A 144179-nucleotide genomic window follows, 5' to 3' on the forward strand; every position below is an offset into this window, starting at 1 on the left:
TGGATCCGTCGTCCGTCCTTTCCTAACCCACGTTAGCAGCGGCCGCTGCTAACTCAACGGCTAGGAAGTAGCACTTCTGTAGTGAATAAGCTCAAAGTTCATACCAGTTCATACCAGAGCTCACGCCGAGGTTGGCTTAGTTCTGTTCTTGACATGTGTGTCCTTCTAACGTAGAGGCTGCAGACCTCCCGTACTGGAACCACTGGTTATCTTTTCGTCAAAGGCTTATATAGTGGAGAGGGGGAGGGAGGTGTTTCATCGTTTATAACCCCTGTCTCTTCACAGGGTTGGGCCACTGATCGAGCAGGGCACTTTCCTTATGAAAACCCAATTTTCTCATTTTGAAGATAAAATTACATTTCATCTCTTAACAAACATTTTCAATATCAAACATTTCAATTGCATAAAAATTCCATGTGACTCTGATAACTAGAGGGCGTATACTTTCTCAGGTACAGTTTATGTCATCCTGTCATCAATCATAATGTCTCAGATGACAACTGAAATGAAATCCATACTCATTACGTTATCAAGCATATTTCCAACTGGTTTTATTAACAAAATATGGTTCCTTTTCCCCATTTGTTTGATGTTCCCAGACTCTCTATATTTAACACAGGCTATTCCAGTCCTTCAGTAGGGTCAGAGAGGGGAAGGGAGAAGGGTATTTATGGGGGGGGTCATAAACCTTACCCACAGGCCAACGTCATGACACCACTTGGCCATGAATAGAATCCCCTCATATCTAGTGCCCCTCTCAATGGTGCACGACATATTGACCTCAGCTACTTCAACCACGATAAGGCCGTTACAGTCACATTTGGCCTATAGTCTGGGGTCGGCCATCCCAATACACGTTGATGTTGATCGTAATGAAGTGGGTTTTCTACTGACGCTGCCGGTTGTTGAACTGGAGAATATCTATAGATTGAAAACGGTTCTCAATGTAGGATTTTGGCGCGACAGTACCCACGTAAAGATTGCCACGCCCCCAGTTGTAGCTTACCAGGAAAACAACCCAGATTTCTATCTCACCCCTAACCTGCTAATGTGCACTCTAACCAAAGATGTCCACTACCTTTGTCCTAGCAAACCATTTGTCAGGGATAACACCGAGCGTCTTTGTGGTATTAAAGCTATCACCAGCGAAGAACGCTGTAGAGCCAAACTAACAGCCAGGGATGGGGCCACCACCACACAAGTGGAGGTGGAAGGGAACCGATGGTTGGTCAACACACCGTTCGCGTCCGCCACTATGACTTACGAACGCCATGACTCCATCACCCAATTAAACCTCCCCAACCAGACTGTTTTTGTTACGGTACCAGAGGGGGCGATTATTCATGTAGACGACCTCGCTCTATACCACCTTCCCGACGACCGGATAGACACAGAGATTGAAATGCCGGACGCTTTTGCTAAACGTTCCCTTGAGTTACCAAAGCCATTCAATACCAAATCCAGTACGAGGGACCCATGACTGTTGATCTTAGCGTACTGGATGAGGCACTGTTAGTCGACCCGACTGACTACAGACCAAAAGATTGGTCTGTCGCCCGCTCTTGGACGGTGCCGGACAGTATCCTGACTGTGACTATGATCCTTGGTCTCATTTCCCTTGGCGTGTGCACCTACTACGTACACAGGCGCACACGTGCAATGGAAGACCTAATGAGGTCTTATACTAGGATCATCCGTGGGACGGAAGCGATCCCGATTTTTGGAAAGTTGGCAATGGATCCGGAAACCCTCTTACAGGGCCCAGTCCCAGCCTCCTCTCCCGAACTCGCTAGGTCAGCCCAGTAATGTCCCTAATGTAAGCTTTGGCCTTCAGGGGCCAAGTTTTCCAAGTGCCTTAACTACCCACCTGCAAGTAGGATCACCCTAGACATGACATTAGAGACAATGCCATGATAGAGCTATTTAGCCTAGACCTTGGACATATATAGAACATAGTCCATATTAGATGATTAACCTGTTATGGCTAGGGGGCAGTATTTTCACGGCTGGATAAAAAACGTACCCGATTTAATCTGATTATTAGTCCTGCCCAGAAACTGGAATATGCATATAATTATTAGCTTTGGAGAGAAAACACTCCAAAGTTTCTGAAACTGTTTGAATGGTGTCTGTGAGTATAACAGAACTCCTATGGCAGGCAAAAACCTGAGATGCTTCTGTTCAGGAAGTACCCTGTCTGAACATTTCTTGCCCTTCTTTATTATCTCTATCGTTTACAAAGGATCTCTGCTCTTACGTGACAATTCACACGTCTCCAATGAAGTCTCATAGCCCGGGAAAAACAGGAATGACGTAATTCAAAGCCCTGGCTGAAGCACAGGAAGGCAAAAGCTAAGTGGTCACTCAATGGTCTAAGCCTTAGGCGCGTGACACGCCCCGCCCCCGGCTTTCGGTTTTTTCCTCAGTTTACAGACAGGCAGATTCCCGGTCGGAATATTATCGCTTCTCTACGAGATAAATTGCATAAATATTGGTTTTAAACAGCGGTTGACATGCTTCAAAGTACGGTAATGGAATATTTAGAAATTTTTTGTCATATTTTGCGTCATGCTCGTGGCCGAGATTTAGCGTTGGGATAGTGTCTAGAACGCACGAACAAAACGTCGCTGTTTGGATATAACGATGGATTATTTGGGACCAAACCTACATTTGTTATTGAAGTAGAAGTCCTGGCAGTGTATTCTGATGAAGAACAAGCAAGGTAAGAACATTTTTCTTATAGGAAATGTGATTTTGGTGAAGGCTAAACTTGCAGGGTGTCTAAATAGCTAGCCCTGTAACGCCGGGCTATGTACTTACATTATTGCAAAATGTGCTTCATCCGAAAAGCTATTTTAAAATCGGACATATCGAGTGCATAGAGGAGTTCTGTATCTATAATTCTTAAAATAATTGTTATGCTTTTTGTGAACGTTTATCGTGAGTAATTTAGTAAAATCACCGGAAGTGTTCGGTGGGAATGCTAGTTCTGAACGTCACATGCTAATGTAAAAAGCTGTTTTTTGATATAAATATGAACTTGATTGAACAGACATGCATGTATTGTATAACACAATGTCCTAGGTGTGTCATCTGATGAAGATCATCAAAGGTTAGTGCTGCATTTAGATATGGTTTGGGTTTATGTGACATGATATGCTAGCTTGAAAAATGGCTGTGTGATTATTTCTGGCTGGGTACTCTGCTGACATAATCTAATGTTTTGCTTTCGCTGTAAAGCCTTTTTGAAATCGGACAGTTTGGTTAGATAAAGGAGAGTCTTGTCTTTAAATAGCTGTAAAATAGTCATATGTTTGAAAAGTGTAAGTTTTCGGATTTAGAGGAGTTTGAATTTCGCGCCCCGCCCATCATTGGATATTGGAGCAATCGTTCCGCTAGCGGAACGTGTAGATGTAAGAGGTTTTTAAGGTGTGGTAGACATATTTTGTATACTTTTATGTTTTTATTCAAATTTTTCGTTTCATTACCTTTGACACTTAGGAAGCCTTAGAGCCAAGACGCCGCTCATTGGGGAGGAAATGTAATGATGTATTGCCTGAGTGTTGTGCATTATTAACGTCTGCCAAGTTACTGCCTAGGTCCACTAGCCGGGATAACCGGACGACGGGCCGGAACACAGAGCCACTGCCAGACCTCCTAGGTCCATTCTGGTGGTGATCCACAGCTTGCGGAAAGCCTACCAGGGTGAACCACCAAAGGGGGGGGGGGCTGCTCTGATGATCCACAGACCAGGACATCCGATGGTCATTCTTATGGTGGGTTGCAACATGCAGAATCATTCCAAGTTGAACCTACCAGAGGGGGACTGTCATGACTGTCCTGATCAGGTCAGGGTACAGGAGACCACCACCCTACAGATTATCTCCCAAAACCCCAACAGAGGAGGAGAGATCTAGGGGTCTGAAGATGTGGGGGTTTTATGACCCCTCACGCCATAATAAACCTTAGGCCACAGAGAAATTCCTTCGTCCTCACAATGGAGAACTGGCCTCAGAACATTAAAACATGCAATAAAGGGACTTTGGAACAATGGTTTCCGTCAGCCACAATGGTGGTCATGACGAGAGGTGGAATATGAAAATGTATGTAACTTTTGAATTGTTATTAAAGGTTAAGAGACGACGTTATTATGAAAACATTGTACCTTTAAGAGTTTTCCCAGTATATGCCTGATGTTTATACATTGTACGTTGTGTGGAAAATATCCAAATCAAAGAGAATGTTTTGGTAAAGATGAGATGTGAAGGTAGTGTCTAAAATAGGATTTTAGTCAAAATCTAGGCCTTGTCCCTTAACTTGGTCCGCCCAGGGAATTGCCCTAAAGGCGGTTGCGCCCACTTCTGACCCTAGACTATAAGACAGGAGAGTGAAGAATTAACATAGGAGACTAAGTGACCCCAAGCTGCAGCTAAGGTCTAACAAAGTCAACGAACCCCAAAACGAAACACAAGGTTGAAGACAAAGAAATCTTTTTCTACACGAGCTACGGACGAGTATCTGTGTCTAAGCGGGTGAATTCAAGCCGAACCACACTCTCCATTGAATCGTGGTATATACACCGTTCAAGTCCGAAGCTGTGAGCTCTGAGCTACAGAGCTGTCTGTCCTCAGAAGACCCCTTTCAGATCAAGGGCGAGGGATCAGACCATTTAGCCAAGAAGGACACTGACATCGTGAGGACAACCAGAGAGTTGCGCCGGAGAAGAAGTGCGTCATTTAGAAGCCTAAACGACCCACGCGGAGCTTCCCACCTGAGACCTCCAACACGTAATTACATCATTATATTCTGACCCATAAGAGCGGCAGTTCGGGGCGAGGCTAGTTAAATAAGCATGGCTGACAAATGAACCCAAATGTATATTTCTCTCGTGTACTTCCTTTATTTCTCTCTCTTTAAAATCCCCATTTTGGGTAACAAGCGCCATAGTGTGTTGGCCCGTTATACTAAGTCCTAATCAATAGCTAGACTGTGTTTTGTGTATGTGTATTTTTATCATCATTTTAGCTTGCTAGTAAATAAATAATCAACTAAGATTGGTGTGGTAAATTCAGTGGTAAAGCCCGGGTCCGTGCAGATTCCCGGATTATACGACGTTCAGATTATGAGACTGTAGAGGAAATTGATTAATTTAGCGACTGTTGTAATCGATATTCTGATATCCTTTGAGTTAATTTGGGAAATAGAAACTCAATCAAAACAATGTTCCCATGGTGCCCCAGGTTAATGAGTTAATAATTGCTTGATTCATTGCTTAATTCATTTAATCACGTAATTATAAACCGTTAATCATTCGATGAGCAACAGTCGCCACATTAACTGATACAACGTCACGACAGGAGAGTCAACACCTTTAGTTGCTCCACCTTTTTGGTTTGCTTCCTGTCTTTAAGTTTGGTGTGGGTTTTTCTTTTGTTTTCCTCTTCTTGGGCAGATTTAGTGGGTCTCATGGTGGGTGTCTTTTAGGTCCCAGTTGTTGTTACTAGTCAACTTTCAGTGGACACCCCCATAGTGTCTTTCAGAGCCCCTCCTAAAAACATGCTTATATTTTGGGTTGGATTTTGCAACCAATTAATATTTTAATCAATGGATTTTCCTTAGAATGCTAATTCGTCTTTCAGTTGTTAATCTTCTGTTTGTTGTGGTAAATATTTCTGTTTATTTTCATTGTTTTATTTTTTGCCTGTGAAGCATCCATGTCTGAAATGTGCTGTATAAATAAAGCTTGATTTGAACATATTGCAAAAGAAATTAACCCAATGACTGACAATCAACAGACTCTTGTAAAACCAATTAACATATATATATATGTGCAAAAGCAACATGTATCTTGGTCCATCTTATTTTGAAAAAAGTATAAATTCAGTATATCTCCCACTATGTCAATGTAGTCATGGTATGTAGGTTTATCACTTTTCAACCAACCCAGTGCATTTGTTGAAAATGAATATCCTTGAAATCAACAATACGTCGAAGGATTCAACAACTGGGAACTGAAACAAACAAATGGATCATTCCCACTTTTCCAGCCTGCTGAAGGCGTGGTGGAGTGGTAAACACCACCCCCGGCTCTACCAGGGGCTTGAGGTGGTCTCCCACAGCTCTGCTTATGTCATGTTCTGTGGCCTTGCCGTTCCATTCCTCAGTTACACCTGGCATAAAAATCTGACTTCTGTCATCTGATCACGCCAAGCTGCATTAGGTTCAGATCTACCAGGATGGGCCTTTGACATAGTCTGGATGCAGTCAGGCCACTGAATATGCATCAGCAATGTAAAGAGATGGGGTGAATGAGTGGGGAAAAGTACATTTGACACAAATGATCTTCATAATATCAAAGAACAAATGTGTGTGTCTGAGGGGAAATTAACTTTCATACAGCCAAAAGGGGTGAGAAATTACACCAATATCAGTGGACAATTTGCACTAATGTAAATAAACATGGATGATGGAACATATTCCCTTTTGCTGACGTGATGAACCGCTAAGGGGACATAAATATTTACCATCTAAACCATGTGTGACCTCTCACCTCTCTGGCTGTAGAAGTGTTCTTCCTAACCAGTCCCTCAACAGCTCTCTGACTGAGCTCCACCCTCACTGGGTCTTCAGAGGAGAGGAAGGCTGAGGAGGGATGGAAGGATGAATGGATCAGTCACTCAATAAAGTGTAGAGCTGCTGTCTGACAAAATCACTATTTTAGTAGTTCAATAAAGTAAATAATGCTTTATGACTGCTGAATACCAACTATCAATTACTTAGATCATGTATTTTCAGGTAGAGATACATCCTTGGGACGTCCCTAGCCCGTTGAAGTTGACATTTAAAATGGTTAAGGTTAGGGGTTAAGGTTAGGGTTTAGGGTAGATATGTCCCAAGGATTCCAGATAGCATTGACCATTGTGCATTCTTCTGTCTCTTTTACAAAGCAGGTGTAAAAGAAACAGACAAGACAAGTAGGCATGCAGTGCATTATGGTCATTGTAGTTTAAAAAAATAGCATCTAATTATGACAATCTGTATGCGGGGCTGTTAGAGAAGAATGTGATTGTCAGCCCTAACAATCCATTCTAGCAGCTCATCAGGCTCTGAAAAAGTCTTCATTGATGACGAGTTCCTTCTATTCCAGGGGACAGCAGAGGAACTTCATCGATTCCACTCCTTCATCAATACAAGCAGTGAACATCTGAAATTCACCCTCACCTTTGATGAGCATGAAACAAGTTACCCGATGGTTGGACAATACTTTAACTTAAACAAGTTATCTGGACATTTTAATAGGGAGAAGGGTGGCTTTAGCACAGACCTATACAGGAAGCCGACGGACAGGAATTCCCTGTTACGTGGAGACAGCTTCCACCCGACACCCCTAAAAAAACAATTGTAATACTTGAGTAAAGAAAACATTTAAAATGTAAATTTGTAATTTTAATGTAGTAAATTTAAAACAGAAACATAACTGTTTGTACTTATAGGAAACCAGATCGTGACTACAGCTCAGTTACCAAGTCTTTAACCACACTGTGTTGTTACACTGGTGAGTAAAAACTCATGCTTCCTACCCTTTAACTTGTTGTCTGAAGATAAATGTACATTTTACTGAACTGCGTCCAGTCAGCAGATGGACTAGATGCCTCTTAGGCCGCCCATTGTGACTCCATCAAGAATTCAGCAGAGCAAGTTTGTATGAAGGTCTGGTTATTAAATGGGTACATAGTTCAGTAGTAATATCCTCTAAAACGCTCTGGTGACAAACTTTACTGCCCTGTTTCCAGTTGTCCACATGGCTGGGAGAACCTATTCAAGTAAGTAAGTAAATAGATTTTGAAAATGTAAAAAAAACCGATGTATTATTAGCTAACTAGCTACAATGCAGGCTAACTCAAATGAGCTGCTAAATGAGCTATCTAGCCAACTTCAAATACTGTATAGATAGATAGCTAAGTGAATTAAATATCACCATCTACCTAACTACATATTAGCTAGCTATCTTGATGTATTTATCACTGTAAAAAACAAACTCCAAATGCATTTGTAGGTAGCTAGCTAACAGCCATGGAGGAGGGTGAAAGGATAGCAGCCCCAACTGTCAGTGAGAGAGGAGGCTATTCTGGATAGGGCAGGTACTTTTGTGTAGTTCCTGTCCCTAGAAGTGAGGACGGAGATAATAGTAACATAATATTCAGTGTGGTGTAATTTGACTATAATGAAGTCTGTTTCTTGTGAGGTTGTCTGTCCTCAGATAAAGAGCTCTATGAAAGCCAGTCTACATATGAAGAGGTCCCAATGAAGAGCAGTGGTTCTCAGTCCTGGGGACTCAGAGGGGCACATTGTTGTTTTTGCCTTCACACTGCACAGCTGATTCAAATGATCAACTCATCATCAAGCTTCAAGTGGTATTTATGTGATCATTTGTGATGCCGTCCTTGATATGATCCTGTTACTGTCACATGCTACACATGTACATATGTGTGCCCATGCATCTATCAATCCAATGTTATCATGATTTGTTATCAGGGATATTATACTTTAGTAATCCACAATGACCTGGTGATGTAACAGTCTAGTAATTACATTGTCTTCCATATTCCTACAGAGACCTTGTAACTGGAGATTCCTTCATAACGATTGCCTACAGTTACCGTGTAGGGCACTGCAAGATTGGGTGACCAGGGTCATCTGGGACTGCCTCCTGGAGGAATTCAGGTGTGTGAAGGCTACCTGTGTCCTGCGTAACTTCATGAGGATGGACACAAGGACCAGGAGGGAATCAGCAGCTCACCGCCGTGTGCCAGAGGAGGAGTCTGCTGCTCTGCAGGATGTTTCAAGGATGGGGTTCAACAACGCAGCAAGAGAGGCAATCCGTGTGCAGGAGATCTTCACCTCCTACTTCTTCAAAGAGGGTGCTGTTCCCTGGCAACACCATAGACGTCACTATGCACAACCAAAAGCTATTTTAAGAGCCATTCACATTGCTTTAACTACCTTATTTTCTCAATAACAGTCTCTCTTCTTCACTTCTTCCCTCTCTCCTCTTCTCCCTAAATGCTCTAGGTTATATCAGCTGTGTCGGTGAACCCCTCCTGCATCTGAACTGGCTACATAGAGGGCACAGCATGATCAGAGGTGAGAGGTCACTTGGTCAGGTCAACAGGAAGTATTATTAAAGAGATGCTTTACATTGAAATACAGACAGAGATGCAGTAGTCCCAGAGTTAATGATCCCAGGTCAGTTTATATTATACAGGAAGTATTATTAAAGAGATGCTTTACATTGAAATACAGATAGAGATGCAGTAGTCCCAGAGTTAATGATCCCAGGTCAGTTTATATTATACAGGAAGTATTATTAAAGAGATGCTTTACATTGAAATACAGATAGAGATGCAGTAGTCCCAGAGTTAATGATCCCAGGTCAGTTTATATTATACAGGAAGTATTGTTAAAGAGATGCTTTACATTGAAATACAGACAGAGATGCAGTAGTCCCAGAGTTAATGATCCCAGGTCAGTTTATATTATACAGGAAGTATTATTAAAGAGATGCTTTACATTGAAATACAGAGAGAGATGCAGTAGTCCCAGAGTTAATGATCCAAGGTCAGTTTTACATTTCACCTCCTGATTGATGACTAACAATGTTAGAATAAAAAATAAAAACACAAGGTTTAAACATGCTCTCTCTCTCCCCATCTGTCTCTCGTCTGCAGGTATGTTTTGATGTGAGAGGATGCCAACCCCCAGTCCCATCATCGCCACCTCACCTGCTTTTAAGAACCTTTGGGCCGACGAGAGATACTATTATGTAATTGTGATGAACTGAGATAATATTTATGTAGCACTGTGTTTCATTAATCATGTGCTGCCTTCCCTGCTCCTATGTGCTTACCTCTTTCCCTTTCTGTCTTTTACACCTCTCTCACCACCTCCTCTTTCTTCCTCTGTTTTTATAATGCACAACAGATGTGCATTGAAGTACAGATTGAAACTTGTATTTATAACACTTGGATAATGAGCTTTTCTGTCACAGGATCCAACGAAAGTGGCGCCCCTCCTCGGTCGGGCGGCGCTCGCCGGTCGTCGTCGCCGGCCTATTAGCTGCCACCGATCGTTGTTTCAGTTTCGTTTAGTTTGTCTCTCTGTTCCGCACCTGTTTTGTGTATGTCATTAGTGGGGACTTATTTAATGTGTGTTTTCAGTTGGGATTTTTGTGCGGGATTGTTTGTTGTCCACTCAGGACGGTGGGCCTGTGAATGTAGTTGCTTCGCTAGTTGTATTTTGGATGTTTTTGTGTTTTGGTGTTTTGTGCTGGCTGACGTCTTATTTTCTCTCTTCGGACCGTTTTGGGTTGGTCATTATTATTACGCGCCCTTCTGTTTTGGCGTGACCAGTTTGTTGCCGGAGAAAATAAAGACTGTATACTTTACCTCTGCTCTCTGCGCCTGACTCCAACCACCACTCCTAGAATCGTCTGACAGAATCCCGCACCAAAACCTATGGAGTCAGCAGGAGCAGAAGCGCCATCCATGGCTGAGCAGGTCTCCCAACATGCCGGCCTCCTCCACCGCCTAGGCTCGGCCATGGATCAGGTGTTGGCCCGGTTGGAGAGCTGGGAGAGAGGTGCCTCCCCAGCCAGACCAGCTCCGGTCCCTCACCCTACGCACCTATCCACACCCACAGAAGCGGGTGCCGGCGGGATCCGGATTTCACCGCCCAGGGAGTTCGATGGAACGGCCGCTGGGTGCAAGGGGTTCTTGCTCCAACTGGAACTGTACCTGGCGACCGTCCGCCCCCCTCCCTCCGACGAAGAGAGGGTGAGCGTCCTCGTCTCGTGTCTCACGGGTCGAGCCCTGGAATGGGCCAATGCGGTCTGGGAAGGTCCAGACTCGGCCCGGGGTGACTACCCGGAGTTCACCCGCCGCTTCCGGGCGGTTTTCGATCATCCCCCGGAGGGCAGGGCGGCGGGTGAGCTACTATTCCATTTGAGGCAGGAGACGAGGACCGCTCAGGATTTCGCATTGGAATTCCGGACTCTCGCCGCTGGATCGGGGTGGAACGAGCGGGCCCTGATAGACCACTATAGGTGTAGCCTTCGCGAGGACGTCCGCCGGGAGCTGGCATGTAGGGACAACACCTCCACTCTGGACCAACTGGTGGATTTGTCCATCAGATTGGACAACCTGCTAGCTGCCCGGGGACGTTCCAGTCGGGGCCTGTTCGTTCCGCCTACCAGTCCTCCCGCTCCACAGCCCATGGAGATAGGGGGGGCTGCACCGAGGAGGACCGGAGGGAGGGGTCTCTCTTGCACCCGATGTGGACACAGAGGACACACTGTGGACCGGTGCTGGAGAGGTCCCTCCGGGAGTTCGGAGGGCAGGCAGAGCACCGCTTCGGCCCCCCAGGTGAGTCCGCACCAGCCACACCCAGAGCCCCCTGTCGATCCCTTGTACACCTCCGTTTGTTTCCCTAATTTTTCCCCTCACTTCCAGTATAAGGCGCTAGTCGATTCAGGTGCAGCTGGGAGTTTTATGGACCATGGGTTAGCGAAGAGGTTAGGGATCCCCCTGGTTCAGCTGGACCACCCCTTCCCCGTGCACGCCCTAGATAGTCGACCGCTAGGGTCAGGCCAAGTAGGGGAGGTCACAGTGCCACTGGTTATGCAGACGTGGGGGGGTCATGTGGAGCGTCTCAGCCTGTTCATCATTGACTCCCCAGCGTTTCCGGTGGTACTGGGAATCCCCTGGCTAGCCACTCACAACCCCCAGATTTCGTGGAGACAGAGGGCTCTTACGGGGTGGTCGAGGGAGTGCTCAGGTAGGTGCATAGGAGTTTCCATCGGTGCGACTACGGTGGAGAGTCCAGACCAAGTCTCCACCGTGCACATTCCCTCAGAGTATGCCGATTTGGCTATCGCCTTCAGTAAGACGAAGGCGACTCAATTACCCCCCCATCGACAGGGAGATTGTGCGATAAACCTCCAGGCTGACGCGGTTCTTCCTAGGAGTCACGTGTATCCTCTGTCTCAGGAGGAAACAGTGGCTATGGATACATACGTCACTGAGTCCTTGAGACAGGGATACATTCGGCCCTCTAAATCCCCCGTCTCCTCGAGCTTCTTTTTCGTGAAGAAAAAGGAGGGAGGTCTGCGCCCGTGCATTGACTATAGAGGTCTAAATGCTATCACAGTGGGTTTCAGTTACCCGCTACCTCTCATTGCTACGGCAGTGGAGTCATTTCACAGGGCGCGCTTCTTCACGAAATTGGATCTCAGGAGTGCGTATAACTTGGTGCGTATCCGAGAGGGAGACGAGTGGAAAACCGCATTTAGTACCACATCTGGCCATTATGAGTACCTCGTCATGCCGTATGGGTTAAAGAATGCTCCCGCCGTCTTCCAATCCTTTGTAGACGAAGTCCTTAGGGACATGCTCGGGCAGGGTGTGGTGGTGTACATCGATGACATCCTGATCTGCTCCGCCACACGCGCCGAGCATGTGTCCCTGGTGCGTAAAGTGCTTGGGCGGCTGCTGGAGCATAACCTATACGTCAAGGCTGAGAAATGTGAGTTCTTCAAAAGAGCCGTCTCATTTCTAGGATATCGCATTTCCACCTCGGGGGTGGAGGTGGAGTGTGACCGCGTAACGGCTGTGCGTAATTGGCCAACCCCAGCCACTGTGAAGGAGGTGCAGCGGTTCTTGGGGTTCGCTAATTATTATCGGAGGTTTATCCGGGGTTTTGGCCAGGTAGCAGCTCCCATTACCTCACTGATGAAGGGGGGGCCGGTGCGGCTACGATGGTCAGCAGAGGCGGACAGAGCCTTTCATCGTCTGAAGGTTCTGTTTACCAATGCACCTGTCCTAGCGCATCCGGACCCCTCTTTGCCATTCATAGTGGAGGTGGACGCGTCCGAGGCTGGGGTAGGAGCTGTGCTGTCGCAGCGTTCGGGCGTTCCTCCGAAGCTCCGCCCATGCGCGTTCTTTTCTAAGAAGCTGAGCCCGGCGGAGCGCAATTATGATGTGGGGGAACGGGAGCTGTTAGCCGTGGTCAGGGCTTTGACGGTGTGGAGACATTGGCTTGAGGGGGCACGTCACCCTTTTCTCATCTGGACCGACCACCGTAACCTGGAGTATATTCGGGCAGCGAGGAGGCTTAATCCCCGTCAGGCGAGGTGGGCCATGTTTTTCACGAGGTTTAACTTCACTCTCTCGTACATTCCAGGTTCCCGGAACCGGAAGGCTGACGCACTGTCGCGTCTCTACGACACCGAGGAGCGGACCATCGATCCTACTCCCATACTTCCCGCCTCCTGTCTGGTGGCACCGGTGGTATGGGAGGTGGATGCGGACATCGAGCGGGCGGTTCGGTCAGAACCTACTCCGTCGCAGTGTCCCGTGGGCCTGAAATACGTTCCGCTTGATGTTCGCGATCGCCTGATCCGATGGTCCCATACTCTACCCTCCTCGGGTCATCCTGGGGTGGAACGGACAGTGCGGGGCCTGAAGGGGAGGTACTGGTGGCCCACCTTGGCTGAGGATGTCCGGCGTTATGTCTCGTCCTGTTCAGTATGCGCTCAGTGTAAGGCTCCTAGGCACCTACCTCGAGGGAAATTACAGCCCCTCCCTGTTCCACAGCGGCCATGGACTCACCTCTCGGTGGATTTCCTTACGGATCTCCCGCCGTCTCAGGGGAACACGGCGATCCTGGTCGTTGTGGACAGGTTCTCTAAGTCCTGCTGTCTGCTCCCTTTGCCCGGTCTTCCTACGGCCCTGCAGACCACGGAGGCCCTGTTCACTCACGTCTTCCGGCACTATGGGGTGCCCGAGGACATCGTATCTGATCGAGGTCCCCAGTTTACGTCCAGGGTATGGAAATCGTTTATGGAGAGGCTGGGGGTCTCGGTCAGCCTGACCTCGGGATTCCACCCCGAGAGTAATGGGCAGGTAGAGCGCATCAACCAGGATGTGGGCAGGTTCCTGCGGTCATATTGCCAGGACCGGCCAGGGGAGTGGGCGCAGTTCGTGCCATGGGCCGAGATGGCCCAGAACTCTCAGCGCCACTCCTCCACTGATCTGTCACCCTTCCAGGTGGTACTGGGGTATCAGCCGGTCCTGGTGCCATGGCAACAGAGCCAGACGGAGGCTCCTGCGGTGGAAGCATGGGTCAAGCGCTATCAGGAGACCTGGAACGCGGTCCAGGAATGTTTAAGGAGGGCGAGCGAACGACACAAGGAGAGCGCTGACCGCCACCGCAGTGACGCCCCCGTGTTTAACCCGGGGGATAGAGTCTGGCTCTCGACCCGGAACCTGCCTCTCCGCCTGCCCTGCCGGAAGCTGGGTCCGCGGTTTGTGGGGCCGTTCAAAGTCCTGAGGAGGATAAACGAGGTGTGTTACAGGTTGCAACTTCCTTCGTATTACCGTATTAACCCCTCGTTTCATGTGTCTCTCCTCAGGCCGGTGGTAGCTGGTCCGCTGCAGGACAGTGAGGTGCTGGAGGCCCCCCCGCCCCCCCTGGACATCGGGGGGAGCCCGGCGTACACAGTCCGAGCCATCCTGGACTCCCGACGTCGGGTAGGGGGCCTGCAGTACCTCGTGGACTGGGAGGGGTACGGTCCGGAGGAGAGGTGCTGGGTTCCGGCGGCGGACGTTCTGGACCCCCCTATGCTGTTGGACTTCCACCGTCGCCGACCGGATCGGCCGGCGCCTCGCCCTCCGGGCCGTCCCCGAGGCCGGCGTCGGCGCGCGGCTAGAGCCGCGCGTCAGGGGAGGGGTACTGTCACAGGATCCAACGAAAGTGGCGCCCCTCCTCGGTCGGGCGGCGCTCGCCGGTCGTCGTCGCCGGCCTATTAGCTGCCACCGATCGTTGTTTCAGTTTCGTTTAGTTTGTCTGTCTGTTCCGCACCTGTTTTGTGTATGTCATTAGTGGGGACTTATTTAATGTGTGTTTTCAGTTGGGATTTTTGTGCGGGATTGTTTGTTGTCCACTCAGGACGGTGGGCCTGTGAATGTAGTTGCTTCGCTAGTTGTATTTTGGATGTTTTTGTGTTTTGGTGTTTTGTGCTGGCTGACGTCTTATTTTCTCTCTTCGGACCGTTTTGGGTTGGTCATTATTATTACGCGCCCTTCTGTTTTGGCGTGACCAGTTTGTTGCCGGAGAAAATAAAGACTGTATACTTTACCTCTGCTCTCTGCGCCTGACTCCAACCACCACTCCTAGAATCATCTGACATTTTCAATAAAGCGTTTCACATTCTCTACTGGTTGAAATGAAGTGTAATTTGATGAAATACTTCACCTATCCTGTGTTTATCAGATCAATGCAGATGAAGGGCATTAGATGTTGAGATTAACCAGTGTTAGAGTATTTACATGATGCATAGGAAGTGTAGTGTTCTGTTTTTTAACATTATATTTCTGTATATATGAATTAACTAGTTAAATCCTGTTTCTAGTCTATTAGTTACAATGTGTAACCATTGATGTCCCAGGACCAAGATTGGTAAACACTGTTGAAGTGTATAATTGTAATACATACATGCAGACACAGCGTCATTCAAAGACTGGAATTTGATACTCCTGGTATTGGATATGACTGAAAAATAATCTCAAAGACATTCATACCTAAACTGCACCTTTATTTTCCAAGGTATAGTACATGATCAGTGAATATATTAAATGTACAGGCTACAATGTGGGGATCTCATGCATGGTAATAACTACATGTATATACGACTTGCATCCTTGGCACAAAGTTACATTATATTCTACTCAATCCATAGGCTTCATTAATGTCATTCAGGCTGTTTTGAAGTTGATACAACTGGCTATGATAGCTGAGGTTCATAGGTTCTGAACTAATATGTATACCAAACGTTTGGGTCCATACACAGATCGGCTAGATAGCTAGCTACACATCCATAGGCATACAGGTATTATAATCATCCACTGCACAATAAGCAAGAACATAGCTAGCTACGTTATTTCATCTATCTGCATGGCAAATATCAGCAAGGCAAGCTTACACAATTGTACATTCAATTTGCAGTAAATTCTTCAGCTAGCTAGATTCTATACATCCACTGTTTCACAAAACGACAGCCTGGTTTGCTGGTTGTTTCAGGAGTCCCTAAAACAACCAGAATTACAATTTCATACTCATGTCACAACACCCATAAAGCTAGTCAGCTAGCTGGCTAATGTTAGCTAGTCAGCTAGCTGGTTAATGTTAGCTAGTCAGCTAGCTGGTTAATGTTAGCTAGCTGGCTATTGTTAGCTAGTCAGTTAGTTGGTTAATGTTAGCTAGTCAGCTAGCTGGTTAATGTTAGCTAGTCAGCTAGCTGGCTAATGTTAGCTAGTCAGCTAGTTGGTTAATGTTAGCTAGTCAGCTAGCTTGCTAAATCGCGATTTTCGTAAATGAACTTTACGATTAAAAAAAGCATAATCGTTTGTCTCTACATTAACTAACATTCCTGTAAACTGTACATGTTTCTGCATGATTCGTTATGACGTTATAATCCCTTACATTTGCTTCCATCCTAGTATATCTGTCCGCCATCTTTGATCCGGTTCAGTTCTGTGTAGGGGTACCCCTCTCTCCTAGTATTTCTGTCCGCTGTAATAAATATATCGCATAAGCTGGTCTATTGCGCAACACTTATCTGCTGATACAAAAGACACATTCTGTGTTGAACGGATACCAGCTATACACGCACACCCAGAAACAGATGGCCGACTTAGACCTTACACAGCACTGATAAAACAGGAAATGCCCTGATCACAGGGGCCAGCGGCCAGTCTCGCAATAACATCTTGTGACTACAGAGACACACAGACAATGACTCAGCACAAAACACACACGTACACACACACACAAACCCATCCCTGAGGGCTGGGTTAGAGGAACAGAGAACACACTCATGGACCAATGGGGAGTCGACACCGACCCGAGACCGGATCAACCCTCCACTCAACGACCAGTCAGGAGGACGAATCTACAAGACTCAACCTACGTCATAGCATTACAATCATGTTGTATAAAACAGATGCACACTATGTTTTGGGGCTCTCTTCTGCTAGTTCCCTAAGAGCTAAACGAACGAGTCCGTGCACGCTTTGCCAAATATCTTTGTCTCTTAATAAAACTGCCTTACTATAATTGAATCCACCCTGTCCAGCGTCTTGACTTGGTCTCCTTCTCAAGTAACTGATCATCAACAAAACTTGGTAGCAGAGTTAGTTTCATACTTCTGAATTCGGTCCATAAATGGTTGATGTGAGAGGAGACATGTCCAGGACAATCTCGTGAGGACGGGTGACCTGTCCGCAGGAGCCATCGGCGATTCTACTTGCCCCGGGAAACTGATCAACGAGCTCGACTAAAAAAAGGTAAGCAGAGCCTGTTAAAACAAAATCTGCATATTATATTATAGTCTTTATCCAAATTTTGATCAGTAGTACTGGGCGTGAGTATGAATTGTTGTTAAATTGTATGTAAATTGTGTTAACAAATGTTAAGGCTGAATACAAAGATATTTGACTGAATAGAGAGCCTGTGTGGCGATCCTGTGTGGATCTGTGAGCCTGTGTGGCGATCCTGTGTGGGTCAAAGTCTGTGTGACTCCCCGTGTAGACTGTGAGCCTGTGTGGCACGTCATTGATAGAATATATCCGTTAACTTGGGAGGGCTACTGGAATGGCAACCAGATGAGACCACCCATGTACATGTGGAGGAATTAAAGTAAATATAACTCATTGTAACTATATAACCCTGATGACTGCATGATTTGGGGGTTCGTTCCATGAGACCTCCAATACCAAGGTGATATTTAAACAATTTGAGGGCCGCCGTGCTGTTGGGGTTGTGGGGAACAAATAAAATATAACCACATAACACTTTGTTTACGAGGGTGGGACACCAGAGATAAGTCGGTGTCCGCGCCGTGAATATATCGCTGGTCTTTACCAGCGACGGGCTCAGTATACAAAGATAGAGAGACACTTATACAGATAATAAGATGGCAACTACTCCACCAACCAAGCTCAAATTTAGTGAATATTTGGAACAAAAAATACAGGATAGAGATGGGGGAAAGGAACAGTATAAAGCAATTGGTGGGAGAGATTCGGGATTGTACACAAATTTGGGTCGGTGTGCAGGCCCCAATCTCAGGGCCTCGTGGAACGCGCCAATCAATCCCTTAAGGCTAAAATAGCTAAGGTATGTGCAGGATCGAAGTTGACTTGGGTGGAAGCCCTGCCCCTGGCGTTGATGGCTATGAGAGCCTCTCCAGGTGCAGGCACCCATCTCTCTCCTCATGAGATAATGACTGGTAGAGTCATGCCTGGTCCACCAAGGGAGGGAGGTCATATGCCCGCCCTTGATGTACAACAAATTGCAATGTCTGACTATGTGAGAAAACTGACAGAACTTTCTGCAGCTCTCTCCACACAGATCCGCAAGGTCCAAGAAGGGGAGCTGTCGGGAGATTCGCCACCACTGAAGGTAAAAGTTGGGGACTGGGTGAGGGTCAAAGTCCACAAGAGAAAGTGGCTGGAACCCAGGTGGACTGGGCCGTACGAAGTGAAGGAAGTTACTTCACACTCTGTCCAGGTCAAAGGTAAATCAGGTGCGCCTTGGCACCACCTTACACACTGCACTCCGGCCCCAACCCCTTCCAGAACTTTGACTGAAACCAGGGCCGATTTGCGCGCCCTAAAATTCGATTCCAACCACTGAAACCTTAGTTGGGGAAAATGGGACCACAGCTCCCGTTTCCACGACCTAAGGCGCCACGCCCAGGGTCGGGTTATCTCCCTCCCTGGGAGAGGCTGGGGATATCAGCTCCCCTGTTTGTTATTTTCATAATCATTGCCGGAGTATCCTTAGGAACTCTCACTGGTGGGGATTTGAACATTGCATGGAAAAATATTAAGTTAGTAAAGTGAATTGCAGGTGGAGTTAATTTTATTTTTACAGGGACGGTGCACATTAAACACAGTTGTGTATAATGGCAGTGTATTCTTAGCAAACAGAATGGGCCGGTTTGCAGACAAACTGAAGGGGTTTAAGGTTTTAAGCAATCTTGGGTTAAATTAGTCAAGTAGTATGTTAAAGTAGGGGAGTTTAATAGGTTTGAAGTACAGTATTGTATCCAAGGGTAGCGCATGTTCAATTAAGTTTAAAACTAATGATTGGGGGGAGTATAATGGAATTATAAAGTATTTTTAGGTTTTGTTTGTAGTTAACTTTTGGGTTTCTGAATCGGTGTAGTATGAGGAAATGCTGACCAAGTGGTTATTTTATGGAAAAAGGAGCGCTTAACTATCTTTGGGAAAAATACCTAGGGACAGGATATCTTAAAGGGGTATACACACATGGCATTTTGAAGTTTTGGTTTCTTAGTTTTAATTAAGCATGTGAAATTCCTCTCATAGGGATTGTTCTGGGAAATTGAGATACAAAATGTAGATAAAGTTCTTAGCCTTCATTTGTCTAAATGTAGTAAGAAACACGGTTCTGAAAGGGTGGTAGGACTTTCAACCCCTCTGGTGACTTTTCCTTTTGTGGTCTGATCAGCCGCAATGAAAAGCCATTTGGATGGTGAATTTAAGGTCATTTGTGATACTGACTTTAAGGAAATTTGTAGAACTGGTAATTATGATGGAATTAAAGTTCTTACACACAATTGGATAATTTGAACCAATGAGAATGACGATAAGGGTACAATAATTTTTCTTTGTGGAGTAGTTCAGATTAGTCATTTTGATCTGATTATGTTATGTGAATATTGTTTGATAATTAGGGGTACTTTTTACATTATCTAGATAAGTTTATTTTCCCTTAGAAAGTCAGCGGTGGTTGTATTTAGTGGAAGAGATTTAACACAACAAGACTGGAATTAATATAATAGTAATATTATATTTTGTTGTTAAATAAGTTTTAAATGGTAGACTTATGTCAACAGGACAGGAATATATGACATCTGTAGGTGATCCAGGATCATTGAGGGTATCGAGATAAATTTAAGTAGCTATGGAATAAGACAATGAGACATTTAGTACTCCCCTGCACTGCTGAGACCTTGATGGGTTGGAAGTATGAGGAGGAGAGTATAAGCAAGGAATAGAAGATAAAATGGAAACAGAAGAATTAGATAACGGTTAGTGAGTGGAGACCAGCATAGTTAAATTATAAACAGGTGAGGACAGAAATAACACTGGGAGAGACAGAAAAGACATAAGAATAGAAGATAGAAGGATAATTTTTTGTAGAATGTCCATTCCAACATTTGGAAATGGACTTATTGAACTATTCCGAATTGAGGGGAAGAAGGGGTGTTTAACAATAACAGATAAGTATAGCAAATGGGTAGAAGCGTTCACAACTTACTTGGTGGACATGATTATGGTAGCTAAAATATTAAGTCAAGATATTATCCCTAGAGTTGGTTTACTAAGAGCCATCTCTTTAAATGATGGATGACAGTTTAGCTAATCAGGTAGAGCCTATAGAATGCCAGAGTTAGGGAGAATAGAAATACCAGAACAGGTAGACATATAAGTTAAAGATATACTAGCAGAGCACATGAGAAGACTGTTAACCAAACCCGTATGTCCAAGATTTTGTGTCCAACAGGTGAATTGCAGGAGAAGGTGATTCACTCAATCCAACTAGGAGACTGGGTGTGGATCCAGTCCCTGAGGAGAAAAAACTGGAAGCAGTCCCGTTGGGAAGGCCCATACCAGGTGCTATTAAACCATTGCCTTTGCCAGTAGGAAAGCTGAGAGAGTCACATGGGTCCACGTTACCCACTGCAAGAAGGTATGTACACATATGAGCACTGATGATCACACACAGAGTTAGGAGAAGAACCGAGAACCAATAAGGTCCGGGGGTTACCTCCTTAAAGAAGATTTCCTATCCCGACCGTTCATCACTGTGTGTGCTCCTAGAGGTGTGAGTATGGGGTGGTACCTAGCAGATCGACTAAGGGCAGGAGAGGGTTGACGGTTTTTGGGAAGAGTAGAGGCTCTGAGCTGCATCATAATCTAATCTTTCTGATACATTCAGATCCAACACCTTCGGGTACTAATCATACGATACCGTTGTCATTGAGAAGAAGTAGAAGATAAACTATATAATACACTGATGAGTGACGTACAGAATAAGGAATCAAAGAAGATCAAGATGTAGAATTTTAGGTGAGCATTAAACAATTCCTTGGGGAAGCAGACAACTGTACAGGAATTGGGGTTGGCCAGATTGAAGTACTCAGCCAACCCACCTCGGTTCACCTGGATTCCTGATGAGCACCAGTGTTATAGATACAAGAATGGCACCGAGAATTGAGATGATTTTAACGGCTGGAAAGGTAATCGTTAATGTGACTGACTTAGGTTTGAAAGCACAGGAGAAAATGTGTAACCTCATAGCACCTATGGCTGATGAAGGGTGGGCTAGTACCAGCAAAGGACGCATACGACAAGAATTACCACAAAGGGTGGTTAGGAACTTGCGCCCTGGGGTTATTGGTCCAACCAGTTTGAATTAGTGATAAGAGACCAGTTATAGGAGGCTAAAGTAGGTACAGGAGGAGTTTTGATAAGGATGGGAATGGCTTTGTCTAGATGGATGCTATTGGCATCCTCAGGGAGGTTCCAGATGAATACAAAGTTATGAATCAAATATGTGAAGGCTTTAACACTACATTATGTTGGTAGTTGACAATAAATAATAATGTGGATTGAATTAATGACATCATTTAATCAACAGAGATTCATGAATGAAACAGGGGATGCAGTAAAGAGGTTCTCTGACCAATTATCCGCCACCTCCCTCATGACCTGGTAAAATAGACTGACTCTCGATAGGTTACGGGCAAAGAGGATGGTGTAGGTAGAATGATTAGGTTCATTGCTGTACGTACATTTTTGATAACACAGCTCATGTTTGGGAAATGGAAAAGTGTTGCAAGAACTGTATTATGGGCTGCTTTAACCTGTATGAGTGTGTTTGGGTTGTGTGGTTGTTGTTTGGTCCCGTGTGCAAGAGGTTTAATAACCAGAACTTTAGAGAGATGATAACGGAGCAGATGGTGAGCTACGGACCGAGTGAAAGTTCAGATCAATGAGACGACAAGTACCTACCGCCGAGCAAGCCTGTTCCCCTTTTTCTTTGTCACGTCTTGCAGACGTGAAGAGGGGGATTTGTAATAAAGATAATCTAACGTTTTACCTAATGATCTATAAGGAGGGCATTTGCACAACATGCTTCACAACAGCACACAACAAAATTCCAGAGACATATTGAGCAACCAACTGATACCAATCACGACCACACCCAGAGACAGATGGCTGACTTAAGCACTCACACAAAAATGTCAAGACATGAAAGCGCCCTAGCCACACGAACTGACCACTGGTGTAAAAAACAACATTCCATGAATATCGTAACCAACCAGACACGAATTAGCAGAAAAACACACTTAGGGGTGTTGGACTCCGAGGACAAAGGACACTGCCCAGGGCCAATGGGAAGTCGACACCACCTGGAGAATGGACCGTCCCTCCACTCATCGACCAGTCAGGAGAGCGGACCTACTAGACTCAACCTACGTCAACACACTGTTATTTCATTGTATAAATTGGATGCACACCATGTTTCGGCGCTCTCTTCCGCTAGTTCCCTATGAGCTAAACGAAGGAGTCCGTGCACGCTTTGCAAAATATCTTTGTCTCATAATAAAATGCCTTACTATAATTGAATCCACCCGGTCCAGCGTCCTGACTTGGTCTCCTTCTCAAGTAACTGATCATCAACACGTGTCAAAGAGCACTGTTTCCGCCCGGTTTCGAACCGAGGACCTTTCGCGTGTTAAGCAAACTTGATAACCACTACACTACAGAAACCGCTGCTCGATCTTTCTGCAAGTGGTAAAACGAATTTTACCGATATTCATGGCACGTATTCGAATTTCCAAAATAAGGCATTAATGAATTTCTCTGTTACCACTATGATACTTCTTGAATGTGTCAATGAGCGTTGTCCCCGCCCGGTTTCGAACCAGGGACTTTTCGCGTGTGAAGCAAACGTGATAACCACTACACCACAGAAACTGCTGCTACATTTAGCTACAAGGAGTAAACCGAATTTTACAGATATTCATGGCACGCGTTCGAATTTCCAAAATTAGGCATTTATGAAAATAACTATTCTCTGTTAAAAGTACAGTACCTACTGCACGTGTCAAAGAGCACTGTTTCCGCCCGGTTTCAAACCGAGGACCTTTCGCGTGTAAAGCAAACGTGATAACCACTACACTACAGAAACTGCTACTTAATTTTTCTGCAAGGAGTAAACCGAATTTTACAGATATTCATGGCACGTATTCAAATTTCCAAAATAATGAATTTCTCTGTTACCACTATGGTACTTCTTGAATGTGTAAATGAGCGTTGTCCCCGCCCGGTTTCGAACCGTGGACTTTTCGCGTGTGAAGCAAACGTGATAAACACTACACTACAGAAACTGCTGCTACAATTGTCTGCAAGGAGTAAACCGAATTTTACTGATATTCATGGCATGTGTTCAAATTTCCAAAATTAGGTATTTATGAAAATAATTATTCTCTGTTAAAAGTATAGTACCTACTGCACGTGTTAAAGAGCACTGTTTCCACCCGTTTTTCGAACCGAGGACATTTCGCGTGTAAAGCGAACGTGATAACCACTAGACTACAGAAACTGCTGCTTGATTTTTCTGCAAAAAGTAAACCGAATTTTACAGATATTCATGGCACATATTCGAATTTCAAAAATAAGGCATTTATGAAAATAATTATTCTCTGTTTAAAGTACTGTACCTACTGTATATGTCAAAGAGCACTGTTTCTGCCCGGTTTCAATCCGAGGACCTTTCGCGTGTAAAGCGAATGTGATAACCAATACAGTACAGAAACTGCTGGTACAATTAGCTGCAAGGAGTAAACCGAATTTTAAAGATATTCATGGCAGGTATACGAATTTCCAAAATAAGGCACTAATGAAATTCTCTGTTACCACTACGGTACTTCTTGAATTTGTCAATGAGCGTTGTTTCCGCCTGGTTTCGAACCAGGGACCTTTCGCGTGTTAAGCTAACTTGATAACCACTACACTACAAAAACTGCTGCTACAGTTTGCTACAAGGAGTAAACCGAATTTTACAGATATTCATGGCACGTATTCGAATTTCCAAAATACAGAATTTATGAAAATAACTATTCTCTGTTAAAAGTACAGTGCCTACTGCACGTGACAAAGAGCACTGTTTCCACCCGGTTTCGAACCGAGGACCTTTCGCGTGTTAAGCAAACGTGATTACCACTACACTACAGAAACTGCTGCTACATTTTGCTACAAGTAGTAAACCGAATTTTACAGATATTCATGGCACGTATTCGAATTTCCAAAATAAGGCATTAATGAAATTCTCTGTTACCGCTATAGTACTTCTTGAATGTGTCAATGAGCGTTGTTTCCGCCTGGTTTCGAACCAGGGACCTTTCGCGTGTTAAGCTAACTTGATAACCACTACACTACAAAAACTGCTGCTACAGTTTGCTACAAGGAGTAAACCGAATTTTACAGATATTCATGGCACGTATTCGAATTTCCAAAATACAGAATTTATGAAAATAACTATTCTCTGTTAAAAGTACAGTGCCTACTGCACGTGACAAAGAGCACTGTTTCCACCCGGTTTCGAACCGAGGACCTTTCGCGTGTTAAGCAAACGTGATTACCACTACACTACAGAAACTGCTGCTACATTTTGCTACAAGTAGTAAACCGAATTTTACAGATATTCATGGCACGTATTCGAATTTCCAAAATACAGAATTTATGAAAATAACTTTTCTCTGTTAAAAGTACAGTACCTACTGCATTTGTCAAATAGCACTGTTTCCACCCGGTTTCGAACCGAGGACTTTTCGCATGTTAAGCGAACGTGATAACCACTACACTACAGAAACTGCTGCTACATATAGCTACGAGGAGGAAACCGAATTTTACTGATATTCATGGCACGTATTGGAATTTCCAAAATACAGAATTTATGAAAATAACTTTCTCTGTTAAAAGTACAGTACCTACTGCACATGTCAAAGTGCACTGTTTCCACCCGGTTTCGAACCGAGGACCTTTCGCGTGTGAAGCAAACGTGATAACCACTACACTACAGAAACTGCTGCTACAATTGTCGGCAAGGAGTAAACCGAATTTTACTGATATTGATGGCACGTATTCGAATTTCCAAAATTAGGTATTTATGAAAATAATTATTCTCTGTTAAAAGTATAGTACCTACTGCACGTGTTAAAGAGCACTGTTTCCACCCGTTTTTCGAACCGAGGACATTTCACGTGTAAAGCGAACGTGATAACCACTAGACTACAGAAACTGCTGCTTGATTTTTCTGCAAAATGTAAACCGAATTTTACAGATATTCATGGCACGTATTCGAATTTCCAAAATAAGGCATTTATGAAAATAATTATTCTCTGTTTAAAGTACAGTACCTACTGTATATGTCAAAGAGCACTGTTTCTGCCCGGTTTCAATCCGAGGACCTTTCGCGTGTAAAGCGAATGTGATAACCACTACAGTACAGAAACTGCTGGTACAATTAGCTGCAAGGAGTAAACCGAATTTTAAAGATATTCATGGCAGGTATTCGAATTTTCAAAATAAGGCACTAATGAAATTCTCTGTTACCACTACGGTACTTCTTGAATTTGTCAATGAGCGTTGTTTCCGCCTGGTTTCGAACCAGGGACCTTTCGCGTGTTTTTTCTTTTTTTATTTTTTTTTTTATTATCAAAAATGTTTGTTTACAATATTTACAGTACAATCTACTGTTTACAGTACAATCCACAGAGAACAATACAGAAGACACTAGACTAACAGAAGCTGGTGAACAATTCACCCCCTATCAAATTCAAGGGACCCAATGAAAAACAAAGTAAATATCAAAACAGTTCTTTCAAAAATTATAAGTGATACCTCCACTCTCCTCTCGTGAAATTAACCCACTCCCTTCAACAAAAGATTCATCAAAATGTTCCATCCCATAATTAAACAACATATCTATGTGTTTACTGAACAGTGCTATAAAGATACTCCACACCTGAACCCTCTTTCTGTCAAAAGAAACATAATTCCTCCTACAAAAAATAGCATACCTCACAAAACTCAAAACCATATTCAACAAACACACATTAACACCCTCACATTTACCAGACACTCCAAATAACAAAAGTTCCTCCCACGCATACTTTTTCACGAAATCTCCCCCCCAGTTTCTACATAACATTTCCTTAACTTTACAAAAAAAATATTTTAAATCCTCACATTCTATAAACAAATGCATTAGAGTTTCCGGGAAACGTCCACATACATCGCATTCCCTTTCTATCTCACCATTAATTTGCTTTAACACCACCTTTGTAAATATTCTATTATGTCTTAATTTGAAATCATTATTTTCACACTCCTTACTATTATATTTTACATTTAAATTTTCCCATATCTTTTTTTCATCTAATTCCGGAAAAACTACTTTCCAAAATTTCTCAGCAGCCGGCCTTCTACACACTTTTCCTACCATTATTCTATACAATCTTTTCACTGGTATACTAGATAAATGTACTTTCTTCTTACTGCTACCAATGAACAAATTAGGAAATACAAATAAATCTTCTCTTTCAACTTCACTATTTATTAAATCAACCCATTCTCTTGGTATACTATTCTTTATCTTGTTATACATATTATTCACTGTTCCCCTTCCCACCTCTTCATCCCATTCATTGATTATGTCAAAAATAGCTTCCCCAGGTAAAAACCCTGGAATTACCTCATATGTATAATCTTTTATTTGCCGTAGACCTGCACTCATAAATACTTTATTATACAAAACTTTTTCTTTGTTCTTGATTTTCTCATTCAGAAATATAGGTTGATTCATAATCAGGTCAATATGTCCACATTCATAATATACATTAGGCAACAACTCTGCCCATGCATTTAGCACCTCTTTATAAAAATCTGGTACCTTTTCAAACATTGCCCTTTTAAGCCCCATCAATAAACCATTATCCTCACAACCACCACTCTCCTCTAAGTAGACTTTAAAGAAGTGTTTCCAGCCATAATCTTCACTGTCATACAAATATTTTTTTACTGTTTTTATCCTAATAGCTTTTCTTTTGACATCTAAAATCTACAAGTTTTAAACCTCCATCCACATAGTCAGCAATCAATGTTTTCTGAGCTATTCTCACTCCTTTACCATCCCATATAAAATTTGACACCACATTATTCAATTCATTTAGGACCCACTCCGGCATGTCCAGGACTCCCAAAACATACACAAATTTGGATAATACCAAAGCATTTGCAACAATTACTTTCCCTTGTAACTTAAGTTTTCTATTTTTCCAGAAATTCAACGTTAGCTTGACTTTATTAAGGATCCCAGTCCAAGTTATATCTTTTGCCTCTTTCTCCTTTACACCAATGTTTACTCCCAGCACTTTAATAAAATCCTTTGCGCTCTTGAATGGAATCTCACACCCTTTTACATTGATATCCCCAACAAACATTATTTCAGTATTCTCTATATTAACTTTAGCACCCGATGCCTTGCCATATATATCTATGATTTCCATAATGCTTCCAATACTTTCTATGTCCTTCACAGTACAAGTAGTGTCATCAGCATACTGATGTACAACACTGACACCGCCACCTGGGATTCCAACACCCCTTACTTCTTTATTACTATTTATCAATGTAGCTAACGGTTCTGTAGAAACACTGTACAGCAGAGCTGACAAAGGACAGCCCTGCCTTACTGACCTCTCCACAGGGAAAGTATCTGTTAACACTCCGTTACATTTCACACAACTTTTAGCCCCACTATACAACAGGTTGATCCAAGATACAAACTTTGGCCCAAACCCAAACCTCTCCATAGTTTGTAATAAAAAGCTGTGCTCCACTCTATCAAAAGCTTTGTTAAAATCCAAATTTAAAACTATACCACCTTCATTTTTCATTTGATTAACAACATCCCTAATTGTACAAATTACATCTGCAATATCTCTTCCAGGTATGCCGTAGGCTTGTGTTGATTCAATAATACTCCCAATCACCTTTTTCATCCTATTCGCTAACACTTTAGTCAGTATCTTATAGTCCGAATTTAGAAGGCTAATAGGCCTATAATTTTCTAACTTTAATCTACTGCCCCTATTTTTGAATAAGATCGTTAACATTCCAGTTGACATAGACTCAGGGATTTCCTTATTCTCTTCCATATAATGAAACACCCTCACTAAAATGGGTGCCAAAATATCTACAAAGACTTTATAGAACTCATTTGTTAAACCGTCCAAACCCGAACTTTTTTTACCTTGCGTGCTAACAATTGCTTCCTTGATTTCCATAATCGAAATCTCTTCATCACACATCATTCTCTCTGCCTGCGATACTTTGGCACTAATTGTATCCAACACTTTTACAACACACACTTTATCTACATCATTCTTTTTGTAAAGATTTCTGTAAAAGTTTTCAACTGTCTCTAAGATCCCAACAAAATCGTTTACCTTTACACCTCTTTCATCTTCCAACTCTACAATGTAACTCTTAGTTTGTTTTCTTTTTTCCAGACCCCAAAAAAAGGATGTACATTTCTCTCCCTCCAAAGCGTACTGTGCCCTGCTCCTAACAATAGCACCCAAACATTTCTTTTTTTCATAACTACCCAGCTCTGCATGGATTTTCAAATAATTCACAACATCATAGTCTGGATCCGTATCAGCCTTTTCAAGTTCATGCAACATCCTATTCCTAAGCATTATTTCTTTCTGCTTATCTAACCGGTTATGATTTTTTGCGTACCTAATACTCCTATTTTTTACTTTTACTTTCACTTCCTCCCACCATAAACACACATTCTCTTTTAACAGTACATTAGACATTTCATCATTAATACATTCAACAATTTCATTTCTATATCCTTCCTCCTTTAACAGACTGGCATTTAAACACCATACACCTCCCCCTCTCCTCTCCACACCAAAACCCATTTCAAATGACATTACTGCATGATCACTATATGCTGTAAAGGTATATGACACCTTCTTAACATTCTGCACCAATTCTTGTTTTGCTAGACATAAATCAATTCTGCTTTGTTTTAATTCCTTTAGAACCACCTGCCTTCTAGAGAATACTCTTCTGTTTGGATTTTCAGCCCTCCATATATCTACTAGATTCTCCTCATTCATAAGTTTCCATAATGCATTTCTAGAAGAGTCATATCTGAATTTAGCACAACTAGAGGCATCCATTCTACTACACCTCACATTAAAATCTCCTATCAGTATATAGTTTTCTGAGCACAGTGTTTTTAATTTGTTAAACATTTCTCTCCTTTCAGATTCAATATTTGAAGCATAAACATTAATTAAACGAAAAACTACATTTTGAACTTCAAATTCAATTACAATAAGTCTACCATCATTGTCAGCATATATTTGTTTTACATTCTGCACCACATCATACAGTACAGAAATTGCTGGTACAATTAGCTGCAAGGAGTAAACCGAATTTTAAAGATATTCATGGCAGGTATTCGAATTTCCAAAATAAGGCATTAATGAAATTCTCTGTTACCGCTATAGTACTTCTTGAATGTGTCAATGAGCATTGTTTCCGCCCGTTTTCGAACCAGGGACCTTTCGCGTGTGAATCAAACGTGATAAACACTACACTACAGAAACTGCTGCTACAATTATCTGCAAGGAGTAAGCCGAATTTTACAGATATTCATGGCACGTATTCGAATTTCCAAAATACAGAATTTATGAAAATAACTTTTCTCTATTAAAAGTACAATACCTACTGCATGTGTCAAATAGCACTGTTTCCACCCGGTTTCGAACCAAGGACTTTTCGCGTGTTAAGCGAACGTGATAACCACTACACTACAGAAACTGCTGCTACATTTAGCTACGAGGAGGAAACCGAATTTTACTGATATTCATGGCACGTATTGGAATTTCCAAAATACAGAATTTATGAAAATAACTTTTCTCTGTTAAAAGTACAGTACCTACTGCACGTGTCAAAGAGCACTGTTTCCACCCGGTTTCGAACCGAGGACCTTTCGCGTGTTAAGCAAACGTGATAAGCACTACACTACAGAAACTGCTGCTAGAGTTTGCTACAAGGAGTAAACCGAATTTTACAGATATTCATGGCACGTATTCGAATTTCCAAAATAAGGCATTTATGAAAATAATTATTCTCTGTTTAAAGTACAGTACCTACTGTATATGTCAAAGAGCACTGTTTCTGCCCGGTTTCAATCCGAGGACCTTTCGCGTGTAAAGCGAATGTGATAACCACTACAGTACAGAAACTGCTGGTACAATTAGCTGCAAGGAGTAAACCGAATTTTAAAGATATTCATGGCAGGTATTCGAATTTCCAAAATAAGGCACTAATGAAATTCTCTGTTACCACTACTGTACTTCTTGAATTTGTCAATGAGCGTTGTTTCCGCCTGGTTTCGAACCAGGGACCTTTCGCGTGTTAAGCTAACTTGATAACCACTACACTACAAAAACTGCTGCTACAGTTTGCTACAAGGAGTAAACCGAATTTCACAGATATTCATGGCACGTATTCGAATTTCCAAAATACAGAATTTATGAAAATAACTATTCTCTGTTAAAAGTACAGTGCCTACTGCACGTGACAAAGAGCACTGTTTCCACCCGGTTTCGAACCGAGGACCTTTCGCGTGTTAAGCAAACGTGATTACCACTACACTTCAGAAACTGCTGCTACATTTTGCTACAAGGAGTAAACCGAATTTTACAGATATTCATGGCACGTATTCGAATTTCCAAAATCAGGGATTAATGAAATTCTCTGTTACCGCTACAGTACTTCTTGAATGTGTCAATGAGCTTTGTTTCCGCCCGGTTTCGAACCAGGGACCTTTCGCGTGTGAAGCAAATGTGATAACCACTACACTACAGAAACTGCTGCTACAATCATCTTGCAAGGAGTAAACCGAATTTTACTGATATACATGGCACTTGTTCAAATTTCCAAAATTAGGTATTTATGAAAATAACTATTCTCTGTTAAAAGTAAAGTACCTACTGCACGTGTTAAAGAGCACTGTTTCTGCCCGGTTTCGATCCGAGGACCTTTCGCGTGTTAAGCGAACGTGATTACCACTACACTACAGAAACTGCTGCTACATTTTGCTACAAGGATTAAACCGAATTTTACAGATATTCATGGCACTTATTCGAATTTCCAAAATATGGCATTAATGAAATTCTCTGTTACCGCTATAGTACTTCTTGAATGTGTCAATGAGCATCGTTTCCGCCCTGTTTCGAACCAGGGACCTTTCGCATGTGAAGCAAACGTGATAACCACTACACTACAGAAACTGCTGCTACAATTATCTGCAAGGAGTAAACCGAATTTTACAGATATTCATGGCACGTATTCGAATTTCCAAAATACAGAATTTATGAAAATAACTATTCTCTGTTAAAAGTACAGTACCTACTGCACGTGACAAAGAGCACTGTTTCCGCCCGGTTTCGAACCGAGGACCTTTCGCGTGTTAAGCGAACGTGATAACCACTACACTACAGAAACTGCTGCTACATTTAGCTACGAGGAGGAAACCGAATTTTACTGATATTCATGGCACGTATTGGAATTTCCAAAATACAGAATTTATGAAAATAACTTTTCTCTGTTAAAAGTACAGTACCTACTGCACGTGTCAAAGAGCACTGTTTCCACCCGGTTTCGAACCAGGGACCTTTCGCGTGTGAAGAAAACGTGATAACTTCTACACTACAGAAACTGCTGCTACAATTAGCTGCAAGGAGTAAACCGAATTTTACTGATATTCATGGCACGTGTTCAAATTTCCAAAATTAGGTATTTATGAAAATAACTATTCTCTGTTATAAGTAAAGTACCTACTGCATGTGTCAAAGAGCACTGTTTCCGCCCGGTTTCGATCCGAGGACCTTTTGCGTGTTAAGCAAACTTGATAACCACTACACTACAGAAACTGCTTCTACAATTAGCTGCAAGGAGTAAACCAAATTTTACCGATATTCATGGCACGTATTCGAATTTCCAAAATAAGGCATTAATGAAATTCTCTGTTACCGCTATAGTACTTCTTTAATGTGTCAATGAGCATCGTTGCCGCCCTGTTTCGAACCAGTGACCTTTCGCATGTGAAGCAAACGTGATAACCATTACACTACAGAAACTGCTGCTACTATTATCTGCAAGGAGTAAACCGAATTTTACAGATATTCATGGCACGTATTCGAATTTCCAAAATACAGAATTTATGAAAATAACTATTCTCTGTTAAAAGTACAGTACCTACTGCACGTGTCAAAGAGCACTATTTCAACCCGGTTTTGATTCGAGGACCTTTCGCGTGTAAAGCGAACGTGATAACCACTACACTACAGAAACTGCTGCTACATTTTGCTACAAGGAGTAAACCGAATTTTACAGATATTCATGGCACGTATTCGAATTTCAAAAATAAGGCATTAACGAATTTCTCTGTTACCACTATGATACTTCTTGAATGTGTCATTGAGCGTTGTTTCCGACCGGTTTCGAACCAACGACTTTTCGCATGTGAAGCAAACGTGATAACCACTACACTACAGAAACTGCTGCTACAATTATCTTGCAAGGAGTAAACCGAATTTTACTGATATACATGGCACGTGTTCAAATTTCCAAAAATTAGGTATTTATGAAAATAACTATTCTCTGTTAAAAGTACAGTACCTACTGTACGTGTCAAAGAGCACTGTTTCCGCCCGGTTTCGATCCGAGGACATTTCGCATCCTCGGTTCGACGTGATAACCACTAGACTACAGAAACTGCTGCTACAATTAGCTGCAAGGAGTAAACCGAATTTTACCGATATTCATGGCACGTGTTCAAATTTCCAAAAATTAGGTATTTATGAAAATAACTATTCTCTGTTAAAAGTAAAGTACCTATTGCACGTGTTAAAGAGCAATGTTTCCGCCCGGTTTAGATTCGAGGACCTTTCGTGTGTTATGCAAAAGTGAAAACCACTACAGAAACTGCTTCTACAATTAGCTGCAAGGAGTAAACCGAATTTTACCGATATTCATGGCACGTATTCGAATTTCCTAAATAAGGCATTAACGAATTTCTCTGTTACCACTATGATACTTCTTGAATATGTCATTGAGCGTTGTTTCCAACCGGTTTCAAACCAAAGACTTTTCGCATGTGAAGCAAACGTGATAACCACTACACTACAGAACCTGCTGCTACATTTATCTACAAGGAGTAAACCGAATTTTACAGATATTCATGGCACGTATTCGAATTTCCAAAATACAGAATTTATGAAAATAACTATTCTCTGTTAAAAGTATAGTGCCTACTGCACGTGTCAAAGAGCACTGTTTCCGCCCGGTTTCGAACCGAGGACTTTTCACGTGTTAAGCGAACGTGATAACCACTACACTACAGAAACTGCTGCTACAATTAGCTGCAAGGAGTAAACCGAATTTTACTGATATTCATGGAACCTATTCGAATTTCCAAAATAAGGGATTCATGAAATTCTCTGTGGTACTAATTGAATGTGTCAATGAGCGTTGTTTCCGAACCAGGGACCTTTCGCGTGTGAAGCAAACGTGATAACCACTACACTACAGAAACTGCTGCTACAATTATTGCAAGGAGTAAACTGAATTTTACTGATATTTATGGCATGTGTTCAAATTTCCAAAATTAGGTATTTATGAAAATAACTATTCTCTGTAAAAAGTATAGTAACTACTGCACGTGTTAAAGATCCCTGTTTCCACCCGGTTTCGAACCGAGGACATTTCGCGTGTAAAGCGAACGTGATAACCACTAGACTACAGAAACTGCTGCCTGATTTTTCTGCAAAAAGTAAACCGAATTTTACAGATATTCATGGCACGTATTCGAATTTCCAAAATAAGGCATTTATGAAAATAATTATTCTCTGTTTAAAGTACAGTACCTACTGTATATGTCAAAGAGCACTGTTTCTGCCCGGTTTCAATCCGAGGACCTTTCGCGTGTAAAGCAAATGTGATAACCACTACAGTACAGAAACTGCTGGTACAATTAGCTGCAAGGAGTAAACCGAATTTTAAAGATATTCATGGCAGGTATTCGAATTTCCAAAATAAGGCACTAATGAATTTCTCTGTTACCACTACGGTACTTCTTGAATTTGTCAATGAGCGTTGTTTCTGCCTGGTTTCGAACCAGGGACCTTTCGAGTGTTAAGCTAACTTGATAACCACTACACTACAAAGACTGCTGCTACAGTTTACTACAAGGAGTAAACCGAATTTTACAGATATTCATGGCACGTATTAGAATTTCCAAAATACAGAATTTATGAAAATAACTATTCTCTGTTAAAAGTACAGTGCCTACTGCACGTGACAAAGAGCACTGTTTCCACCCGGTTTCGAACCGAGGACCTTTCGCGTGTTAAGCAAACGTGATTACCACTACACTACAGAAACTGCTGCTACATTTTGCTACAAGGAGTAAACCGAATTTTACAGATATTCATGGCACGTATTCGAATTTCCAAAATAAGGCATTAATGAAATTCTCTGTTACCGCTATAGTACTTCTTGAATGTGTCAATGAGCATTGTTTCCACCCGGTTTCGAACCAGGGACCTTTCGCGTGTGAATCAAACGTGATAACCACTACTCTACAGAAACTGCTGCTACATTTAGCTACGAGGAGGAAACCGAATTTTACTGATATTCATGGCACGTATTGGAATTTCCAAAATACAGAATTTATGAAAATAACTTTTCTCTGTTAAAAGTACAGTACCTACTGCACGTGTCGAATAGCACTGTTTCCACCCGGTTTCGAACCTAGGACCTTTCGCGTGTTAAGCAAACGTGATAACCACTACACTACAGAAACTGCTGCTACAGTTTGCTACAAGGAGTAAACCGAATTTTACAGATATTCATGGCACGTATTCGAATTTTCAAAATAAGGCATCAATGAAATTCTCTGTTACCGCTATAGTACTTCTTGAATTTGTCAATGAGCTTTGTTTCCACGCGGTTTCGAACCAGGGACCTTTCGCGTTTGAAGCAAACGTGATAACCACTACACTACAGAAACTGCTGCTACAATTGTCTGCAAGGAGTAAACCGAATTTTACTGATATTCATGGCATGTGTTCAAATTTCCAAAATTAGTTATTATGAAAATAATTATTCTCTGTTAAAAGTATAGTACCTACTGCACGTGTTAAAGAGCACTGTTTCTGCCCGGTTTCAATCCGAGGACCTTTCGCGTGTAAAGCGAATGTGATAACCACTACAGTACAGAAACTGCTGGTACAATTAGCTGCAAGGAGTAAACCGAATTTTAAAGATATTCATGGCAGGTATTCGAATTTCCAAAATAAGGCACTAATGAAATTCTCTGTTACCACTACGGTACTTCTTGAATTTGTCAATGAGCGTTGTTTCCGCCTGGATTCGAACCAGGAACCTTTCGCGTGTTAAGCTAACTTGATAACCACTACACTACAAAAACTGCTGCTACAGTTTGCTACAAGGAGTAAACCGAATTTTACAGATATTCATGGCACGTATTCGAATTTCCAAAATACAGAATTTATGAAAATAACTATTCTCTGTTAAAAGTACAGTGCCTACTGCACGTGACAAAGAGCACTGTTTCCACACGGTTTCGAACCAAGGACCTTTCGCGTGTTAAGCAAATGTGATTACCACTACACTACAGAAACTGCTGCTACATTTTGCTACAATGAGTAAACCGAATTTTACAGATATTCATGGCACGTATTCGAATTTCCAAAATAAGGCATTAATGAAATTCTCTGTTACCGCTATAGTACTTCTTGAATGTGTCAATGAGCATTGTTTCCGCCCGGTTTCGAACCAGGGACCTTTTCACGTGTGAATCAAACGTGATAAACACTACAATACAGAAACTGCTGCTACAATTATCTGCAAGGAGTAAGCCGAATTTTACAGATATTCATGGCACGTATTCGAATTTCCAAAATACAGAATTTATGAAAATAACTTTTCTCTGTTAAAAGTACAATACCTACTGCACGTCTCAAATAACACTGTTTCCACCCAGTTTCGAACCAAGGACTTTTGGCGTGTTAAGCGAACGTGATAACCACTACACTACAGAAACTGCTGCTACATTTAGCTACGAGGAGGAAACCGAATTTTACTGATATTCATGGCACGTATTGGAATTTCCAAAATACAGAATTTATGAAAATAACTTTTCTCTGTTAAAAGTACAGTACCTACTGCACGTGTCAAAGAGCACTGTTTCCACCCGGTTTCGAACCTAGGACCTTTCGCGTGTTAAGCAAACGTGATTACCACTACAATACAGAAACTGCTGCTACAGTTCGCTACAAGGAGTAAACCGAATTTTACAGATATTCATGGCACGTATTCGAATTTCCAAAATAAGGCATTAATGAAATTCTCTGTTACTGCTATAGTACTTCTTGAATGTGTCAATGAGCATTGTTTCCACCCGGTTTCGAACCAGGGACCTTTCACGTGTGAAGCAAACGTGATAACCACTACACTACAGAAACTGCTGCTACAATTGTCTGAAAGGAGTAAACCGAATTTTACTGATATTCATGGCATGTGTTCAAATTTCCAAAATTAGGTATTTATGAAAATAATTATTCTCTGTTAAAAGTATAGTACCTACTGCACGTGTTAAAGAGCACTGTTTCCACCCGTTTTTCGAACCAAGGACATTTCGCGTGTAAAGCGAACGTGATAACCACTAGACTACAGAAACTGCTGCTTGATTTTTCTGCAAAAAGTAAACCGAATTTTACAGATATTCATGGCACGTATTCGAATTTCCAAAATAAGGCATTTATGAAAATAATTATTCTCTGTTTAAAGTACAGTACCTACTGTATATGTCAAAGATCACTGTTTCTGCCCGGTTTCAATCCGAGGACCTTTCGCGTGTAAAGCGAATGTGATAACCACTACAGTACAGAAACTGCTGGTACAATTAGCTGCAAGGAGTAAACCGAATTTTAAAGATATTCATGGCAGGTATTCGAATTTCCAAAATAAGGCACTAATGAAATTCTCTGTTACCACTACGGTACTTCTTGAATTTGTCAATGAGCGTTGTTTCCGCCTGGTTTCGAACCAGGGACCTTTCGCGTGTTAAGCTAACTTGATAACCACTACACTACAAAAACTGCTGCTACAGTTTGCTACAAGGAGTAAACCGAATTTCACAGATATTCATGGCACGTATTCGAATTTCCAAAATACAGAATTTATGAAAATAACTATTCTCTGTTAAAAGTACAGTGCCTACTGCACGTGACAAAGAGCACTGGTTCCACCCGGTTTCGAACCGAGGACCTTTCGCGTGTTAAGCAAATGTGATAACCACTACACTACAGAAACTGCTGCTACAGTTTGCTACAAGGAGTAAACCGAATTTTACAGATATTCATGGCACGTATTCGAATTTCCAAAATAAGGCATCAATGAAATTCTCTGTTACCGCTATAGTACTTCTTGAATTTGTCAATGAGCGTTGTTTGCACCCGGTTTCGAACCAGGGACCTTTCACTTGTGAAGCAAACGTGATAACCACTACACTACAGAAACTGCTGCTACAATTGTCTGCAAGGAGTAAACCGAATTTTACTGATATTCATGGCATGTGTTCAAATTTCCAAAATTAGGTATTTATGAAAATAATTATTCTCTGTTAAAAGTATAGTACCTACTGCACGTGTTAAAGAGCACTGTTTCCACCCGTTTTTCGAACCGAGGACATTTCGCGTGTAAAGCGAACGTGATAACCACTAGACTACAGAAACTGCTGCTTGATTTTTCTGCAAAAAGTAAACCGAATTTTACAGATATTCATGGCACGTATTCGAATTTCCAAAATAAGGCATTTATGAAAATAATTATTCTCTGTTTAAAGTACTGTACCTACTGTATATGTCAAAGAGCACTGTTTCTGCCCGGTTTCAATCCGAGGACCTTTCGAGTGTAAAGCGAATGTGATAACCAATACAGTACAGAAATTGCTGGTACAATTAGCTGCAAGGAGTAAACCGAATTTTAAAGATATTCATGGCAGGTATTCGAATTTCCAAAATAAGGCACTAATGAAATTCTCTGTTACCACTACGGTACTTCTTGAATTTGTCAATGAGCGTTGTTTCCGCCTGGTTTCGAACCAGGGACCTTTCGCGTGTTTTTTTTATTTATTTTTTTTATTATCAAAAATGTTTGTTTACAATATTTACAGTACAATCTACTGTTTACAGTACAATCCACAGAGAACAATACAGAAGACACTAGACTAACAGAAGCTGGTGAACAATTCACCCCCTATCAAATTCAAGGGACCCAATGAAAAACAAAGTAAATATCAAAACAGTGCTTTCAAAAATTATAAGTGATACCTCCACTCTCCTCTCGTGAAATTAACCCACTCCCTTCAACAAAAGATTCATCAAAATGTTCCATCCCATAATTAAACAACATATCTATGTGTTTACTGAACAGTGCTATAAAGATACTCCACACCTGAACCCTCTTTCTGTCAAAAGAAACATAATTCCTCCTACAAAAAATAGCATACCTCACAAAACTCAAAACCATATTCAACAAACACACATTAACACCCTCACATTTACCAGACACTCCAAATAACAAAAGTTCCTCCCACGCATACTTTTTCACGAAATCTCCCCCCCAGTTTCTACATAACGTTTCCTTAACTTTACAAAAAAAATATTTTAAATCCTCACATTCTATAAACAAATGCATTAGAGTTTCCGGGAAACGTCCACATACATCGCATTCCCTTTCTATCTCACCATTAATTTGCTTTAACACCACCTTTGTAAATATTCTATTATGTCTTAATTTGAAATCATTATTTTCACACTCCTTACTATTATATTTTACATTTAAATTTTCCCATATCTTTTTTTCATCTAATTCCGGAAAAACTACTTTCCAAAATTTCTCAGCAGCCGGCCTTCTACACACTTTTCCTACCATTATTCTATACAATCTTTTCACTGGTATACTAGATAAATGTACTTTCTTCTTACTGCTACCAATGAACAAATTAGGAAATACAAATAAATCTTCTCTTTCAACTTCACTATTTATTAAATCAACCCATGCTCTTGGTATACTATTCTTTATCTTGTTATACATATTATTCACTGTTCCCCTTCCCACCTCTTCATCCCATTCATTGATTATGTCAAAAATAGCTTCCCCAGGTAAAAACCCTGGAATTACCTCATATGTATAATCTTTTATTTGCCGTAGACCTGCACTCATAAATACTTTATTATACAAAACTTTTTCTTTGTTCTTGATTTTCTCATTCAGAAATATAGGTTGATTCATAATCAGGTCAATATGTCCACATTCATAATATACATTAGGCAACAACTCTGCCCATGCATTTAGCACCTCTTTATAAAAATCTGGTACCTTTTCAAACATTGCCCTTTTAAGCCCCATCAATAAACCATTATCCTCACAACCACCACTCTCCTCTAAGTAGACTTTAAAGAAGTGTTTCCAGCCATAATCTTCACTGTCATACAAATATTTCTTTACTGTTTTTATCCTAATAGCTTTTCTTTTGACATCTAAATCTACAAGTTTTAAACCTCCATCCACATAGTCAGCAATCAATGTTTTCTGAGCTATTCTCACTCCTTTACCATCCCATATAAAATTTGACACCACATTATTCAATTCATTTAGGACCCACTCCGGCATGTCCAGGACTCCCAAAACATACACAAATTTGGATAATACCAAAGCATTTGCAACAATTACTTTCCCTTGTAACTTAAGTTTTCTATTTTTCCAGAAATTCAACGTTAGCTTGACTTTATTAAGGATCCCAGTCCAAGTTATATCTTTTGCCTCTTTCTCCTTTACACCAATGTTTACTCCCAGCACTTTAATAAAATCCTTTGCGCTCTTGAATGGAATCTCACACCCTTTTACATTGATATCCCCAACAAACATTATTTCAGTCTTCTCTATATTAACTTTAGCACCCGTTGCCTTGCCATATATATCTATGATTTCCATAATGCTTCCAATACTTTCTATATCCTTCACAGTACAAGTAGTGTCATCAGCGTACTGATGTACAACACTGACACCGCCACCTGGGATTCCAACACCCCTTACTTCTTTATTACTATTTATCAATGTAGCTAACGGTTCTGTAGAAACACTGTACAGCAGAGCTGACAAAGGACAGCCCTGCCTTACTGACCTCTCCACAGGGAAAGTATCTGTTAACACTCCGTTACATTTCACACAACTTTTAGCCCCACTATACAACAGGTTGATCCAAGATTCAAACTTTGGCCCAAACCCAAACCTCTCCATAGTTTGTAATAAAAAGCTGTGCTCCACTCTATCAAAAGCTTTGTTAAAATCCAAACTTAAAACTATACCACCTTCATTTTTCATTTGATTAACAACATCCCTAATTGTACAAATTACATCTGCAATATCTCTTCCAGGTATGCCGTAGGCTTGTGTTGATTCAATAATACTCCCAATCACCTTTTTCATCCTATTCGCTAACACTTTAGTCAGTATCTTATAGTCTGAATTTAGAAGGCTAATAGGCCTATAATTTTCTAACTTTAATCTACTGCCCCTATTTTTGAATAAGATCGTTAACATTCCAGTTGACATAGACTCAGGGATTTCCTTATTATCTTCCATATAATGAAACAGCCTCACTAAAATGGGTGCTAAAATATCTACAAAGACTTTATAGAACTCATTTGTTAAACCGTCCAAACCCGGACTTTTATTACCTTGCGTGCTAACAATTGCTTCCTTGATTTCCATAATCGAAATCTCTTCATCACACATCATTCTCTCTGCCTGCGATACTTTGGCACTAATTGTATCCAACACTTTTACAACACAGACTTTATCTACATCATTCTTTTTGTAAAGATTTCTGTAAAAGGTTTCAACTGTCTCTAAGATCCCAACAAAATCGTTTACCTTTACACCTCTTTCATCTTCCAACTCTACAATGTAACTCTTAGTTTGTTTTCTTTTTTCCAGACCCCAAAAAAAGGATGTACATTTCTCTCCCTCCAAAGCGTACTGTGCCCTGCTCCTAACAATAGCACCCAAACATTTCTTTTTTTCATAACTACCCAGCTCTGCATGGATTTTCAAATAATTCACAACATCATAGTCTGGATCCGTATCAGCCTTTTCAAGTTCATGCAACATCCTATTCCTAAGCATTATTTCTTTCTGCTTATCTAACCGGTTATGATTTTTTGCGTACCTAATACTCCTATTTTTTACTTTTACTTTCACTTCCTCCCACCATAAACACACATTCTCTTTTAACAGTACATTAGACATTTCATCATTAATACATTCAACAATTTCATTTCTATATCCTTCCTCCTTTAACAGACTGGCATTTAAACACCATACACCTCCCCCTCTCCTCTCCTCTCCACACCAAAACCCATTTCAAATGACATTACTGCATGATCACTATATGCTGTAAAGGTATATGACACCTTGTATATGTATATGAAACAATTCTTGTTTTGCTAGACATAAATCAATTCTGCTTTGTTTTAATTCCTTTAGAACCACCTGCCTTCTAGAGAATACTCTTCTGTTTGGATTTTCAGCCCTCCATATATCTACTAGATTCTCCTCATTCATAAGTTTCCATAATGCATTTCTAGAAGAGTCATATCTGAATTTAGCACAACTAGAGGCATCCATTCTACTACACCTCACATTAAAATCTCCTATCAGTATACAGTTTTCTGAGCACAGTGTTTTTAATTTGTGAAACATTTCTCTCCTTTCAGATTCAATATTTGAAGCATAAACATTAATTAAACGAAAAACTACATTTTGAACTTCAAATTCAATTACAATAAGTCTACCATCATTGTCAGCATATATTTGTTTTACATTCTGCACCACATCATTTTTTATCAAAATAGCCACACCACATGTTTTATCTCCTCCATGACTACAAAAAATTAAATCAGACCATTTACTCTTAATCTCCTGCATTTTGGATTCTGTCCAATTGGTCTCTTGAAAACACAACATGTCTGCCTTAACAGACACTAATACCTGCTCAAATTTTCTCATGTTTCTCAAACTGTTACCGTTTAGGGATGCGACTGTAATCATTATTAATGTTTGCAGAAGTATAATCAGAGTCAAACAAGTCCTTTCAAATCCTACTTTTTCTTTTTTCCAAATCCCATCATCTCCCTGGTTTTCGACAATGACCTCTTATTTTTTACAAACAACTGAAGATCCTCACCATCTATTTCATCATCCGTCTCTTTATTTGGATTTTTGGGGGGAGCGGCTTTGAAGCCTTTTGAAAAGTGCGCTTTAACAGTGCCCGTGACTTCAGTGGACCCAACGCACTCTTTGGTGTAATTCTCACACAGGCTTAAAGCTGGCTCAGGCACCTGAGAAGCACCTTGCACCATCTCCACCTGTGTATGTATTTCACCCATCATGTGCTGCTGTTCCACCTTGTCAGCAGCAGAGACTAAAACCCCGCCTCGTGCTTTGCCATAAGACATTACAGGCTCTTCAAGCTTATCTGCCATTGTCTCTGGAGTCACACTCTCCATGTCACTCTCATCCTCTCTCTCCATCGGCACACTCCCCTCCCCTTCCTCAGACGTGAGGTCCATTGTTTGCAAAAGTAAGTGATCTTCTCCCTTATTACAGCTACATCTAACTTTGGGTCTGTCACTCATTTTGCACACATTTCCTATGTTCCGACATTCTCTGGCATAATGCCCTTGTTCACTACATTTGTGGCATGTGAATTCCGGACATTCCTTTAGTATGTGCCCCGGCTGAATACATAATCTACATACCTTCACTTGATTGTCGTGGATTACACGAAAATATTCAAATCCCTCGACAGTGTTAAATTTAGTAGAATATGGCAAGGATTGCACATTGTCTGTAAACTTTACCTTGCAAAATCTCGTCCCATCTACAATGTCCGTTCCTGGCCACATCCTCCTCTTGATTGGCGTGGTCGCCTTCACATTCCAGCCTTTTAGTTTCTCTTCTATCTCCTCATCCGTAATGTATGCGGGCAAGTTCAAAAAGGACACCACCAGCTCATCGTTCCCTAATTCTTTAGCCATGATTTGACAGTTCTTTATCTTTAGCCCGTCTATTAGTCTTTCTTTTCCATTTACATGAGACATTGTTATTTCATACTTATTTCCGTCTTTCATTCGACATCCCAGTATTGCTCCGCAAACTTCCTTTATTCCTCTCAGCAATTCCATCGTTGTTATTTTCCCTTCTCCACTTATTTCCACGTTCACCGTCAGTTCCTTCTCATTTGTTCTTTTTTTCAGTTCTTCGTTTAACATTCTGATTTCACTGTTGTCCTTTCTCGTCGTCGTTTGTATTCTTGATGTCGAAGACATGTTGTCTGTCCGGTTATTTTAAGCAATATCCCCCAAACAGCTCACGCTGATGGGGGACAATAGCAAAAAAGTTTCACAGAAACTTCACTACAGTCACTCACAAACTTTCAAACTTATAAAGCAAATAGACCTCCAAAAACAACGATATTCTCTCTCAAGCACTCAGACACCTGCTTCTCTTCCACTTCTGAAACTCTAAAAAGGGGCGTGTAAAGCGAACGTTATTACCACTACACTACAGAAACTGCTGCTTGATTTTTTTGCAAGGAGTAAACCGAATTTTACAGATATTCATGGCACGTATTCGAATTTCCAAAATACGGCATTAATGAAATTCTCTGTTACCGCTATAGTACTTCTTGAATGTGTCAATGAGCATTGTTTCCGCAGGTTTCGAACCAGGGACCTTTCGCGTGTTAAGCGAACGTGATAACCACTACACTACAGAAACTGCTTCTACAATTAGCTGCAAGGAGTAAACCGAATTTTACCGATATTCATGGCACGTATTCGAATTTCCAAAATACAGAATTTATGAAAATAACTATTCTCTGTTAAAAGTACAGTGCCTACTGCACGTGACAAAGAGCACTGTTTCCGCCCGGTTTCGAACCGAGGACCTTTTGCGTGTTAAGCAAACGTTATTACCACTACACTACAGAAACTGCTGCTACATTTTGCTACAAGGAGTAAACCGAATTTTACAGATATTCATGGCACGTATTCGAATTTCCAAAATAAGGCATTTATGAAAATAACTATTCTCTGTTTAAAGTACAGTACCTACTGCATGTGTCAAAGAGCACTGTTTCTGCCCGGTTTCAAACCGACAACCTTTCGCGTGTAAAGCTAATGTGATAACCACTACAGTAAAGAAACTGCTGGTACAATTAGCTGCAAGGAGTAAACCGAATTTTAAAGATATTCATGGCACGCGTTGGAATTTCCAAAATAAGGTATTTATGAAAATAACTATTCTCTGTTAAAAGTACAGTGCCTACTGCACATGTCAAAGAGCACTGTTTCCGCCCGGTTTCAAACAGAGGACCTTTCGCGTGTTAAGCGAACGTGATAACCACTACACTACAGAAACTGCTGCTACAGTTTGCTACAAGGAGTAAACCGAATTTTACTGATATTCATGGCACGTGTTCAAATTTCCAAAATTAGGTATTTATGAGAGTAACTATTCTCTGTTTAAAGTAAAGTACCTACTGCACGTGACAAAGAGCACTGTTTCCGCCCGGTTTCGAACCGAGGACCTTTTGCGTGTTAAGCAAACATTATTACCACTACACTACAGAAACTGCTGCTACATTTTGCTACAAGGAGTAAACCGAATTTTACAGATATTCATGGCACGTATTCGAATTTCCAAAATAAGGCATCAATGAAATTCTCTGTTACCGCTATAGTACTTCTTGAATGTGTCAATGAGCGTTGTTTCCGCCCGGTTTCGAACCAGGGACCTTTCGCGTGTGAAGCAAATGTGATAACCACTACACTACAGAAACTGCTGCTACAATTATCTGCAATGAGTAAACCGAATTTTACAGATATTCATGGCACGTATTCGAATTTCCAAAATACAGAATTTATGAAAATAACTATTCTCTGTTAAAAGTACAGTACCTACTGCACATGTCAAATAGACACTGTTTCCACCCGGTTTCGAACCGAGGACCTTTCTTGTGTAAAGCGAACGTGATAACCACTAGACTACAGAAACTGCTGCTTGATTTTTCTGCAAGGAGTAAACCGAATTTTACAGATATTCATGGCACGTATTCGAATTTCCAAAATAAGGCATTTATGAAAATAACTATTCTCTGTTTAAAGTACAGTACCTACTGCATGTGTCAAAGAGCACTGTTTCTGCCCGGTTTCAAACCGACAACCTTTCGCGTGTAAAGCTAATGTGATAACCACTACAGTAAAGAAACTGCTGGTACATTTAGCTGCAAGGAGTAAACCGAATTTTAAAGATATTCATGGCACGCGTTGGAATTTCCAAAATAAGGTATTTATGAAAATAACTATTCTCTGTTAAAAGTACAGTGCCTACTGCACATGTCAAAGAGCACTGTTTCCGCCAGGTTTCAAACAGAGGACCTTTCGCGTGTTAAGCGAACGTGATAACCACTACGCTACAGAAACTGCTGCTACAGTTTGCTACAAGGAGTAAACCGAATTTTACTGATATTCATGGCACGTGTTCAAATTTCCAAAATTAGGTATTTATGAAAATAACTATTCTCTGTTTAAAGTAAAGTACCTACTGCACGTGTTAAAGAGAACTGTTTCCGCCCGGTTTCGATCCAAGGACCTTTTGCGTGTTAAGCGAACTTGATAACCACTACACTACAGAAACTGCTGCTACATTTAGCTACAAGGAGTAAACCGAATTTTACTGATATTCATGGCACGTATTCGAATTTCCAAAATAAGGCATTAATGAAATTCTCTGTTACCGCTATAGTACTTCTTGAATGTGTCAATGAGCGTTGTTTCCGCCCGGTTTCGAAACAGGGACCTTTCGCGTGTGAAGCAAACCTGATAACCACTACACTACAGAAACTGCTGCTACAATTATCTGCAATGAGTAAACCGAATTTTACAGATATTCATGGCACGTATTCGAATTTCCAAAATACAGAATTTATGAAAATAACTATTCTCTGTTAAAAGTACAGTACCTACTGCACGTGACAAAGAGCACTGTTTCCGCCCAGGTTCGATCCGAGGACCTTTTGCGTGTTAAGCAAACGTGATAACCACTACACTACAGAAACTGCTGCTTGATTTTTCTGCAAGGAGTAAACCGAATTTTACAGATATTCATGGCACGTATTCGAATTTCCAAAATAAGCTATTAATGAAATTCTCTGTTACCGCTGTAGTACTTCTTGACTGTGTCAATGAGCATTGTTTCCGCTGGTTTCGAACCAGGGACCTTTCGTGTGTGAAGCAACCGTGATAACCACTACACCACAGAAACTAGTACTGCAATTAGCTGCAAGGAGTAAACCGAATTTTAAAGATATTCATGGCATGTGTTCGAATTTCCGAATTAAGGGATTAATGAAATTCTCTGTTACCGCTGTAGTACTTCTTGACTGTGTCAATGAGCATTGTTTCCGCCTGGTTTCGATCCAAGGACCTTTTGCGTGTTAAGCGAACTTGATAACCACTACACTACAGAAACTGCTGCTACATTTAGCTACAAGGAGTAAACCGAATTTTACTGATATTCATGGCACGTATTCGAATTTCCAAAATAAGGCATCAATGAAATTCTCTGTTACCGCTATAGTACTTCTTGAATGTGTCAATGAGCGTTGTTTCCGCCCGGTTTCGAACCAGGGACCTTTCGCGTGTGAAGCAAATGTGATAACCACTACACTACAGAAACTGCTGCTACAATTATCTGCAATGAGTAAACCGAATTTTACAGATATTCATGGCACGTATTCGAATTTCCAAAATACAGAATTTATGAAAATAACTATTCTCTGTTAAAAGTACAGTACCTACTGCACATGTCAAATAGACACTGTTTCCACCCGGTTTCGAACCGAGGACCTTTCTTGTGTAAAGCGAACGTGATAACCACTAGACTACAGAAACTGCTGCTTGATTTTTCTGCAAGGAGTAAACCGAATTTTACAGATATTCATGGCACGTATTCGAATTTCCAAAATAAGGCATTTATGAAAATAACTATTCTCTGTTTAAAGTACAGTACCTACTGCATGTGTCAAAGAGCACTGTTTCTGCCCGGTTTCAAACCGACAACCTTTCGCGTGTAAAGCTAATGTGATAACCACTACAGTAAAGAAACTGCTGGTACATTTAGCTGCAAGGAGTAAACCGAATTTTAAAGATATTCATGGCACGCGTTGGAATTTCCAAAATAAGGTATTTATGAAAATAACTATTCTCTGTTAAAAGTACAGTGCCTACTGCACATGTCAAAGAGCACTGTTTCCGCCAGGTTTCAAACAGAGGACCTTTCGCGTGTTAAGCGAACGTGATAACCACTACACTACAGAAACTGCTGCTACAGTTTGCTACAAGGAGTAAACCGAATTTTACTGATATTCATGGCACGTGTTCAAATTTCCAAAATTAGGTATTTATGAAAATAACTATTCTCTGTTTAAAGTAAAGTACCTACTGCACGTGTTAAAGAGAACTGTTTCCGCCCGGTTTCGATCCAAGGACCTTTTGCGTGTTAAGCGAACTTGATAACCACTACACTACAGAAACTGCTGCTACATTTAGCTACAAGGAGTAAACCGAATTTTACTGATATTCATGGCACGTATTCGAATTTCCAAAATAAGGCATTAATGAAATTCTCTGTTACCGCTATAGTACTTCTTGAATGTGTCAATGAGCGTTGTTTCCGCCCGGTTTCGAAACAGGGACCTTTCGCGTGTGAAGCAAACCTGATAACCACTACACTACAGAAACTGCTGCTACAATTATCTGCAATGAGTAAACCGAATTTTACAGATATTCATGGCACGTATTCGAATTTCCAAAATACAGAATTTATGAAAATAACTATTCTCTGTTAAAAGTACAGTACCTACTGCACGTGACAAAGAGCACTGTTTCCGCCCAGTTTCGATCCGAGGACCTTTTGCGTGTTAAGCAAACGTGTTAACCACTACACTACAGAAACTGCTTCTACAATTAGCTGCAAGGAGTAAACCGAATTTTACCGATATTCATGGCACGTATTCGAATTTCCAAAATTAGGTATTTATGAAAATAACTATTCTCTGTTAAAAGTACAGTACCTACTGCACGTGACAAAGAGCACTGTTTCCGCCCAGTTTCGAACCGAGGACCTTTCGCGTGTTAAGCGAACGTGATAACCACTACACTACAGAAACTGCTGCTACATTTTGCCACAAGGAGTAAACCGAATTTTACAGATATTCATGGCACGTATTCAAATTTCCAAAATAAGGCATTAATGAAATTCTCTGTTACCGCTATAGCACTTCTTGAATGTGTCAATGAGCATTGTTTCCGACCTGTTTCGAACCAGGGACCTTTCGCATGTGAATCAAACATGATAACCACTACACTACAGAAACTGCTGCTACAATTAACTGCACGGAGTAAACCGAATTTTACAGATATTCATGGCACGTATTCGAATTTCCAAAATACAGAATTTATGAAAATAACTTTTCTCTGTTAAAAGTACAGTACCTACTGCACGTGTCAAATAGCACTGTTTCCACCAGGTTTCGAACCGACGACCTTTTGCGTGTAAAGCGAACGTGATAACCACTACACTACAGAAACTGCTGCTTGATTTTTCTGCAAGGAGTAAACAGAATTTTACAGATATTCATGGCACGTATTCGAATTTCCAAAGTAAGGCATCAATGAAATTCTCTGTTACCGCTATAGTACTTCTTGAATTTTCAATGAACGAACCAGGGACCTTTCGCGTGTGATGCAAACGTGATAACCACTACACTACAGAAACTGCTGCTACAATTATCTTGCAAGGAGTAAACCGAATTTTACAGATATTCATGGCACATGTTCAAATTTCCAAAATTAGGTATTTATGAAAATAACTATTCTCTGTTAAAAGTAAAGTACCCACTGCACGTGTCAAAGAGCACTATTTCCGCCTGGTTTCGATCCGAGGACCTTTTGCATGTTAAGCAAACGTGATAACCACTACACTACAGAAACTGCTTCTACAATTAGCTACAAGGAGTAAACCGAATTTTACCGATATTCATGGCACGTATTCGAATTTCCAAAGTAAGGCATCAATGAAATTCTCTGTTACCGCTATAGTACTTCTTGAATTTTCAATGAACGAACCAGGGACCTTTCGCGTGTGATGCAAACGTGATAACCACTACACTACAGAAACTGCTGCTACAATTATCTTGCAAGGAGTAAACCGAATTTTACAGATATTCATGGCACATGTTCAAATTTCCAAAATTAGGTATTTATGAAATTAACTATTCTCTGTTAAAAGTAAAGTACCCACTGCAAGTGTCAAAGAGCACTATTTCCGCCTGGTTTCGATCCGAGGACCTTTTGCATGTTAAGCAAACGTGATAACCACTACACTACAGAAACTGCTTCTACAATTAGCTGCAAGGAGTAAACCGAATTTTACCGATATTCATGGCACGCATTCAAATTTCCAAAATAAGGCATTAACGGATTTCTCTGTTACCACAATGATACTTCTTGAATGTGTCAATGAGCGTTGTTTCCGCCCGGTTTCGAACCAAGGACTTTTCGGATGTGAAGCAAACGTGATAACAACTACACTACAGAAACTGATGCTACATTTAGCTACAAGGAGTAATCCGAATTTTACAGATATTCATGGCACGTATTCAAATTTCCAAATACAGAATTTATGAAAATAACTATTTTCTGTTAAAAGTACAGTACCTTATTGGACGTGTCAAAGAGCATTGTTTCCACCCGGTTTCGAACCGAGGACCTTTCGCGTGTTAAGCAAACGTGATAACCACTACACTACAGAAACTGTTGCTTGATTTGTCTTTAAGGAGTAAACCGATTTTTACAGATATTCATGGCACGTATTCGAATTTCCAAAATACAGAATTTATGAAAATAACTTTTCTCTGTTAAAAGTACAGTACCTACTGCACGTGTCAAATAGCACTGTTTCCACCAGGTTTCGAACCGACGACCTTTTGCGTGTAAAGCGAACGTGATAACCACTACACTACAGAAACTGCTGCTTGATTTTTCTGCAAGGAGTAAACAGAATTTTACAGATATTCATGGCACGTATTCGAATTTCCAAAGTAAGGCATCAATGAAATTCTCTGTTACCGCTATAGTACTTCTTGAATTTTCAATGAACGAACCAGGGACCTTTCGCGTGTGATGCAAACGTGATAACCACTACACTACAGAAACTGCTGCTACAATTATCTTGCAAGGAGTAAACCGAATTTTACAGATATTCATGGCACATGTTCAAATTTCCAAAATTAGGTATTTATGAAAATAACTATTCTCTGTTAAAAGTAAAGTACCCACTGCACGTGTCAAAGAGCACTATTTCCGCCTGGTTTCGATCCGAGGACCTTTTGCATGTTAAGCAAACGTGATAACCACTACACTACAGAAACTGCTTCTACAATTAGCTACAAGGAGTAAACCGAATTTTACCGATATTCATGGCACGTATTCGAATTTCCAAAGTAAGGCATCAATGAAATTCTCTGTTACCGCTATAGTACTTCTTGAATTTTCAATGAACGAACCAGGGACCTTTCGCGTGTGATGCAAACGTGATAACCACTACACTACAGAAACTGCTGCTACAATTATCTTGCAAGGAGTAAACCGAATTTTACAGATATTCATGGCACATGTTCAAATTTCCAAAATTAGGTATTTATGAAATTAACTATTCTCTGTTAAAAGTAAAGTACCCACTGCACGTGTCAAAGAGCACTATTTCCGCCTGGTTTCGATCCGAGGACCTTTTGCATGTTAAGCAAACGTGATAACCACTACACTACAGAAACTGCTTCTACAATTAGCTGCAAGGAGTAAACCGAATTTTACCGATATTCATGGCACGCATTCAAATTTCCAAAATAAGGCATTAACGGATTTCTCTGTTACCACAATGATACTTCTTGAATGTGTCAATGAGCGTTGTTTCCGCCCGGTTTCGAACCAAGGACTTTTCGGATGTGAAGCAAACGTGATAACAACTACACTACAGAAACTGATGCTACATTTAGCTACAAGGAGTAATCCGAATTTTACAGATATTCATGGCACGTATTCAAATTTCCAAATACAGAATTTATGAAAATAACTATTTTCTGTTAAAAGTACAGTACCTTATTGGACGTGTCAAAGAGCATTGTTTCCACCCGGTTTCGAACCGAGGACCTTTCGCGTGTTAAGCAAACGTGATAACCACTACACTACAGAAACTGTTGCTTGATTTGTCTTTAAGGAGTAAACCGATTTTTACAGATATTCATGGCACGTATTCGAATTTCCAAAATACAGAATTTATGAAAATAACTTTTCTCTGTTAAAAGTACAGTACCTACTGCACGTGTCAAATAGCACTGTTTCCACCAGGTTTCGAACCGACGACCTTTTGCGTGTAAAGCGAACGTGATAACCACTACACTACAGAAACTGCTGCTTGATTTTTCTGCAAGGAGTAAACAGAATTTTACAGATATTCATGGCACGTATTCGAATTTCCAAAGTAAGGCATCAATGAAATTCTCTGTTACCGCTATAGTACTTCTTGAATTTTCAATGAACGAACCAGGGACCTTTCGCGTGTGATGCAAACGTGATAACCACTACACTACAGAAACTGCTGCTACAATTATCTTGCAAGGAGTAAACCGAATTTTACAGATATTCATGGCACATGTTCAAATTTCCAAAATTAGGTATTTATGAAAATAACTATTCTCTGTTAAAAGTAAAGTACCCACTGCACGTGTCAAAGAGCACTATTTCCGCCTGGTTTCGATCCGAGGACCTTTTGCATGTTAAGCAAACGTGATAACCACTACACTACAGAAACTGCTTCTACAATTAGCTACAAGGAGTAAACCGAATTTTACCGATATTCATGGCACGTATTCGAATTTCCAAAGTAAGGCATCAATGAAATTCTCTGTTACCGCTATAGTACTTCTTGAATTTTCAATGAACGAACCAGGGACCTTTCGCGTGTGATGCAAACGTGATAACCACTACACTACAGAAACTGCTGCTACAATTATCTTGCAAGGAGTAAACCGAATTTTACAGATATTCATGGCACATGTTCAAATTTCCAAAATTAGGTATTTATGAAATTAACTATTCTCTGTTAAAAGTAAAGTACCCACTGCACGTGTCAAAGAGCACTATTTCCGCCTGGTTTCGATCCGAGGACCTTTTGCATGTTAAGCAAACGTGATAACCACTACACTACAGAAACTGCTTCTACAATTAGCTGCAAGGAGTAAACCGAATTTTACCGATATTCATGGCACGCATTCAAATTTCCAAAATAAGGCATTAACGGATTTCTCTGTTACCACAATGATACTTCTTGAATGTGTCAATGAGCGTTGTTTCCGCCCGGTTTCGAACCAAGGACTTTTCGGATGTGAAGCAAACGTGATAACAACTACACTACAGAAACTGATGCTACATTTAGCTACAAGGAGTAATCCGAATTTTACAGATATTCATGGCACGTATTCAAATTTCCAAATACAGAATTTATGAAAATAACTATTTTCTGTTAAAAGTACAGTACCTTATTGGACGTGTCAAAGAGCATTGTTTCCACCCGGTTTCGAACCGAGGACCTTTCGCGTGTTAAGCAAACGTGATAACCACTACACTACAGAAACTGTTGCTTGATTTGTCTTTAAGGAGTAAACCGATTTTTACAGATATTCATGGCACGTATTCGAATTTCCAAAATAAGGCATTAATGAAATTCTCTTTTACCGCTATAGTAGTTCTTGAATGTGTCAATGAGCGGTTTTTCCGCCCGGTTTCGAACCAGGGACCTTTCGCGTGTGAAGCAAATGTGAGAACCACTACACTACAGAAACTGCTGCTACAATTATCTTGCAAGGATTAAACCGAATTTTACTGATATAAATGGCACGTGTTCAAATTTCCAAAATTAGGTATTTATGAAAATAACTATTCTCTGTTAAAAGTAAAGTACCTACTGCACGTGTTAAAGAGCACTGTTTCCGCCCGGTTTCGATCCGAGGACCTTTCGCGTGTTAAGCAAAAGTGATAACCACTACACTACAGAAACTGCTTCTACAATTAGCTGCAAGGAGTAAACCGAATTTTACAGATATTCATGGCACGTATTCAAATTTCCAAAATACAGAATTTATGAAAATAACTATTCTCTGTTAAAAGTATAGTGCCTACTGCACGTGTCAAAGAGCACTGTTTCCACCCGGTTTTGAACCGAGGACCTTTCGCGTGTTAAGCAAACGCGATAACCACTACACTACAGAAACTGCTGCTTGATTTTTCTGCAAGGAGTAAACTGAATTTTACAGATATTCATGGCACGTATTCGAATTTCCAAAATAAGGTATTAATGAAATTCTCTGTAAGCGCTATAGTACTTCTTGAATGTGTCCATGAGCGTTGTTTCCGCCTGTTTTCGAATCAGGGACCTTTCGCGTGTGAAGCAAATGTGATAACCACTACAGTACAGAAACTGCTGCTACAATTTTTGCAAGGAGTAAACCGAATTTTACTGATATACATGGCACGTGTTCAAATTTCCAAAATTAGGTATTTATGAAAAAAACTATTCTCTGTTAAAAGTAAAGTACCTACCGCAAGTGTTAAAGAGCACTGTTTCCACCCGGTTTCGATCCGAGGACCTTTTGCGTGTTAAGCAAACGTGATAACCACTACACTACAGAAACTGCTTCTACAATTAGCTGCAAGGAGTAAACCGAATTTTACCGATATTCATGGCACGTATTCGAATTTCCAAAATAAGGCATTAACGAATTTCTCTGTTACCACTATGGTACTTCTTGAATGTGTCATTGAGCGTTGTTTCCGACCGGTTTCGAATCAAGAACTTTTCGCATGTGAAGCAAACGTAATAACCACTACACTACAGAAACTGCTGCTACATTTATATACAGGGAGAAAAACTGATTTTTACAGATATTCATGGCACGTATTCGAATTTCCAAAATACAGAATTTATGAAAATAACTATTCTCTGTTAAAAGTACAGTACCTACTGCACGTGTCAAAGAGCACTATTTCCACCCGGTTTTGATTCGAGGACCTTTCGCGTGTTAAGCGAATCTGATAACCACTACACTACAGAAACTGCTGCTACAATTAGCTGCAAGGAGTAAACCGAATTTTACCGATATTCATGGCACGTATTCGAATTTCCAAAAAACAGAATTTATGAAAATAACTATTCTCTGTTAAAAGTACAGTACCTACTGCACGTGACAAAGAGCACTGTTTCCGCCCGGTTTTGAACCGAGGACCTTTCGCGTGTTAAGCGAACGTGATAACCACTACACTACATAAACTGTTGCTACATTTTAATTCAAGGAGTAAACCGAATTTTACAGATATTCATGGCGCGTCTTCGAATTTCCAAAATAAGGCATTAACGAATTTCTCTGTTACCACTATGATACTGATTGAATGTGTCATTCAGCAGCAGTTTCTGTAGTGTAGTGGTTATCTAAATGTAGCAGCAGTTTCTGTAGTGTAGTGGTTATCACGTTCGCTTAACACGCGAAAAGTCCTCGGTTCGAAACCGGTCAGAAACAGTGCTCTTTGACACGTGCAGCAGGCACTATACTTTTAACAGAGAATAGTTATTTTCATAAATTCTGTATTTTGGAAATTCGAATACGTGCCATGAATATCTGTAAAATTCGGTTTACTCCTTGCAGAAAAATCAAGCAGCAGTTTCTGTAGTGTAGTGGTTTTCACGTTCGCTTTACACGCGAAAGGTCTTCTGTTTGAAACCGTGTGGAAACAGTGCTATTTGACACATGCAGTAGGTACTGTACTTTTAACAGAGAATAGTTATTTTCATAAATGCCTAATTTTGGAAATTTGAACGCGTGCCATGAATATCTGTAAAATTCGGTTTACTCCTTGCAAGATAATTGTAGCAGCAGTTTCTGTAGTGTAGTGGTTATCACTTTTGCTTCACACGCGAAAGGTCCCTGGTTCGAAACCGGGCGGAAACCACGCTCATTGACACATTCAAGAAGTACTATAGCGGTAACAGAAAATTTCATTAATGCCTTATTTTGGAAATTCGAACACGTGCCATGAATATCTGTAAAATTCGGTTTACTCCTTGTAGCAAAATGTAGCAGCAGTTTCTGAAGTGTAGTGGTTATCACGTTTGCTTAACACGCGAAAGGTCCTCGGTTCGAAACCGGGTGGAAACAGTGCTCTTTGACACGTCCAGTAAGGTACTGTACTTTTAACAGAGAAAAGTTATTTTCGTAAATTCTGTATTTTGGAAATTCGAATACGTGCCATGAATATCAGTAAAATTCGGTTTCCTCCTCGTAGATAAATGAAGCAGCAGTTTCTGTAGTGTAGTGGTTATCACGTTCGCTTAACATGCGAAAAGTCCTCGGTTCGAAATCGGGCGGAAACAGTGCTCTTTGACACGTGCAGTAGGCACTATACTTTTAACAGAGAATAGTTATTTTCATAAATGCCTAATTTTGGAAATTTGAACGCATGCCATGAATATCTGTAAAATTCGGTTTACTCCTTGCAGATAATTGTAGCAGCAGTTTCTGTAGTGTAGCGGTTATCACGTTTGCTTCACACGTGAAAAGTCCCTGGTTCGAAACCGGGCGGAAACAACGCTCATTGACACATTCAAGAAGTACTATAGCAGTAACAGAGAATTTCATTAGTGCCTTATTTTGGAAATTCGAATACCTGCCATGAATATCTTTAAAATTCGGTTTACTCCTTGTAGCAAAATGTAGCAGCAGTTTCTGTAGTGTAGTGGTTATCACATTTGCTTAACACGTGAAAGGTCCTCGGTTCGAAACCGGGTGGAAACAGTGGTCTTTGACACGTCCAGTAAGGTACTGTACTTTTAACAGAGAAAAGTTATTTTCATAAATTCTGTATTTTGGAAATTCGAATACGTGCCATGAATATCAGTAAAATTCGGTTTACTCCTTGTAGCTAAATGTAGCACCAGTTTCTGTAGTGTAGTGGTTATCATGTTTGCTTCACATGCGAAAAGTCTTTGGTTCGAAACCGGGCGGAAACAACGCTCATTGACACATTCAAGAAGTACTATAGCGGTAACAGAGAATTTCATTAATGCCTTATTTTGGAAATTCGAATACGTGCCATGAATATCTGTAAAATTCGGTTTACTCCTTGCAGAAAAATCAAGCAGCAGTTTCTGTAGTGTAGTGGTTATCATGTTCGCTTTACATGCGAAAGGTCCTCGGTTCGAAACCGGGTGGAAACAGTGCTATTTGACACGTGCAGTAGGTACTGTACTTTTAACAGAGAATAGTTATTTTCATAAATGCCTAATTTTGGAAATTTGAACGCATGCCATGAATATCTGTAAAATTCGGTTTACTCCTTGCAGATAATTGTAGCAGCAGTTTCTGTAGCGTAGTGGTTATCACGTTTGCTTCACACGTGAAAAGTCCCTGGTTCAAAACCGGGTGGAAACAACGCTCATTGATACATTCAAGAAGTACTATAGCAGTAACAGAGAATTTCATTAGTGCCTTATTTTGGAAATTCGAATACCTGCCATGAATATCTTTAAAATTCGGTTTACTCCTTGCAGCTAATTGTACCAGCAGTTTCTGTACTGTAGTGGTTATCACATTCGCTTTACACGCGAAAGGTCCTCGGATTGAAACCGGGCAGAAACAGTGCTCTTTGACACATGCAGTAGGTACTGTACTTTAAACAGAGAATAATTATTTTCATAAATGCCTTATTTTGGAAATTCGAATACGTGCCATGAATATCTGTAAAATTTGGTTTACTCCTTGCAGATAATCGAAGCAGCAGTTTCTGTAGTGTAGTGATTATCACGTTTGCTTCACACACGAAAGGTCCCTGGTTCGACACCGGGTGGAAACAATGCTCATTGACACATTCAAGAAGTACCATAGTGGTAACAGAGAATTTCATTAATGCCATATTTTGGAAATTCGAATACGTGCCATGAATATCTGTAAAATTCGTTTTACTCCTTGCAGCTAATTGTAGCAGCAGTTTCTGTAGTGTAGTGGTTATCACATTCTCTTTACACGCGAAAGGTCCTCGGTTTGAAACCGGGCGAAAACAGTGCTCTTTGACACATGCAGTAGGTACTGTACTTTTAACAGAGAAGAGTTATTTTCATAAATGCCTTATTTTGGAAATTCGAATACGTGCCATGAATATCTGTAAAATTCGGTTTACTTCTTGCAGAAAAATCAAACAGCAGTTTCTGTAGTGTAGTGGTTATCACGTTTGCTTCACACGCGAAAAGTCCCTGGTTCGAAACCGGGCGGAAACAACGCTCATTGACACATTCAAGAAGTGTCATAGTGGTAACAGAGAAATTCATTAATGCCTTATTTTGGAAATTCGAATACGTGCCATGAATATCGGTAAAATTCGGTTTACTCCTTGCAGAAAGATCGAGCAGCGGTTTCTGTAGTGTAGTGGTTATCACGTTCGCTTTACACGCGAAAGGTCTTCGTTTCGAAACCGGGCGGAAACAGTGCTCATTGACATGTGCAGTAGGTACTGTACTTTTAACAGAGAATAGTTATTTTCATAAATTCTGTATTTTGGAAATTCGAATACGTGCCATGAATATCTGTAAAATTCGGTTTACTCCTTGTAGCTAAATGTAGCAGCAGTTTCTGTAGTGTAGTGGTTATCACGTTTGCTTTACACGCGAAAATGTCCTCGGTTCGAAACCGGGCGGGGACAACGCTCATTGACACATTCAAGAAGTATCATAGTGGTAACAGAGAAATTCATTAATGCCTTATTTTGGAAATTCGAATACGTGCCATGAATATCGGTAAAATTCGGTTTACCACTTGCAGAAAGATCGAGCAGCGGTTTCTGTAGTGTAGTGTTTATCACGTTCGCTTTACACGCGAAAGGTCCTCGGTTTGAAACCGGGCGGAAACAGTGCTCTTTGACACGTGTTGATGATCAGTTACTTGAGAAAGAGACCAAGTCAGGACGCTGGACCGGGTGGATTCAATTATAGTAAGGCATTTTATTATGAGACAAAGATATTTGGCAAAGCGTGCACGGACTCCTTCGTTTAGCTCATAGGGAACTAGCGGAAGAGAGCGCCGAAACATGGTGTGCATCCAATTTATACAATGAAATAACAGTGTGTTGACGTAGGTTGAGTCTTGTAGGTCCGCTCTCCTGACTGGTCGATGAGTGGAGGGACGGTCCATTCTCCAGGTGGTGTCGACTTCCCATTGGCCCTGGGCAGTGTCCTTTGTCCTCGGAGTCCAACACCCCTAAGTGTGTTTTTCTGCTAATTCGTGTCTGGTTGGTTACGATATTCATGGAATGTTGTTTTTTACACCAGTGGTCAGTTCGTGTGGCTAGGGCGCTTTCATGTCTTGACATTTTTGTGTGAGTGCTTAAGTCAGCCATCTGTCTCTGGGTGTGGTCGTGATTGGTATCAGTTGGTTGCTCAATATGTCTCTGGAATTTTGTTGTGCGCTGTTGTGAAGCATGTTGTGCAAATGCCCTCCTTATATATCATTAGGTAAAACGTTAGATTATCTTTATTACAAATCCCCCTCTTCACGTCTGCAAGACGTGACAAAGAAAAAGGGGAACAGGCTTGCTCGGCGGTAGGTACTTGTCGTCTCATTGATCTGAACTTTCACTCGGTCCGTAGCTCACCATCTGCTCCGTTATCATCTCTCTAAAGTTCTGGTTATTAAACCTCTTGCACACGGGACCAAACAACAACCACACAACCCAAACACACTCATACAGGTTAAAGCAGCCCATAATACAGTTCTTGCAACACTTTTCCATTTCCCAAACATGAGCTGTGTTATCAGAAATGTACGTACAGCAATGAACCTAATCATTCTACCTCCACCATCCTCTTTGCCCGTAACATATCGAGAGTCAGTCTATTTTACCAGGTCATGAGGGAGGTGGCGGATAATTGGTCAGAGAACCTCTTTACTGCATCCCCTGTTTCATTCATGAATCTCTGTTGATTAAATGATGTCATTAATTCAATCCACATTATTATTTATTGTCAACTACCAACATAATGTAGTGTTAAAGCCTTCACATATTTGATTCATAACTTTGTATTCATCTGGAACCTCCCTGAGGATGCCAATAGCATCCATCTAGACAAAGCTACTCCCATCCTTATCAAAACTCCTCCTGTACCTACTTTAGCCTCCTATAACTGGTCTCTTATCACTAATTCAAACTGGTTGGACCAATAACCCCAGGGCGCAAGTTCCTAACCACCCTTTGTGGTAATTCTTGTCGTATGCGTCCTTTGCTGGTACTAGCCCACCCTTCATCAGCCATAGGTGCTATGAGGTTACACATTTTCTCCTGTGCTTTCAAACCTAAGTCAGTCACATTAACGATTACCTTTCCAGCCGTTAAAATCATCTCAATTCTCGGTGCCATTCTTGTATCTATAACACTGGTGCTCATCAGGAATCCAGGTGAACCGAGGTGGGTTGGCTGAGTACTTCAATCTGGCCAACCCCAATTCCTGTACAGTTGTCTGCTTCCCCAAGGAATTGTTTAATGCTCACCTAAAATTCTACATCTTGATCTTCTTTGATTCCTTATTCTGTAAGTCACTCATCAGTGTATTATATAGTTTATCTTCTACTTCTTCTCAATGACAACGGTTTCGTATGATTAGTACCCGAAGGTGTTGGATCTGAATGTATCAGAAAGATTAGATTATGATGCAGCTCAGATCCTCTACTCCTCCCAAAAACCGCCAACCCTCTCCTGCCCTTAGTCGATCTGCTAGGTACCACCCCATACTCACACCTCTAGGAGCACACACAGTGATGAACGGTCGGGATAGGAAATCTTCGTTAAGGAGGTAACCCCCGGACCTTATTGGTTCTCGGTTCTTCTCCTAACTCTGTGTGTGATCATCAGTGCTCATATGTGTACATACCTTCTTGCAGTGGGTAACGTGGACCCATGTGACTCTCTCAGCTTTCCTACTGGCAAAGGCAATGGTTTAATAGCACCTGGTATGGGCCTTCCCAACGGGACTGCTTCCAGTTTTTTCTCCTCAGGGACTGGATCCACACCCAGTCTCCTAGTTGGATTGAGTGAATCACCTTCTCCTGCAATTCACCTGTTGGACACAAAATCTTGGACATACGGGTTTGGTTAACAGTCTTCTCATGTGCTCTGCTAGTATATCTTTAACTTATATGTCTACCTGTTCTGGTATTTCTATTCTCCCTAACTCTGGCATTCTATAGGCTCTACCTGATTAGCTAAACTGTCATCCATCATTTAAAGAGATGGCTCTTAGTAAACCAACTCTAGGGATAATATCTTGACTTAATATTCTAGCTACCATAATCATGTCCACCAAGTAAGTTGTGAATGCTTCTACCCATTTGCTATACTTATCTGTTATTGTTAAACACCCCTTCTTCCCCTCAATTCAGAATAGTTCAATAAGTCCATTTCCAAATGTTGGAATGGACATTCTACAAAAATTATCCTTCTATCTTCTATTCTTATGTCTTTTCTGTCTCTCCCAGTGTTATTTCTGTCCTCACCTGTTTATAATTTAACTATGCTGGTCTCCACTCACTAACCGTTATCTAATTATTCTGTGTCACTTTTATCTTCTCTTCCTTGCTTATGCTCTCCTCCTACTTCCAACCCATCAAGGTCTCAGCAGTGCAGGGGAGTACTAAATGTCTCATTGTCTTATTCCATAGCTACTTAAATTTATCTCGATACCCTCAATGATCCTGGATTACCTACAGATGTCATATATTCCTGTCCTGTTGACATAAGTCTACCATTTAAAACTTATTTAACAACAAAATATAATATTACTATTATATTAATTCCAGTCTTGTTGTGTTAAATCTCTTCCACTAAATACAACCACAGCTGACTTCCTAAGGGAAAATAAACTTATCTAGATAATGTAAAAAGTACTCCTACTTATCAAACGATATTCACGTAACATAATCAGATCAAAATGACTAATCGGAACTACTACCCAGAGAAAAATTATTGTGCCCTTTTTGTCATTTTGTCTTCTCATTGGTTCAAATGATCAATTGTGTCTAAGAACTTTAACTCCATCATAATTATCAGTTCTCCAAATTTCCTTAAAGTCAGTATCCCAAATGACCTTAAATTCACCATCCAAATGGCTTTTCATTGCGGCTGATCAGACCACAAAAGGAAAAGTCATCAGTGGGGTCAAAAAGTCATTCCCCCTTTTCAGAACTGTTTTTTTTTTCTTACTACATTAGACAAATGAAAGCTAATAACCTTATCTACATTCTGTATCTCAAGTTCCCAGAACATTCCCTATCAAAAGAATTCCACGTGTTTAATTAAAACTCAGAAAACAAAACTCCAAAATGCCATGTGTGTATACCCCTTTAAGATATCCTGTCCCTAGGTATTTTTCCCAAAGATAGTTAAGAGCTCCTTTTTCCATAAAATAACCACTTGGTCAGCATTTCCTCATACTACACCGATTCAGAAACCCAAAAGTTAACTACAAACAAAACCTAAAAATACTTTATAATTCCATTATACTCCCCCCAATCATTAGTTTTAAACTTAATTGAACATGCGCTACCCTTGGATACAATACTGTACTTCAATCTATGAAACCCCATATTTTAACGTACTATTTGACTAATTTGACCCAAGATTGCTTAAAACCTTAAAACCCTTTCAGTTTGTCTGCAAACCAGCCCATTTCTGTTTGTTAGGAATACCCTGCCATTATACACAACTGTGTTTAATGTGCACCATCCCTGTAAATATAAAATTAACTCCACCTGTAATTCACTTTAATGACTTGATATATTTCCATGCAATGTTCAATTCACTGGTGTTACTAAACAATCAATACCACGAATCAATAACCAGCTTCACATCACCAAATGTTTCCTTCCAGCCAAACATAGCCCAAGCATAGCTTCAGCGCACACAACCAATTATTTTCTCATCTTTTGTTTTACCCGTAAGCAAAAATATAACCCACTACTCAACCAACCTTACCTCTATAGTAAGATTAAAACCAAACTTCACAACTTCCTCTTCCCTTTCAGCTTCACATTTATGAAATATCCAAACTTTAAAAATAACTTGTAAAACGCCATACTTATAAAAATAACTTAATTCAACTCTTTCTCTGTATGTCAGATCCAGCAACAGACAACGTATTATATCAAAATTCCCTCGCTATTATTTTCTAATTAGTTAGCCTTTCAATTTAAACTGATCAAGCTATCAAAACATTACATTTATATCTTAAACAAACGCTAGCAACCGTATCTCTCCAGGCAAAACATATCTTCTTACATTTTAGTCACATGGTGCATGGGCTGGGATCCGAACCCGGGCCTCCCGCGTGGCAGGCGAGATTTCTACCACTGAACCACCAATGCTCTGCTTAGAGCTGCAATTTCGGTGGTTATGTCCAACTCCGTCACAATGTTTACATGGTGTATTACATGTTTCTGGCGAGATGTCCCGTCCTATCGCAGTTAAAACACCGCTTCACTCCGTCTTTGTCAGCGTATCTCCCTGTTTTTCCCTTTCTGTCTACGGAGTCTCCGCTCCTCCCCGCTATTTCACCTAGGTTTGTTATCAGGTACTCTGTTGCCCCGACAGTCACTGTTAGTTGCTCTCTCTCAACCGATTAACTCTTTTTGCAGTTTCGACCTATTTTATTGCAGTGTTTACACAGAACCTCACATTCTCTAGCAAAATGACCCGGTTTGTTACAGTTAAAGCATCCATCTCCCCCTTTCTTTTGTCTATTCCTATCCGGACTTTGGTTATAAGGTAAACGAGTCTACTGGGGGCTCTGGGTGGTGTAACACACTCTCGACCCCACGTTCTCATCATTATATCTCCCTTTGTTTCTATCCACTCTTTTAATAAAGTGGCTACATCCTGTCTTCCTCCCTGTATCTCTTCCTCTCTACCTCCCTCGGCTCCCTGAGGACCAGCATATCGGGGAGGGGGTAACGTTACAGGCGGCACTTGATATTGTTGCCTCCGTCCCACTACCACCACCTCGCTATCTGGGTTCTCCCGCCACCCCTGGTCAGCCAGGGAGGGGTATAATATGGGTTTAGATGTTGTCTCTGTGTGAGCCGTGGGAGTCCTCTCTGTCTTTCCCTGTTCCTCCTCCCACCACCCCTGGTGAGCCAGGGAGGGGTATAATATGGGTTTAGATGTTGTCTCTGTGTGAGCCGTGGGAGTCCTCTCTGTCTTTCCCTGTTCCTCCTCCCACCACCCCTGGTCAGCCAGGGAGGGGTATAATATGGGTTTAGATGTTGTCTCTGTGTGAGCCGTGGGAGTCCTCTCTGTCTTTCCCTGTTCCTCCTCCCACCACCCCTGGTCAGCCAGGGAGGGGTATAATATGGGTTTAGATGTTGTCTCTGTGTGAGCCGTGGGATTCCTCTCTGTCTTTCCCTGTTCCTCCTCCCACCACCCCTGGTGAGCCAGGGAGGGGTATAATATGGGTTTAGATGTTGTCTCTGTGTGAGCCGTGGGAGTCCTCTCTGTCTTTCCCTGTTCCTCCTCCCACCACCCCTGGTGAGCCAGGGAGGGGTATAATATGGGTTTAGATGTTGTCTCTGTGTGAGCCGTGGGAGTCCTCTCTGTCTTTCCCTGTTCCTCCTCCCACCACCCCTGGTCAGCCAGGGAGGGGTATAATATGGGTTTAGATGTTGTCTCTGTGTGAGCCGTGGGAGTCCTCTCTGTCTTTCCCTGTTCCTCCTCCCACCACCCCTGGTGAGCCAGGGAGGGGTATAATATGGGTTTAGATGTTGTCTCTGTGTGAGCCGTGGGAGTCCTCTCTGTCTTTCCCTGTTCCTCCTCCCACCACCCCTGGTCAGCCAGGGAGGGGTATAATATGGGTTTAGATGTTGTCTCTGTGTGAGCCGTGGGATTCCTCTCTGTCTTTCCCTGTTCCTCCTCCCGCCACCCCTGGTCAGCCAGGGAGGGGTATAATATGGGTTTAGATGTTGTCTCTGTGTGAGCCGTGGGAGTCCTCTCTGTCTATTCCTGTTCCTCCTCCCGCCACCCCTGGTCAGCCAGGGAGGGGTATAATATGGGTTTAGATGTTGTCTCTGTGTGAGCCGTGGGAGTCCTCTCTGTCTTTCCCTGTTCCTCCTCCCGCCACCCCTGGTCAGCCAGGGAGGGGTATAATATGGGTTTAGATGTTATCTCTGTGTGAGCCGTGGGAGTCCTCTCTGTCTTTTCCTGTTCCTCCTCCCGCCACCCCTGGTCAGCCAGGGAGGGGTATAATATGAGTTTAGATGTTGTCTCTGTGTGAGCCGTGGGAGTCCTCTCTGTCTTTCCCTGTTCCTCCTCCCACCACCCCTGGTCAGCCAGGGAGGGGTATAATATGGGTTTAGATGTTGTCTCTGTGTGAGCCGTGGGAGTCCTCTCTGTCTTTCCCTGTTCCTCCTCCCACCACCCCTGGTCAGCCAGGGAGGGGTATATTATGGGTTTAGATGTTGTCTCTGTGTGAGCCGTGGGATTCCTCTCTGTCTTTCCCTGTTCCTCCTCCCGCCACCCCTGGTCAGCCAGGGAGGGGTATAATATGGGTTTAGATGTTGTCTCTGTGTGAGCCGTGGGAGTCCTCTCTGTCTATTCCTGTTCCTCCTCCCGCCACCCCTGGTCAGCCAGGGAGGGGTATAATATGGGTTTAGATGTTGTCTCTGTGTGAGCCGTGGGAGTCCTCTCTGTCTTTCCCTGTTCCTCCTCCCGCCACCCCTGGTCAGCCAGGGAGGGGTATAATATGGGTTTAGATGTTGTCTCTGTGTGAGCCGTGGGAGTCCTCTCTGTCTTTCCCTGTTCCTCCTCCCACCACCCCTGGTCAGCCAGGGAGGGGTATAATATGGGTTTAGATGTTGTCTCTGTGTGAGCCGTGGGAGTCCTCTCTGTCTATTCCTGTTCCTCCTCCCACCACCCCTGGTCAGCCAGGGAGGGGTATAATATGGGTTTAGATGTTGTCTCTGTGTGAGCCGTGGGAGTCCTCTCTGTCTTTCCCTGTTCCTCCTCCCACCACCCCTGGTGAGCCAGGGAGGGGTATAATATGGGTTTAGATGTTGTCTCTGTGTGAGCCGTGGGAGTCCTCTCTGTCTATTCCTGTTCCTCCTCCCGCCACCCCTGGTCAGCCAGGGAGGGGTATAATATGGGTTTAGATGTTGTCTCTGTGTGAGCCGTGGGAGTCCTCTCTGTCTTTCCCTGTTCCTCCTCCCGCCACCCCTGGTCAGCCAGGGAGGGGTATAATATGGGTTTAGATGTTGTCTCTGTGTGAGCCGTGGGAGTCCTCTCTGTCTATTCCTGTTCCTCCTCCCGCCACCCCTGGTCAGCCAGGGAGGGGTATAATATGGGTTTAGATGTTGTCTCTGTGTGAGCCGTGGGAGTCCTCTCTGTCTTTCCCTGTTCCTCCTCCCGCCACCCCTGGTCAGCCAGGGAGGGGTATAATATGGGTTTAGATGTTATCTCTGTGTGAGCCGTGGGAGTCCTCTCTGTCTTTTCCTGTTCCTCCTCCCGCCACCCCTGGTCAGCCAGGGAGGGGTATAATATGGGTTTAGATGTTGTCTCTGTGTGAGCCGTGGGAGTCCTCTCTGTCTTTCCCTGTTCCTCCTCCCACCACCCCTGGTCAGCCAGGGAGGGGTATAATATGGGTTTAGATGTTGTCTCTGTGTGAGCCGTGGGAGTCCTCTCTGTCTATTCCTGTTCCTCCTCCCACCACCCCTGGTCAGCCAGGGAGGGGTATAATATGGGTTTAGATGTTGTCTCTGTGTGAGCCGTGGGAGTCCTCTCTGTCTTTCCCTGTTCCTCCTCCCACCACCCCTGGTGAGCCAGGGAGGGGTATAATATGGGTTTAGATGTTGTCTCTGTGTGAGCCGTGGGAGTCCTCTCTGTCTATTCCTGTTCCTCCTGCCGCCACCCCTGGTCAGCCAGGGAGGGGTATAATATGGGTTTAGATGTTGTCTCTGTGTGAGCCGTGGGAGTCCTCTCTGTCTTTCCCTGTTCCTCCTCCCGCCACCCCTGGTCAGCCAGGGAGGGGTATAATATGGGTTTAGATGTTATCTCTGTGTGAGCCGTGGGAGTCCTCTCTGTCTTTTCCTGTTCCTCCTCCCGCCACCCCTGGTCAGCCAGGGAGGGGTATAATATGGGTTTAGATGTTGTCTCTGTGTGAGCCGTGGGAGTCCTCTCTGTCTTTCCCTGTTCCTCCTCCCACCACCCCTGGTCAGCCAGGGAGGGGTATAATATGGGTTTAGATGTTGTCTCTGTGTGAGCCGTGGGAGTCCTCTCTGTCTATTCCTGTTCCTCCTCCCGCCACCCCTGGTCAGCCAGGGAGGGGTATAATATGGGTTTAGATGTTGTCTCTGTGTGAGCCGTGGGAGTCCTCTCTGTCTTTCCCTGTTCCTCCTGCCGCCACCCCTGGTCAGCCAGGGAGGGGTATAATATGGGTTTAGATGTTGTCTCTGTGTGAGCCGTGGGAGTCCTCTCTGTCTTTCCCTGTTCCTCCTCGTTACTTTGTTTTTTCCCCCCCATTTTCTTAAGCTTCTCTATCATTATCAGTCCTATTCTCTCCTTCTGTCTAGCTTTCTCCATTGCTTCCATAAATTTACCTTCTCCGGGTTCTCCCGCTTTCTTCCATTTCCCCTCTGCTTTCTGAATTTACCGCTTCATCGCTCCCAGTATTCTACCTGGCTCACCTTCTGTGGGAACTCCATCAGGAGACAATACCCATCCATCCTCTATCCATACAGAGTTTCTCTCCTCGTCTCTTCTATTCCTTCCCTCCATTGATTTCGAGCGTGGATTTTAGAGCCTGTAATACTCTCTCCGCTTCTTCACTGGTAGTCATATTTTAGTTTTACTGTATTATTTTAGTTTTTATTTCTAACCAATTTGATAAATAGTCCCTTATTTAAAGCACGTTAACTATTTATTTAAATCAACTTATTTCAACCTATTTAGTTAAACTCGGTTCTTATTTTAACCTAATTATATGGAACCAGAGTTATTCAATATAATTCAAATATCACTCCATAACATTTCAAACCAATTATTTAAACCCGTGTTTTACAGTGTCAAGCTTCAAACATCAACTAATTTGATTACTCTCCAGTCGAGGCAACAATATCTCTCATTTAAACCATATATTCTTCAGACCCAACCACTCTTGCCAATAGCCACAATTTTCGTCCTATCTAAAATATTCCACCCGTCTTTTATTGCTTTTTCATTAATAATTTCAAACAGTAAACTATTCCCTTTTATTCCACGCCTAAATTTATCATATTATTTTATTTCCAATCCTTTTATTATACCATCATTCTCTCATCTTTAAATCCTCAACTCAGCATTCTTGTTACTTCGCCTTATAACCTCACCTTCTTTCCCAAGAATTACTCTACCGAACCCAACCGCACCTGTATATGAACGAATCTTGCCGGTCATTCAGTATTCTTATCTAAAATTTCACAATCATTGTCGGGGTAATTCATCGAACCAAATCGTAATTGTATATGTACGAATCTTGCCGATAACAATTACTAAATCAATTATTCCCTATATAATCGAACCTAATCGTAACCTCCCTTACGAATCTCGCCGATACCAATTAACCCAATTATTCCCTATATAATCGAACCTAATCGTAACCTCCCTTACGAATCTCGCCGATACCAATTAACCCAATTATTCCCTATATAATCGAACCTAATCGTAACCTCCCTTACGAATCTCGCCGATAGATTTCAATATTCTCCTTGAACCTAACCGCACCCTGTATATTTTACGGATCTCGCCAAGTGCACAATACTCCAAGGTACCATTAATAACAACACATCTACCACAGGTTTGCATGTCACAATGGTGACTATCAAATTTCTTATCTACTCATAATAATTCATAATTTTGTTCACTTACATCGAACAGGTGCTTCACAAAATAAATTTGGTTAAAGCCAATATGCAGATCTTTAGTTATTATAACAATAGGTGTCTGCTTACCTGTTTTTAGTAGCCCGGACAATTTGTAAAGCAGACCGTTCCCCGAAAGCGAAGTCCAATTGGCTGATTAAATGCTCAGCGTAAACGTCCTATATACCAGACCGTCGGGGTTCACCATGTTAATGTCGCGACAGTTCGTTTCTGGTAATAGAACAAAATAGTCAGCACATAGTAACTTCTGATTTAGCTGTACTTTAATTAATGCAAACACGTGTGTGGTATATGTGTGTTTCGTATATATACGGTCTCGCTGTTATACCTCGCAGGGCAAAACAGAGAAGAGGACCACACCTCCTTTGTTCTCTCTTTTATACTGTGAGATATTTCCCGCTCAATGCTGGCCTGTCCGAGGGAGGAGGAGCGTGGTTTAAACTTGCTCCTCCTGTCGTCGGCGTGCAGGCTGATCCCAGCGTCGTGACGCACTTCCTGTTGCCGGTTGTAGTTCTTCTTGTCTTCAACCGTTGATTTACTCGTAGTTTATGTACTTAGCATAGCTTCCCCAGTATATTATAAAGGTTATGCATACAAATAGCCAGTTCTACCCTAACACACTCCTCCTTCCCCCATCCCTCAGATGGTTACCAAACCAAGCCTCTGGGCAGCCATTTTGTTGCTGTTTAAAAAACCCACACAACCCAGCAATCTGCAGTTCAAACAATAACAAATCTGTCATTACACCACTGTTTTGGTAATAAGATGATTATGGGGTTGGAGAAATGTAACTACAGACAGACCTATGGATGCAAGGACTGACCATCCATGATATCAACCTTATAGTTTTAATCATGTTGAGGCTATACAGTGTTGATTTACATTGTTTCTAAACATTGGAGTAAAAAAAGCTTATTTGGGGTTCTGATGGCGTATGACAGTTGAACTAAGCTCATGAGGCATGCGTTATATTCTTCAAGAATCAATGGCTATAAATAAATAATTAAAAAGTCCAAATATGGATGTAGCTATTGCAGATTTCCCCTTTAACACCAAACATCAGTTCAACAACTGCAGAGTTTGTGCCTCTGTATTTAAGACAGTACTTACTAGTGTTAATCAGGGCATGTTCATCGTTAGAACCATTGGATGCCTTAACATGCCTTTGGCAAACCGAGCCCAGATATCCAGATTCTTCCTCTTCTTCCTTCTTCGATGTGACAGTCATCTCCCCCCCTCCTCTTTCACTCCAAAAACTGCATCCTCCTCCTCCTTCACTCTGAACGTGTCTTCCTCTTCTTTTACTGTAACATCCTCCTCCTCCTTAACTCTGAACACATCTCCCTCTTCTTTCACTGTAACATCTTTCTCTTCTTCTTTCACGGTAACAGCCTCACCCTCTACTTGTTTTTGTATTGAAACAGCCTCCTCTTCCTCCTCCTCTTTGACGAGAGCTTCTTTCTCCGTCCAGCAGGCCTCCTCTTTAGCAGGAGGAGAGTAGCTTAGTGAGCGCATGGTCGGAGATGTTAGCTAGCTAGGCTAATGCTAACTCAACCAGCCCGCTAGCTGAATAATAACAACAACACCGTAAATATGAAATTAAATCTGATAACTAACTAGACCACAGAAGTGGGTTTAAAACACAGTTGCTAATATACACTAAAGCATCTAAAGAGCTTTATTGGTTCGGCTATTTTGTCTAGCAAGCTACCGAGGAGGCTGAATAACTGTTGCTACTGTTGAAAGAAGTGTTCCGTCCACTAGATTATACGTCACACTAACAGCATTACCTTAAATTCCCAGACCGCCATCTGCTGACTGGAGTGGGTAACGCAGTTGAGTAAAATGTTTATTTTATTTTCAGACAAGTTAATGGGTAGGAAGCATTAGTTTTTACTCACCAGTGTAACAACACAGTGTGGTTAAAGACTTAGTAACTGAGTTGTAGTCACGATCTGGTTCCCTATAAGTACAAAGAGTTATGTTTTTGCGTTATTACAAATGTATTAACTTATTTCGGGAAATCTTCTAAACTACCCACAATGCACTATTTCCCAACATCATATATATTATCAACTCTATGCTACCGAGTTTGTATGCCAGTGTAACGGTGTAATGAAGTTACATTTAAAAAAATGTATTTAACCTTTATTTAAACAGGCAAGCCAGCTAAGGACAAATTCTTATTTACAATGACGGCCAAACCCCTGCCAAACCCTAACCCAGACGATGCTGGGCCACTGTGCTTGCCCTATGGGACTCCCAATCACAGCCTGGTATGATATAGCCTAGTTTTGAACCAGGGTCTGTAGTGACACCTCTAGCACTGAGATGCAGTACCTTAAATTGCTGTTTGTGTGTTTACATTACAGTCAGTGATAAAGGATGTGATTCTGGGTAACCCAATGTGATTCTGGGTAACCCACAGGAGATTTTTGGAGAAATTGGAAATTGAGTGGTCCTGGGATAGAAATGTATAAAGTTGACATTACATCATAAAATCCACCTTTTACATCATAAATTAGCAATTTATGTTTTAGTAACTTCTGTTGTTGGTTTGGCCTCTCTTTATATGTTATTTGCTGAATCTCAGTTTTCCATGTGGGTTTTATGCTAAAGTTCCCTCTTTCAAGTTGGTAGCAAACTGGAAAATGCATCATCTATAGGAGTGTATTTATATCCTGATCATTCATCCTCACTGCATCTTCTATAGGAGTGCTATTTATATCCTGATCATTCATCCACACTGCATCTTCTATAGGAGTGCTATTTATATCCTGATCATTCATCCACACTGCATCTTCTATAGGAGTGCTATTTATATCCTGATCATTCATCCCCACTGCATCTTCTATGGGAGTGCTATTTATATCCTGATCATTCATCCACACTGCATCTTCTATAGGAGTGCTATTTATATCCTGATCATTCATCCACACTGCATCTTCTATAGGAGTGCTATTTATATCCTGATCATTCATCCTCACTGCATCTTCTATAGGAGTGCTATTTATATCCTGATCATTCATCCACACTGCATCTTCTATAGGAGTGCTATTTATATCCTGATCATTCATCCTCACTGCATCTTCTATAGGAGTGCTATTTATATCCTGATCATTCATCCTCACTGCATCTTCTATAGGAGTGCTATTTATATCCTGATCATTCATCCACACTGCATCTTCTATAGGAGTGCTATTTATATCCTGATCATTCATCCTCACTGCATCTTCTATAGGAGTGCTATTTATATCCTGATCATTCATCCACACTGCATCTTCTATAGGAGTGCTATTTATATCCTGATCATTCATCCTCACTGCATCTTCTATAGGAGTGCTATTTATATCCTGATCATTCATCCACACTGCATCTTCTATAGGAGTGCTATTTATATCCTGATCATTCATCCTCACTGCATCTTCTTTAGGAGTGCTATTTATATCCTGATCATTCATCCACACTGCATCTTCTATAGGAGTGCTATTTATATCCTGATCATTCATCCACACTGCATCTTCTATAGGAATGCTATTTATATCCTGATCATTCATCCACACTGCATCTTCTATAGGAGTGCTATTTATATCCTGATCATTCATCCACACTGCATCTTCTATAGGAGTGCTATTTATATCCTGATCATTCATCCTCACTGCATCTTCTATAGGAGTGCTATTTATATCCTGATCATTTATCCACACTGCATCTTCTATAGGAGTGCTATTTATATCCTGATCATTCATCCACACTGCATCTTCTATAGGAGTGCTATTTATATCCTGATCATTCATCCTCACTGCATCTTCTATAGGAGTGCTATTTATATCCTGATCATTCATCCACACTGTGTGTCTCATCAATGCAGGTAATTTATGACATGTATAAAGTATGTGTTTTATAAACTCATGAACACCAGCCAGTTTATCAGCCCGGTTCTGTTAGTTTAGGTGGATTATACTTCTTCCAGCTACAATAGTCATTTACAACATTAACAATGTCGACACTGTTTTCTGATCAATTTGATGTTATTTTAATGGACTTTTTTTCTTCTTTTCTTTCAAAAACAAGGACATTTCTAAGTGACCCCAAACTTTTGAACGGTAGTGTATGTTGTATAGACCTAGTCTGTTCATTATATACATCTACATGATGTATTGTTACACCATGTAGGAGCAGTATAGACCTAGTCTGTTCATTATATACATCTACATGATGTATTGTTACACCATGTAGCAGCAGTATAGACCTAGTCTGTTCATTATATACATCTACATGATGTATTGTTACACCATGTAGGGGCAGTATAGACCTAGTCTGTTCATTATATACATCTACATGATGTATTGTTACACCATGTAGGAGCAGTATAGACCTAGTCTGTTCATTCAATTGTATTAGTATATACATCTACATGATGTATTGTTACACCAAAAAAAAGGGAAATTATATTATTTTATACTAATACAATTGCTCAGAGAAAGAGATTTAGTTTAACATGTAATTCTCAAAAGGTAGGGGTCTGAATTATTGCTACCCATGTTTTCAATACTCTAGCACTCTCCCCTTGGGAGGATAATGACACTGAAATGTTTTATGAGATTAGAGAACACATTGGGTGGGACCTTAGACCAATCCTCCATACAGAATCTCTTCATGTCCTTGATTTATTTAGTCTGTCTTATGGACTGCCCTGTTCAATTCAAACCACAGGTTTTCAATGGAGTTCAAGTCCGAAGACTGAGATGGACATAGAACATTTTTGATTTTGAGCCCAATTTACAGTTTCTTTGTTTTGCTGGAAGACCCACTTATGGCCAAGTTTCAGCCTCCTAGCAGAGAGGTAACCAGGTTTTGGGCTAAAATATCCTGGTAGTGGTTAAAGTTGATTTATTTTATACATTTTTGCTCATCTTTATCAAGGGTATCAACAACTAGGTGCTTATTTTGATATCTAGTTATTTGACTGAATCAGAAATACAGATGTGGAGTAGATGTAGAGTTTGTTTTAAATTCTCATAAAAATCTGAACTAATCAAACAACACTTGTTGCTCTTTGTACGTGTTGATATAACATTCATATTTAATGGAGAGGAAAAAAACGTTTCCCTAAACTGCTTTATAATATTATAATTCAATGAAGAAGAAAAAAAGTTTTCCCTCCTCGACTGCGTTTCCTCCCTCCAGACAGCAGATGGCGATATGTGTCTTTCAGGCGATGTTTCTAGTGTGACGTATAATCTAGTGGACGGAACGCTTCTTCAACAACTGCAGCCACCTCGGTAGCTCGCTAGCTGAAAAAGTCTGAACATTCAAGCTGTTTAGACAATTTCGTGGTTTATTTGCCACTATGATTTAAACATACTTATGTGGAAACAACTAGCTACCCCATTTAATTTCATATTTACGTTGTAAGTCAACTATCTGGCTGGTTAAGTTAGCACTAGCCTAGCTAGCTAACATCCCCGACCATGCGCTCACTAAGCTACTCTCCTCCTGCTAAAGAAGAGGTCTGCTGGACGGAGAAAGAAGCTCTGGGGCTCAACATTGTCGTGAAAGAGGAAGAGGAGGATGTCACATTACAAAGACAAGTAGAAGGTGAGGCTGTTACCGTGAAAGAAGAAGAGAAAGACGTTACAGTGAAAGACGAGGAAGACGCCTTCAGAGTGAAAGAGGAGGAGGAAGATGCAGTTTTTGGAATGGAGGATGAAGTGAAAGAAGATAAAGACGTTTTTGGAATGAAGGATGAAGAGGGGGAGATTACTGTCACATTAGAGAAGGACGAAGAAGAGAAGACTGGAGAACTGATTAACACCAGTAAATACAGTGAGTACTATCTTATAAAACAGGGACATTGATCTGATTAACACCAGTAAATACAGTGAGTACTATCTAATAAAACAGAGTCATTGATCTGATTAACACCAGTAAATACAGTGAGTACTATCTTATAAAACAGGGACATTGATCTGATTAACACCAGTAAATACAGTGAGCACTATCTTATAAAACAGGGACACAAACTCTGCTGTTGTTGAACTAATGTGTGATTTTTAAAAGGGCATTCTACACTTGAATATGTTTTTGTACTGTGTGAATTGTTCATGACGTCCTTCAGGGATTTTTAAACTTTTCCTGTTGAAAAGTGATATAAATACAGTAAATTATAAACACACTAATGGGAAACAAATAAATGTTTTGAGCAAAATAGTGTTTTTTTTTTAGAGATCTGCAAACTAGAAGGAGTGATGTCAAAGTAAGGCCTTCAAGGAGTTGGCTTGATGGGAAGTCGTGATGTCATCCAATAGGAGACTGATATTCATGTGAATATTCATTATTCTTTTTAAAATCCTTCCTGTTCTGTCAAGTTGGTTGTTGATCATTGCTAGAAAGCCATTTTCAAGTCTTGCATTGACTTTCAAGACTATTTAAGTCCAAACTGTAACTAGGCCACTCAGGAACATTCAATGTCATCTTGGTAAGCTCCTCCAGTGTAGATTTGGCCTTGTGGTTTAGGTTATTGTCCTGTTAGGACAGTTTTTGTATTCAGATCTCTGAAATGCTCTCTACCTACGTAACATTTAGTGTCTCCTTATGTTACGCTGGGAAAATAGTTTTCATGGGCACAGAAATCCTAAATAATTTCAGAGTTTGCTAAATCCAATGGTTGTAACCTAGTCACCTTAACTTTATTGACAACACCCAAATGGATACTGTCATTAACGCGGTTCTTCAATAATTACACATAATACTTAATACTGTAGCTGTTTAGTTACAGTCACATGTTCAACTATCATCAGCTGATCCAGGAAATCATTTTCTGAATGACAGTCACATGACAAACATCACGACATGCAACAACAACCAAAGTGCTTCTTCATTCTTTACTCTGGTAAAGACAGTTATACTGTGCTCCACGTTGGATCCAACATCCCAAACAAATCAATGTTTATAATGTGTTACTGTCTGGCTGATTTACAGTAGGGTCTCGTTAGCCTGTTTATGCACAGAGATACGCTCCACGTTGGATCCAACATCCCTACTTTGCTCATAATGTGTAGAGAACTGTTCCTTGATGGATAGGCTATTGTACAACACACAGAGATTTTTTCCTTTATTCAGGACATTTAGAATGACAACACATTACAGAGTAGCCTAGTGGAATTATTGACAAAATTATCTGGTGATCAGGTTATGAAATGTCATGACAAAGACATTTTAATTTCCATGTTTCACCTGAAATATTAAATGATTTATAGTCCTAGGTCTATGTTGTTGTTAGATAAAGTTATGGGTCCTACAGTAGGTCTATGTTATTGTTAGGTGAAGTTATGGGTCCTACAGTAGGTCTATGTTGTTGTTAGGTGAAGCTATGGGTCCTACAGTAGGTCTATGTTATTGTTAGGTGAAGTTATGGGTCCTACAGTAGGTCTATGTTATTGTTAGGTGAAGTTATGGGTCCTACAGTAGGTCTATCTTATTGTTAGGTGAAGTTATGGGCCAATTTGTTAAACACTTAGTGTACAAACCCTCATTGTCACGCTGATGTTAAAGCTAGCCATAGAGCATTTTACTGGTTGAAGTGTTTTTTAAGTGTAAAGCAGTTGATTTGCGACAATAACACAAACATATTAAGCAGGAGATTGAAACGAGCCCTACATTTATAATCCAAAGTAATGTGAAATACACTCATATGCAACCTGTAAATGGAGGCTATTTTTACTGTCAGCCTATGAGAACTCCCCAGAGTTTTCCCCCATGGTGGTGAATTAGTGAATAGACACACAACTTAATGTGAGTTTCCTTGAGTACCACTCCTGATCTTGTCCTAATAGTGCGCTGTAATATTCAGAATATATTGTGAAAAACTAAAATCTTCTCTCACCATTTTTGCTCCAAGCAGATATACTACTGTAACAGGGGTCGTCTAAAGGGGACCAAGGCTCAGCGTGTTGATCATATTTACTTTATTAAGGAAACACTTAACCTCTCTGGCGCATGTGGGACGAATTCGTCCCACCTACGTAACAGCCACTTCAATCCAGTGGCGCGATTTTTGAATCGTTTGAAATACTATTACTTCAATTTCTCAAACATATGACTATTTTACAGCTATTTAAAGACAAGAATCTCATTAATCTAACCACACTGTCCGATTTCAAAAAGGCTTTACAACGAAAGCAGAACATTAGATTATGTCAGGAGAGTGCCCAGCCAGAAATAATCAGACACCCATTTTTCAAGCTAGCATATCATGTCACATAAACCCAAACCACAGCTAAATGCAGCACTAACCTTTTATGATCTTCATCAGATGACACACCTATGACATTGTTATACAATACATGCATGTCTGTTCAATCAAGTTCATATTTATATCAAAAAACAGCTTTTTACATTAGCATGTGACGTTCAGAAAAAGCATACCCCCCGCAAACTTCCGGGGAATTTACTAACAGTTTGCTAAATTACTCACGATAAACGTTCACAAAAAGCATAACAATTATTTTAAGAATTATAGATACATTACTCCTCTATGCACTCGATATGTCCGATTTTAAAATAGCTTTTCGGATTAAGCACATTTTGCAATATTCTAAGTACATAGCCCAACCATCACGGGCTGGCTATTTAGACACCCGGCAAGATTAGCCTTCACCAAAATCACATTTCCTATAAGAAAAATGTTATTACCTTTCTTGTTCTTCGTCAGAATGCACTCCCAGGACTTCTACTTCAATAACAAATGTAGGTTTGGTCCCAAATAATCCATCGTTATGTTCCATCAACAACGTTTTGTTCTTGCGTTCTAGACACTATCCCAAAGGCAAATCACGGCCACGAGCATGGTGCATTACGTGACAAACAATTTCTAAATATTCCATTACCGTACTTCGAAGCATGTCAACCGCTGTTTAAAACCAATTTTTATGCCATTTATCTCGTAGAAAAGCGATAATATTCCGACCGGGAATCTGCAATGAGCCTAAACAGCCGAATGAAATTTCTCCACTGGGGGCGAATCGTGCATGCGCCTCATTCAATGACCCTCTGATCGGCCACTTGGCAAAGGCGATAATCTGTTTCAGCCAGAGGCCGCCTCGTCATCGTTCAGGTTTTTCCCGGGTTCTGAGAGCCTATTGGAGCCCTAGGAATTGTCACGTTACAGCTAAGATCCTTACTCTTCAATAAACAGATGCAAGACGCACGACTCCTTGTCAGACAGGCCACTTCCTGCATGAAACCTTGTCAGGTTTTTGCCTGCCATAGGAGTTCTGTTATACTCACAGACACCATTCAAACAGTTTTAGAAACTTTAGGGTGTTTTCAATCCAAACCTGAACAATAATATGCATATTCTAGCTTCTGAGTTGGTGTAGGAGGCAGTTAAAAATGGGCACATATTTTTTCCAAAATTCTCAATGCTGCCCCCTAGCCCCAACAGGTTTTAACAAAACGACCACCAACAGTTCCGTCAGGTAACCCATACAAAACGGAAAACAACTACCCACAAACACACTAGAAAAAGCCCCAACTTAAATATGATCTACAATTATCGGTAACGAGGACCAGCTGCCTCCAATTGGAGATCAACCTAAAAAACAACAACATAGAAATAGAAAAACTAGAACTTAAACATAGAAATAGAAAACCACCCCCAAAAAAAACCTGTCACGCCCTGCCCACACTACTATAGAAAATGACATCTTACAAGGGTCAGGACGTGACAACTACATCCATAACTAGTGGTTTCCTCAATACCAGTTTTACTACATCCATAACTAGTGGTTTCCTATTTACCAGATATACTAAATCAAATCAAATTTATTTATATAGCCCTTCTTACATCAGCTGATATCTCAAAGTACTGTACAGAAACCCAGCCTAAAACCCCAAACAGCAAATAATGCAGGTGTAGAAGCACGGTGGCTAGGAAAAACTCCCTAGAAAGGCCAAAACCTAGGAAGAAACCTAGAGAGGAACCAGGCTATGAGGGGTGGCCAGTCCTCTTCTGGCTGTGCCGGGTGGAGATTACAACAGAACATGGCCAAGATGTTCAAATGTTCATAAATGACCAGCATGGTCAAATAATAATAATCACAGTAGTTGTCGAGGGTGCAACAAGTCAGCACCTCAAGAGTAAATGTCAGTTGGCTTTTCATAGTCGATCATTGAGAGTATCTCTACCGCTCTTGCTGTCTCTAGAGAGTTGAAAACAGCAGGTCTGAGACAGGTAGCACGTCCGGTGAACAGGTCAGGGTTCCCTAGCCGCAGGCAGAACAGTTGAAACTGGAGCAGCAGCATGGCCAGGTGGACTGGGGACAGCAAGGAGTCATCATGTCAGGTAGTCCTGAGGCATGGTCCTAGGGCTCAGGTCCTCCGAGAGATAGAGAGAATTAGAGAGAGCATACTTAAATTCACACAGGACACCGGATAAGATAGGAGAAATACTCCAGATATAACAGACTGATCCCAGCCCGCCGACACATAAACTGCTGCAGCATAAATACTGGAGGCTGAGACAGGAGGGGTCAGGAGACACTGTGGCCCCATCCAATGATACCCCCGGACAGGGCCAAACAGGAAGGATATAACCCCACCCACTTTGCCAAAGCACAGCCCCCACACCACTAAAGGGTTTCCTCAACCACCAACTTACCATCCTGAGACAAGGCCGAGTATAGCCCACAAAGATCTCCGCCACGGCACAACCCAAGGGGGGGAGCCAACCCAGACAGGAAGACCACGTCAGTGACTCAACCCACTCAAGTGACGCACCCCTCCTAGGGGCGGCATGGAAGAACATCAATAAGCCAGTGACTCAGCCCCTGTAATAGGGTTAGAGGCAGAGAATCCCAGTGAAGAGAAGGGAACCGGCCAGGCAGAGACAGCAAGGGCGGTTCGTTGCTCCAGAGCCTTTCCGTTCACCTTCAGACTACACTCAATCATAGGACCCACTGAAGAGATGAGTCTTAATTAAAGACTTAAAGGTTGAGACCGAGTCTGCATCTCTCACATGGGTAGGCAGACCATTCCATAAAAATGGAGCTCTATAGGAGAAAGCCCTGCTTCCAGCTGTTTGCTTAGAAATTCTAGGGACAATTAGGAGGCCTGCGGCTTGTGACCGTAGCGTACGTGTAGGTATGTACGGCAGGACCAAATCGGAAAGATAGGTAGGAGCAAGTCCACGTAATGCTTTGTAGGTTAGCAGTAAAACCTTGAAATCAGCCCTTGCCTTAACAGGAAGCCAGTGTAGGGAGGCTAGCATTGGAGTAATATGATAAAAATGTTGGTTCTAGTCAGGATTCTAAGAGCCGTGTTTAGCACTAACTGAAGTTTATTTAGTGCTTTATCCGGGTAGCCGGAAAGTAGAGCATTGCAGTAGTCCAACCTAGAAGTAACAAAAGCATGGATAAATTTTTCTGCATCATTTTTGGACAGAAAGTTTCTGATTTTTGCAATGTTACGTAGATGGAAAAAAGCTGTCCATGAAACAGTCTTGATATGTTCTTCAAAAGAGAGATCAGGGTCCAGAGTAATGCCGAGGTCCTTCACAGTTTTATTTGAGACGACTGTACAACCGTCAAGATTAATTGTCAGATTTAACAGAAGATCTCTTTGTTTCTTGGGACCTAGAACAAGCATCTCTGTTTCGTCCAAGTTTATAAGTAGAACGTTTGCAGCCATCCACTTCCTTATGTCTGAAACACAGGCTTCTAGCGAGGGCAATTTTGGGGCTTCACCAAGTTCCATTGAAATGTACAACTGTGTGTCATCCGCATAGCAGTGAAATTTAACCTTATGTTTTCGAATGACATCCCCAAGAGGTAAAATATATAGTGAAAACAATAGTGGTCCTAAAACAGAACCTTGAGGAACACTGAAATTTACAGTTGATTTGTCAGAGGACAAACCATTCACAGAGACAAACTGATATCTTTCCGACAGATAAGATCTAAACCAGGCCAGAACTTGTCCGTGTAGACCAATTTGGGTTTCCAATCTCTCCAAAAGAATGTGGTGATCGATGGTATCAAAAGCAGCACTAAGATCTAGGAGCACGAGGACAGATGCAGAGCCTCGGTCTGACACCATTAAAAGGTCATTTACCACCTTCACAAGTGCAGTCTCAGTGCTATGATGGGGTCTAAAACCAGACTGAAGCGTTTCGTATACATTGTTTGTCTTCAGGAAGGCAGTGAGTTGCTGCGCTACAGCTTTTTCTAAAATATTTGAGAGGAATGGAAGATTCGATATAGGCCGATAGTTTTTTATATTTTCTGGGTCAAGGTTTGGCTTTTTCAAGAGAGGCTTTATTACTGCCACTTTTAGTGAGTTTGGTACACATCCAGTGGATAGAGAGCCGTTTATTATGTTCAACATAGGAGGGCCAAGCACAGGAAGCAGCTCTTTCAGTAGTTTAGTTGGAATAGGGTCCAGTATGCAGCTTGAAGGTTTAGAGGCCATGATTATTTTCATCAATGTGTCAAGAGATATATTTCTAAAACACTTTAGTGTCTCCCTTGATCCTAGGTCCTGGCAGAGTTGTGCAGACTCAGGACAATGGAGCTTTGGAGGAATACGCGGATTTAAAGAGGAGTCCGTAATTTGCTTTCTAATGATCATAATCTTTTCCTCAAAGAAGTTCATGAATTTATTACTGCTGAAGTGAAAGCCATCCTCTCTTGGGGAATGCTGCTTTTTAGTTAGCTTTGCGACAGTATCAAAAATAAATTTCGGATTGTTCTTATTTTCCTCAATTGAGTTGGAAGAATAGGATGATCGAGCAGCAGTGAGGGCTCTTTGATACTGCACGGTACTGTCTTTCCAAGCTAGTTGGAAGACTTCCAGTTTGGTTTGGTGCCATTTCCGTTCCAATTTTCTGGAAGCTTGCTTCAGAGCTCATGTATTTTCTGTATACCAGGGAGCTAGTTTCTTATGACAAATGTTTTTAGTTTTTAGGGGTGCAACTGCATCTCGGGTATTGCGCAAAATTAAATTGAGTTCCTCAGTTAGGTGGTTAACTGATTTTTGTCCTCTGATGTCCTTGGGTAGGCAGAGGGAGTCTGGAAGGGCATCAAGGAATCTTTGGGTTGTCTGAGAATTTATAGCACGGCTTTTGATGCTCCTTGGTTGGGATCTGAGCAGATTATTTGTTGCGATTGCAAACATAATAAAATGGTGGTCAAATAGTCCAGGATTATGAGGAAAAACATTAAGATCCACAACATTTATTCCATGGGACAAAACTAGGTCCAGAGTATGACTGTGGCAGTGAGTAGGTCCAGAGACATGTTGGACAAAACCCACTGAGTCGATGATGGCTCCGAAAGCCTTTTGGAGTGGGTCTGTGGACTTTTCCATGTGAATATTAAAGTCACCAAAAATTTGAATATTATCTGCTGTGACTACAATGTCCGATAGGATCTCAGGGAACTCAGTGAGGAACGCTGTATATGGCCCTGGAGGCCTGTAAACAGTAGCTATAAAAAGTGATTGAGTAGACTGCATAGATTTCATGACTAGAAGCTCAAAAGACGAAAACATTTTATTTTTTTTGTAAATTGAAATTTGCTATCGTAAATGTTAGCAACACCACCGCCTTTGCGGGATGCACGGGGGATATGGTCACTAGTGTAACCAGGAGGTGAGGCCTCATTTAACACAGTAAATTCATCAGGCTTAAGCCATGTTTCAGTCAGGCCAATCACATCAAGATTATGATCAGTGATTAGTTCATTGACTATAACTGCCTTGGAAGTGAGGGATCTAACATTAAGTAGCCCTATTTTGAGATGTGAGGTATCACGATCTCTTTCAATAATGGCAGGAATGGAGGAGGTCTTTATTCTAGTGAGATTGCTAAGGCGAACACAGCCATGTTTAGTTTTGCCCAACCTAGGTCGAGGCACAGACACGGTCTCAACGGGGATAGCTGAGCTGAATACACTGACTGTGCTAGTGGCAGATACCAGATATGCTACATCCATAACTAGCGGTTTCCTCATTACCAGATATACTACATCCATAACTAGTGGTTTCCTCATTACCAGATATACTACATCCATAACTAGCGGTGTCCTCATTACCAGATATACTACATCCATAACTAGCGGTTTCCTCATTACCAGATATACTACATCCATAACTAGCGGTTTCCTCATTACCAGATATACTACATCCATAAGTAGTGGTTTCCTCATTACCAGATATACTACATCCATAACTAGTGGTTTCCTCATTACCAGATATACTACATGCATAACTAGGGGTTTCCTCATTACCAGATATACTACATCCATAACTAGGGGTTTCCTCATTACCAGATATACTACATCCATAACTAGTGGTTTCCTCATTACCAGATATACTACATCCATAAGTAGTGGTTTCCTCATTACCAGATATACTACATCCATAACTAGTGGTTTCCTCATTACCAGATATACTACATCCATGACTAGTGGTTTCCTCATTAGAATGGAGGAGTTTCTACAACCAAATTGCGTGTGCATCGCTGCAATTTTAGCAAACACAGAAAGGGGCCTATATTGGAGGCCAAAAGTCATCTGGCACACTGCTTAGGTCTTGACTGTCTTGTCAATTGTTGTACAACTTCATGGGTACTCTCTGGTCATCCCTTTTTACCTCAAATAAACAGTGGATTTCTGCTGTTGTGGGCATTTAACCATCTGTATGACTTTGTTGTTCACACAGGAGAGAGACGGGACTATCGTGGATCCTCTGGGGAGCCTCAACAACCTCATGATGCTGAAGAGGCAGAGAAGAATCTCTCCAGATCAGAACACCTCAAGAAACACCTGCAGAGACCCACATGGAAGAGAACTCACTGCTGCTCTGACTGTGGGAAAAGATTCACCTCATCAGAAAAACTTAAAATACATCGAAGAATTCACACTGAAGAGAAACCTTTTGGCTGTTCTCAATGTGGGAAGAGTTTTACCAAGTCAAGAAGCCTGATATCACATCAGAGAACACACACAGGAGAGAAATCTTTTAGCTGTAATCAATGTGGGAAGAGTTTTTTTCGTTCTAGCTGTCTGAAGAGACACCAGAAAACACACACAGGAGAGAAACCTTTTAGCTGTAATCAATGTGGAAGGAGTTATGCCCTGTTAGGTAGCCTGACAGCACATCAGAGAACACACACAGGAGAGAAACCTTTTAGCTGTACTCAATGTGGGAAGAGTTTTTTTCGTTCTAGCTGTCTGAAGAGACACCAGAAAACACACACAGGAGAGAAACCTTTTAGCTGTACTCAATGTGGAAAGAGTTTTACCCAGTCAAGAAGCCTGATATCACATCAGAGAACACACACAGGAGAGAAACGAGAGAAACCATATAGCTGTACTCAATGTGGGAAGAGTTTTTTTCATTCTAGCAGTCTGAAGGTACACCATAGAACACACACAGGAGAGATACGAGAGAAATCATATAGCTGTACTCAATGTGGGAAGAGTTTTTTTTGTTCTAGCAGTCTGAAGATACACCATAGAACACACACAGGAGAGATACGAGAGAAATCATATAGCTGTACTCAATGTGGGAAGAGTTTTTTTTGTTCTAGCCATCTGAAGATACACCATATAGCACACACAGGAGAGAAACCTTTTAGCTGTGATCAATGTGGGAAGAGTTTTACTACATCAAGCATTCTGACTGGACACCAGAGAATACACACAGGAGAGAAACCTTATAGCTGTGATCAATGTGGGAAGAGATACTCTAGTAAAAGACCTCTGATTAAACATCAGAAAATACATGAAGGAGTTGTTTCATGATATCAATAAATTAATGTCACAATGTAGAATGTTTTAACATTGTAGTAGGAGTATTTTAATGATGTCACAATGTAGAACCCTAAACGTTTGTCCCCTGTTCTATTGATTTCAACATGATATGGATATTAGCCTCCGTGGGGAAAATCCAGGCTCTGAATTGAAAGAGTTACTATTTATGAGATTTAACAAAAAGTGACTAACACAAAAAGAGTTGTTACACTTACCATGTTGGTGACGCACAGGAATCAAAATGCATCACTTCAAAATGTATCTAGCTGTTTTCTACAAATTGTCTTCTAACCAGTGATGTACACATTATTCCCAGATTCCGTGTGGTTTTTGAGCTGTTAGTTTTAACAGGACGTGCAACCTCATCTCCCTTCTGTCACACAAATGATTTTAGCGATGAGTTATGACAAATAAGTGTTGTGTTCCTTTGTTTAGCGACCCCTAAATTTAAATGTATCACTCCAAAATGTAGCTGACTGTCTTCGGCAGGTTGTCCTCTAACCAGTGAGGTAAAATATATCTCCCATTTCCATGTGTTTTTTTAGTTGTTTTAGTTTCAACATCCCGTACAACCTGATTTCACCCCTAATCGATATCAGTGATTTATTGCTACTTGTCAAAACAACAGCGTTTTTGGAGCTTGTGCAGTTTATAAGGTGCTTGTTTAAAAAATACAAGTAATATGATTATTGTGGCAGATGTTTGTGTATATATAGCACATGTTATGTTTAGGTTTTCAATTTATCACAAACTGTTTCTGCATATTGGTTATTGATTTGTAAATGTTAAAACTGTGTTTTGACATTGGGCTATCCCACCTAGAAAAATGTAATTGAAAATACTTTGAAAAAAGGACTATGCAACCAAATATTTATTTATGCAACCAACTGACAATTTTTGGTACAATTATATTGACATTGTTGCCCTGCTATTAGAATATCAGGGTTCATTCTCAGATGTGCCAAACCAAATGTACTAGAGCATGACATTGGGGACTGGGCCCCGATCCAACAACATGCCTATCTAGTGAACCCTGAGAAGAGAGAGAAGCTCGAAATCAGACATGTCTGTGGTAAGGACAACTTGGTTGCTGATTGTGGGCAGTTAAAACGTTTTGCGTTAGCCAGTGCGTTGCCATTGATTACAATTTATTTTGACTGGTTTTCCGTATTGGAGATGAGTTTTATCTCTTATTCTTTTCCGTATTTTTCGTTCCAAGGGGACCAGAGTTCTAGAAGCTAGTGAGTTTTAGGAAGACGAGAGTTCTAGAAGCTAGTGAGTTTTAGGAAGACGAGAGTTCTAGAAGCTAGTGAGTTTTAGGAAGACAAGGTTTTTTTCTTGTTTTTAATTGTTGACAGCCAGTAGACACCATGTTTATATTGTAGCTTTGTAGTTGATTATAATGTGAAATGGAAGTTGTTTTCTGTTGGTGGTGAGCAAACTTTTAAGGTGTTAGTCTTTGGTTTTTCCATTTTGTTTTGAGGTTGGACTTTAGCACGTCTAGCTCGTTAGCACGTCTAGCCCGTTAGCACGTCTAGCTCCGTTAGCGCGTCTAGCTCGTTAGCGCGTCTAGCTCGTTAGCGCGTCTAGCTCGTTAGCGCGTCTAGCTCGTTAGCACGTAGGACGCACTGATTGGTGTCACCTCGTTAGTCAGTATGTGTTACACCTGTGCTGGCTTGTCCATCTCGTTAGTGGGAAGGTGTTTCACCTGAGCTGGTCCAGGTTCTATTTAAGAGTGTCTGGCCCAGTGCTCCAGTTGTCTTGATACATGTGGAGAGTCAACACCTTTAGTTGCTCCACCTTTTTGGTTTGTTTCCTGTTTTTAAGTTTGGTGTGGGTTTTTCTTTTGTTTTCCTCTTCTTGGGCAGATTTAGTGGGTCTCATGGTGGGTGTCTTTTAGGTCCCAGTTGTTGTTACTAGTCAACTTTCAGTGGACACAGAGCAAAACTGCAAGATTATGTTATAATACTTTTATTGCATCAAATGGTTGTTTTATGCAACAGAATAGAGGGTTCTTAGAACTATTGTGTCTGTGTTCTACTGAAGATGGGCCTCTGGGTGAAAACACTGACAGGAGATTTACAATGTCTTTTGGGTGATAAAACCTAAAGAGACCACATTCCAGAGCATTTGCTTCTTAACCTCTACTTCACATCTGTATTTCTGATTAAGTTTGTTTTACATTTTCATAAAAAATCTGAACTAATCAAACAACACTTGTTACTCTTTGTATGTGTTGATATACTATTCATATTTAATGAAGAGAAAAAAACGTTTCCCTAAACTGCTTTATAATATTATAATTCAATGAAGAATAAAAATAGTTTTCCCTCCTCAACTGCGTTTCCTCCCTCCAGACAGCAGATGGCGATATGTGTCTTTCAGGCGATGTTTCTAGTGTGACGTATAATCTAGTGGACGGAACGCTTCTTCAACAACTGCAGCCACCTCGCTAGCCGACAAAGTCTGAACATTCAAGCTCTTTAGACAATTTCGTGGTTTATTTGCCACTTTGCTTTAAACATACTTATGTGGAAACAACTAGCTACCCCATTAAATTTAATATTTACGTTGTAAGTCAACTAGCTGGCTGGTTAAGTTAGCACTAGTCTAGTCGCTAATGCTAACTAGCTATTATCCCCGACCATGAGTTCACTAAACTACTCTCCTCCTGCTAAAGAAGAGGTCTGCTGGACGGAGAAAGAGGGAGTGTGGCTGAACGTTGTCGTGAAAGAGGAAGAGGAGGATGCCACAGTAAAACAAGAAGTAGAGGGTGAGGCTGTTACAGTGAAAGAAGAAGAGAAAGACGTTACAGAGAAAGACACCTTCAGAGTGAAAGAGGAGGAGGATGCAGTTTTTGGAGTGGAGGATGAAGAGGGGGAGATTACTGTCACATTAGAGGAGGACGAAGAAGAGAAGACTGGAGAACTGATTAACACCAGTAAATACAGTGAGTACTATCTTATAAAACAGGGACATTGATCTGATTAACACCAGTAAATACAGTGAGTACTATCTAATAAAACAGGGACATTGATCTGATTAACACCAGTAAATACAGTGAGTACTATCTAATAAAACAGGGACATTGCTCTGATTAACACCAGTAAATACAGTGAGTACTATCTTTTAAAACAGGGACATTGATCTGATTAACACCAGTAAATACAGTGAGTACTATCTAATAAAACAGGGACATTGATCTGATTAACACCAGTAAATACAGTGAGTACTATCTTATAAAACAGGGACATTGATCTGATTAACACCAGTAAATACAGTGAGTACTATCTAATAAAACAGGGACATTGATCTGATTAACACCAGTAAATACAGTGAGTACTATCTTATAAAACAGGGACATTGATCTGATTAACACCAGTAAATACAGTGAGTACTATCTTATAAAACAGGGACATTGATCTGATTAACACCAGTAAATACAGTGAGTACTATCTAATAAAACAGGGACATTGATCTGATTAACAGCAGTAAATACAGTGAGTACTATCTAATAAAACAGGGGCATTGATCTGATTAACACCAGTAAATACAGTGAGTGCTATCTTATAAAACAGGGACACAAACTCTGCAGTTGTTGAACTAATGTGTGATTTTTAAAAGGGCATTCTACACTTGAATATGTTTTTGTACTGTGTGAATTGTTCATGACATCCTCCAGGGATTTTTAAACTTTTCCTGTTGAAAAGAGATATATAAATACAGTAAAGTATAAACACACTAAAGGGAAACAAATAAATGTTTTGAGCAAAATAGTGTTTTTTATAGAGATCTGCAAACTAGAAGGAGTGAGGGATGTCATAGTAAGGCCTTCAAGGAGTTGGCTTGATGGGAAGTCGTGATGTCATCCAATAGGCGACTGATCTTCATGTGAATATTCATTATTCTATTTAAAATCATTCATGTTCCGTCAAGTTGGTTGTTGATTATTGCTGGAAAGCCATTTTCAAGTCTTGCCATTGACTTCCAAGACGATTTAAGTCCAAACTGTAACTAGGCCACTCAGGAACATTCAATGTCATCTTGGTAAGCTCCTCCAGTGTAGATTTGGCCTTGTGGTTCAGGTTATTGTCCTGTTAGGACAGTTTTTTGTATTCAGATCTCTGAAATGCTCTCTACCTACGTAACATTTAGTGTCTCTTTATGTTATACTGGGAAAACAGTTTTCATGGGCACAGAAATCCTAAATCATTTCAGTTTACTAAATCCAATGGTTCTAACCTAGAGTCACCTTAACTTTATTGACAACACCCAAATGGATACTGTCATTAATGTGGTTCTTCAATAATTACACATAATACTTAACACTGTAGCTGTTTAGTTACAGTCACATGTTCAACTATCATCAGCTGATCAAGGAAATCATTTTCTGAATGACAGTCACATGACAAACATCACGACATGCAACAACAACCAAAGTGCTTCTTCATTCATTACTCTGGTAAAGAAAGTTATGCCGTGCTCCACTTTGAATCCAACATCCCTAACAAATGTATGTTTATAATGTGTTATTGTCTGGTTGATTTACAGTAGGGTCTCGTTAGTCTGTTTGGACAAAGATACTTAGCTCATAATGTGTAGAGAACTGTTCCTTGATGGCTATTGTACAACACACAGAGCTATTTTCCTATATTTGTTGTTAGGTGAAGTTATGGGTCCTACAGTAGGTCGATTTTATTGTTTGGTGAAGTTATGGGTCCGACAGTAGGTCTATTTTATTGTTAGGTGAAGTTTTGGGTCCGACAGTAGGTCTATTTTATTGTTTGGTGAAGTTATGGGTCCTACAGTAGGTCTATGTTATTGTTAGGTGAAGTTATGGGTCCGACAGTAGGTCTATTTTATTGTTAGGTGAAGTTATGGGCCAATTTGGGTACATTTTACAAACGCTCATTGACAGACTGGTAGCAAAGCTAGCCAAAGAGCATTTTACTGGTTGAAGTGTTTTTTTAAGTACAAAGTAGTTTATTTGCGATGATGACACAAACATTATATTAAGCAGGACATTCAAACGAGCCTTACAATTATAATCCAAAGTAGTGTGAAATGTACTCATAAGCAACCTGGAAATGGAGGTTACTCCCCTGAGTTTTCCCCGTTCACATTCAGAATACATTGTGAAAACTAAAATCTTTGCTCACCATTTTTGCTCCAGGCAGATATACTACATCCATAACTAGCGGTTTCCTCATTAGCAGGGAGGAGTTTCTGCAATCAAATTGCATGTGCATCGCCCTCGTGCCGCAATTTTAGCAAACACAAAAAGGGGCCTACATTGGATACAAAGAGTTGTCTGGCACACTGCTTCGAGTTTCAATAACTTTAACTTATTTCTAGCCTACCATCATCGATTTTACTACTAATGTGAAAACAAGACAAAATATGACTATTCTAGCTCATTTTAAGACAATTGTCAAATAATTTTAACATTCATTACAGACGTCAATTGTTGTACAACATCGTGGCTGCGCTGTTGGCAACACTTTTACAGTGGATTACTGCTGTTGTGGGCCTTTAACCATCTTTCTGTCTTTGTTGTTCACACAGGAGAGAGGCGGGACAGTTGTGGATCCTCTGGGGAGTCTCAACAACCTCTTGATGCTGAAGAGGCAGAGAAGAGTCTCTCCAGATCAGAACACCTCAATAAACACCTGCAGAGATCCACAGGGAAGAAATCTCACTGCTGCTCTGACTGTGGGAAGAGATTCACCTCCTCAGGCATTAAAATTCATCAGAGAATCCACACAGGAGAGAGACCTTATAGCTGTACTCAATGTGGGAAGAGTTTTGTTCAATCTACATCTCTGACAGTGCACCAGAGAATACACACAGCAGAGAAATCTTATAGCTGTGGTCAATGTGGGAAAAGTTTTAATAAATCTGGCAATCTGACAGTGCACCAGAGAATACACACAGGAGAGAAACCTTATAGCTGTGGTCAATGTGGGAAGAGTTTTATTCAATCTGGCCATCTGACAGTGCACCAGAGAATACACACAGGAGAGAAACCTTATAGCTGTGTTCAATGTGTGAAGAGATACTCTGATAAAAGATATCTGATCAAACATCAGAAAATACATACATGAAGGAATTGTTTCATGATATCAATGAAATTAAATCTCACAATGTAGAATGTTTTTAACATTGTACAAGGAGTATTTTAGTGATGTCACAATGTAGAACCCTAAACGTTTATTGATTTCAACATGATATGGATATTAGCCTCAGGGGGAAAAATCCAGGCTCTGAAATGGAAGAGTTACTATTTATGAGATTTAACAAAAAGTGAGTAACAAAAAAAGAGTTGTGTTACACTTACCACGTTGGTGACCCACTTGAATCAAAACGCAACACTTCAAAATGTAGCGAGCTGTTTTCTACAAATTGTCTTCTAACCAGGGATGTACACATTATTCCCAGATTCCGTGTGGTTTTTGAGCTGTTAGTTTTAACAGGGTGTGCAACCTCATCTCCCTCCTCTCGCACAAATGATTTTAGCGATGAGTTATGACAAATAAGTGTTGTGTTCCTTTGTTTAGCGACCCCTAAATTTAAATGCATCACTCCAAAATGTAGCTGACTATCTTCGGCAGGTTGTCCTCTAACCAGTGAGGTAAAATATATCTCCCATTTCCATGTGTTTTTTTAGTTGTGTTAGTTTCAACATCCCGTACAACCTGATTTCACCCCTAATCGATATCAGTGATTTATTGCTACTTGTCAAAACAACAGCGTTTTTGGTGCTTGTGCTTAAAAAGTTATATGATTAATGTGGCAGATGTTTGTGTATATAGCACATGTTATGTTTAGGTTTTCAATTTATCACAAACTGTTTCTGCATATTGGTTATTGATTTGTACATGTTAAAACTGTGTTTTGACATTGGGGCTATCCCACCTAGAAAAATGTAATTGAAAATACTTTGAAAAAAGGACTATGCAACCAAATATTTATTTATGCAACCAACTGACAATTTTTGGTACAATTATATTGACATTGTTGCCCTGCTATTAGAATATCAGGGTTCATTCTCAGATGTGCCAACCCAAATGTACTAGAACATGACATTGGGGACTGGGCCCCGATCCAACAACATGCCTATCTAGTGAACCCTGAGAAGAGAGAGAAGCTCGAAATCAGACATGTCCGTAGTAAGGACAACTTGGTTGCTGATTGTGGGCAGTTAAAAAGTTTTGTGTTTAGCCAGTGCGTTGCCATTGATTACAATTTATTTTGACTGGTTTTCCGTATTGGAGATGAGTTTTATCTCTTATTCTTTTCCGTATTTTTCGTTCCAAGGGGACCAGAGTTCTAGAAGCTAGTGGGGGAAAAAATATAAAAAATTTGTTCCAGAAGCTAGTGAGTTTTAGGAAGACAAGGTTTTTTTCTTGTTTTTAATTGTTGACAGCCAGTAGACACCATGTTTATATTGGTGAAGGAGAAGCATTGTAGTTGATTATAATGTGAAATTGAAGTTGTTTTCTGTTGGTGGTAAGCAAACTTTTAAGGTGTTAGTCTTTGGTTTTTCCATTTTGTTTTGAGGTTGGACTTTAGCACGTCTAGCTCGTTAGCACGTCTAGCTCGTTAGCACGTCTAGCTCGTTAGCACGTCTAGCTCGTTAGCACGTCTAGCTCGTTAGCACGTCTAGCTCGTTAGCACGTCTAGCTCGTTAGCACGTCTAGCTCGTCAGCACGTCTAGCTCGTTAGCACGTCTAGCCTGTTAGCACGTCTAGCCCGTTAGCACGTAGGACGCACTGATTGGTGTCACCTCGTTAGTCAGTATGTGTTACACCTGTGCTGGCTTGTCCATCTCGTTAGTGGGAAGGTGTTTCACCTGAGCTGGTCCAGGTTCTATTTAAGAGTGTCTGGCCCAGTGCTCCAGTTGTCTTGATACATGTGGAGAGTCAACACCTTTAGTTGCTCCACCTTTTTGGTTTGCTTCCTGTCTTTAAGTTTGGTGTGGGTTTTTCTTTTGTTTTCCTCTTCTTGGCCAGATTTAGTGGGTCTCATGGTGGGTGTCTTTTAGGTCCCAGTTGTTGTTACTAGTCAACTTCCAGTGGACACCCCCATAGTGTCTTTCATAACCCCTCCTAAAACCCCACCTGTTTAGTTGTGGTTCTTGTCAGTGACTCTTTGTTTGTTCCCCTCTTCTATTTTAGGATCTTAGCAACAAACTATGGACTAAAACATGCTTATATTTTGGGTTGGATATTGCATCCAATTCTTAGTATTTTAATCAATGGCATTTCATCAGAATGCTCATTAGTCTTTCAGTTGTTATTATTCTGTTTGTTGTGTACTAAATATTTGTTTTTTCCTGTGATTTGAACATATTGTAAAACAAATGAACCCGATGACTGACCAATTAACATATGTACAAAAGCAACACGTATCTTGGTCCATCTTAGTATGAAAAACAGTATAAATTCAGTATATCTTCCACTGTCAAAATGTATGATATGTACATTTATTATCCCTTTTTTTTAAATCAACAATACTTCAAAGGATTCAACTATTAAAAAACAAACAAAATTATCAAACAGCTCTGCTTATGTCATGTTCTGTGGCCTTGCTGTTCCATTTCTTGACTGCCCCTGTAACACAGAAACACATTTAGTCATATTATGTAAAACACTCAAAGTAATGGATATGGAGCATCTATGGCCTCAGTTACACCTGGCACCTAAATGTGACTTCTGTCATCCGATCACTCCAAGCTGCATTAGGTTCAGATCTACCAGGATGGGCCTTTGACATCGTCTGGATGCAGCCAGGCAACCAAATATGCATCAGCAATGTAAAGAGATGGGGGGAAAAGTACATTTGACACAAATGACCTTCATAATAACAAAGAACAAATGTGTGTGTCTGAGGGGAAATTAACTTTCAGACAGCCAAAAGGGGTGAGAAATTACACCAATATCAGTGGACAATTTGCACTAATGAAAATAAACATAGATGGAACATATTTAGTTCAACATCAGTTCACCGTCTCACCTCATACTGTATTTTAGCAATACAAACTGAAATGTGTGCAAATGATCTTTTCAGAAATGAATCAGGTCCATGGAACTGATATAGACAAAAATATAATTCAAGGACTATTAGAGGTAGAGAGGCGAGGCAGGGGTGAGGACATCATCCTGCTATTTTGACAGTCCCTGAAGGACAATACAGAAGAGGGATCTGCTCTTATTCCTTCCCTTTCTCTAATGTATTTTGTAATGAAATTAGCAAGTGTAGTAAGATCATTGCTTTACTTTACTAGGACTGGAGACCACAGCAGCGATTCTGCTCTTGCCCAACCTCTTCAATGAGGACCCGAGTGGACTTTATGTCCGTGACAAGGTATGTCTATGCACCAATCATCTGTTTCTTCATTAACATAGGTGTTCATGCTTATATAAAAACTACAGCTAAACATTTGTTATGTTCTTTGTTAATTGTTTGTGTATTAATCTTTTCTTACTTTTGTTGACACAGATTTCACCGCTCTTCACTCCTTTACTGCACATCGGTGGAAATCCATTTCACCATGAGAGTGAAATCCCGCTGGCCTTTGACGGGGAGAACATCCAGGCCCTAGAGGACGTCCCCATGGAACTTGGGGCTCTGCTACGGCTGTATTTTTTATTTTCCCTTAAATTTCCCCAAAATGTCAGAAAAACACTTATGTTGTTAAGTGACTGTGTTCTGGGGATCAGAGAAGTTGGGGTGAAGTTACCAGGGCCGGTCATAAAGATGGAAAACTTCCTAACATAACTAAGGGGATATGATATACACACTAAAGCTGAAAAATCTGTATTTAGCATCAAGTCTACAATATTGTTAGTTTACCTGTGATTCACTCCAGTTTCTGAGACAACTGCTCAGACTTTGTAGACAGTTTAATAATGCTTAAACCTCCTCTTTATCAAATGATCCATTAAAGATACCAACTCAAAGCCTACGTTCGTCTACATATGGGTTGTTTAAATTGTATCTAATTATATTCCCAGTATTACTTCATCAAATCTCTAGTAATCGATTATACACACATACAATTCATCATATTTTCATAGAATCCATATAAAACGTAAGAAATTCTCAGGTAGTCACGACAACCATTCCATTTGCTTTTTCAAGGACTCTCCATAGCTACGAAGCAGCTCTCCAAACATACTCCCAGAAGAACCAAAAAATAAACTTTTGTTTCCCGGACAATGACAATGAGATCCTCAACGGGTCTCTAACCTCCCAGAGACAATGGCAAAATCAGCCTCCCAGGAACTATAGACCTTCTGCTGCTTTCTAAAATATCATCCCATTCTCAATACCACCCCAGTTTGCATATGTTACTATCCAGACGTCAGATTAAGACTCATTTCCACATTCACACAACTCTCATATCACAGTCACACAATGCTATTCTCAAACATACCCAATCAATTAGTTGTTTTTCAACAATATTTTAACCTGCAGGAATATTTTCTCATTTCTATCTCATGGTTAGTTCCTAGGATAATGAAACTCATACATTTACATCTTTCAATACTTCTAAAATGGTGTCCAGGTTTAAAATAATTACAGGTGCACCTTACTATCTTATACTATATCATAAATGGCCTTAACTAGTAAACACAGATTCTAGTTTTCATCCAGCTCACACAGATAGCTGACTCAGCCTCAGAGCCTCCTGACTGGGCCCTATTTACACCTCCACACAGGAATACACACTCAGAGCCTCCCTGTATACACCTCCACACAGGAATACACACTCAGAGCGTCCTGACTGGGCCCTGTTTACACCTCCACACAGGAATACACTCTCAGAGCCTCCTGACTGGGCCCTGATTACACCTCCACACAGGAATACACACGCAGAGCCTACGAGGATTTTCTAAAAACTCCACTTTGTGTTTCGCTCACCTCTTTTTTAAAAACTACGTTCGAGATGTGGTATCCACTCGGCTCGCTGCCTCTCAGATCAAAGGTGGGTCCATTTGCTCCGTTCCCGAAGTGTGGTCTCCCTGAGATCCCAAGTTAGAGGGATCCCTCGTGCACCATTTACCCAGGTCACCAGGAGCGGTCACCAAGTGAAGATTCACATCCCCATCGCCAAATGTGGTTAATTTCTTTAATATCAAATGAGGAGACAAACTTATCACACAAGTCAGAGTTATTCTTAAACTAAATCTTTATTCACTTATTATTAAGGCAGCAGGTCAATACAACACACACATATAGGGTGAATCAATTGAGTGCTCTATGATAATGATGGCTGGTCGATGAATCACCCCCAGATGATTCGTTGAGAGATGAATCACCCCCAGATGATTCGTTGAGAGCCACGATACAAAAGTACAAAGGTCTTTTACAGCCAAGATACACCCATTTCAACCTACATGACGAACAACAGATGTATAGAACGGGTCACAAGGTTAAGATTTGTATGAAAGATACTTATAATTCTCAGCAGACAGTATCTGCTGTAAAAACAGTACTCTTTGTGTAGAGACCAGGGTCTGGCCCTGGGGTCATCTCTCCCTGGTACCATATAGAACAGAAACATTAACTCATGCTCTGGAATGCGGTCTCTTTAGGTTTTATCACCCAAAAGACATTGTAAATATCCTGTCAGTGTTTTCTCCCAGAGGCCCATCCTCAGTAGAACACAGACACAATAGTTCTAAGAACCCTCTATTCTGTTGCATAAAACAACCATTTGATGCAATAAAAGTATAATAACATAATCTTGCAATTTTGTTCTCAATGTCCACTGAAAGTTGACTAGTAACAACAACTGGGACAAAAAAGACACCCACCATGAGACCCACTAAATCTGCCCAAGAAGAGGAAAACAAAAGAAAAACCCACACCAAACTTAAAGACAGGAAGCAAACCAAAAAGGTGGAGCAACTAAAGGTGTTGACTCTCCACATGTATCAAGACAACTGGAGCACTGGGCCAGACACTCTTAAATAGAACCTGGACCAGCTCAGGTGAAACACCTTCCCACTAACGAGATGGACAAGCCAGCACACAGGTGTAACACATACTGACTAATGAGGTGACACCAATCAGTGCGTCCTACGTGCTAACGAGCTAGCTTGTTATGGATAGGGGGCAGTATTTTCACGGCCGGATAAAAAACGTACCCGATTTAATCTGATTATTACTCCTGCCCAGAAACTAGAATATGCATATAATTATTAACTTTGGATAGAAAACACTCCAAAGTTTCTAAAACTGTTTGAATGGTGTCTGTGAGTATAACAGAACTCATTTGGCAGGCCAAAACCTGAGAAGATTCCAAACAGGAAGCGCCCTCTCTGACTATTTCTTGGCCTTCTTGATGATCTCTATCCAAAACTGGGGATCTCTGGCATAACGTGACATTTTCTAACGCTCCCATTGGCTCTCAGAAGGCGCCAGAACTTTGAATGATGACTTTGCAGGACATGGCTGAAAAACAGGAGCGCATTTGGATAGTGTTCGATCTGAGAACAATGAGACTGGGGGTGTGTGCACGAGCCGACACCATGTTTTTATTTTTTCGTCTTTGAACGAAAAACAGGGTTTCCCGGTCGGAATATTATCGCTTTTTTACGAGAAAAATCGCATAAAAATTGATTTTAAACAGCGTTTGACATGCTTCGAAGTACGGTAATGGAATATTTCGAAATGTTTTGGCACGAAACACGCCGGGCGCGTCACCCTTCTTTACCCTTCGGATAGTGTCTTGAACCCACGAGCAAAACGCCACTATTTGGATATAACTATGGATTATTTGGTACCAAACCAACATTTGTTATTGAAGTAGAAGTCCTGGGAGTGCATTCTGACGAAGAACAGCAAAGGTAATCCAATTTTTCTTATAGTAAATGTGAGTTTGGTCAGTACCAAACTTGGTGGGTGTCAAAATAGCTAGCTTGTGATGGCTGGGCTATCTACTCAGAATATTGCAAAATGTGCTTTCACCGAAAAGCTATTTTAAAATCGGACACCGCGATTGCATAAAGGAGTTCTGTATCTATAATTCTTAAAATAATTGTTATGTTTTTGTAAACGTTTATCGTGAGTAATTTTGTAAAATCACCGGAAGTGTTCGGTGGGAATGCTAGTTCTGAACGTCACATGCTAATGTAAAAAGCTGGTTTTTGATATAAATATGAACTTGATTGAACAAAACATGCATGTATTGTATAACATAATGTCCTAGGAGTGTCATCTGATGAAGATCATCAAAGGTTAGTGCTGCATTTAGCTGTGGTTTTGGTTTTTGTAACATTATATGCTAGCTTGAAAAATGGGTGTCTGATTATTTCTGGCTGGGTACTCTGCTGACATAATCTTAAGTTTTGCTTTCGTTGTAAAGCCTTTTTGAAATCGGACAGTGTGGTTAGATAAAGGAGAGTCTTGTCTTTAAAATGCTGTAAAATTGTCATGTTTGAAAAATTGAAGTTTTCGGATTATCGAGGACTTTGTATTTCGCGCCACACCCATCATTGGATATTGGAGCAGGTGTTCCGCTAGCGGAACGTCTAGATGTAAGATTAACACAGTGTCCAAAGAAGGGCCAGATGTATATAGAATGGTGTCATCTGCGTAAAGGTGGATCATGGAATGTAAGAGGCTAGACGTACTAACGAGCTATCCGTGCAAAAATCCATTTCTCATTATAATCAACTACAATGCTTCACCTTCACCAATATAAACATGGCGTCCACTAGCTGTCAACAATTAAAAACAAGAAAAAAAACGTATCTTTTCCCCACTAGCTTCTAGAACTCTCGTCTTCCTAAAACTCACTAGCTTCTAGAACTCTCGTCCCCTTGGAACGAGCCCAAAAAAACTCATCTCCAATGCGGAAAAACGTGCAGTCAAAATAAGATCCATGGCAACGCACTGGCTAAACGCAAAACACAAAACTTTTTGACTACCCAACCTTGAGACAGTTACAAACCAAATTGTCCTCACCATGGACACAACAACCAAAAACACTGTTGTTTTGACAAGTAGCAATAAATCACTGATATCGATTAGGGGGGAAATCAGGTTGTACGTGCTGTTGAAACTAGCATAACTAAAAAAACACATGGAAATGGGAGATATATTTTATCCCACTGATTAGAGGACAACCTGCAGAAGACAGTCAGCTACATTTTGGAGTGATGCATTTAAATTTAGGGGTCGCTTAACAAAGGAATGCAAAACTTATTTGTCATAACTCATCAATATCATGCTAAAATCATTTGTGTGAGAGGAGGGAGATGAGGTTGCACGTCCTGTTAAAACTAACAGCTCAAAAACCACACGGAATCTGGGAAAAATGTGTACATCCCTGGTTAGAGGACAATTTGTAGAAAACATCTAGCTACATTTTGAAGTGTTGCATTTTGATTCCAGTGGGTCACCAACATGGTAAGTGTAACACAACTCTTTTTTTGTTAGTCACTTTTTATTAAATCACATAAACACACACAAAAAATGCATGAAATGAAATGTATGAATTCACTACTGTAAGTCGCTCTGGATAAGAGCGTCTGCTAAATGACTAAAATGTAAATGTAAATGTAGTAACTCGTTCAATTCAGAGCCTGGATTTTCCCCGAGGCTAATATTCATATCATGTTGAAATCAATTGAACAGGGGACAAACGTTTATTGTACATTGTGACATCATTAAAATACTCCTACAATGTTAAAACATTCTACATTGTGACATTAATTCATTGATATCATGAAACAACTCCTTCATGCATGTATTTTCTAATATTTGATCAGAGATCTTTTATCAGAATATCACTGGTCACAGCTACGATGTTTCTCTTGTGTGTGTGTTCTCTGGTGTTGTACCAGGCTGTTTGACTGAGTAAAACTCTTCCCACATTGATTACAGCTATACGGTTTCTCTCCTGTGTGTGTTCTTTGGTGTCGAGTCAGATTAAAAGAACCAGTAAAACTCTTCCCACATTCATCACAGCCATAGGGTTTCTCTCCTGTGTGTGTTCTCTGGTGTGATATCAGGTTGCTTAACTGAGTAAAACGCTTCCCGCATTGAGTACAGCTAAAAGGTTTCTCTCCTGTGTGTGTTCTCTGGTGTGTAGTCAGCTTGCTAGACATAGAAAAACTCTTCCCACATTGAGCACAGCTATAAAGTTTCTCTCCTCTGTGTGTTCTCTGGTGTCGAATCAGATTGCTAGAACCAGTAAAACTCTTCGCACATTCATCACAGCTATAGGGTTTCTCTCCTGTGTGTGTTCTCTGGTGTGATATCAGGCTGGTTGAACGAGTAAAACTCTTCCCACATTCATCACAGCCAAAGGGTTTCTCTCCTGTGTGTGTTCTCTGGTGTGATATCAGGTTGCTTAGCTGAGTAAAACTCTTCCCACATTGAGTACAGCTATAAGGTTTCTCTCCTGTGTGTGTTCTATGGTGTGCAGACTGCTTGCTAGACGTAGTAAAACTCTTCCCACATTCATCACAGCTATATGGTTTATCTGCTGTGTGTGATCTCTGGTGTGATATCAGGCTGGTTGAATGAGTAAAACTCTTCCCACATTGAGTACAGCTATAAGGTTTCTCTACAGTGTGGATTCTCTGATGAATTATAATGCCTACTGTCGAGGTGAATCTCTTCCCACAGTCAGAGCAGCAGTGAGGTTTCTTCCCTGTGGATCTCTGCGGGTGTTTCTTGAGGTGTTCTAATGTGGAGACACTCTTCTCTGCCTCTTCAGCATCATGAGGTTGTTGAGGCTCACCAGAGGATCCACGATAGTCACGTCTCTCTCCTGTGTGAATAACAAAGTCAGACAGATGATTAAAGGCCCAAAACAGCAGAATCCACTGTAAAAGGTGATTCCAACAGCGGAGCCATGATATACAACAATTGACGTCTGTAATGAATGTTACAATTATTTAATTGTCTTAAAATGAGCAAGAATAGTCATATTTAGTCTTGTTTTCACATTAGTAGTAACACCTAAGACTGTAGACTAGAAATAAGTTATTCATGTTGTTGAAACTCTAAGCACTGTGCCAGACGACTTTTGGTCTCAAATATAGGCCCCTTTCTGTATTTGCTAAAATTGCGACACGAGGGCAATTTAGTTGTAGAAACTTCTCCCTGCTAATGAGGAAACCACTAGTTATGGATGTAGTATATCTGGTAATGAGGAAACCACTAGTTATGGATGTAGTATATCTGGTAATGAGGAAACCACTAGTTATGGATGTAGTATATCTGGTAATGAGGAAACCACTAGTTATGGATGTAGTATATCTGGTAATGAGGAAACCACTAGTTATGGATGTAGTATATCTGGTAATGAGGAAGCCACTAGTTATGGATGTAGTATATCTGGTAATGAGGAAACCACTAGTTATGGATGTAGTATATCTGGTAATGAGGAAACCACTAGTTATGGATGTAGTATATCTGGTAATGAGGAAACCACTAGTTATGGATGTAGTATATCTGCCTGGAGCAAAAATGGTGAGCAAAGATTTTAGTTTTTCACAATGTATTCTGAATGTGAATAGGGGAAAACTCAGGGGAGTAACCTCCATTTACAGGTTGCTTATGAGTACATTTCACACTACTTTGGATTAAAGTTGTAAGGCTCGTTTGAATGTCCTGCTTAATATAATGTTTGTGTCATCATCGCAAATCAACCGCTTTGTACTTAAAAAACACTTCAAACAGTAAAATGCTCTTTGTCTAGCTTTTCCATCAGCCTGACAGTGAGGGTTTGTACACTGTTTGCCAAATTGGCCCATAACTTCACCAAACAACAAACATACCTATGTAATGAACGAAGAAGCACTTTGGTTGTTGTTGCATGACACACATAGTGTCCTCTAGGACCCATAACAATAACATAGACCTACTGTAGGACCCATAACTTCACCTAACAATAACATAGACTTACTGTAGGACCCATAACAACAACATAGACCTACTGTAGGACCCATAACTTCACCTAACAACATAGACCTACTGTAGGACCCATAACATCACCTAACAATAACATAGACCTACTGTAGGACCCATAACTTCACCTAACAATAACATAGACCTACTGTAGGACCCATAACTTCACCTAACAATAACATAGACCTACTGTAGGACCCATAACTTCACCTAACAACAACATAGACCTACTGTAGGACCCATAACTTCACCTAATAACAAATATAGGAAAATAGCTCTGTGTGTTGTACAATAGCCTATCCATCAAGGAACAGTTCTCTACACATTATGACCAAAGTATCTGTGTGCAAACAGACTAACCAGACCCTACTGTAAATTAAACAGACAATAACACATTATAAACATCAATTTGTTAGGGATGTTGGATCCAACATGGAGCACAGCATAACTGTCTTTACCAGAGTAATGAATGAAGAAGCACTTTGGTTGTTGTTGCATGTCGTGGCGTTTGTCATGTGACTGTCATTCAGAAAATGATTTCCTGGATCAGCTGATGATAGTTGAACATGTGACTGTAACTAAACAGCTACAGTATTAAGTATTATGTGTAATTATTGAAGAACCGCATTAATGACAGTATCCATTTGGGTGTCAATAAAGTTAAGGTGACTCTAGGTTAGAACCATTGGATTTAGCAAACTCTGAAATGATATAGGATTTCTGTGCCCATGAAAACTGTACAACATACTATTATATCCACACGTTATGACTATAACTACTGTTCCCTGAAAGAGGGAAACTATGTACAACATACTATTAAATCCACATGTTATGCTATAACTACTGTTCCCTGAAGGAGGGAAACTATGTACAACATACTATTAAATCCTTGCCTCGCTGGAAGCCCCGCCTTCCACAGGTGATGAGACTGAGGCCAAACAAGTGTTGTACCTCATTTCCCTCCTTCAGGGAACAGTAATTATAGTCATAAAGTTACACTCCCTTTCAGTCGGTCAACTTCGGTACAACATACTATGGGGAAATACAATCATTCCCCAACTGACCCAAACAGATACTAAATGAAACGGCCCATGGCAGACCACCCAGACCTTACCCCGCAAGATATGTCAGTTTTGTCAATTTATTCACTGTCTTTTGTTTGAAACACTCCTGTCGATGTTGAGTAAGGACACACACCTAATTACGCATATAGAAGTAGGACTAGTCTACCTGGCCTGTGTGCAAATGTAGGCCTATAAATTTGCCCATTTGGGGATGTCTGATAGTATTTCTGATTGTCTTAATGCACCACCACTAATGAGCTGTGGAGCTTCTCAAAGCAAATTTCTCTTCACCTCAAACAGCAAGTAAACAAAGTCTAATCAAAATCAATTGTAAATGACAATAGTTCCAAAAGTCTTTGAAAAACATTTCCAGCTCTCGCCCTTTCGATAATCACTCAGCATAAAAGGGAAAAATGTAATGCTCTGATCCAGTGGAAATGTCATAAAATACCTGATTACTTCTTATCCCTTTCACAAATAGCCTACAGCTGTGTCTGTCCAGAACTCACTGGCGGGAAACTGAGGGCCCTGAATTATTAATACAATGTTTCAAGTTCGTTGTAGACAGGCCATGTGATTTAGAGGATATTTATTTGCAATGTTTTTATTTGTTGGCAAATTTTTACATAGTTGGCAATGGCAATAAAAGTTACTTTTAGACTTGTATAATTTTCATTTAGATTTAGATAGAATGTAAATTAATCACAGACAATGATTTTGAGATACTATTATAAATTAAATTAACCTGTTCCAGTAAAATGTGCATATGAAAATCATAACTGGCACACAGATTGGTAGAAATGGTCAGATAAATTTGCACTCCAAAAGTAGGTTACTGACAGCTTGTGTAGCCTATTACCAGCAACGTCAGAATTTATGAAGGACAGCAGGAGGTGGTGGTTCAGGAAGGTTTTGTTTATTCCTCTGGTTGGGCCATATTGATGTAATGGCATGAAAATAAATTGGCTGAATATTATACAATGACTTATCAACAGCTCTAATAATTTGCCTCCACAGGAAATCTTCACTGGCAAATCTACAATATACTATATGGCCTAGAAATCTGGTTAAACTATCATTATGACATCATGGATGAATTCTAGAATATACTGTATAGCCTAGAAACCTGGTTAAACTATCATTATGACATCATGGATGAATTCTAGAATATACTATATAGCCTAGAAACCTGGTTAAACTATCATTCTGACATCATGGATGAATTCTAGAATATACTATATAGCCTAGAAACCTGGTTAAACTATCATTATGACATCATGGATGGCCAGTCCTTGTATTCATAGTGTAGTGAATTCAGTGGGTAGCCCTGAGCTGGACTCAAACCTGGGTCCATTGACTTTCAAGCCAACACTTTATAACTGTTATGCCAAGATGTCTGAACTTCTTGAAGCGGTCACTAGGTGTTGGGTTACGGTTGCTACAATAGCTTTCTCTATGAATTTGAGAGTGGTTACATTTCTCCAGCCCCAATCCCTCAGCTGTTTACCAAACCAAGTCTCTGGGCAGCCATTTAGTTGCTGTTTAAATACTAGGTTGTCCCTTTAAAAAAGCCACACAACAATCAATCAACCAATCTGCAGTTCAAACAATAACAAAGCTGTAATTCCACCACTGTTTTGGTAATAAGATGATTATGGGGTTGGAGAAATGTAACTACTTTCAAATTCACAGACAGACCTATGGATGCAAGGACTGACCATCCATGATATCAACATGATAGTTTTAACCATGTTGAGGCTATACAGTGTTGGTTTACATTGTTTCTAAACATTGGAGTAAAAAAAAGCTTATTTGGGGTTCAACAGTTGAACTAAGCTCATGAGGCACGTGTTATATTCTTCAAGAATCAATGGCTATAAATAAATAATTTAAAAGTCACAATATGGATGTAGCTATTGCATATTTCCCCTTTAACACCACACATCAGTTCAACAACTGCAGAGTTTGTACCTCTGTATTTAAGACAGTACTTACTAGTGTTAATCAGGGAACGTTCATCGTTAGAACCATTGGATGCCTTAAGATGCGTTTGGGAAACCGAGCCCAGATATCCAGTTTCCTCCTCTTTCATTCTGAACGCGTCCTTCTCTTCTTCTTTCACTGAAACGTCTTTCTCTTCTTCTTTCACTGTAACAGCCTCACCCTCTACTTGTTTTTGTATTGTGACATCCTCTTCCTCCTCTACTTGTTTTACTGTAACATCCTCCTCTTCCTCCTCTTTCACGACAACGTTCAGCCACAGTCCCTCTTTCTCCGTCCAGCAGACCTCTTCTTTAGCAGGAGGAGAGTAGTTTAGTGAACTCATGGTCGGAGATGTTAGCTAGCTAGGCTAATGCTAACTTAACCAGCCCGCTAGCTGACCAATAACAACACCGTAAATATGAAATTAAATCGGATAACTAACTAGACGACAGAAGTGGGTTTAAAACACAGTGGCTAATATACACTAAAGCGTCTAAAGAGCTTTATTGGTTCGGCTATTTTGTCTAGCAAGCTACCGAGGAGGCTGAATAACTGTTGCTACTGTTGAAAGAAGCGTTACGTCCACTAGATTATACGTCACACTAACAGCATCGCCTTAAAGCCCCACATGATGTATTGTTACACCATGTTGGATCAGTATAGACCTAGTCTGTTCATTATATACATCTACATGATGTATTGTTACACCATGTAGGAGCAGTATAGACCTAGTCTGTTCATTATATACATCTACATGATGTATTGTTACACCATGTAGGAGCAGTATAGACCAAGTCTGTTCATTATATACATCTACATGATGTATTGTTACACCATGTAGGACCAGTATAGACCTAGTCTGTTCATTATATACATCTACATGATGTATTGTTACACCATGTAGGAGCAGTATAGACCTAGTCTGGTCATTATATACATCTACATGATGTATTGTTACACCATGTAGGAGCAGTATAGACCTAGTCTGTTCATTATATACATCTACATGATGTATTGTTACACCATGTAGGAGCAGTATAGACCTAGTCTGTTCATTATATACATATACATGATGTATTGTTCCTCCATGTAGGAGCAGTATAGACCTAGTCTGTTCATTATATACATCTACATGATGTATTGTTACACCATGTAGGAGCAGTATAGACCTAGTCTGTTCATTATATACATCTACATGATGTATTGTTACACCATGTAGGAGCAGTATAGACCTAGTCTGTTCATTATATACATCTACATGATGTATTGTTACACCATGTAGGAGCAGTATAGACCTAGTCTGTTCATTATATACATCTACATGATGTATTGTTACACCATGTAGGAGCAGTATAGACCTAGTCTGTTCATTATATACATCTACATGATGTATTGTTACACCATGTAGGAGCAGTATAGACCTAGTCTGTTCATTATATACATCTACATGATGTATTGTTACACCATGTAGCAGCAGTATAGACCTAGTCTGTTCATTATATACATCTACATGATGTATTGTTACACCATGTAGGAGCAGTATAGACCTAGTCTGTTCATTATATACATCTACATGATGTATTGTTACACCATGTAGGAGCAGTATGGACCTAGTCTGTTCATTATATACATCTACATGATGTATTGTTACACCATGTAGGAGCAGTATAGACCTAGTCTGTTCATTATATACATCTACATGATGTATTGTTACACCATGTAGGAGCAGTATAGACCGACAGTAGCTGGCTACTTATTTCTATGTTGTTTGACTGAATGAAACTACCTTAAATGTGCTGTAGTAAACATGTTTTATTCTCACTAATCAATCACCACATTCCTGTCTTTGTATGTCTCAATAGTATTATTTAATTAAATCCATGTAAAATAATCTTTGTCTGAAAATAAAATGTGATCCTCAACTGCGTTTCCCTCCAGTCAGCAGACGGCGATGTGCGTCTTTCAGGCGATGCTGCAGCGTGACGTATAATCTAGTGGACGGTTCTTCATAAACAGCTCGTCAACCACCTCGGTAGCTTGCTAGCCAACATAGCCGAAAGATTCAACCTATTTATACGCTTTCGGTCTATATTAGCTACTGTGTTTTAGACACACTTCTGTCGTATCTACTTGTTAACCTATTTAATTTAATATTGCGTTATTTTTTATTAGTCAGCTATAGTAGCTGGCTGGTTAAGTTAGCATTAGCCTAGTCGCTAATGATAGCTAGCTAGCTAACATCCCCGAACATGAGCTCCCTAAACTACTCCCCTCCTGTTAAAGAAGAGGAGGTCTGCTGGACGGAGAAAGAAGCTCTGGGGCTGAATATTGTCGTGAAAGAGGAGAAGGAAGAGGAGGATGTCTCAGTAAAACAAGAAGTAGAGAGTGAGGCTGTTACAGTGAAAGATGAAGAGAAAGACGTTTCAGTTAAACAAGAGGAAGAAGAGGATGATGCTGTTTTTGGAGTGAAGAAGGAAGGAGAGATTACTGTCACATTGAAAGATGAAGAGGTGGAGATAGGAGATCTGAGTAACACCAGTAAGTACCGCCTTCAATTAGTTTTTAACTTTGGATATTCGGAGTTGGCTCGTCAATACCTCTTCAACGGAGGGCCCTGGGATGATGACTGATATGTCTAGAATCAGACGACGTAGAGAACAAGCTACCCCTTGTTTTCTCTGTTCCGTTTCCAAAAAGTGACTTAACATATATATTTGAGGAGGGTCTATCTGCTGACCGCAGACTGGAGGTCACGGCATGTGGTGATTTTAATGTAGTGATGTTTTACTACATACCGTGACCCCCAATAGAGCCATGTGAGAGTTGGGTTGGCTACACCAAAGATTATGGATATACTGACAAGATGTCTCTCTGTCCTAACAAGGGGAGTCGTTGTCCACAAAGCTGCACTGTGGGTTGTCTATCTCCCACCTATCCTGTCTTTGGATTGGTGGATACATCTTACATTTACATTACATTTTAGTCATTTAGCAGACGCTCTTATCCAGAGCGACTTACAGTAGTGAATGCATACATTTCATTTTTTGTACTGGTCCCCCGTGGGAATCGAACCCACAACCCTGGCGTTGCAAACACCATGCTCTACCAACTGAGCCACACGGGTCCAATTATCCCAGCGGAACAGACAGACAGGTATCTTTCTTCATTGAAAGGGGACTCTGGTCGGGGAAAGCAGGCCGTAGTTTGGGCATGCAGACTGTAGAGCCAGGCATGTCCCCATCCCCCTGGGGGCCAGGCCAATCCAACACCCGCTGAGGCCACAGGCAATGGGACTCCTGCAGGGCCCGTACAGACACGGGGCTCTCACGGTTACTCCCTGGGAGGGTGAACTTGGCAAACTAAATCTTCAAAACCTAAGAGAGCATTTATCTTATTATTGTAATCTATTGTTTATATTCTATGAGGGTTGTTGTCGTCAACCGCCTGTATTTACATTTACATTTAAGTCATTTAGCAGACGCTCTTATCCAGAGCGACTTACAAATTGGTGCATTCACCTATAATATCCAGTAGAACAAACACTTTACAAACACTTTACAATAGTGCATCTAAATCCTAAGAAGGATTACTTTATCCTATCCCAGGTATTCCTTAAAGAGGTGGGGTTTCAGGTGTCTCCGGAAGGTGGTGATTGACTCCGCTGTCCTGACATCGTGAGGGAGATTGTTCCACCATTGGGGTGCCAGAGCGGCGAACAGTTTTGACTGGGCAGAGCGGGAACTGTGCTTCCTCAGAGGTAGGGAGGCGAGCAGGCCAGAGGTGGATGAACGCAGTGCCCTTGTTTGGGTGTATTCAATGGAGAGAGATGCTAAGCTATACTATACTGCTATACTACAATTGTTTCCACTTGGATACAACCTACTGTACCTACTGGCATGACCTAGAGAGTTACAACCTACTGTACCTACTGGCATGACCTAGAGAGTTACAACCTACTGTAGCCTACTGGCATGACCTAGAGTTACAACCTACTGTAGCCTACTGGCATGACCTAGAGAGTTACAACCTACTGTAACCTACTGGCGTGACCTAGAGAGATACAACCTACTGTAACCTACTGGCATGACCTAGAGAGGTACAACCTACTGTAGCCTACTGGCATGACCTAGAGAGATAAAACCTACTGTAACCTACTGGCATGACCTAGAGAGTTACAACCTACTGTAACCTACTGGCATGACCTAGAGAGATACAACCTACTGTAACCTACTGGCATGACCTAGAGAGATACAACCTACTGTAACCTACTGGCATGACCTAGAGAGTTACAACCTACTGGCATGACCTAGAGAGATACAACCTACTGTAACCTACTGGCATGACCTAGAGAGTTACAACCTACTGTAACCTACTGGCATGACCTAGAGAGTTACAACCTACTGTAGCCTACTGGCATGACCTAGAGAGAAACAACCTACTGTAACCTACTGGCATGACCTAGAGAGTTACAACCTACTGACATGACCTAGAGAGATACAACCTACTGTAACCTACTGGCATGACCTAGAGAGGTACAACCTACTGTAGCCTACTGGCATGACCTAGAGAGATAAAACCTACTGTAACCTACTGGCATGACCTAGAGAGTTACAACCTACTGTAACCTACTGGCATGACCTAGAGAGATACAACCTACTGTAACCTACTGGCATGACCTAGAGAGATACAACCTACTGTAACCTACTGGCATGACCTAGAGAGTTACAACCTACTGGCATGACCTAGAGAGATACAACCTACTGTAACCTACTGGCATGACCTAGAGAGGTACAACCTACTGTAGCCTACTGGCATGACCTAGAGAGATAAAACCTACTGTAACCTACTGGCATGACCTAGAGAGTTACAACCTACTGTAACCTACTGGCATGACCTAGAGAGATACAACCTACTGTAACCTACTGCCATGACCTAGAGAGATACAACCTACTGTATTCTACTGGCATGACCTAGAGAGTTACAACCTACTGGCATGACCTAGAGAGATACAACCTACTGTAGCCTACTGGCATGACCTAGAGAGTTACAACCTACTGTAACCTACTGGCATGACCTAGAGAGTTACAACCTACTGGCATGACCTAGAGAGTTACAACCTACTGTATTCTACTGGCATGACCTAGAGAGTTACAACCTACTGGCATGACCTAGAGAGATACAACCTACTGTAGCCTACTGGCATGACCTAGAGAGATACAACCTACTGTAACCTACTGGCATGACCTAGAGAGATACAACCTACTTTAACCTACTGGCATGACCTAGAGAGATACAACCTTCTGTAACCTACTGGCATGACCTAGAGAGATACAACCTACTGGCATGACCTAGAGAGTTACAACCTACTGTAACCTACTGGCATGACCTAGAGAGTTACAACCTACTGTAGCCTACTGGCATGACCTAGAGAGATACAACCTACTGTAGCCTACTGCATGACCTAGAGAGTTACAACCTACTGTAGCCTACTGGCATGACCTAGAGAGTTACAACCTACTGTAACCTACTGGCATGACCTAGAGAGATACAACCTACTGTAGCCTACTGGTATGACCTAGAGAGATACAACCTACTGTAGCCTACTGGCATGACCTAGAGAGTTACAACCTACTGTAACCTACTGGCATGACCTAGAGAGTTACAACCTACTGTAACCTACTGGCATGACCTAGAGAGTTACAACCTACTGTAGCCTACTGGCATGACCTAGAGAGATACAACCTACTGTAGCCTACTGGCATGACCTAGAGAGATACAACCTACTGTAACCTACTGGCATGACCTAGAGAGTTACAACCTACTGTAACCTACTGGCATGTCCTACAGAGATACAACATACTGTAGCCTACTGGCATGTCCTACAGATATACAACCTGCTGTAGCCTACTGGCATGACCTAGAGAGTTACAACCTACTGACCCTACTGGCATGACCTAGAGAGTTACAACCTACTGTAACCTACTGGCATGTCCTAGAGAGATACAACCTACTGTAACCTACTGGCATGACCTAGAGAGTTACAACCTACTGTAGTCTACTGGCATGACCTAGAGAGTTACAACCTACTGTAGCCTACTGGCATGACCTAGAGAGATACAACCTACTGTAACCTACTGGCATGACCTAGAGAGTTACAACTACTGTAACCTACTGGCAAGACCTAGAGAGATACAACCTACTGTATTCTTTCTACCAATTGATTGGTTGAAATTTTATGACGTGTATTTGTTCATATAGACACCCCCCATGTGTTTAATAAAATCAACTGTATGTGCAGAACTTGAACTGAACTGATGCTTCGAGCGTTTGATTAAATAATTAACACACACAAATTACTTGAGGAAGCCAGAGGTCAATATAACCAGAAGAAGATAACCAATTCCCCACCTGCTGCTGGCCTTCGTTAATTCTGACGTTATGCTCCTGATGTTTCCGGTAAAATAGGCAAACTTTTTCCATTTCCGTTTGAAGTGCCAATTTATCTTACCATTTCTACCGATCTGCGTGCCAGTTATGAACGAGTTACAACACCTGTTTGGCTCCTCCACTTCCTGGGTCGGTGAAGTGAGGTATTAAATTTAAGGATTAAATCATTTAAGGAATATATCCGAGTCTCACGCTCATCACCTGTGGAATGCGGGGCTTCCAGCGAGGTGTGGATTTAATAGTATGTTGTACCTAGTTTCCCTCCTTCAGGGAACAGTAGTTATAGTCATAACGTTAAGCTTGTCATATGATGAACTTTAACTTAAATACTGGATCTTGCTGTCGGACAGTTTTTTTGTATTCAGATCTCTGAAATGCTCTCTAACTACGTAACATTTAGTGTCTCCTTATGTTACGCTGGGAAAACAGTTTTCATGGGCACAGAAATCCTAAATCATTTCAGTTTACTAAATCCAATGGTTCTAACCGAGAGTCACCTTAACTTTATTGACAACTCCCAAATGGATACTGTCATTAATGTGGTTCTTAAATAATTACGCATAATACTTAATACTGTAGCTGTTTAGTTACAGTCACATGTTCAACTATCATCAGCTGATCCAGGAAATCATTTTCTGCATGCCAGTCAAATGTAGTTCTTCATTCATTACACCGGTAAAGACAGTGATGCCGTGCTCCACGTTGGATCCAACATCCCAAACAAATCGATATTTATAATGTGTTATTGTCTACTTGATTTACAGTAGGGTCTCGTTAGTCCGTTTGGAAACGGAGATACTTAGCTCATAATGTGTAGAGAACTGTTCCTTGGTGGATAGGCTATTGTACAACACACAGAGCTATTTTCCTTTATTTAGGACATTTAGAATGACAACACATTACAGAGTAGCCTAGTGGGATTATTCACAAAATTATCTGGTGATCAGGTTATGAAATGTCATGACAAAGACATTTTAGTCTCCTTGTTTCACCCAAAATATTAAATGATTCATAGTCCTAGGTCTATGTTGTTGTTAGGTAAAGTTATGGGTCCTACAGTAGGTCTATGTTAATGTTAGGTGAAGTTATGGGTCCTACAGTAGGTCTATGTTGTTGTTAGGTGAAGTTATGGGTCCTACAGTAGGTCTATGTTATTGTTAGGTGAGATTATAGACCACATACACTTAGTGGACAAAACATCATTGTCAGGCTGATGGAAAACTAGCCAATGATAATTTTACTGGTTAAAGTCGTTTTTAAATATAAAATAGTACATTTTCGACAATAACACAAACATTATATTAATCAGGATATTCAAACGAGCCTTACAGTTATAATCAAAAGTAATGTGAAATGCAGTCATAAGTAACCTGTAAATGGAGGCTATTTTTGCTGTCAGCCTATGAGAACTCCCCTGAGTTTTCCCCCACGGTGGTGAATTAGTGAATAGACACAGAGCTTAATGTGAGTTTCCTTGAGTAGCGCTCCTGATCTAGTGCTGTAATATTCAGAATACATTGTGAAAACTAATCTTTGCTCACCATTTTTTAAATATATATATTTTTTTCACCCCTTTTTTCTCCTCAATTGGTACTTACAGTCTTGTCTCATCGCTGCAACTCCCATACGGACTCTGGAGAGGCGAAGGTCGAGAGCCATGCGTCCTCCGAAACACAACCCAACCTAGCCGCGCTGCTTCTTGCTCCAACCCGGAAGCCAGCAGCACCAATGTGTCGGAGGAAACACCGTACACCTGGCGACTTGGTCAGTGTGCACTGCGCCCGGCCCGCCACATGAGTCGCTAGTGCGCGATGATACAAGGATATCCCTGCCGGCCAAACCCTCCCCTAACCCGGACGACGGTGGGCCAATTGTGCGTCGCCCCATGGGCCTCCCGGTCGCGGCCGGCTGCAACAGAGCTTGGACTCGAACCCAGATCTCTAATGGCACAGCTTAGGCCACTTGCTCACCATTTTTGCTCCAGGCAGATATACTACATCCATAACTAGCGGTTTCTGCATTAGCAGGGAGGTGTTTCTGCAATCAAATTGTGTGCGCATCGCCCTTGTCGCAATTTTAGCAAACACAGAAAGGTGCCTATATTTGAGAACAAAAGTCGCCTGGCACACTGCTTAGGAGTTCAACACCTTTTACTTATTTCTAGTTACTACTAATGTGAAAACATGACTAAATATGACTATTGTTGCTCACTTGACTGTCTTAAGACAATTGTCAAGTAATTTTAACATTCATTACAGACGTCAATTGTTGTACAGTATCATGGCTACGCTGTTGGAATCACCTTTTTCAGTGGATTTCTGCTGTTGTGAGCCTTTAACTATCTGTCTGACTTGTTCACACAGGAGAGAGACGTGACTATCATGGATCCTCTGGGGAGCCTCAACATCATGATGCTAACGAGTCAGAGAAGAGTCTGTCCAGATTCTATCACCTCAAGAAACACCAGCAGAGACCCACAGGGAAGAAATCTATCTGCTGCTCTGACTGTGGAAAACATTGCAAATCTTCATCAGAACTTAAAATACACCAGCGAACACACACAGGAGAGAAATCTCACCACTGTTTTGATTGTGGGAAGAGTTACTTAAGATTAAAAGCACTAAAAGTACACCTGAGAATTCACACTGGAGAGAAACCTTACAGCTGTGATCAATGTGGGAGGAGTTTTACTACATATTTCTCTCTGACTCTACACCAGAAAATACACACAGGAGAGAAACCGTACAGCTGTACTCAATGTGGGAAGAGTTTTACTCAGTCAAGCAACCTGTTATCACACCAGAGGATACACACAGGAGAGAAATCTTTTAGTTGTAATCAATGTATGAAAAGTTTTATTTCATCTAGTTACCTGACTGTACACCAGAGAACACACACAGGAGAGAAACCTTATAGCTGTGATCAATGTGGGAAGACTTATATTTCATCTTGCCATCTGACTAGACACCAGCGAGTACACACAGGAGAGAAACCTTATAGCTGTGATCAATGTGGGAAGACTTATATTTCATCTTGCCATCTGACTAGACACCAGCGAGTACACACAGGAGAGAAAACTTATAGCTGTGATCAATGTGGGAAGAGTTTTGCTGCATCTGGCTCTCTGACTCTACACCAGAGAACACACACAGGAGAGAAACCTTATAGTTGTGGTCAATGTGGGAAGAGTTTTAGTACATCTGGCTCTCTGACTCTACACCAAAGAATCCACACAGGAGAGAAACATTTTAGCTGTACTCAATGTGGGAAGAGTTTTACTTCATCTAGCCATCTGACTCTACACCAGAGAATACACACAGGAGAGAAACCTTGTAGCTGTGGTCAATGTGGGAAGAGTTTTACTACATCTGGCTGTCTGACTCTACACCAGAGAACACACACAGGAGAGAAATCTTATAGCTGTGATCAGTGTGACGAGATTCTCCGGTAAAAGACATCTGATCAAACATCAGAAAATACATGAATGAGTTATTTCATGATATCAATGATATAATGTCACAATGTAGAATGTTTTAACATTGTAGAAGGAGTATTTTAAAAGATGTCACAATGTAGAACCCTAAACGTGTGTCCCCTGTTCTATTGATTTCAACATGATATGGATATTAGCCTCAGGGGGAAAATCCAGGCTCTGAAATGGAAGAGTACTATTTATGTGATTTAACAAAAAGTGACTAACAAAAAAAGAGTTGTGTTACACTTACCACGTTCGTTACGCACTTGAATCAAAATGTATCTGGCTGTTTTCTACAAATTGTCCTCTAACCAGTGATGTACACATTATCCCAGATTCCGTGTGGTTTTTGAGCTGTTAGTTTTAACAGGACGTGCAACCTCATCTCCCTCCTCTCGGCACAATTGATTTCAACATGATATCGATGAGTTATGACAAAGAAGTGTTGTGTTCCTTTGTTTAGGGACCCCTAAATTTAAATGCATCACTCCAAAATGTAGCTGACTGTCTTCTGCAGGTTGTCCTCTAACCAGTGAGGTAAAATATATCTCCATTTCCAAGTGTTTTTTATTTTGTTGTGTTAGTTTCAAGAGCAGGTTCAACCTGATTTCCCCCCCAAATCGATATAAGATGTGTGTTTTGCGTTTAGCTAGTGCGTTGCTATGGATCTTTATTTATTTTGACTGCATGTTTTTCCGTATTGGAGATGAGTTTTGTTTGGGCTCGTTCCAAGGAGACAAGAGTTCTAGAAGCTAGTGGGTTTTAGGAAGACGAGTGTTCTAGAAGCTAGTGAGTTTTAGGTAGACGAGAGTTCTAGAAGCTAGTGAGTTTTAGGATTCTATAGAAAGAAAAAGGAGAAACAAATAATCCTATTGTATATTATTATTTAGAAATATGTTTTTTTCTTGTTTTTAATTGTTGACATCCAGTAGACACCATGTTTATATTGGTGAAGGTGAATCATTGTAGTTGATTATAATGAGAAATGGAAGTTGTTTTCTGTTGGTGGTGAGCAAACTTTTCCAACAAAAATATAGCATATATTTGTTGTCTTAAGGTGTTACAGGCTTTGGTTTTTCCATTTATGTTATGTTGGACTTTAGCACGTCTAGCTCGTTAGCACGTCTAGCTCGTTAGCCCGTCTAGCTCGTTAGCACATTTAGCACGTCTAGCTCGTTAGCACGTCTAGCTCGTTAGCACGTCTAGCTCGTTAGCACATTTAGCACGTCTAGCTCGTTAGCACGTCTAGCTCGTTAGCACGTCTAGCTCGTTAGCACATTTAGCACGTCTAGCTCGTTAGCCCGTCTAGCCCGTTAGCACGTAGGACGCACTGATTGGTGTCACCTCGTTAGTCAGTATGTGTTACACCTGTGCTTGCTTGTCCATCTCGTTAGTGGGAAGGTGTTTCACCTGAGCTGGTCCAGGTTCTATTTAAGAGTGTCTGGCCCAGTGCTCCAGTTGTCTTGATACATGTGGAGAGTCAACACCTTTAGTTGCTCCACCTTTTTGGTTTGCTTCCTGTCTTTAAGTTTGGTGTGGGTTTTTCTTTTGTTTTCCTCTTCTTGGGCAGATTTAGTGGGTCTCATGGTGGGTGTCTTTTAGGTCCCAGTTGTTGTTACCAGTCAACTTTCAGTGGACACCCCCATAGTGTCTTTCAGAGCCCCTCCTAAAACCCCACCTGTTTAGTTGTGGTTGTTGTCAGTGACTCTTTGTTAGTTCCTCTTCTGTTTAAGGGATATTTCTGATTTTCTTGCTGGGGAACGTAACAACAAACAATGTAGTAAAACAAGCTGATATTTTGGGTTGGATGTTGCATCCAATTGATAATATTTTAATCAATGGAATTTCCTTAGAATGCTCTCTAGTCTTTCAGTTGTTAATCTTGTTTTGTGGTAAATATTTGTTTTTTCCTGTGAAGCCATTGTGTTGCATCCATGTCTGAAATGTGCTGTATAAATAAAGCTTGATTTGATTTGAACATATTGTAAAACAAATGAACCCAATGACTGACCAATCAACAGACTCTTGCAAAACCAATGAACAAATATGTACAAAAGCAACACATATCTTGGTCCATCTTAGTATGAAAAACAGTATAAATTCAGTATATCTTCCACTGTCAAAAAAGTGCATGATATGTACAGTGAGGGAAAAAAGTATTTGATCCCCTGCTGACTTTGTACGTTTGCCCACTGACAAAGAAAGGATCAGTCTATAATTTTAATGGTAGGTTTATTTGAACAGTGAGAGACAGAATAACAACAAAAATATCCAGAAAAACGCATGTCAAAAACCTACTATTAAAATTATAGACTGATAATTTCTTTGTCAGTGGGCAAATGTACAAAATCAGCAGGGGATCAAATACTTTTTTCCCCCACTGTACGTTTAGTTTCACTTTTCAACCAACCCAGTTCATTTGTTGAAATCAATATGTCAAAGGATTCAACTACTGAAAACTGAAACAAACAATTGGATCAACCAGATCAATCCCACTTTTCCAGCCTGCTGAAGGTGTGGTGGAGTGGTAAACACCACCCCCGGCTCTACCAGGGGCTTGAGGTGGTCTCCCACAGCTCTGCTTATGTCATGTTCTGTGGCCTTGCTGTTCCATTTCTTGACTGTCCCTGCAACACAGAAATAAACACATTTAGTCATATATAAAACATTCAAAGTAATGGATATGGAGCATCTATGCAACACAGAAACACATTTAGTCATATAAAACACTCAGGGCCGGTTTCACATAAAAGGCTTAAGCTTAGTCCCAGACTAAAAGATAATGGTCGATTTAGCCTGTTCTGGACTAAACAAAGCTGATTGAAAGAGGGTGGATAAGAGCTACTCCAGGACTAAATTGAAGCTTAAATTAATCTTTCAAAGATGCAGGTTTAACTTCTGCTTCATACTGTTTGTGAGGAAGCATGGACTATTTATAATTTCTAAATGAAGACCAACATGCACTACAGAGGCCAGCCAGACCAGTACTTTTGGATAGGAGTTAAATCCTTGAGGTTTTTGGCATCTGGAATCTTTCATTGTGAAACTGGTGATTTGTGTGGTGCCAGTGAAGCAACTGTGTTTAATTGTTCACAAAGTCTGCAGGAGGAGTCTTTACATCTAGTTTCCTGATGCTGCTGGTCAAGCCAACTATAAAGTCTGCAGGAGGAGTCTTTACATCTAGTTTCCTGATGCTGCTGGCCAAGCCAACTATAAAGTCTGCAGGAGGAGTCTTTACATCTAGTTTCCTGATGCTGCTGGTCAAGCCAACTATAAAGTCTGCAGGAGGAGTCTTTACATCTAGTTTCCTGATGCTGCTGGTCAAGCCAACTATAAAGTCTGCAGGAGGAGTCTTTACATCTAGTTTCCTGATGCTGCTGGCCAAGCAAACTATAAAGTCTGCAGGAGGAGTCTTTACATCTAGTTTCCTGATGCTGCTGGTCAAGCCAACTATAAAGTCTGCAGGAGGAGTCTTTACATCTAGTTTCCTGATGCTGCTGGCCAAGCCAACTATAAAGTCTGCAGGAGGAGTCTTTACATCTAGTTTCCTGATGCTGCTGGTCAAGCCAACTATAAAGTCTGCAGGAGGAGTCTTTACATCTAGGTTCCTGATGCTGCTGGCCAAGCCAACTATAAAGTCTGCAGGAGGAGTCTTTACATCTAGTTTCCTGATGCTGCTGCCCAAGTCAACTATAATGTCTGCAGGAGGAGTCTTTACATCTAGTTTCTTGATGCTGCTGGTCAAGCCAACTATAAAGTCTGCAGGAGGAGTCTTTACATCTAGTTTCCTGATGCTGCTGACCAAGCCAACAATAAAGTCTGCAGGAGGAGTCTTTACATCTAGTTTCCTGATGCTGCTGGTCAAGCCAACTATAAAGTCTGCAGGAGGAGTCTTTACATCTAGTTTCCTGATGCTGCTGGCCAAGCCAACTATAAAGTCTGCAGGAGGAGTCTTTACATCTAGTTTCCTGATGCTGCTGGCCAAGCCAACTATAAAGTCTGCAGGAGGAGTCTTTACATCTAGTTTCCTGGTGCTGCTGGTCAAGCCAACTATAAAGTCTGCAGGAGGAGTCTTTACATCTAGTTTCCTGATGCTGCTGGTCAAGCCAACTATAAAGTCTGCAGGAGGAGTCTTTACATCTAGTTTCCTGATGCTGCTGGCCAAGCCAACTATAAAGTCTGCAGGAGGAGTCTTTACATCTAGTTTCCTGATGCTGCTGGTCAAGCCAACTATAAAGTCTGCAGGAGGAGTCTTTACATCTAGTTTCCCGATGCTGCTGGCCAAGCCAACTATAAAGTCTGCAGGAGGAGTCTTTACATCTAGGTTCCTGATGCTGCTGGCCAAGCCAACTATAAAGTCTGCAGGAGGAGTCTTTACATCTAGTTTCCTGATGCTGCTGCCCAAGTCAACTATAAAGTCTGCAGGAGGAGTCTTTACATCTAGTTTCCCGATGCTGCTGGTCAAGCCAACTATAAAGTCTGCAGGAGGAGTCTTTACATCTAGGTTCCTGATGCTGCTGGCCAAGCCAACTATAAAGTCTGCAGGAGGAGTCTTTACATCTAGTTTCCTGATGCTGCTGCCCAAGTCAACTATAAAGTCTGCAGGAGGAGTCTTTACATCTAGTTTCCTGATGCTGCTGGTCAAGCCAACTATAAAGTCTTCAGGAGGAGTCTTTACATCTAGTTTCCTGATGCTGCTGACCAAGCCAACTATAAAGTCTGCAGGAGGAGTCTTTACATCTAGTTTCCTGATGCTGCTGGCCAAGCCAACTATAAAGTCTGCAGGAGGAGTCTTTACATCTAGTTTCCTGATGCTGCTGGTCAAGCCAACTATAAAGTCTGCAGGAGGAGTCTTTACATCTAGTTTCCTGATGCTGCTGGCCAAGCCAACTATAAAGTCTGCAGGAGGAGTCTTTACATCTAGTTTCCTGATGCTGCTGGCCAAGCCAACTATAAAGTCTGCAGGAGGAGTCTTTACATCTAGTTTCCTGATGCTGCTGGTCAAGCCAACTATAAAGTCTGCAGGAGGAGTCTTTACATCTAGTTTCCTGATGCTGCTGGTCAAGCCAACTATAAAGTCTGCAGGAGGAGTCTTTACATCTAGTTTCCTGATGCTGCTGGTCAAGCCAACTATAAAGTCTTCAGGAGGAGTCTTTACATCTAGTTTCCTGATGCTGCTGACCAAGCCAACTATAAAGTCTGCAGGAGGAGTCTTTACATCTAGTTTCCTGATGCTGCTGGCCAAGCCAACTATAAAGTCTGCAGGAGGAGTCTTTACATCTAGTTTCCTGATGCTGCTGGCCAAGCCAACTATAAAGTCTGCAGGAGGAGTCTTTACATCTAGTTTCCTGATGCTGCTGGCCAAGCCAACTATAAAGTCTGCAGGAGGAGTCTTTACATCTAGTTTCCTGATGCTGCTGGTCAAGCCAACTATAAAGTCTGCAGGAGGAGTCTTTACATCTAGTTTCCTGATGCTGCTGGTCAAGCCAACTATAAAGTCTGCAGGAGGAGTCTTTACATCTAGTTTCCTGATGCTGCTGGTCAAGCCAACTATAAAGTCTGCAGGAGGAGTCTTTACATCTAGTTTCCTGATGCTGCTGGCCAAGCCAACTATAAAGTCTGCAGGAGGAGTCTTTACATCTAGTTTCCTGATGCTGCTGGTCAAGCCAACTATAAAGTCTGCAGGAGGAGTCTTTATATCTAGTTTCCTGATGCTGCTGGTCAAGCCAACTATAAAGTCTGCAGGAGGAGTCTTTACATCTAGTTTCCTGATGCTGCTGGTCAAGCCAACTATAAAGTCTGCAGGAGGAGTCTTTACATCTAGTTTCCTGATGCTGCTGGCCAAGCCAACTATAAAGTCTGCAGGAGGAGTCTTTACATCTAGTTTCCTGATGCTGCTGGTCAAGCCAACTATAAAGGGCAATATGAATATCTGAATATGGGCAGTTCCCAGGAGTGATTGGCTGCTCACCTCTAGTTGTTGTTTCTTCTTGTAATCCTGATAATAATGCAGATATCTCACCTCTAGTTGTTGTTTCTTCCTGTAATCCTGATAATAATGCAGATATCTCACCTCTAGTTGTTGTTTCTTCCTGTAATCCTGATAATAATGCAGATATCTCACCTCTAGTTGTTGTTTCTTCTTGTAATCCTGATAATAATGCAGATATCTCACCTCTAGTTGTTGTTTCTTCTTGTAATCCTGATAATAATGCAGATATCTCACCTCTAGTTGTTGTTTCTTCTTGTAATCCTGATAATAATGCAGATATCTCACCTCTAGTTGTTGTATCATCTTGTAATCCTGATAATAATGCAGATATCTCACCTCTAGTTGTTGTTTCTTCTTGTAATCCTGATAATAATGCAGATATCTCACCTCTAGTTGTTGTTTCTTCTTGTAATCCTGATAATAATGCAGATATCTCACCTCTAGTTGTTGTTTCTTCCTGTAATCCTGATAATAATGCAGATATCTCACCTCTAGTTGTTGTTTCTTCCTGTAATCCTGATAATAATGCAGATATCTCACCTCTAGTTGTTGTTTCTTCCTGTAATCCTGATAATAATGCAGATATCTCACCTCTAGTTGTTGTACTCTTCTTGTGGTTACATTTCCATTGAATTCACAGCAAATTGCAGCCCAACCCTCTTGTTCTACTGCTCAGTAGCAGCAGTGTGGTTTTTACCTTGAATAACTGGATGGTTTGACAACATTTGATTAACCCAGGTGTTCATACTGAACCTAATCAGGCTTAACCCAGGTGTTCATACTGAACCTAATCAGGATTAACCCAGGTGTTCAAACTGAACCTAATCAGGATTAACCCAGGTGTTCATACTGAACCTAATCAGGATTAACCCAGGTGTTCATACTGAACCTAATCAGGATTAACTCAGGTTTTCATACTGAACCTAGTCAGGATTAACCCAGTTGTTCATACTGAACCTAATCAGGATTAACCCAGGTGTTCATACTGAAACCAATCAGGATTAACCCAGGTGTTCATACTGAAACTAATCAGGATTAACCCAGGTGTTCATACTGAACCTAATTAGGATTAACCCAGGTGTTCATACTGAACCTAATCAGGCTTAACCCAGGTGTTCATACTGAACCTAATCAGGCTTAACCCAGGTGTTCATACTGAACCTAATCAGGATTAACCCAGGTGTTCATACTGAACCTAATCAGGATTAACCCAGGTGTTCATACAGAACCTAATCAGGATTAACCCAGGTGTTCATACTGAACCTAATCAGGATTAACCCAGGTGTTCATACAGAACCTAATCAGGATTAACCCAGGTGTTCATACTGAACCTAATCAGGATTAACCCAGGTGTTCATACAGAACCTAATCAGGCTTAACCCAGGTGTTCATACTGAACCTAATCAGGATTAACCCAGGTGTTCATACTGAACCTAATCAGGATTAACCCAGGTGTTCATACTGAACCTAATCAGGCTTAACCCAGGTGTTCATACTGAACCTAATCAGGATTAACCCAGGTGTTCATACTGAACCTAATCAGGATTAACCCAGGTGTTCATACTGAACCTAATCAGGCTTAACCCAGGTGTTCATACTGAACCTAATCAGGATTAACCCAGGTGTTCATACTGAACCTAATCAGGATTAACCCAGGTGTTCATACTGAACCTAATCAGGCTTAAACCCAGGTGTTCATACTGAACCTAATCAGGATTAACCCAGGTGTTCATACTGAACCTAATCAGGATTAACCCAGGTGTTCATACTGAACCTAATCAGGCTTAACCCAGGTGTTCATACTGAACCTAATCAGGATTAACCCAGGTGTTCATACTGAACCTAATCAGGCTTAACCCAGGTGTTCATACTGAACCTAATCAGGATTAACCCAGGTGTTCATACTGAACCTAATCAGGTTTAACCCAGGTGTTCATACTGAACCTAATCAGGCTTAACCCAGGTGTTCTCATTTAGGCTTACTTACCTGACTCCAGTCTCCGACTAACTAAGCCAAATTTAAGCCACGTTCAGGAAATCTACTTAAATGTCCTAGTTTATCTAGTCCTGGCTGAATCTAAACCCTGCAGGGTCTGAATGAAACCCAATGTCCAGTGGGATTGATCTGTTTGATCCAATTGTTTGTTTCAGTTTTTAGTTGTTGAATCCTTTGACGTATTGTTGATTTCAAAACCTTTCAGTTTCAACAAATGCACTGGGTTGGTTGAAAAGTGATACTGTTTTGACATCGTGGAAGATACACTGAATTGATACTGTTTTTCATACTAAGATGGACTAAAATACGTGTTCATTGGTTATGCAAGAGGGCGGCAGGTAGCCTAGTGGTTAGAGCTGACAATGTAAACATATGTTGTTCTGCCCCTGAACAAGGCAGTTAACCCACTGTTCCCTGGTAGGCAATCATTTTAAATAAGAATTTGTTCTTAACTGAATTGTCTAATTAAATAAAGGTTAAATAAAATAAAAAAATAATTAAGTCTGTTGATTGGTCAGTCATTGGGTTCCTTTGTTTTGCAATATGTTCAAATCAAATCAAGCTTTATTTATACAGCACATTTCAGACATGGATGCAACGCAATGGCTTCACAGGAAAAAACAATGAAAATAAACAGAAATATTTATATTATATATATCACAACAAACATAAGATTAACAACTGAAAGACTAATAAGCACCCTGAAGAAAATCCAAGCCAGCACAGGTGTAACACATTCTGACTAACGAGCTAGACGTGCTAACGAGCTAGACGTGCTAACGAGCTAGACGTGCTAACGAGCTAGACGTGCTAACGAGCTAGACGTGCTAACGAGCTAGACGTGCTAACGAGCTAGACGTGCTAACGAGCTAGACGTGCTAGCGTCCAACCTCAAAACATAAATGGAAAAACCAAAGCCTGTGTAACACCTTCCCCCTTAAGACAACAAATATATCCTATATTTTTGTTGGACAAGTTTGCTCACCATCAACAGAAAACACCTTTTATTTCACATTATAATCAACTACAATGACTAGGTCTTCTACAATATACACATGGTGTCTACTGGCTGTCAACAATTAAAAAAAAAACCCCACATATTTCTAAATAATAATATACAATCATATAATTTCTATAGAATCCTAAAACTCACTAGCTTCTAGAACTCTCGTCTTCCTAAAACCCACTAGCTTCTAGAACTCTCGTCTTCCTAAAACTCACTAGCTTCTAGAACTCTCGTCTTCCTAAAACTCACTAGCTTCTAGAACTCTCGTCTTCCTAAAACTCACTAGCTTCTAGAACTCTCGTCTTCCTAAAACTCACTAGCTTCTAGAACTCTCATCTTCCTAAAACTCACTTGCTTCTAGAACTCTCGTCTTCCTAAAACACAATAGCTTCTAGAACTCTCGTCGCCTTGGAACGAGCCCAAACAAAACTCACCTCCAATATGGAAAAACGTGCAGTCAAAATAAATTGTGAACCATGGCAACACAATGGCTAAACGCAAAACTTTTTGACTGCCAACCCTTGAGACAATCAGCAACCAAGTTGTCCTTAACTCCTGCAATATCTGTAGTAACTTTCCACCTCACTGTGGAGCTTCTCTCTCTTTTCAGGGTTCACTAGATAGGCATGTTGTTGGATCGGGGCCCAGTCCCCAATGTCATGCTCTAGTACATTTGGGTTGGCACATCTGAGAATGAATCCTGATATTGTAAAAGCAGGGCAACAATGTTAATATAATTGTACCCCAAATATGTCAGTTGGTTGCATAAATAATAATCATTACTAAATGTTACATGAAATGTAAATATGAAATATTTGGTTGCATAGTCTACTTTCAACAACTTTTCAATGACATGTTGCTAGGTGGGATATCCCCAATGTCAAAACACAGTTTTAACGTGTCCAAATCAATAACCAATATGCAAAAACAGTTTGGGATATATTGAAAACCTAAACATAACATGTGCTATATACATAAACATCTGCCACAATAAACACAACACATGGAAATGGGAGATATCTGTTACCTCACTGATTAGAGGACAACCTGCAGAAGACAGTCAGCTACATTTTGGAGTGATGCATTTAAATTTAGGGGTCATTAAACAAAGGAACGCAACACTTATTTGTCATAACTCATCGATATCATGTGGATTTTTTTATTAATTTTTTAAATTTTACCTTTATTTTACCAGGTAAGTTGACTGAGAACACATTCTCATTTACAGCAACAACCTGGGGAATAGTTACAGGGGAGAGGAGGGGGATGAATGAGCCAATTGTAAGCTGGGGATGATTAGATATCCATGATGGTATGAGGGCCAGATTGGGAATTTAGCCAGGACACTGGGGGTTAACACCCCTACTCTATGATAAGGACCATGGATCTATAGAGACCACAGAGAGCCAGGACACTGGGGTAACACCCCTACTCTTACGATAAGTGTGAGTAGGGGTGTTAACGTCCCATCCGAAAGACGGCACCCTACACAGGGCACTGTCCCCAATCACCGCCCTGGGGAATTTGGATATTTTTTTAGACCAGAGGAAAGAGTGCCTCCTACTGGCCCTCCAACACCACTTCCAGCAGCATCATCTGGTCTCCCATCCAGGGACTGACCAGGACCAACCCTGCTTAGCTTCAGAAGCAAGCAGTGGGATGCAGGGTGGTATGCTGCTGGCAACAATTGTGCGAAAGGAGGAAGATTAGTTTACACATCCTGTTAAAACGAACAGCTCAAAAACCACACGGAATCTGGGAATAATGTGTACATCACTGGTTAGAGGACAACTTGTAGAAAACAGCTAGCTACATTTTGAAGTGTTGCATTTTGATTCAAGTGGGTCACCAACATGGTAAGTGTAACACAACTCTTTTTGTGTTAGTCACTTTTTGTTAAATCTCATAAATAGTACTCTTTCAATTCAGAGCCTGGATTTTCCCCCTGAGGCTAATATCCATATCATGTTGAAATCAATAGAACAGGGGACAAACGTTTAGGTTTCTACATTGTGACATCACTAAAATACTCCTTCTACAATGTTAAAACATTCTACATTGTGAGATTTAATTTCATTGATATCATGAAACAACTCCATGTATTTTCTGATGTTTGATCAGATATCTTTTATCAGATTATCTCTTCCCACATTGAACACAGCTATAAGGTTTCTCTCCTGTGTGTCTCCGCTGGTGTAAAGTCCGACAGCTAGATGTAGTAAAACTCTTCCCACATTCACCACAGCTATATGGTTTCTCTCCTGTGTGTGTTATCTGGTGTTGAGTCAGAGTGCTAGATAGAGCAAAACTCTTCCCACATTGACCACAGCTGTAAGATTTCTCTCCTGTGTGTGTTCTCTGGTGTAGAGTCAGAGTTCTAGATGCAGCAAACCTCTTTCCACATTGACCACAGATATAAGATTTCTCTCCTGTGTGTGTTCTCTGGTGCACTTTCAGCCCTCCAGATCCACCAAAACTCTTCCCACATTGGTCACAGCTATAAGGTTTCTCTCCTGTGTGTATTCTCTGGTGTGATACCAGATGGCCAGATTGAGGAAAACACTTCCCACATTGATCACACCTATAAGGTTTCTCTCCTGTGTGGATTCTCTGATGAATTTTAATGCCTGATGGGGAGGTGAATCTCTTCCCACAGTCAGAGCAGCAGTGAGTTCTCTTCCCTGTGGATGTCTGCAGGTGTTTATTGAGGTGTTCTAATGTGGAGAGACTCTTCTCTGCCTCTTCAGCATCATGAGGTTGTTGAGGCTCCCCAGAGGATCCACGATAGTCCCATATCTCTCCTTTGTGAACAACAAAGTCAGACAGATGATTAAAGGCCCACAACAGCGGTAATCCACTGTAAAAGGTGATGCCAACAGCGGAGCCATGATGTTGGACAACAATTGACGTCTGTAATGAATGTTAAAATAATTTGACTATTGTCATAAAATGAGCAAGAAAAGTCATATTTTGTCTTGTTTTCACATTAGTAGTAACATCGATGATTGTAGGCTAGAAATAAGTTATTCATGTTGTTGAAACTCTAAGCAGTGTGCCAGATGACTTTTGGTCTCCAATATAGGCCCCTTTCTGTGTTTGCTAAAATTGCGGCACGAGGGCAATTTGATTGTAGAAACTCCTCCTTGCTAATGAGGAAACCGATAGTTACGGATGTACTATATCTGCCTGGAACAAAAATGGTGAGCAAAGATTTTAGTTTTTCACAATGTATTCTGAATGTGAATGGAGGAAAACTCAGGGGAGTAACCTCCATTTCCAGGTTGCTAATGAGTACATTTCACACTACCTTGGATTATAATTGTAAGGATATTTTTGAATGTCCTGTTTAATAAAATGTTTGCTAAAGCATTAAGAAGTATGCGTAATTATTGAAGAACCGCGTTAATGACAGTATCCATTTGGCTGTTGTCAATAAAGTTAAGATTTTATTGATTTATTTAACCAGGTGGCCAGTTGAGAACAAGTTCTCATTTACAACTGCGACCTGGCCAAGATAAAGCAAAGCAGTGCGACACAAACAACAGTTACACGTTGGATAAACAAACGAACAGTCAATAACACGACAGAAAAGTCTATATACAGTGTGTGCAAATGGAGTATGGAGGAAAGGCAATAAATAGGCCATAGAAGCAGAGTAATTACAATGTAACAGATTAACACTGGAGGGATGATGTGCAGATGATGATGTGCAAGTAGAAATACTGGTGTGCAAAAGAGCAAAAAAACGTAAATAAAAAAATGGGGATGAGGTAGGCAGTTGGATGGGCTATTTACAGATGAGCTGTGTACAGCTGCAGCGATCGGTAAGCTGCTCAGATAGCTGATGCTTAAAGTTAGTGAGGGAGATATATGTCTCCAATTTCAGCAATTTTTTTCAATTCGTTCCAGTCACTGGCATCAGAGAACTGGAAGGAAAGGCGGCCAAAGGAGGTGTTGGCTTTGGGGATGACCAGTGAGATATACCTCCTGGAGCGCGTGCTATGGGTGGGTGTTGCTATGGTGACCAGTGAGCTGAGTTAAGGCGACCTAGCAAAGACTTATAGATGACCTGGAGCCAGTGGGTTTGGCGACGAATATGTAGCGAGGGCCAGCCGACGAGAGCATACAGGTCCTAGTGGTTGGTGGTACATGGGGCTTTGGTGACAAAATGGATGGCACTGTGATAGACTGCATCCAGTTTGCTGAGTAGAGTGTTGGAGGCCATTTTGAAAATGACATCGCCGAAGTCAAGGATCGGTAGGATAGTCAGTTTTACGAGGGTATGTTTGGCAGCGTGAGTGAAGGTAGCTTTGTTGCGAAATAGGAAGCCGATTCAAGATTTCATTTTGGATTGGAAATGCTTAATATTAGTCTGGAAGGAGAGTTTACAGTCTAGCCAGACACCTAGGTATTTATAGTTGTCCACATATTCTAAGTTAGAACCATCCAGAGTAGTGATGCTGGACGGGCAGGTGCGGGCAGCGACCGGTTGAAGAGCATACATTTAGTTTTATTAATGTTTAAACCTCTTACATCTAGATGTTCCGCTTGCGTAACGCCTCACCAATATCCAGGTTAGTGCTGCATTTAGCTGCGTTTTGGGTTTTTGTAACATATATGCTTGCTTGAAAAATGGCTGTGTGGTTATTTCTGGCTATGTACTCTCCTAACATAATCTAATCTAATGTTTTGCTTTCGCTGTAAAGCCTTTTTGAAATCGGACAATGTGGTTAGATTAACGAGAGTCTTATCTTTCAAATGGTATAAAATAGTTGATTGCTTGAGAAATTATTAGATTTTTGCTGTTTTGAATTTCGCGCCACGGTCGACCACTGGCTGTTGAATAGAGCGCGTCCCACTGGCCCAGAGAGGTTAATATTTTATCAACGTTTATGACGAGTATTTTTGTAGATTGTTGTGCTGATTCACCGGCAGTTTTGGGGGAAATACAGTTTCTGAACGTCACGCGACGATGTAAAATGCTGTTTTTGGATATAAATATGAACTTGATAGAACAAAAAATGCATGTATTGTCTAACATAATGTCCTAGGAGTGTCATCTGATGGAGATTGTCAAAGGTTAGTGCATAATTTTAGTTGGTTTTCTGCTTTAGGTGACGCCTGTCCTTGCATTGAAAATGGCTGTGTGTAATTTTTTGTCTATGTACTGTACTAACATAATCTAACTTTATGCTTTCGCCGTAAAGCCTCTTTGAAATCGGACAACGTGGTTGGATTAAGGAGATGTTCATCTTTCAAATGGTGTAAAATAGTTGATTGTTTGAGAAATTGAAATTATTAGATTTTTGCTGTTTTGTCGCAACCGGGATTGAGAACGGGAAGGGGTCCCATAGAGGTTAAGCATATCCCAGTTTAGGTCACCTAACAGAACGAACTCTGAAGATAGATTGGGGGCAATCAATTTACATATGGTGTCCAGGGTACAGCTGGGAGCTGGGGGGGGGTCTGTAACAGGCAGCAACAGTGAGACTTATTTCTGGAGAGATTAATTTTTTTAATTAGAAGCTCGAACTGTTTGGACATGGACCTGGGAAGTATGAAAGAACTTTGCAGGCCATCTCTGCAATAGATTGCACCTCCTCCCCCTTTGGCAGTTCTATCTTGATGGAAAATGTTGTAGTTGGGGATGGAAATTTCAGAATTTTTGGTGGCCTTCCAAAGCCAGGATTCAGACACGGCAAAGACATCAAGGTTGGTGGAGTGTGCTAAAGCAGTGAGTAAAACAAACTGAGGGAGGAGGCTTCTGATGTTAACATGCATGAAACCAAGGCTTTTATGGTTACAGAAGTCAACAAATGAGAGCGCTTGGGGACACACAGGGCCTGGGTTAACCTCTACATCACCCGAGGAACATAGGAGTAGGATGAGGGTACGGCTAAAGGCTATAAGAACCTGGGGAATGGGAGTGGTGCTGGGGGCTGCAGGGCCTGGGTTAACCTCTACATCACCAGAGGAGGAGTAGGATGAGGATACGGCTAAAGGCTATCAGAACCTGGGGAATGGGAGTGGTGCTGGGGACACACAGGGCCTGGGTTAACCTCTACATCACCAGAGGAACAGAGGAGTAGGATGAGGGTACGGCTAAAGGCTATAAGAACCTGGGGAATGGGAGTGGTGCTGGGGGCTGCAGGGCCTGGGTTAACCTCTACATCACCAGAGGAGGAGTAGGATGAGGGTACGGCTAAAGACTATCAGAACCTGGGGAATGGGAGCGGTGCAGGGGGCTGCAGGGCCTGGGTTAACCTCTACATCACCCGAGGAACAGAGGAGTAGGATGAGGGTACGGCTAAAGGTTATCAGAACTGGTCGTCTAGTGCGTTGGGAACAGAGAATAAAAGGAGCAGATTTCTGGGGGTGGTAGGAAAGATTCAAGGTATAATGTACAGACAGGGGTATGGTAGGGTGCGGGTACAGTGGAGGTAAACCTAGGCATTGAGTTACGATAAGAGAGGTTGCATCTCTGGAGGCACCAGTTATGCTAGGTGAGGTCACCGCATGTGTGGGAGGTGGGACAAAAGAGTTCTCTGAGGCATGTTGAGTGGGACTAGGGGCTCCGCAGTAAAATAAAACAAGGATAACTACCCTAAACAACAGTATACAAGGCATATTGACATTAGAGAGACATAAAGCGAGGCATAAAGCATTCAAAGGTATTGATTGGGAGAGCTAGCTAAGACAACAACGGGTAAGACAACAGTTAATCTGTAACCTATATACCAGGGACTGGGGATGTAGTTAGGTTTGTACAGTCTCATGATATACCAGGGCCTGGGGATGTAGTTAGGTTTGTACAGTCTGGTGATATACCAGGGCCTGGGGATGTAGTTAGGTTTGTACAGTCTGATGATATACCAGGGACTGGGGATGCAGTTAGGTTTGTATGCAGTCTGGTGATATACCAGGGACTGAGGATGTAGTTAGGTTTGTATGTAGTCTGGTGATATACCAGGGACTGGGGATGTAGTTAGGTTTGTATGCAGTCTGATGATATACCAGGGCCTGGGGATGCAGTTAGGTTTGTACAGTCTGATGATATACCAGGGACTGGGGATGTAGTTAGGTTTGTACAGTATGGTGATATACCAGGGACTGGGGATGTAGTTAGGTTTGTATGCAGTCTGATGATATACCAGGGCCTGGGGATGTAGTTAGGTTTGTACAGTCTGATGATATACCAGGGACTGGGGATGTAGTTAGGTTTGTACAGTCTGGTGATATACCAGGGACTGGGGATGTAGTTAGGTTTGTACAGTCTGGTGATATACCAGGGACTGGGGATGTAGTTAGGTTTGTATGCAGTCTGATGATATACCAGGGACTGGGGATGCAGTTAGGTTTGTACAGTCTGGTGATATACCAGGGACTGGGGATGTAGTTAGGTTTGTACAGTCTGATGATATACCAGGGACTGGGGATGCAGTTAGGTTTGTATGCAGTCTGATGATATACCAGGGCCTGGGGATGCAGTTAGGTTTGTATGCAGTCTGATGATATACCAGGGACTGGGGATGTAGTTAGGTTTGTACAGTCTGGTGATATACCAGGGACTGGGGATGTAGTTAGGTTTGTATACAGTCTGGTGATATACCAGGGCCTGGACATGCAGTTAGGTTTGTACAGTATGGTGATATACCAGGGACTGGGGATGCAGTTAGGTTTGTACAGTCTGGTGATATACCAGGGCCTGAGGATGTAGTTAGGTTTGTACAGTCTGGTGATATACCAGGGACTGGGGATGCAGTTAGGTTTGTACAGTCTGATGATATACCAGGGCCTGGTGATGCAGTTAGGTTTGTACAGTCTGGTGATATACCAGGGCCTGGACATGCAGTTAGGTTTGTATGCAGTCTGGTGATATACCAGGGCCTGGGGATACAGTTAGGTTTGTATGCAGTCTGGTGATATACCAGGGCCTGGGGATACAGTTAGGTTTGTATGAGGATAATTCAACCAGTGTGACCAGTGGGTTTCTTTAAATGAATGAATATGAAACTGCCTTAAATACAGATGTGAAGGACAGTATGTTTTAAATTCTCACTCGAAATATGCACTGCTCTATTTGAACGTCTCAATATAATATTATTATTTAATGAAAGGAATGAAAATACATTTGTCTGCAAATGAAAATTTAAAAAAACGTATCATAACTGCGTTTCCCTCCAGTCAGCAGACGGCGATGTGCGTGTTTCAGGTGGCGCTGCCAGCGTGACGTATAATCTAGTGGACGGAACGGATCAACAACAACGAGTCAGCCACCTTGGTAGCCAACAGCCGAAACATTTAGACTTTTTCTGTGCATATTTGTCTCTGTGTTTTAAATATACTTCTGACGTCTAGTTAATTGCCCCCATTTAAATGTTATAGGTACATTGTTAGTCAACTAGCTGGCTTGATAAGTTAGCCTAGCACTAAACTAGTCGCTCATGCTAGCTAGCTAGCTAGCCAGCTAACATCCCCGACCATGAGCTCACTGATGTATTCCTCGCCTGCTAAAGAAGAGGTCTGTTGGACGGAGAAAGAAGCTCTGGGGCTGAACGTTGTCGTGAAAGAGGAGAAGGAAGAGGAGGATGTTACAGTAAAACAAGAAGTAGAGGGTGAGGCTGTTACAGTGAAAGAAGAAGAGAAAGACGTTTCAGTGAAAGAAGAGGAAGACGCGTTCAGAGTGAAAGAGGAGGAGGATGTTACAGTAAAAGAAGAGGAAGATGCTGTTTTTGGAGTGAAGGAGGAGAAAGAGGGAGAGAGAACTGTCATATTGACAGAGGAGTCAGGAGATCTGATTACCATCAGTAAGTACTGTCTTAAAAACGGGCTCTAACTGTCCAAAGGTTTTGAACGAATGTGTTGTTTTAAAGCAGCATGCTACTGAAATTCTATACTTGAAAATGTTGTTCGGTACTAAAGGAATTTATGTTATAATATAATGTTAAAGCTACATTTTAAAATGGGTGATTAAAGCCCTGAATGCTGATTGGCTGACAGCCGTGGTATATCAGGCCGTATGCCACGGGTATGTCATGTATTTTTACTGTTCTGATTACGTTGGTAACCAGTTTATAATAGCAATAAGACACCTCAGTGATAGATGGCCAATATACCACGGCTAAGGGCTGTATCCAGGCACTCTGTGTTGTGCATAAGGACAGTCTTTAACCATGCTATATTGGCCATATACCACACTTCCTCTGGTCTTATTGCTTAACTGTAACATGTGTATACCATCAGAGCCCCCCCACCACAAAATCACAACTTAATTGTCTCACAGAATGGCGAACAAGTTATAAATGAAACGTTTGACGTGTGTCTATTCTAGGCCTTGTGTAGAGTGTGTATACCAGCAAAACGCAGATTTCTAAATAATGTTGGAGAAATACATAAAATAAGAAGCATTATTGACATGAAAAGGACATGTGTTATGGGGAGACTGAACATATTAGCAAAAAGACAAGCATTTTGGGGAGACCGAACATATTAGCAAAAGCACAAGCGTTTTGGGAAGACTGACCATATTAGCAAAAGGACAAGCGTTTTGGGGAGACTGACCATATTAGCAAAAGGACAAGCATTTTGGGGAGACCGAACATATTAGCAAAAGCACAAGTGTTTTGGGGAGACTGACCATATTAGCAAAAGGACAAGCATTTTGGGGAGACTGAACATATTATCAAAAGGACAAGCGTTTTGGGGAGACTGAACATATTAGCAAAAGGACAAGCGCTTTGGGGAGACTGAACATATTAGCAAACGTTTGTTAGTCGACAAAAAACATGGGCAAAATAGCCATTTCAAGGAAAGGCTAAACTAAAGAATTATCATTTAGAAAAGATGGTAATTATTACTTTAGAGATGAAGTGGGCCACCAACAAAACGTTAATAACAATGGATCAAATGCAGCCTTTAACATTAGTAATATATATTATTATAGAGCTCTGCTCAGCCTATAAACATGACATTATCTATTATTATAGAGTTCTGCTCAGCCTATAAACATGACATTATCTATTATTATAGAGCTCTGCTCAGCCTATAAACATGACATTATCTATTATTATAGAGCTCTGCTCAGCCTATAAACATGACATTATCTATTATTATAGAGTTCTGCTCAGCCTATAAACATGACATTATCTATTATTATAGAGCTCTGCTCAGCCAATAAACATGGCATTATCTATTATTGTAGAGCTCTGTTCAGCCTATAAACATGATCTATTATTATAGAGCTCTGCTCAGCCTATAAACATGATCTATTATTATAGAGCTCTGCTCAGCCTATAAACATGACATTATCTATTATTATAGAGCTCTGATCAGCCTATAAACATGACATTATCTATTATTATAGAGCTCTGCTCAGCCTATAAACATGACATTATCTATTATTATAGAGCTCTGCTCAGCCTAAAATACGACATTATGTAGACTGGCAGGTAGGAGCGTTGGGCCAGTAACCGAAAGGTTGCTGGATCAAATCCCCGAGCTGACAAGGTAAAAACGCTGTCATTCTGCCCCTGAGCAAGTCAGTTAACCCACTGTTCCCTGGCTGCCGATGACGTGGATGTCTATTAAGGCAGCCCCCCACACCTCTCTGATTCAGAGGGGTTGGGTTAAATACGGGACACACATTTCAGTTGAATCCATTCAGTTGACTAGGCATCCCCCTTTCCCTGTCCCTATTATAGAGCTCTGCTCAGCCTATAAACATGAGAGCAAGATTAGATTTTATGTTCTACATTATTATTATTATTAGGGCGGCCACCAAGTTTTTATTAAATTATGTAATGTTCTGAAAACTGACTTCAGGTTTTTGAGGAATCTAGCCTCACAGGAAGACAGTTTTATTTTATGGAGGTTTAATTCAGTTCTCTGTTTAATATTTAACTAAATACTCTGTTTGTCTTTGGTAGGAGAGGGACCAGACTCTCACTCTGACAGCAGGGAGACTCCTTCAGGGGAACCAGACCCAGAGACGCCCAAACCAGCGAGACAACACCACTGTTCCACGTGTGGAAAGAGTTTTAAGTGGTTAAGGAACCTGAAAGTACATGAGAGAACGCATACAGGAGAAAACCCTTACGATTGCTCCCACTGTGGAAATAGTTTTACCAAGTTAGGGAACCTAAAAGAGCATGAGAGGACACACACAAGAGAAAAGCATTTCCAATGTTCACAGTGTGGAAAGAGGTTTACCCAGTTACGGTACCTGAAACAACATGAAGAAATACACACAGAAGATAGGAAGACCTACCACTGCTCTCAGTGTGGAAAGATATTTACTGGGTTAGGAACCTGAAAATACATATGAGAATACACTCTGGAGAGAAGCCTTACCACTGTTCCCACTGTGTAAAGAGTTTTACTCAGTTAGGGAGCCTGAAAACACATGAGAGGGGACACACTGGAGAGAAGCCTTATCACTGTTCCCACTGTGGAAGGAATTTTAGGTGGTATGCGAGCCTGAAGGAGCATGAGAGAATACACACAGGAGAAAAGCCTTACCACTGTTCCAATTGTGAAAAGAGTTTTACCCATCGAGGGAGCCTGAAAGCGCATGAGAGAATACACTCAGGAGAAAAGCTTTTCCAATGTTCCCAGTGTGAAAAGAGTTTTAGGTGGTCAGGGAGTCTGCAAAAGCATGAGAGAACACACACAGGAGAAAAGCCTTTCCAACATACTAATACACAGGAGGAGAAGACATACCACTGCTCTCATTGTGAAAATACATTTTCCCAGTCAGAGGACCTGAAATCACATGAGAGAATAGAGAGGCTGTGTTCTGACTTATGTTTTTGATTGAGAAATTGTGTTTTTGTTCATTCTACATTAAATAATATTGTATGAATGAAATCATACTGAAAAATAGGTCTACATGTTTTTTCCAGCTCAAGACATGATCATGTCGAAAATCGGATTAAAAGAGTAAAAAAACAAATGTTTTGATTATGAACTTAAGATTGATTGAATGCAAGTGTAAACCCCTAAATGTTGTTCACTATATAATTGGGATATTTCAAACATGTTAATTATTAAATAGATTGATATTAGTATTTCTTCATTCAGATTGTCATTGTAAATGCGTATTGGTTCTCAATTGACATATCTGATTAAATAAATGTGAAATAAAGTAAATGCCATATTATTTTTGGGAAGTCTATTTGGTTCTATGTTGGGACTATAAGAATATTTTGAAGATAAATACACAAGGCAGAGTACGAGAGAGACAGAGGACGAGAGGTCAGTACAGTACTAACAACCAATGGAAATAGTGTTTTTTCCTGTAATAGGGAGTTATTGATCAGTGGTTCAGCAACATGGGAGGATGTAGATGTACACTACCGTTCAACAGTTTGGGGTCACTTAGAAATAACCTTTTTTTTTAAAAGAAAGCAATTTTTTGTCCATTAAAATAACATCAAATTGATCAGAAATACAGTGTAGACATTGTTAATGTTGTAAATGACTATTGTAGCTGGAAACGGCTGATTATTAATGGAATATCTACATAGGCGTACAGAGGCCCATTATCAGTGACCATCACTCCTGTGTTCCAATGGTACATTGTGTTAGCTAATCCAAGTTTATCATTTTAAAAGGCTAATTGATCATTAGAAAACCCTTTTGCAATTATGTTAGCACAGCTGAAAACTGTTGTTATGATTAAAGAAGCAATAAAACTGGTCTGCTTTAGACTAGTTGAGTATCTGGAGCATCAATGTAACCTCTCAAATTCATAGACAGGTGTCGCGTCTTTTTTACCCAAAAGTAGTTTTTTTTTACCCGGAGACTGTAGTGATACTTTCTCAAAATGAACATAAATGCTGTAGGAGGAGGGTTCTGGTGTTTTACCAGGAGACTGGGGCCGATCCCCATTTAGGAATGTATGCCTTGCTTACGCACACTCTGTATGTGTTGATACCTTGCTGAAAACCCTCACAATTGTTGGCCAACAGATTTTGTCATGGAGTTTTCATTCAATAGGGTTTAGAGTACATTTCATCTTAAGCCATTCTTTTAAATACGGTAATACCTTTAATTAGAATGTTGTACCTTTAAATACCTTTTAATTCTAATTTTGTTGACGGACTCAATAGAATACACGGAGTCAGAATCTAGGGATCAATTCAAGAAAGTCATCATTCGTCTCTGTTTCAGCGCCAACTGGTAGATTTAAAAATACTCTGATCTTGTAGATTATTTAGGTACATTTTAGGGTTAGGAAAGCATGTATGAATCATAAAAACAATAGTCCTATAAATCTACCATAATTCTTACTAATCATGGAAGTGTGATGACAACGGCCCAATCCTACATTTACATAAGTGTTCAGACCCTTAACTCAGTACTTTGCTGAAACACCTTTGGCAGCGATTACAGCCTTGAGTCTTCTTGGGTATGACACTAGAAGCTTGGCACATCTGTATTTGGGTAGTTTCTTCCATTCTTCTCTGCAGATCCTCTCAAGCTCTGTCAGGTTGGATGGGGAGCGTCGCTGCACAGCTATTTTCAGGTCTCTCCAGAGATGTTTGATCGGGTTCAAGTCCGGGCTCTGGCTGGACCACTCAAGGACAACAGTGCAATAATATGTAACAACTTCACAACAAATACACACATCTAAAGTAAAGGAATGGAATTAAGAATATATAAATATTTGGATGAGCAATGTCAGAGTGGCATAGACTATAATACAGTAGAATAGTATAGAATACAGTATATACATATGAGATGAGTAATACATAGACTAAGATACAGTAGAATAGGATAGAACCTAGTCTGTTCCTTATATACATCAACATGATGTATTGTTACACCATGTAGGAGCAGTATAGACCTAGTCTGTTCATTATATACATCTACATGATGTATTGTTACACCATGTAGGAGCAGTATAGACCTAGTCTGTTCATTATATACATCTACATGATGTATTGTTACACCATGTAGGAGCAGTATAGACCGAGTCTGTTCATTATATACATCTACATGATGTATTGTTACACCATGTAGGAGCAGTATAGACCTAGTCTGTTCATTATATACATCTACATGATGTATTGTTACACACAAAAAAGGGAAATTATATCATTTTATACTAATACAATTGCTCAGAGAAAGAGATTTAGTGTAACATGTAATTCTCAAATTGTAGGTGTCTGAATTATTGCCACCCATGTTTTCAGTACTCCAGCACTCTCCCCTTGGGAGGATAACGACACTGAAATGTTTAATGAGATTAGAGAACACATTGGGTGGGACCTTAGACCAATCCTCCAGACAGAATCTCTTCATGTCCTTGATTTATTTTGTCTGCGCTTATGGACTGCCCTGTTCAATTCAAACCACAGGTTTTCAATGGAGTTCAAGTCCGAAGACTGAGATGTCCATAGAAAAATGTGGATTTTGTGCCCAATTAACCATTTCTTTGTGGATATTGATGTGTCTTGCTGGAAGATCCACTTATGGCCAAGTTTCAGCCTCCTAGCAGAGAGGTAACCAGGTTTTGGGCTAAAATATCCTGGTAGTGGGTCAAGTTTATTTATTTATTTTATACAGTAATATTTGCTCATCTTTATCAAGGGTACCAATAACTAGGTGCTTATTTTGATATCTAGTTATTTGACCGAATATGAAATACAGATGTGGAGTAGATGTAGATTTTGTTTTAAATTCTCATAAAAAACTGAACTAATCAAACAACACTTGTTGCTCTTTGTACGTGTTGATATAATATTAATATTTAATGGAGAGAAAAAAAACGTTTCCCTAAACTGCTTTATAATATTATAATTCAATGAAGAATAAAAATAGTTTTCCCTCCTCAACTGCGTTTCCTCCCTCCAGACAGCAGATGGCGATATGTGTCTTTCAGGCGATGTTTCTAGTGTGACGTATAATCTAGTGGACGGAACGCTTCTTCAACAACTGCAGCCACCTCGGTAGCTCGCTAGCCGACAAAGTCGGAACAATGAAGTTTTTTGGACAATTTCGTGTTGTATTTGCCACTATACTTTAAACGTAGTTATGTGGAAACAACTAGCTACCCCATTTAATTTAATATTTATGTTGTAAGTCAACTAGCTGGCTGGTTAAGTTAGCACTAGTCTAGTCGCTAATGCTAACTAGCTATTATCCCCGACCATGAGTTCACTAAACTACTCTCCTCCTGTTAAAGAAGAAGAGGTCTGCTGGACGGAGAAAGAAGCTCTGGTGAAAGAGGAGGAGGAAGAGGAGGATGTTACAATACAAAAACAAGTAGAGTGTGAGGCTGTTACCGTGAAAGAAGAGGAAGACGCGTTCAGAGTGAAAGAAGAGGAGGAAGATGCAGTTTTTGGAGTGGAGGATGAAGTGAAAGAAGATGAAGACGTTTTTGGAATGAAGGATGAAGAGGGGGAGATTACTGTCACATTAGAGGAGGACGAAGAAGAGAAGACTGGAGAACTGATTAACACCAGTAAATACAGTGAGTACTATCTAATAAAACAGGGACATTGATCTGATTAACACCAGTAAATACAGTGAGTACTATCTAATAAAACAGGGACATTGATCTGATTAACACCCGTAAATACAGTGAGTACTATCTAATAAAACAGGGACATTGATCTGATTAACACCAGTAAATACAGTGAGTACTATCTTATAAAACAGGGACATTGATCTGATTAACACCAGTAAATACAGTGAGTACTATCTTATAAAACAGGGACATTGATCTGATTAACACCAGTAAATACAGTGAGTACTATCTTATAAAACAGGGACATTGATCTGATTAACACCAGTAAATACAGTGAGTACTATCTTATAAAACAGGGACATTGATCTGATTAACACCAGTAAATACAGTGAGTACTATCTAATAAAACAGGGACATTGATCTGATTAACACCAGTAAATACAGTGAGTACTATCTAATAAAACAGGGACATTGATCTGATTAACACCAGTAAATACACTGAGTACTATCTAATAAAACAGGGACATTGATCTGATTAACACCAGTAAATACAGTGAGTACTATCTAATAAAACAGGGACATTGATCTGATTAACACCAGTAAATACAGTGAGTACTATCTAATAAAACAGGGACATTGATCTGATTAACACCAGTAAATACAGTGAGTACTATCTAATAAAACAGGGACATTGATATGATTAAAACCAGTAAATACAGTGAGTACTATCTAATAAAACAGGGACATTGATCTGATTAACACCAGTAAATACAGTGAGTACTATCTAATAAAACAGGGACATTGATCTGATTAACACCAGTAAATACAGTGAGTACTATCTTATAAAACAGGGACATTGATCTGATTAACACCAGTAAATACAGTGAGTACTATCTAATAAAACAGGGACATTGATCTGATTAACACCAGTAAATACAGCGAGTACTATCTAATAAAACAGGGACATTGATCTGATTAACACCAGTAAATACAGCGAGTACTATCTTATAAAACAGGGACATTGATCTGATTAACACCAGTAAATACAGCGAGTACTATCTTATAAAACAGGGACATTGATCTGATTAACACCAGTAAATACAGTGAGTACTATCTTATAAAACAGGGACATTGATCTGATTAACACCAGTAAATACAGTGAGTACTATCTTATAAAACAGGGACATTGATCTGATTAACACCAGTAAATACAGTGAGTACTATCTTATAAAACAGGGACATTGATCTGATTAACACCAGTAAATACAGTGAGTACTATCTAATAAAACAGGGACACAAACTCTGCAGTTGTTGAACTAATGTGTGATTTTTAAAAGGACATTCTACACTTGAATATGTTTTTGTACTGTGTGAATTGTTCATGACGTCCTTCAGGGGTTTTTAAACTTTTCCTGTTGAAAAGTGATATAAATACAGTAAAGTATAAACACACTAATGGGAAACAAATAAATATTTTGAGCAAAATAGTGTTTTTTTTTAGAGATCTGCAAACTAGAAGGAGTGATGTCAAAGTAAGGCCTTCAAGGAGTTGGCTTGATAGGAAGTCGTGATGTCATCCAATAGGCGACTGATCTTCATGTGAATTTTCATTATTCTTTTTAAAATCCTTCCTGTTCTGTCAAGTTGGTTGTTGATCATTGCTAGAAAGCCATTTTCTCGTCTTGCATAGACTTTCAAGACGATTTAAGTCCAAACTGTAACTAGGCCACTCAGGAACATTCAATGTCATCTTGGTAAGCTCCTCCAGTGTAGATATGGCCTTGTGGTTTAAGTTATTGTCCTGTTAGGACAGTTTTTTGTATTCAGATCTCTGAAATGCTCTCTACCTACGTAACATTTAGTGTCTCCTTATGTTACACTGGGAAAACAGTTTTCATGGGCACAGAAATCCTAAATCATTTCAGAGTTTGCTAAATCCAATGGTTCTAACCAAGAGTCACCTTAACTTTATTGACACCCAAATCGATACTGTCAATAATGTGGTTCTTCAATAATTATACATAATACTTAATACTATAGCTGTTAATTTACAGTCACATGTTCAACTATCATCAGCTGATCCAGGAAATCATTTTCTGAATGACAGTCACATGACAAACATCAGACATGCAACAACAACCAAAGTGCTTCTTCATTCATTACTCTGGTAAAGACAGTTATGCCGTGCTCCATTTTTGGATCCAACATACCTAACAAATTGATGTTTATAATGTGTTATTGTCTGCTTGATTTACAGTAGGGTCTCGTTAGTCTGTTTGGACACAGATATACTTTTCTCATAATGTGTAGAGAACTGTTCCTTGATGGATAGGCTATTGTACAACACACAGAGCTATTTTCCTTTATTCAGGACATTTAGAATGACAACACATTACAGAGTAGCCTAGTGGGATTATTCACAAAATTATCTGGTGATCAGGTTATGAAATGTCATCAAAGACATTTTAGTTTCCATGTTTCACCTGAAATATTAAATGATATATAGGTCTGTTATTGTTAGGTGAAGTTATGGGTCCTACAGTAGGTCTATGTTATTGCTAGTTGAGGATATGGGTCCTACAGTAGGTCTCTGTTATTGCTAGGTGAGGTTATGGGTCCTACAGTAGGTCTATGTTTTTGTTAGGTGAAGTTATGTGTCCTATAGTAGGTCTATGGTATTGGTATAACTAGTGGTTTCCTCATTAGCATGGAGGAGTTTCTGAAACCAAATTGCATGGGCATCGCCCTCATGCGCCAATTTTAGTAAACACAGAAAGGGGTATCCTGTATTGGAGACCAAAAGTTGTCTGGCACACTGCTTAGGGCTTCAACAACTTTAATAACTTATTTCTAGCCTACAATAATCGATGTTACTGCTAATGTGAAAACAAGACAAAATATAACTGTTGCTCACTTGACTGTCTTAAGACAAATGTCAAATAATTTTAACGTTCATTACAGACGTCAATTGTTGTACAACATCATGGCATCGCTGTTGGCATCACCTTTCACAGTGGATTTCTGCTGTTGTGGGCCTTTAACCATCTATCTGAATTTGTTGTTGACACAGGAGAGAGACGTGACTATCGTGGATCCTCTGGGGAGCCTCAACAACATCATGAAGCTGACGAGTTAGAGAAGAGTCCCTCCAGATCAGAACACCTCAAGAAACACCAGCAGAGACCCACAGGGAAGATAACTCACTGCTGCTCTGACTGTGGGAAAGGTTGCAAATCTTCATCAGAACTTAAAATTCACCGGCGAGTACACACAGGAGAGAAATCTCACCACTGTTTTGATTGTGGGAAGAGCTACTTAAGATCAAATTCACTAAAAGTACACATGAGAATTCACACAGGAGAGAAACCTTTTAGCTGTGATCAATGTGGGAAGAGTTTTACTACATCAAGCCATTGGATTGTACACCAGAGAATGCACACAGGAGAGAAACCTTATAGCTGTACTCAATGTGGGAGAAGTTTTACCCAGTCAAGCAACCTGTTGTCACACCAGAGAACACACACAGGAGAGAAATCGTATAGCTGTAATCAATGTGGGAAGAGTTTTACTCAGTCAAGCATCCTGGTATCACACCAGAGAACACACACAGGAGAGAAACCTTATAGCTGTGATCAATGTGGGAAGAGTTTTACAACATCTAGCCATCGGATTGTACATCAGAGAACACACACAGGAGAGAAACCTTATAGCTGTACTCAATGTGGGATTAGTTTTACTCACTCAAGCAGCATGTTATCACACCAGAGAAAACACACAGGAGAGAAATCTTATAGCTGTAATCAATGTGGGGAAGGTTTTCTTACATCTAGCCATCTGACTATACACCAGAGAACACACACAGGAGAGAAACCACATAGCTGTGATCAATGTGACAAGAGATACTCTGATAAAAGATCTCTGATCAAACATCAGAAAATACATACATGAAGGAGTTGTTTCATGATATCAATGAAATAAAATCTCACAATGTAGAATGTTTTAACATTGTAGTGGTATTAGAAGGAGTATTTTAATAATGTTACAATGTAGAACCCTAATTGTTTGCCTAGGTTTTGGTTTCATCAGACCAGAGAATCTTGTTTCTGGTCTAAGAGGCCTTTTTGCCAAATCCAAGTGGGCTGTCATGTGACTTTTATTGAGGGGTGATTCCGTCTGGCCACTCTATCATAAAGGCCTGATTGGTGGAGTGCTGTATAGATGGTTGTCCTTCTGGAAGGTTCTCCCATCTCCACAGAGGAACTCTGGAGCTCTGTCATAGTGAACAGCGGGTTCTTGGTCACATCCTTGAACAAGGCCCTTCTCTCCCGATTGCTCTGTTTGAAGAGTCTTGGTGGTTCCAAACGTCTTCCATTTAAGAACGATGGTGACCACTATGTTCTTGGGGACCTTCAATACTGCAAACAAATTTGGCACCCTTCCCCAGATCTGCGCCTTGACACAGTCCTGTCTCGAAGCTCTACGGACAATTCCTTCGACCACATGGCTTGGTTTTTGCTCTGACATGAATTTATGGCAGGTAGACTCCAATCAAGCTGTAGAAACATCTCAAGGATAATTAATGGAAACAGGATGCACCTGAGCTCAATTTTGAGTCTCATAGCAAAGGGTCTAAATACTTTTGTAAATAAGGTATTTCTGTTTTTCACTTTGTCATTATGGGGTATTGTGTGTAGATTAATGAGGAAAACAATATTATTGAATCCATTTTAGAATAAGGCTGTAACATAACAAAATGTGTGAAAAGTCAAGGGGTCTGAATACTTTCTAAATGCTCTGAATATGCTATTGGTTTACTGTTAGAATAAGTTGTATGACTACACCAATACTGTTAAAGCAACGATGCAGAGACCTACAAAATGCATGGCCAACCTTGCTGCTAGAGATCTAGCTACTGGGTGTGCAGGTTTCTGTTCCAGCCCTGCACTAACACCTGACATTGTGCTGATTTATTTGGATTAGACACTATTGAACTATTCAGTCATGTCTTGTTGTGGAGTCAGATGGACGTCTAAATCCACAGCCCATTTCCACAGCTGTTCTTTATGATAGGAAATAAAGTGGATTCAAACAATCAACTATAGTGTCTTTTTGGGTCATTGAACATTCCCTGTTTGTCTGTTTTATTTGGTTGTTACTCTAATTTAGTCTGATGATATTGATGCACAATCACTGTCTGGCTGACAGTCTGTGAACTGAGTCAATCTAGTTCCCACAGAATGAATGTTGTGGGTATTTAATTCTGCTACATTTAAACTTTATTTTAAGCTTTATTTAACTAGGCAAGACAGTTAAGAACAAATTCTTATTTAAAATGATGGGAACAGTGGGTTAACTGCCTTGTTCAGAGGCAGAATGACAGATTTTTACCTTGTCAGCTCAGGATTCGATCCACCAACCTTTTGGTTTCTGGCCCAATGCTCTAACCACTAGGCTACCTGCCGGCCCATAGACGTGTCCAATGC

At 40.8% G+C, this 144179-nt stretch overlaps 1 protein-coding gene, 1 long non-coding RNA gene and 13 other non-coding genes across 16 annotated transcripts; 4 read left to right on the forward strand and 11 right to left on the reverse strand.

Moving 5' to 3' along the window:
• Nucleotides 1–21940: 21940 nt before the first annotated feature.
• Nucleotides 21941–43921, reverse strand: LOC115186717 (uncharacterized). 2 transcript variants are annotated; one of them, XM_029746247.1, is made up of 3 exons: nucleotides 42504–43921; nucleotides 36470–36473; nucleotides 21941–22186 (listed from the first exon to the last, which is right to left on the reverse strand). In XM_029746247.1, the coding sequence occupies exons 1-3, from the start codon at nucleotides 43727–43729 to the stop codon at nucleotides 22157–22159; spliced, it is 1260 nt and encodes a 419-aa protein (XP_029602107.1). In that variant the 5' UTR covers nucleotides 43730–43921; the 3' UTR covers nucleotides 21941–22156. The 2 variants fall into 2 exon arrangements, with proteins under 2 accessions (XP_029602107.1, XP_029602106.1); XM_029746246.1 differs by lacking the exon at nucleotides 36470–36473 and adding an exon at nucleotides 39582–39586.
• On the reverse strand, nucleotides 23271–23343 carry trnav-uac (transfer RNA valine (anticodon UAC)). Its single transcript has one exon. It is a non-coding gene; the product is annotated as a tRNA-Val (tRNA).
• On the reverse strand, nucleotides 29987–30059 carry trnav-aac (transfer RNA valine (anticodon AAC)). Its single transcript has one exon. It is a non-coding gene; the product is annotated as a tRNA-Val (tRNA).
• trnav-cac (transfer RNA valine (anticodon CAC)) lies at nucleotides 31043–31115 on the reverse strand. Its single transcript has one exon. It is a non-coding gene; the product is annotated as a tRNA-Val (tRNA).
• Nucleotides 31258–31330, reverse strand: trnav-aac (transfer RNA valine (anticodon AAC)). Its single transcript has one exon. It is a non-coding gene; the product is annotated as a tRNA-Val (tRNA).
• Nucleotides 31679–31751, reverse strand: trnav-aac (transfer RNA valine (anticodon AAC)). Its single transcript has one exon. It is a non-coding gene; the product is annotated as a tRNA-Val (tRNA).
• trnal-caa (transfer RNA leucine (anticodon CAA)) lies at nucleotides 35247–35319 on the reverse strand. Its single transcript has one exon. It is a non-coding gene; the product is annotated as a tRNA-Leu (tRNA).
• A 2527-nt stretch (nucleotides 43922–46448) lies between the features above and the next one.
• trnav-aac (transfer RNA valine (anticodon AAC)) lies at nucleotides 46449–46521 on the reverse strand. Its single transcript has one exon. It is a non-coding gene; the product is annotated as a tRNA-Val (tRNA).
• A 2039-nt stretch (nucleotides 46522–48560) lies between these two features.
• On the reverse strand, nucleotides 48561–48633 carry trnav-aac (transfer RNA valine (anticodon AAC)). Its single transcript has one exon. It is a non-coding gene; the product is annotated as a tRNA-Val (tRNA).
• Nucleotides 48634–54140: 5507 nt separating this feature from the next.
• On the reverse strand, nucleotides 54141–54213 carry trnav-aac (transfer RNA valine (anticodon AAC)). The gene has a single exon. It is a non-coding gene; the product is annotated as a tRNA-Val (tRNA).
• Nucleotides 54214–56716: 2503 nt separating this feature from the next.
• On the forward strand, nucleotides 56717–56789 carry trnav-uac (transfer RNA valine (anticodon UAC)). The gene has a single exon. It is a non-coding gene; the product is annotated as a tRNA-Val (tRNA).
• Nucleotides 56790–57979: 1190 nt separating this feature from the next.
• On the forward strand, nucleotides 57980–58052 carry trnav-uac (transfer RNA valine (anticodon UAC)). The gene has a single exon. It is a non-coding gene; the product is annotated as a tRNA-Val (tRNA).
• A 349-nt stretch (nucleotides 58053–58401) lies between these two features.
• trnav-uac (transfer RNA valine (anticodon UAC)) lies at nucleotides 58402–58474 on the forward strand. The gene has a single exon. It is a non-coding gene; the product is annotated as a tRNA-Val (tRNA).
• Nucleotides 58475–62905: 4431 nt separating this feature from the next.
• trnag-gcc (transfer RNA glycine (anticodon GCC)) lies at nucleotides 62906–62976 on the reverse strand. Its single transcript has one exon. It is a non-coding gene; the product is annotated as a tRNA-Gly (tRNA).
• Nucleotides 62977–131934: 68958 nt separating this feature from the next.
• Nucleotides 131935–134460, forward strand: LOC115186734 (uncharacterized). Its single transcript, XR_003875865.1, has 2 exons — nucleotides 131935–132031; nucleotides 134150–134460. It is a non-coding gene; the product is annotated as an uncharacterized LOC115186734 (long non-coding RNA).
• The last annotated feature ends 9719 nt before the right edge of the window (nucleotides 134461–144179 follow it).

Source organism: Salmo trutta, unplaced genomic scaffold (genome assembly GCF_901001165.1).
Source record: "Salmo trutta unplaced genomic scaffold, fSalTru1.1, whole genome shotgun sequence".
NCBI lineage: Eukaryota > Metazoa > Chordata > Actinopteri > Salmoniformes > Salmonidae > Salmo > Salmo trutta.

What these genes read in the sequence shown, in the direction of transcription:
- LOC115186717 (XM_029746246.1), bottom strand. Translation starts at nt 43,729, where the DNA reads ATGTCTTCGACATCAAGAATACAAACGACGACGAGAAAGGACAACAGT.